The sequence below is a fragment of the Eucyclogobius newberryi genome, unplaced genomic scaffold, assembly GCF_026437365.1.
Source record: "Eucyclogobius newberryi isolate DKJ021-1_F unplaced genomic scaffold, fEucNew1.0.hap1 SCAF_123, whole genome shotgun sequence".
In the NCBI taxonomy this organism is placed as follows: domain Eukaryota; kingdom Metazoa; phylum Chordata; class Actinopteri; order Gobiiformes; family Gobiidae; genus Eucyclogobius; species Eucyclogobius newberryi.
The window spans coordinates 129,556-269,350 of NW_027315750.1; the positions used below are offsets into that span (position 1 = coordinate 129,556).

The 139,795-nt window shown below is 50.1% G+C and overlaps 34 non-coding genes across 34 annotated transcripts; 12 read left to right on the forward strand and 22 right to left on the reverse strand.

Moving 5' to 3' along the window:
• The first annotated feature begins 22,333 nt into the window (after window positions 1–22,333).
• trnat-agu (transfer RNA threonine (anticodon AGU)) lies at window positions 22,334–22,407 on the forward strand. The gene has a single exon. It is a non-coding gene; the product is annotated as a tRNA-Thr (tRNA).
• A 1,754-nt stretch (window positions 22,408–24,161) lies between these two features.
• Window positions 24,162–24,235, forward strand: trnan-guu (transfer RNA asparagine (anticodon GUU)). Its single transcript has one exon. It is a non-coding gene; the product is annotated as a tRNA-Asn (tRNA).
• An 86-nt stretch (window positions 24,236–24,321) lies between these two features.
• Window positions 24,322–24,395, forward strand: trnat-agu (transfer RNA threonine (anticodon AGU)). The gene has a single exon. It is a non-coding gene; the product is annotated as a tRNA-Thr (tRNA).
• A 3,216-nt stretch (window positions 24,396–27,611) lies between these two features.
• Window positions 27,612–27,685, forward strand: trnak-cuu (transfer RNA lysine (anticodon CUU)). The gene has a single exon. It is a non-coding gene; the product is annotated as a tRNA-Lys (tRNA).
• An 86-nt stretch (window positions 27,686–27,771) lies between these two features.
• On the forward strand, window positions 27,772–27,845 carry trnat-agu (transfer RNA threonine (anticodon AGU)). Its single transcript has one exon. It is a non-coding gene; the product is annotated as a tRNA-Thr (tRNA).
• A 3,216-nt stretch (window positions 27,846–31,061) lies between these two features.
• Window positions 31,062–31,135, forward strand: trnak-cuu (transfer RNA lysine (anticodon CUU)). Its single transcript has one exon. It is a non-coding gene; the product is annotated as a tRNA-Lys (tRNA).
• A 4,126-nt stretch (window positions 31,136–35,261) lies between these two features.
• On the forward strand, window positions 35,262–35,334 carry trnav-uac (transfer RNA valine (anticodon UAC)). The gene has a single exon. It is a non-coding gene; the product is annotated as a tRNA-Val (tRNA).
• A 5,457-nt stretch (window positions 35,335–40,791) lies between these two features.
• On the forward strand, window positions 40,792–40,864 carry trnav-uac (transfer RNA valine (anticodon UAC)). Its single transcript has one exon. It is a non-coding gene; the product is annotated as a tRNA-Val (tRNA).
• A 1,815-nt stretch (window positions 40,865–42,679) lies between these two features.
• trnak-cuu (transfer RNA lysine (anticodon CUU)) lies at window positions 42,680–42,752 on the reverse strand. The gene has a single exon. It is a non-coding gene; the product is annotated as a tRNA-Lys (tRNA).
• Window positions 42,753–43,083: 331 nt separating this feature from the next.
• Window positions 43,084–43,193, reverse strand: trnal-caa (transfer RNA leucine (anticodon CAA)). Its single transcript has 2 exons — window positions 43,156–43,193; window positions 43,084–43,129 (listed from the first exon to the last, which is right to left on the reverse strand). It is a non-coding gene; the product is annotated as a tRNA-Leu (tRNA).
• A 2,253-nt stretch (window positions 43,194–45,446) lies between these two features.
• On the reverse strand, window positions 45,447–45,519 carry trnak-cuu (transfer RNA lysine (anticodon CUU)). The gene has a single exon. It is a non-coding gene; the product is annotated as a tRNA-Lys (tRNA).
• Window positions 45,520–45,853: 334 nt separating this feature from the next.
• On the reverse strand, window positions 45,854–45,963 carry trnal-caa (transfer RNA leucine (anticodon CAA)). Its single transcript has 2 exons — window positions 45,926–45,963; window positions 45,854–45,899 (listed from the first exon to the last, which is right to left on the reverse strand). It is a non-coding gene; the product is annotated as a tRNA-Leu (tRNA).
• Window positions 45,964–48,213: 2,250 nt separating this feature from the next.
• trnak-cuu (transfer RNA lysine (anticodon CUU)) lies at window positions 48,214–48,286 on the reverse strand. Its single transcript has one exon. It is a non-coding gene; the product is annotated as a tRNA-Lys (tRNA).
• Window positions 48,287–50,976: 2,690 nt separating this feature from the next.
• Window positions 50,977–51,049, reverse strand: trnak-cuu (transfer RNA lysine (anticodon CUU)). The gene has a single exon. It is a non-coding gene; the product is annotated as a tRNA-Lys (tRNA).
• A 334-nt stretch (window positions 51,050–51,383) lies between these two features.
• trnal-caa (transfer RNA leucine (anticodon CAA)) lies at window positions 51,384–51,493 on the reverse strand. The gene is made up of 2 exons: window positions 51,456–51,493; window positions 51,384–51,429 (listed from the first exon to the last, which is right to left on the reverse strand). It is a non-coding gene; the product is annotated as a tRNA-Leu (tRNA).
• Window positions 51,494–53,743: 2,250 nt separating this feature from the next.
• On the reverse strand, window positions 53,744–53,816 carry trnak-cuu (transfer RNA lysine (anticodon CUU)). The gene has a single exon. It is a non-coding gene; the product is annotated as a tRNA-Lys (tRNA).
• Window positions 53,817–56,506: 2,690 nt separating this feature from the next.
• trnak-cuu (transfer RNA lysine (anticodon CUU)) lies at window positions 56,507–56,579 on the reverse strand. Its single transcript has one exon. It is a non-coding gene; the product is annotated as a tRNA-Lys (tRNA).
• Window positions 56,580–56,913: 334 nt separating this feature from the next.
• On the reverse strand, window positions 56,914–57,023 carry trnal-caa (transfer RNA leucine (anticodon CAA)). The gene is made up of 2 exons: window positions 56,986–57,023; window positions 56,914–56,959 (listed from the first exon to the last, which is right to left on the reverse strand). It is a non-coding gene; the product is annotated as a tRNA-Leu (tRNA).
• A 2,250-nt stretch (window positions 57,024–59,273) lies between these two features.
• On the reverse strand, window positions 59,274–59,346 carry trnak-cuu (transfer RNA lysine (anticodon CUU)). The gene has a single exon. It is a non-coding gene; the product is annotated as a tRNA-Lys (tRNA).
• Window positions 59,347–63,324: 3,978 nt separating this feature from the next.
• Window positions 63,325–63,397, reverse strand: trnaf-gaa (transfer RNA phenylalanine (anticodon GAA)). The gene has a single exon. It is a non-coding gene; the product is annotated as a tRNA-Phe (tRNA).
• A 2,164-nt stretch (window positions 63,398–65,561) lies between these two features.
• Window positions 65,562–65,634, reverse strand: trnaf-gaa (transfer RNA phenylalanine (anticodon GAA)). The gene has a single exon. It is a non-coding gene; the product is annotated as a tRNA-Phe (tRNA).
• A 7,369-nt stretch (window positions 65,635–73,003) lies between these two features.
• Window positions 73,004–73,076, reverse strand: trnaf-gaa (transfer RNA phenylalanine (anticodon GAA)). The gene has a single exon. It is a non-coding gene; the product is annotated as a tRNA-Phe (tRNA).
• A 2,145-nt stretch (window positions 73,077–75,221) lies between these two features.
• Window positions 75,222–75,294, reverse strand: trnaf-gaa (transfer RNA phenylalanine (anticodon GAA)). The gene has a single exon. It is a non-coding gene; the product is annotated as a tRNA-Phe (tRNA).
• Window positions 75,295–77,451: 2,157 nt separating this feature from the next.
• Window positions 77,452–77,524, reverse strand: trnaf-gaa (transfer RNA phenylalanine (anticodon GAA)). Its single transcript has one exon. It is a non-coding gene; the product is annotated as a tRNA-Phe (tRNA).
• Window positions 77,525–79,681: 2,157 nt separating this feature from the next.
• Window positions 79,682–79,754, reverse strand: trnaf-gaa (transfer RNA phenylalanine (anticodon GAA)). Its single transcript has one exon. It is a non-coding gene; the product is annotated as a tRNA-Phe (tRNA).
• Window positions 79,755–81,899: 2,145 nt separating this feature from the next.
• Window positions 81,900–81,972, reverse strand: trnaf-gaa (transfer RNA phenylalanine (anticodon GAA)). Its single transcript has one exon. It is a non-coding gene; the product is annotated as a tRNA-Phe (tRNA).
• A 12,444-nt stretch (window positions 81,973–94,416) lies between these two features.
• trnaa-agc (transfer RNA alanine (anticodon AGC)) lies at window positions 94,417–94,488 on the forward strand. Its single transcript has one exon. It is a non-coding gene; the product is annotated as a tRNA-Ala (tRNA).
• Window positions 94,489–95,349: 861 nt separating this feature from the next.
• Window positions 95,350–95,421, forward strand: trnam-cau (transfer RNA methionine (anticodon CAU)). Its single transcript has one exon. It is a non-coding gene; the product is annotated as a tRNA-Met (tRNA).
• Window positions 95,422–97,531: 2,110 nt separating this feature from the next.
• On the forward strand, window positions 97,532–97,603 carry trnaa-agc (transfer RNA alanine (anticodon AGC)). The gene has a single exon. It is a non-coding gene; the product is annotated as a tRNA-Ala (tRNA).
• Window positions 97,604–101,323: 3,720 nt separating this feature from the next.
• On the forward strand, window positions 101,324–101,395 carry trnaa-agc (transfer RNA alanine (anticodon AGC)). Its single transcript has one exon. It is a non-coding gene; the product is annotated as a tRNA-Ala (tRNA).
• A 1,484-nt stretch (window positions 101,396–102,879) lies between these two features.
• On the reverse strand, window positions 102,880–102,952 carry trnav-uac (transfer RNA valine (anticodon UAC)). Its single transcript has one exon. It is a non-coding gene; the product is annotated as a tRNA-Val (tRNA).
• Window positions 102,953–104,417: 1,465 nt separating this feature from the next.
• On the reverse strand, window positions 104,418–104,490 carry trnav-uac (transfer RNA valine (anticodon UAC)). Its single transcript has one exon. It is a non-coding gene; the product is annotated as a tRNA-Val (tRNA).
• A 2,163-nt stretch (window positions 104,491–106,653) lies between these two features.
• Window positions 106,654–106,744, reverse strand: trnar-ucu (transfer RNA arginine (anticodon UCU)). Its single transcript is given in 2 exon segments — window positions 106,654–106,689; window positions 106,708–106,744. It is a non-coding gene; the product is annotated as a tRNA-Arg (tRNA).
• Window positions 106,745–108,153: 1,409 nt separating this feature from the next.
• Window positions 108,154–108,227, reverse strand: trnan-guu (transfer RNA asparagine (anticodon GUU)). The gene has a single exon. It is a non-coding gene; the product is annotated as a tRNA-Asn (tRNA).
• Between the last annotated feature and the right edge of the window lie 31,568 nt (window positions 108,228–139,795).

The window sequence follows — 139,795 nt, forward strand, 5'->3', positions numbered from 1 at the left end:
ACACTCGCTGTTCTTGACCGGCGTTCAGTAGGCAATCAAACAGGTAAACAAGCTGTTATTCTGATAGCGTGCAGCATTCACAGTGAAGTGTTACTTAGCGCCGGGGTACACCTGCGGAGATTGGTTGAAATTCATGCAGTGTATAGAAAGGAAAAATTTTGTTTAATCAAAGCGTTAAACAGCAGCGTCAGCTGTGCAGAACGAGCGTTAAACAAGGTGTTGTTCTGGGGCGTGTGCACACTTGCAGCAGAACAGGTACAAAGCGGTTAGTTAAAACAGGCCATGCACTTCTAAAAGAAAAACATTGATTAACACGTTACAACAGCGTCGGCTGTGCAGAACGAGCGTTAAACAAGGTGTGAGCTTAGGAGCATGCAAGCACTTGCAAAACAGATACACAGCGGTAAATTAAAACAGGCCATGCATTTCAAAAGAAAAATATTGATTAACGCGTTAAAACAGCGTCAGCTGTGCAGAACGAGCGTTAACCAAGGTGTTGTTCTGGGGCGTGTACACACTTGCAGCAGAACAGGTACAAAGCGGTTAGTTAAAACAGGCCATGCACTTCTAAAAGAGAAATATTGATTAAAGCGTTAAAACAGCAGTAGGGAAACTGTGCGAAAGCATTTAAACAATCTGTGTTAGCAGCGAGGAGCATGCAGTGTGAAAGTAAACACTAATCTTGTTAGTGTCTAGGTGAGACTTGATTGTCACCCCCCGGTGTGTGTTGACAGGGGAACAGGGTCAGCCTAAGGGTAAAGTGTAGTACAATTTACCCACCACCAGATGGAGACAAAGCTACGCTAAGCGTGTGATTCAATTTAATGACCACTAGATGGAGACAAAGCTCCGCTAAGAGTGTGATTCAATTTAATGACCACTAGGTGGAGACAAAGCTCCGCTAAGAGTGTGATTCACTTTAATGACCACTAGATGGAGACAGAGCTCGGCAAAGGGTGTGATTCAATTTAATGACCACTAGGTGGAGACAAAGCTCCTGGGCTGGACAGTTTTCCTCCGGAGGAATTCCAGCTGGGCGCAGGGCGCCTGGGACCGCCTCTATGGGGGGTCAGAGTTAGCGTCGAGTCGTCACTCAGCGCGCTCTACACGGCTTTGTTAGCATTTAGCTCATGTGTTAGCATTAGCATCCACGCTCGGCCGCGTGGTTTGTAAAGACAAAATGGCGGTTAGCACAACAACATGGCATTTAGCGTACTAGCTCGGCTCGTGTTTGTGCTAGCTCAGGGCCGTAGCCTATGTACTAGCTTCTGCTCGTGTCATTTGGTAGCGAGCCAAAAATATTCACGAGTGTGGCAGTTGTTCGGGGACGGGAAACTCGCCGTACTGCCCCTGCCGTCTTGGGGTGGATGTGCTTATGCGGCGTTACAGCCCTAATAAGCTTCCCCAGGTTCGATAATTATCTTGTGCACGTGTTCGTGAAGTAACTAGGCGGTTTGTGTACAGTAACAGCAGCGTACGGTTTATCCAAGCATCGTTACAGCGCAGGCAAGTTCACAAAGCAGTCTCATATTCCAGCATCGACACAGCAGCATACAGTTTGAGTTCAAACGTCCACAAAAGTTTATGAGTACTAATCTGATTCAAAGACTATGAAAAGTTTTAATCGTCTCACACGGGGCACCAAATATGTAGGGTCTCAAAACTACATGTATTCAGTTTATGATTAAGGAAGATTTCTTAGCAGAAACGAGACAAGACGGGGCACCAGGGTTAAACCCAAAGAGCTAAGATACGGTCCTTAATCGCGCTCGTTAAAAAGGTCTGAAGGGTGTTTCACGATTCAGGGACTTACACATAGTCTAATCAAACAAACAATAGTCAATAACTCTTTCGTGTAGTTTATTTATCAAAAGGGAAATCAAAACACCGGAGCAGAAATGCGCACAGGTAAATCACAGGTGATGTTATATCAGATTTAACAGCAGATTTCATGCAGATGATGTTAAACCAGGGTTTTGCCTTTGATAACCAAACGTGTCTATGCTAATCTATATCAAAAAGAGGGAAAGTGAGAAGCTAAAGGGAGGAGGAACCGCTGAGCTCTACCCAAATCACGCTACAAAACGGACCGCACGCAATTGACTCGGCTTACGGTTCTGTAGACTCGGTCCGACTGGTCCTGGTCCGCGGACGAGGTCCGGAGCGAGGCGTCGCGTGGAGCGGTGTGGCGGCGAAGGTTCGTGAAGCGTGCGGCGGCCGTGGAGCTGGCGGCGGTCGGGGAGCGATGCGTCGCGTGGAGCGGAGGAGGCTGCGACGTGCTGTAAGGTCCTTGGCGCCGGGGAGCGGTGTGCTGCGACGTGCTGTAGGGTCCTTGGCGCCGGGGAGCGAGGGGTCGCGTGGAGCGGTGTGCTGCGACCTCCTTGAAGCGGCGGCGGCAGCGGAGGCGATGTCGGGGAGTTCCTTGGCGGTAGAACGCTTTAGCGGTGTGTTTACTCAGATGAGGACGTAGTGCTGATCCACGTAAACGGCGTAGATTACTTCAAAAAGAAACGAAGTAGCAAAGAAAGTCTCTGTCCGGTTTAGCGCTTAAGCTTAGTTCCAGGCGGTTTCAGGTAGTTCCAGGTGGTTTCAGAGTCCTAGACTGGCATGGCCTTGTCGACCACGTGACGGACGGATTTTGTTGAGACAAAGGAAAAGTGAAAGCTCGCCCGGGGAGACGGCTTCAAGATAGAAGAACAAGAGAAGAACAAAGAGAGCGACAAAAAAGCTTGGAGCGTCCTTTTGATACCTGGCCCGCAGGGCATGCTGGGAGCGAAAGGGGCGGGCGCTACTGCGAAAACTTCCTGTTTAACATTTTCCTGACCGAGAAAATAAAACTGGAGTAACGTAAATAATAATGGCAAAAACATTGAACCCTGTTTTAACATTTACACGTTAAACACTTTTGGCAGTTTGTGCACATTATTTCTTGAGGTAGACACATTTTACATCTTCTTTCACCTGTGATAAAAAATATCGAGTTAAAGCATTGGGAATATAAAACCTTAAACAGTGGAAAAATACGTAACACAAGGTGAAACATGAGTTGATTCGAAAAACATTCATGGCATAATCACATAAAACAGTTCATCGGGGCATCTTCCTGTAAGACTGTGGGGAGAAGAAGGTCTTTTATCACACAAGTCACAGCGGCTCCCCTGCGGTGAGGGACAGAGGGAGAACGAAAAACCCCCAATGTTCAAAGAGAGATTTTCTGTTATCTGGCCGTGGAATGTCCATCTCCATTCCCCTACACCAGAACGGGGCCCTACGATGGCGGTGACCAGCCAGTTGATAGCAAAGTGAGCCCTGGACAGGCGCTGCATTTGACAAACTCAGAGACGAGGAAGGGACCGGAGTCGGACCAAAAATATGCGCCGGCCCTGCCCCCCGCCCCGCGCAGAGCCATCGGACACGTTGAGGCTGAAGGGGACTGGCGCAGAGCCCTTGGGCCCAGGGGCTAAGCGCAGCCATCATCCTTCAAGCCGCGCCTCCTGCTGCGCGGGGGTGAGTGACAATGGGCTAGGACTGTGGTTCCGTCGGACGCGTTGAGGCTGAAGGAGACTGGCGCAGAGCCCCTGTAACAGGGGCTAAGCGCAGCCATCATCCTCCAAGCCGCGCGTCCTTCAGTGCGGGGGTGAGTGACAGTGGGCCTGGACTGTTGTTCCACCGGACGCGTTGAGGCTGAAGGGGACTGGTGCAGAGCCCCTGTGCCAGGGGCTAAGCGCAGCCATCATCCTCCAAGCCGCGCGTCCTTCTGCGCAGGGGTGAGTGACAGTGGACCCGGACTGTGTTCCCACCGGACGCGTTGAGGCTGAAGGGGACTGGCGCAGAGCCCTTGGGCCCAGGGGCTAAGCGCAGCCATCATCCTCCAAGCCGCGCGTCCTTCTGCGCAGGGGTGAGTGACAATGGACCCGGACTGTGTTCCCACCGGACGCGTTGAGGCTGAAGGGGACTGGCTCAGAGCCCCTGGCACAGGGGCTAAGCGCAGCCATCATCCTTCAAGCCGCGCGTCCTTCAGTGCGGGGGTGAGTGACGGTCCCATCTCCGGAGACAAGGGGCCAGGCGCGGGGGAAGCCAGTCAGACTGAAGCCCCGCGCCTGGTGGGACCTCTGTCTCGGCCTCGCTTCCAACGTGTCCGGCGTGAGGTTAGCCGGAGCAAACCACAGCCGCAAAATGTAAACAAACCCGCAGTGCGCAGGAGCCTTCGAAGCTGGATAAAACCAGAACGGGGCCCTACGATGGCGGGTCTTGAGTGCCAATAGACCAAGCTCCTTGTCTGGTATACATAGAACCATGATTTGTACCATTTTCATGGTTGATTCATGGATGATCCCTGCTCCGCCTCACGCGAGTTGGACGGCTGGGTGCCTTTTATCCATGAGGCACTGCACTGCCTCCGGCAGCCGAGTTCGGGGCCCGGTGAGGGCTCCAGGCTCCAGGGGCTCCGACCCGGAGCCTCCGACCCGCAGAAGGTGCTCCCTGGCCGGGCAAAGTCTGGCCGTGTGCGGGGTGGATGGCCCTGGGTCTGGGCGGCGCTAAGATCACGGAGCGGGTCACCTCCGCGTACAGCCCGTGGTCAGCGTGACACCGTGCTCTGCCCCGAGCAATCAGAGCAAACAGGAAGCTTCTGGAAGTGCCCGGGAGTCTGGTAAAATCAAGCCGAAAATAGACCCTCTCATGCCGGGTCTGAGCGGCGCTTAGAGCCCGGAGGAGCGCGGAGCGCGGGGCTCCATTCAGAGCCTCCGTGATCCGCCTTACAACCAGTTCTCACCTCCGCGTACAGCCCGTGGTCAGCGTGACACCGTGCTCTGCCCCGAGCAATCAGAGCAAACAGGAAGCTTCTGGAAGTGCCCGGGAGTCTGGTAAAATCAAGCCGAAAATAGACCCTCTCATGCCGGGTCTGAGCGGCGCTTAGAGCCCGGAGGAGCGCGGAGCGCGGGGCTCCATTCAGAGCCTCCGTGATCCGCCTTACAACCAGCTCTCACCTCCGCGTACAGCCCGTGGTCAGCGTGACACCGTGCTCTGCCCCGAGCAATCAGAGCAAACAGGAAGCTTCTGGAAGTGCCCGGGAGTCTGGTAAAATCAAGCCGAAAATAGACCCTCTCATGCCGGGTCTGAGCGGCGCTTAGAGCCCGGAGGAGCGCGGAGCGCGGGGCTCCATTCAGAGCCTCCGTGATCCGACGCTCACCTCCGCACCTCCGAACCATGACTTGACATTACGGCTGTGAAGGAGCCTTGGAAGCTGGATAAAACCAGAACGGGGCCCAACGATCGCGGTTCTCGTGTGCCCGTCAAACGAGCTCCTTGCCCGGTAGCCGCACAACCAGGAAATGTACCTGTTTCGATTGCGAAAAACGTCATTCTCAAAAACCGCCCGCCCCTCCCTCCCAGCATTACCATTTTGCACATTCCGCGTGAGAGCAGCGTAAGAATTTCTCGGGAGCAGCGTGATTTAGCCCGGGAATTTTGAGCTGAACGCTTATTCCCACGAGCCCAAAAAACGACTAAGTCCAACGGTATATAGTGTACTATTGCCGAAAAACGACAGAGTCGCTCGGGTATAGTGTACTATTGCCGAAAAATTACAGAGTCTTTTCAGGTATAGTGTACTATTTCGGTTTTTACTCTAAGTCCCTCAGGGGCATATGGTGCTATACTATGATGGTCAGATCACCTCCAGGCCCCAGGGGAGTGCTTTTCTGGGGGCAAACAGTGCACTGATGATGGGGGATTATTTCATTTTGCTCATTTTGGTGTTTTTTCACATTTTAACCCATTTTCACCCCTTTTGCTCACATCTTCAAACTCGGGCCCTGATTACAAGTTCTGACCAAATGATGACAAACACGGTATTTATTATGTATTTTTTTCATTTTTTTTATTTTTCCAACTTATACATCCATCATTGGTGCCAGGCAGGTTGTGGAGAAAGCAGTGAAGAAAGGAGAGAGCCATCACAGAAAAGATGTCCATCCAGGGTCAAGGTACCCTGCACTTTTACATATCCAAATGACAGCATTTAAAGTTTTTTAGCGTATGGTATCTCTCGTTGCATGGAACCGCACAGAGGCCAACGCCACACTGACGGCACCTGTACTTTGTTTGCCGCCTGCCTTTGGTACGAGAGCGGTCAGAGCACACGGCGCAGTCTGGACGTCGCTCTGCTTGACAAAGCCAATGACGCTCTGTGAGTCTCTGTGGCATTTCACCCTCCGGTCTTGAGCGCCTCTCTTGTTTTTTGGAGTGATCAGCCAGTAATGCATCAATAATGTTCTGAATGTAAACCTTTAAAGGTTTGTGTGGGCCTGGAGTGGATTTGGTGTATATGATGTGTGAGTTGACAATACTTATGCTTATAATGGCATTGAATATGCGATGATACCATTTCCGGGACCTGTGTGGAAAGAGGTATGTCTTCATCCTCTGGTCAGCAGTGTCCACTCCACCCATGTAGGCGTTGTACTGGTCGACACATACAGGTCTTTTGATGTCACGGAAGCCAGTGTCATCTGTCTTGGATCGGATCCTCCTCTGAACACAATCATTTCCATGGACTGTGGACAACATGGTGAGACGTTTAGTATCGTGCCAAGCACAAGCCAGGAGTTTTCCCTTTCTGCAAAAAACTGGGTCATCTCCTTTTTTCAGCCACTTTTACCAAGGCATTTTGGCATCCCCAACCTGGTAATCCTTACCGTCCCACACAGTCCAGTTTCCAAATCTGCTAATTCATTTGCAATTACAGGCGAGGTATAGTAACTGTCCATGTAAATCTCGTGTCCTTTGCCCGTAAAGGGAGAAACCAACTCACGGACAACTGCGTGTGTTGCACTGATGTTGCTTGCATTATTTTTGTACTGTCCAGTGTGCATTGACCAGCGCAAAACATACCCTGAACAGCTTTCACTCAGGGCATACACTCTATAGCCATATTTGTCAGGTTTATTCGGAGAGTAACATTTTAGTGAAGATCTCCCCTTGAAAGCTATTGTCATTTCATCTAAAGAAAGCTCCTTGATTGGACTGTAAACTGCTGCAAATTTGGGAATAATCAAATCTATTATTGGGCGGACTTTGAACAGTTTATCGTGCCCGGGCTCGCCTGTTCTCACATAATCATTATTGTTGACAAAATGAAAGAACGAAAGAATGATTTCAAATCTGTTTCTTGACATTACATTTCCAAATCCAGGCGTTTGTGTAAGCCAAAATGTTCCCCAGTAATCCTCGATTTCAGGTTTCTCAACAAGGCCCATGGAGAGATGCAAAGCGAAGAAAGCTTTCATTTCGGTGACTGATACATCATACCACTCAAGAAATCTTGAATGTGGCTTCAGAATCATAGGTGCCATACACTGATGTGCATATCTATTTGTCTCATCAGTAATGAAAGTCCAAAACTGATCGGTCAGAAAGAGTGACAGAATATCAAATGGATTAGCATCCGTCAGATCCATCTCTCCTGTGTAGCCAACTGGGTCTTCAAAAGGTTTGATCCATGCCTCAAATACCTCGACCTCTCTCAGCATGTCCCAGCTCTCATCCACCGGGCAAGTTTTACTGCAGCCACTGGTTCCACTGGTTCCTCGCCTCCGTCTGTCCTTTGCACCTGTCCGTTGTTTCGAAGTCCCTTCATCTCCACTTGGAAATCCATCGTCACTCTCGGGGAGATAATACCCTTCAGAGTCAGAATCTGCTGTAAATTGCATGCCACGTGTACTTCCTCCGGCCATTTTTTTCCTTACCGGATCTGCCCTAGATCATACCTGGCTAATAAGAGGAAGTTGCACCGAACCGACCAATGACTGAAGTGATTCATTTTCTACTATTATTTCATAAATTTCCTTGTACGGTAAAGTCGCATTTCTGCGACTTTGGCGCTTAAAGGGTTAGAATACAGAGTTTTTGGTTTCAATACCTTATCATCTGCTGCCATCTTCTGTATTTTTTGTAAATAAAGGTGGACAAAAATAAATAAATATTTGACAAACGCCAAGCCTAGCCCCAAGCCCCAAGGACTGATAACCCTTTAGGCGCCAGAGATTATGGATGAAATAAATGTATAAATAAAAAACTTCCTGAGATACAGAGAACTGAAGCCGGGGCACAGCTCTGGGTCGGCAGTGCCCCTGGAGGCCCGTAGAAGCTCCACACTCCAGTTGATTCTTGGATAAAAGTGCACCCAGCCGGTCTCGAACTCGCGTGAGGCGGAGCAGGGTTCACCCACCCCGCACACGGCCAGACTTTGCCCGGGGAAGGGCCACTCTGGCTGGGCATGGCCTCCACTGAGCACCCCCTGGAGCCCCCGGAGCACCTCCAGAGCCACCCCCCACTCTCCCCAGATTCTGCCCGGGGAAGGGCCACTCTGGCTGGGCATGGCCTCCACTGAGCACCCCCTGGAGCCCCCGGAGCACCTCCAGAGCCACCCCCCACTCTCCCCAAATTCTGCCCGGGGAAGGGCCACTCTGGCTGGGCATGGCCTCCACTGAGCACCCCCTGGAGCCCCCGGAGCACCTCCAGAGCCACCCCCCACTCTCCCCAGACTCTGCCCGGGGAAGGGCCACTCTGGCTGGGCATGGCCTCCGCCGAGCACCCCCTGGAACCCCTGGAGCCCCTCCAGAGCCACCCCCCACTCCTCCAGACTCACCCCGGGGAAGGGCCACTCTGGCTGGGCATGGCCCCCACTGAGCACCCCCTGGAACCCCTGGAGCCCCCGGAGCACCTCCAGAGCCACCCCCCACTCTCCCCAGATTCTGCCCGGGGAAGGGCCACTCTGGCTGGGCATGGCCCCCACTGAGCACCCCCTGGAACCCCTGGAGCCCCCGGAGCACCTCCAGAGCCACCCCCCACTCTCCCCAGATTCTGCCCGGGGAAGGGCCACTCTGGCTGGGCATGGCCTCCGCCGAGCACCCCCTGGAACCCCTGGAGCCCCTCCAGAGCCACCCCGCATTCCCCCAAACTCAGTCTGGGGACGGGCCACTCGGGCTGGGCATGGCCTCTGCCGAGCACCCCCTGGAACCCCTGGAGCCCCTCCAGAGCCACCCCGCATTCCCCCAAACTCAGTCTGGGGACGGGCCACTCTGGCTGGGCATGGCCTCCACTGAACACCCCCTGGAACCCCTGGAGCCCCCGGAGCAAAAGTATGCGCCGGCCCTGCCCCCCGCCCCGCGCAGAGCCATCGGACACGTTGAGGCTGAAGGGGACTGGCGCAGAGCCCTTGGGCCCAGGGGCAAAGCGCAGCCATCATCCTTCAAGCCGCGCCTCCTGCTGCGCGGGGGTGAGTGACAATGGGCCCGGATTGTGGTTCCGTCGGACGCGTTGAGGCTGAAGGAGACTGGCGCAGAGCCCCTGTAACAGGGGCTAAGCGCAGCCATCATCCTCCAAGCCGCGCGTCCTTCAGTGCGGGGGTGAGTGACAGTGGGCTTGGACTGTTGTTCCACCGGACGCGTTGAGGCTGAAGGGGACTGGTGCAGAGCCCCTGTGCCAGGGGCTAAGCGCAGCCATCATCCTCCAAGCCGCGCGTCCTTCTGCGCAGGGGTGAGTGACAGTGGACCCGGACTGTGTTCCCACCGGACGCGTTGAGGCTGAAGGGGACTGGCTCAGAGCCCCTGGCACAGGGGCTAAGCACAGCCATCATCCTTCAAGCCGCGCGTCCTTCAGTGCGGGGGTGAGTGACGGTCCCATCTCCGGAGACAAGGGGCCAGGCGCGGGGGAAGCCAGTCAGACTGACGCCCCGCGCCTGGTGGGACCTCTGTCTCGGCCTCGCTTCCAACGTGTCCGGCGTGAGGTTAGCCGGAGCAAACCACAGCCGCAAAATGTAAACAAACCCGCAGTGCGCAGGAGCCTTCGAAGCTGGATAAAACCAGAACGGGGCCCAACTATGGCGGGTCATGTGTGCCCGTCGACCAAGCTCCTTGTCTGGTATACATAGAACCATGATTTGTACCATTTTCATGGTTGATTCATGCTCACGCGAGTTCGAGACCGGCTGGGTGCACTTTTATCCATGAGGCACTGCACTGCCTCCGGCAGCCGAGTTCGGGGCCCGGTGAGGGCTCCAGGCTCCAGGGGCTCCGACCCGGAGCCTCCGACCCGCAGAAGGTGCTCCCTGGCCGGGCAAAGTCTGGCCGTGTGCGGGGTGGATGGCCCTGGGTCTGGGCGAAGCTAAGATCACGGAGCGGGTCACCTCCGCGTACAGCCCGTGGTCAGCGTGACACTGTGCTCTGCCCCGAGCAATCAGAGCAAACAGCAAGCTTCTGGAAGTGCCCGCGAGTCTGGTAAAATCAAGCCGAAAATAGACCCTCTCATGCCGGGTCTGAGCGGCGCTTAGAGCGCGGAGGAGCGCGGAGCGTGGGGCTCCATTCAGAGGCTCCGTGATCCGCCTTACAACCAGCTCTCACCTCCACGTACAGCCCGTGGTCAGCGTGACACTGTGCTCTGCCCCGAGCAATCAGAGCAAACAGCAAGCTTCTGGAAGTGCCCGCGAGTCTGGTAAAATCAAGCCGAAAATAGACCCTCTCATGCCGGGTCTGAGCGGCGCTTAGAGCGCGGAGGAGCGCGGAGCGTGGGGCTCCATTCAGAGGCTCCGTGATCCGCCTTACAACCAGCTCTCACCTCCACGTACAGCCCGTGGTCAGCGTGACACTGTGCTCTGCCCCGAGCAATCAGAGCAAACAGCAAGCTTCTGGAAGTGCCCGGGAGTCTGGTAAAATCAAGCCGAAAATAGACCCTCTCATGCCGGGTCTGAGCGGCGCTTAGAGCGCGGAGGAGCGCGGAGCGCAGGGCTCCATTCAGAGGCTCCGTGATCCGACGCTCACCTCCGCACCTCCGAACCATGACTTGAGATTACGGCTGTGAAGGAGCCTTGGAAGCTGGATAAAACCAGAACGGGGCCCATCGATCGCGGTTCTCGTGTGTCCGTCAAACGAGCTCCTCCCCCGGTAGCCGCACAACCAGGAAATGTACCTGTTTCGATTGCGAAAAACGTCATTCTCAAAAACCGCCCGCCCGTCCCTCCCAGCATTACCATTTTGCACATCCCGCGTGAGAGCAGCGTAGGAATTTCTCGGGAGCAGCGTGATTTAGCCCGGGACTCTTGAGCTGAACGCTTATTTCCACGAGCCCAAAAAACGACTAAGTCCAACGCTATATAGTGTACTATTGCCGAAAAACGACAGAGTCTTTTCAGGTATAGTGTACTATTTCGGTTTTTACTCTAAGTCCCTCAGGGGCATATGGTGCTATACTATGATGGTCAGATCACCTCCAGGCCCCAGGGGAGTGCTTTTCTGGGGGCAAACAGTGCACTGATGATGGGGGATTATTTCATTTTGCTCATTTTGGTGTTTTTTCACATTTTAACCCATTTTCACCCCTTTTGCTCACATCTTCAAACTCGGGCCCTGATTACAAGTTCTGACCAAATGATGACAAACACGGTATTTATTATGTATTTTTTTCATTTTTTTTATTTTTCCAACTTATACATCCATCATTGGTGCCAGGCAGGTTGTGGAGAAAGCAGTGAAGAAAGGAGAGAGCCATCACAGAAAAGATGTCCATCCAGGGTCAAGGTACCCTGCACTTTTACATATCCAAATGACAGCATTTAAAGTTTTTTAGCGTATGGTATCTCTCGTTGCATGGAACCGCACAGAGGCCAACGCCACACTGACGGCACCTGTACTTTGATTGCCGCCTGCCTTTGGTACGAGAGCGGTCAGAGCACACGGCGCAGTCTGGACGTCCCTCTGCTTGACAAAGCCAATGACGCTCTGTGAGTCTCTGTGGCATTTCACCCTCCGGTCTTGAGCGCCTCTCTTGTTTTTTGGAGTGATCAGCCAGTAATGCATCAATAATGTTCTGAATGTAAACCTTTAAAGGTTTGTGTGGGCCTGGAGTGGATTTGGTGTATATGATGTGTGAGTTGACAATACTTATGCTTATAATGGCATTGAATATGCGATGATACCATTTCCGGGACCTGTGTGGAAAGAGGTATGTCTTCATCCTCTGGTCAGCAGTGTCCACTCCACCCATGTAGGCGTTGTACTGGTCGACACATACAGGTCTTTTGATGTCACGGAAGCCAGTGTCATCTGTCTTGGATCGGATCCTCCTCTGAACACAATCATTTCCATGGACTGTGGACAACATGGTGAGACGTTTAGTATCGTGCCAAGCACAAGCCAGGAGTTTTCCCTTTCTGCAAAAAACTGGGTCATCTCCTTTTTTCAGCCACTTTTACCAAGGCATTTTGGCATCCCCAACCTGGTAATCCTTACCGTCCCACACAGTCCAGTTTCCAAATCTGCTAATTCATTTGCAATTACAGGCGAGGTATAGTAACTGTCCATGTAAATCTCGTGTCCTTTGCCCGTAAAGGGAGAAACCAACTCACGGACAACTGCGTGTGTTGCACTGATGTTGCTTGCATTATTTTTGTACTGTCCAGTGTGCATTGACCAGCGCAAAACATACCCTGAACAGCTTTCACTCAGGGCATACACTCTATAGCCATATTTGTCAGGTTTATTCGGAGAGTAACATTTTAGTGAAGATCTCCCCTTGAAAGCTATTGTCATTTCATCTAAAGAAAGCTCCTTGATTGGACTGTAAACTGCTGCAAATTTGGGAATAATCAAATCTATTATTGGGCGGACTTTGAACAGTTTATCGTGCCCGGGCTCGCCTGTTCTCACATAATCATTATTGTTGACAAAATGAAAGAACGAAAGAATGATTTCAAATCTGTTTCTTGACATTACATTTCCAAATCCAGGCGTTTGTGTAAGCCAAAATGTTCCCCAGTAATCCTCGATTTCAGGTTTCTCAACAAGGCCCATGGAGAGATGCAAAGCGAAGAAAGCTTTCATTTCGGTGACTGATACATCATACCACTCAAGAAATCTTGAATGTGGCTTCAGAATCATAGGTGCCATACACTGATGTGCATATCTATTTGTCTCATCAGTAATGAAAGTCCAAAACTGATCGGTCAGAAAGAGTGACAGAATATCAAATGGATTAGCATCCGTCAGATCCATCTCTCCTGTGTAGCCAACTGGGTCTTCAAAAGGTTTGATCCATGCCTCAAATACCTCGACCTCTCTCAGCATGTCCCAGCTCTCATCCACCGGGCAAGTTTTACTGCAGCCACTGGTTCCACTGGTTCCTCGCCTCCGTCTGTCCTTTGCACCTGTCCGTTGTTTCGAAGTCCCTTCATCTCCACTTGGAAATCCATCGTCACTCTCGGGGAGATAATTTCCTTCAGAGTCAGAATCTGCTGTAAATTGCATGCCACGTGTACTTCCTCCGGCCATTTTTTTCCTTACCGGATCTGCCCTAGATCATACCTGGCTAATAAGAGGAAGTTGCACCGAACCGACCAATGACTGAAGTGATTCATTTTCTACTATTATTTCATAAATTTCCTTGTACGGTAAAGTCGCATTTCTGCGACTTTGGCGCTTAAAGGGTTAGAATACAGAGTTTTTGGTTTCAATACCTTATCATCTGCTGCCATCTTCTGTATTTTTTGTAAATAAAGGTGGACAAAAATAAATAAATATTTGACAAACGCCAAGCCTAGCCCCAAGCCCCAAGGACTGATAACCCTTTAGGCGCCAGAGATTATGGATGAAATAAATGTATAAATAAAAAACTTCCTGAGATACAGAGAACTGAAGCCGGGGCACAGCTCTGGGTCGGCAGTGCCCCTGGAGGCCCGTAGAAGCTCCACACTCCAGTTGATTCTTGGATAAAAGTGCACCCAGCCGGTCTCGAACTCGCGTGAGGCGGAGCAGGGTTCACCCACCCCGCACACGGCCAGACTTTGCCCGGCCAGGGAGCACCTTCTGCGGGTCGGAGTCTCCGGGTCGGAGCCCCTGGAGCCTGGAGCCCTCACTGGGCCCCGAACTCGGCTGCCGGAGGCAGTGCAGTGCCTCATGGATAAAGGTGCACCCAGCCGGTCTCGAACTCGCGTGAGGCGGAGCAGGGTTCACCCACCCCGCACACGGCCAGACTTTGCCCGGCCAGGGAGCACCTTCTGCGGGTCGGAGGCTCCGGGTCGGAGCCCCTGGAGCCTGGAGCCCTCACTGGGCCCCGAACTCGGCTGCCGGAGGCAGTGCAGTGCCTCATGGATAAAGGTGCACCCAGCCGGTCTCGAACTCGCGTGAGGCGGAGCAGGGTTCACCCACCCCGCACACGGCCAGACTTTGCCCGGCCAGGGAGCACCTTCTGCGGGTCGGAGGCTCCGGGTCGGAGCCCCTGGAGCCTGGAGCCCTCACTGGGCCCCGAACTCGGCTGCCGGAGGCAGTGCAGTGCCTCATGGATAAAGGTGCACCCAGCCGGTCTCGAACTCGCGTGAGGCGGAGCAGGGTTCACCCACCCCGCACACGGCCAGACTTTGCCCGGGGAAGGGCCACTCTGGCTGGGCATGGCCTCCACTGAGCACCCCCTGGAGCCCCCGGAGCACCTCCAGAGCCACCCCCCACTCTCCCCAGATTCTGCCCGGGGAAGGGCCACTCTGGCTGGGCATGGCCTCCACTGAGCACCCCCTGGAGCCCCCGGAGCACCTCCAGAGCCACCCCCCACTCTCCCCAAATTCTGCCCGGGGAAGGGCCACTCTGGCTGGGCATGGCCTCCACTGAGCACCCCCTGGAGCCCCCGGAGCACCTCCAGAGCCACCCCCCACTCTCCCCAGACTCTGCCCGGGGAAGGGCCACTCTGGCTGGGCATGGCCTCCGCCGAGCACCCCCTGGAACCCCTTGAGCCCCTCCAGAGCCACCCCCCACTCCTCCAGACTCACCCCGGGGAAGGGCCACTCTGGCTGGGCATGGCCCCCACTGAGCACCCCCTGGAACCCCTGGAGCCCCCGGAGCACCTCCAGAGCCACCCCCCACTCTCCCCAGATTCTGCCCGGGGAAGGGCCACTCTGGCCGGGCATGGCCTCCGCCGAGCACCCCCTGGAACCCCTGGAGCCCCTCCAGAGCCACCCCCCACTCCTCCAGACTCACCCCGGGGAAGGGCCACTCTGGCTGGGCATGGTCCCCACTGAGCACCCCCTGGAACCCCTGGAGCCCACGGAGCCCCTCCAGAGCCACCCCCCACTCTCCCCAGATTCTGCCCGGGGAAGGGCCACTCTGGCTGGGCATGGCCTCCGCCGAGCACCAGAGCCACCCCCCACTCTCCCCAGATTCTGCCCGGGGAAGGGCCACTCTGGCTGGGCATGGCCTCCGCCGAGCACCCCCTGGAACCCCTGGAGCCCCTCCAGAGCCACCCCGCATTCCCCCAAACTCAGTCTGGGGACGGGCCACTCTGGCTGGGCATGGCCCCCACTGAGCACCCCCTGGAACCCCTGGAGCCCCCGGAGCACCTCCAGAGCCACCCCCCACTCTCCCCAGATTCTGCCCGGGGAAGGGCCACTCTGGCTGGGCATGGCCTCCGCCGAGCACCCCCTGGAACCCCTGGAGCCCCTCCAGAGCCACCCCGCATTCCCCCAAACTCAGTCTGGGGACGGGCCACTCTGGCTGGGCATGGCCTCCACTGAGCACCCCCTGGAACCAATGGAGCCCCCGGAGCACCTCCAGAGCCACCCCCCACTCTCCCCAGATTCTGCCCGGGGAAGGGCCACTCTGGCTGGGCATGGCCTCCGCCGAGCACCCCCTGGAACCCCTGGAGCCCCTCCAGAGCCACCCCGCATTCCCCCAAACTCAGTCTGGGGACGGGCCACTCGGGCTGGGCATGGCCTCCGCCGAGCACCCCCTGGAACCCCTGGAGCCCCTCCAGAGCCACCCCGCATTCCCCCAAACTCAGTCTGGGGACGGGCCACTCTTCCCCGGGTTGCAGGCTCTGGGACTCCGGGGATGACCACCGGGGACCAGGCCCTCCCTTCGAACCCGGGGACCCACACTTAAGCACCCCCACACGGGCTACACACCCTTGGTTCAGCCCCCTGGAGGTCCGTGCCCTTGGTACTATACCATGGAAGTCCGTGCCCTTGGTACTCTGACTGGAGTACCAAGGGAACGGCCCAGCACTCACCACAGAGGCTCGCGCCGGCCCCGGCCCACCTTTCGTCCCCGGGTACCCACACTTAAGCACCCCCACACGAGCTACACACCCTTGGTGCAGCCCCCTGGAAGTCCGTGCCCTTGGTACTCTGAGCCACTTTAAAAGATAAAAAGCACCAGGACCCCAAGGCCCTGGCTCCCCTGTCCCCTACACCACACTTGGAGGCAGGGCCCTTGCCCTCCACTGGCTGCCCCCGCGCCCAATGTACTCCATAACCGAAGAAGAGAGGGGGGACCCGGAGGCCGGCCTACTAGGGTAACAGGTTTAATTTAGAGCCGGGGCTCTGGACCACAAATGCCTACAACCCCGCAGTGCGCAGGAGCCTTCGAAGCTGGATGAAACCAGAACGGGGCCCTACGATGGCGGTGACCAGCCACAGTTGATAGCAAAGTGAGCCCTGGACAGGCGCTGCATTTGACAAACTCAGAGACGAGGAAGGGACCGGAGTCGGACCAAATATATCATCTGGCGCTGTGTCCAGCGTGAGGGTGAGCCAGCGCAAATCAGGACCACAAATGCCTACAACCCCGCAGTGCGCAGGAGCCTTCGAAGCTGGATGAAACCAGAACGGGGCCCTACGATGGCGGTGACCAGCCACAGTTGATAGCAAAGTGAGCCCTGGACAGGCGCTGCATTTGACAAACTCAGAGACGAGGAAGGGACCGGAGTCGGACCAAATATATCATCTGGCGCTGTGTCCAGCGTGAGGGTGAGCCAGCGCAAATCAGGACCACAAATGCCTACAACCCCGCAGTGCGCAGGAGCCTTCGAAGCTGGATGAAACCAGAACGGGGCCCTACGATGGCGGTGACCAGCCACAGTTGATAGCAAAGTGAGCCCTGGACAGGCGCTGCATTTGACAAACTCAGAGACGAGGAAGGGACCGGAGTCGGACCAAAAGTATGCGCCGGCCCTGCCCCCCGCCCCGCGCAGAGCCATCGGACACGTTGAGGCTGAAGGGGACTGGCGCAGAGCCCTTGGGCCCAGGGGCAAAGCGCAGCCATCATCCTTCAAGCCGCGCCTCCTGCTGCGCGGGGGTGAGTGACAATGGGCCCGGATTGTGGTTCCGTCGGACGCGTTGAGGCTGAAGGAGACTGGCGCAGAGCCCCTGTAACAGGGGCTAAGCGCAGCCATCATCCTCCAAGCCGCGCGTCCTTCAGTGCGGGGGTGAGTGACAGTGGGCCTGGACTGTTGTTCCACCGGACGCGTTGAGGCTGAAGGGGACTGGTGCAGAGCCCCTGTGCCAGGGGCTAAGCGCAGCCATCATCCTCCAAGCCGCGCGTCCTTCTGCGCAGGGGTGAGTGACAGTGGACCCGGACTGTGTTCCCACCGGACGCGTTGAGGCTGAAGGGGACTGGCTCAGAGCCCCTGGCACAGGGACTAAGCACAGCCATCATCCTTCAAGCCGCGCGTCCTTCAGTGCGGGCGTGAGTGACGGTCCCATCTCCGGAGACAAGGGGCCAGGCGCGGGGGAAGCCAGTCAGACTGACGCCCCGCGCCTGGTGGGACCTCTGTCTCGGCCTCGCTTCCAACGTGTCCGGCGTGAGGTTAGCCGGAGCAAACCACAGCCGCAAAATGTAAACAAACCCGCAGTGCGCAGGAGCCTTCGAAGCTGGATAAAACCAGAACGGGGCCCTACTATGGCGGGTCATGTGTGCCCGTCGACCAAGCTCCTTGTCTGGTATACATAGAACCATGATTTGTACCATTTTCATTGTTGATTCATGCTCACGCGAGTTCGAGACCGGCTGGGTGCACTTTTATCCATGAGGCACTGCACTGCCTCCGGCAGCCGAGTTCGGGGCCCGGTGAGGGCTCCAGGCTCCAGGGGCTCCGACCCGGAGCCTCCGACCCGCAGAAGGTGCTCCCTGGCCGGGCAAAGTCTGGCGTGTGCGGGGTGGATGGCCCTGGGTCTGGGCGAAGCTAAGATCACGGAGCGGGTCACCTCCGCGTACAGCCCGTGGTCAGCGTGACACTGTGCTCTGCCCCGAGCAATCAGAGCAAACAGCAAGCTTCTGGAAGTGCCCGCGAGTCTGGTAAAATCAAGCCGAAAATAGACCCTCTCATGCCGGGTCTGAGCGGCGCTTAGAGCGCGGAGGAGCGCGGAGCGTGGGGCTCCATTCAGAGGCTCCGTGATCCGCCTTACAACCAGCTCTCACCTCCACGTACAGCCCGTGGTCAGCGTGACACTGTGCTCTGCCCCGAGCAATCAGAGCAAACAGCAAGCTTCTGGAAGTGCCCGGGAGTCTGGTAAAATCAAGCCGAAAATAGACCCTCTCATGCCGGGTCTGAGCGGCGCTTAGAGCGCGGAGGAGCGCGGAGCGTGGGGCTCCATTCAGAGGCTCCGTGATCCGCCTTACAACCAGCTCTCACCTCCACGTACAGCCCGTGGTCAGCGTGACACTGTGCTCTGCCCCGAGCAATCAGAGCAAACAGCAAGCTTCTGGAAGTGCCCAGGAGTCTGGTAAAATCAAGCCGAAAATAGACCCTCTCATGCCCGGTCTGAGCGGCGCTTAGAGCGCGGAGGAGCGCGGAGGGCGGGGCTCCATTCAGAGGCTCCGTGATCCGCCTTACAACCAGCTCTCACCTCCACGTACAGCCCGTTGTCAGCGTGACACTGTGCTCTGCCCCGAGCAATCAGAGCAAACAGCAAGCTTCTGGAAGTGCCCGCGAGTCTGGTAAAATCAAGCCGAAAATAGACCCTCTCATGCCGGGTCTGAGCGGCGCTTAGAGCGCGGAGGAGCGCGGAGCGTGGGGCTCCATTCAGAGGCTCCGTGATCCGCCTTACAACCAGCTCTCACCTCCACGTACAGCCCGTGGTCAGCGTGACACTGTGCTCTGCCCCGAGCAATCAGAGCAAACAGCAAGCTTCTGGAAGTGCCCGGGAGTCTGGTAAAATCAAGCCGAAAATATACCCTCTCATGCCGGGTCTGAGCGGCGCTTAGAGCGCGGAGGAGCGCGGAGCGCAGGGCTCCATTCAGAGGCTCCGTGATCCGACGCTCACCTCCGCACCTCCGAACCATGACTTGAGATTACGGCTGTGAAGGAGCCTTGGAAGCTGGATAAAACCAGAACGGGGCCCATCGATCGCGGTTCTCGTGTGTCCGTCAAACGAGCTCCTCCCCCGGTAGCCGCACAACCAGGAAATGTACCTGTTTCGATTGCGAAAAACGTCATTCTCAAAAACCGCCCGCCCGTCCCTCCCAGCATTACCATTTTGCACATCCCGCGTGAGAGCAGCGTAGGAATTTCTCGGGAGCAGCGTTATTTAGCCCGGGACTCTTGAGCTGAACGCTTATTTCCACGAGCCCAAAAAACGACTACGTCCAACGCTATATAGTGTACTATTGCCGAAAAACGACAGAGTCTTTAGGTATAGTGTACTATTTCGGTTTTTACTCTAAGTCCCTCAGGGGCATATGGTGCTATACTATGATGGTCAGATCACCTCCAGGCCCCAGGGGAGTGCTTTTCTGGGGGCAAACAGTGCACTGATGATGGGGGATTATTTCATTTTGCTCATTTTGGTGTTTTTTCACATTTTAACCCATTTTCACCCCTTTTGCTCACAACTTCATACTACGGCCCGGAAAAACGACAGAGTCGCTCGGGTATAGTGTACTATTGCCGAAAAATGACAGAGTCTTTTCAGGTATAGTGTACTATTTCGGTTTTTACTCTAAGTCCCTCAGGGGCATATGGTGCTATACTATGATGGTCAGATCACCTCCAGGCCCCAGGGGAGTGCTTTTCTGGGGGCAAACAGTGCACTGATGATGGGGGATTATTTCATTTTGCTCATTTTGGTGTTTTTTCACATTTTAACCCATTTTCACCCCTTTTGCTCACAACTTCATACTACGGCCCGGAAAAACGGCAGAGTCGCTCGGGTATAGTGTACTATTGCCGAAAAATGACAGAGTCTTTTCAGGTATAGTGTACTATTTCGGTTTTTACTCTAAGTCCCTCAGGGGCATATGGTGCTATACTATGATGGTCAGATCACCTCCAGGCCCCAGGGGAGTGCTTTTCTGGGGGCAAACAGTGCACTGATGATGGGGGATTATTTCATTTTGCTCATTTTGGTGTTTTTTCACATTTTAACCCATTTTCACCCCTTTTGCTCACATCTTCAAACTCGGGCCCTGATTACAAGTTCTGACCAAATGATGACAAACACGGTATTTATTATGTATTTTTTTCATTTTTTTTATTTTTCCAACTTATACATCCATCATTGGTGCCAGGCAGGTTGTGGAGAAAGCAGTGAAGAAAGGAGAGAGCCATCACAGAAAAGATGTCCATCCAGGGTCAAGGTACCCTGCACTTTTACATATCCAAATGACAGCATTTAAAGTTTTTTAGCGTATGGTATCTCTCGTTGCATGGAACCGCACAGAGGCCAACGCCACACTGACGGCACCTGTACTTTGTTTGCCGCCTGCCTTTGGTACGAGAGCGGTCAGAGCACACGGCGCAGTCTGGACGTCCCTCTGCTTGACAAAGCCAATGACGCTCTGTGAGTCTCTGTGGCATTTCACCCTCCGGTCTTGAGCGCCTTTCTTGTTTTTTGGAGTGATCAGCCAGTAATGCATCAATAATGTTCTGAATGTAAACCTTTAAAGGTTTGTGTGGGCCTGGAGTGGATTTGGTGTATATGATGTGTGAGTTGACAATACTTATGCTTATAATGGCATTGAATATGCGATGATACCATTTCCGGGACCTGTGTGGAAAGAGGTATGTCTTCATCCTCTGGTCAGCAGTGTCCACTCCACCCATGTAGGCGTTGTACTGGTCGACACATACAGGTCTTTTGATGTCACGGAAGCCAGTGTCATCTGTCTTGGATCGGATCCTCCTCTGAACACAATCATTTCCATGGACTGTGGACAACATGGTGAGACGTATCGTGCCAAGCACAAGCCAGGAGTTTTCCCTTTCTGCAAAAAACTGGGTCATCTCCTTTTTTCAGCCACTTTTACCAAGGCATTTTGGCATCCCCAACCTGGTAATCCTTACCGTCCCACACAGTCCAGTTTCCAAATCTGCTAATTCATTTGCAATAACAGGCGAGGTATATTTGCATTATTTTTGTACTGTCCAGTGTGCATTGACCAGCGCAAAACATACCCTGAACAGCTTTCACTCAGGGCATACACTCTATAGCCATATTTGTCAGGTTTATTCGGAGAGTAACATTTTAGTGAAGATCTCCCCTTGAAAGCTATTGTCATTTCATCTAAAGAAAGCTCCTTGATTGGACTGTAAACTGCTGCAAATTTGGGAATAATCAAATCTATTATTGGGCGGACTTTGAACAGTTTATCGTGCCCGGGCTCGCCTGTTCTCACATAATCATTATTGTTGACAAAATGAAAGAACGAAAGAATGATTTCAAATCTGTTTCTTGACATTACATTTCCAAATCCAGGCGTTTGTGTAAGCCAAAATGTTCTCCAGTAATCCTCGATTTCAGGTTTCTTAACAAGGCCCATGGAGAGATGCAAAGCGAAGAAAGCTTTCATTTCGGTGACTGATACATCATACCACTCAAGAAATCTTGAATGTGGCTTCAGAATCATAGGTGCCATACACTGATGTGCATATCTATTTGTCTCATCAGTAATGAAAGTCCAAAACTGATCGGTCAGAAAGAGTGACAGAATATCAAATGGATTAGCATCCGTCAGATCCATCTCTCCTGTGTAGCCAACTGGGTCTTCAAAAGATTTGATCCATGCCTCAAATACCTCGACCTCTCTCAGCATGTCCCAGCTCTCATCCACCGGGCAAGTTTTACTGCAGCCACTGGTTCCACTGGTTCCTCGCCTCCGTCTGTCCTTTGCACCTGTCCGTTGTTTCGAAGTCCCTTCATCTCCACTTGGAAATCCATCGTCACTCTCGGGGAGATAATTTCCTTCAGAGTCAGAATCTGCTGTAAATTGCATGCCACGTGTACTTCCTCCGGCCATTTTTTTCCTTACCGGATCTGCCCTAGATCATACCTGGCTAATAAGAGGAAGTTGCACCGAACCGACCAATGACTGAAGTGATTCATTTTCTACTATTATTTCATAAATTTCCTTGTACGGTAAAGTCGCATTTCTGCGACTTTGGCGCTTAAAGGGTTAACCGGGAGGTTGGTGGTTCGAGCCCACCCAGGGACGATTGGAAGAGGTATAGCAGGCAATATCTATGAGGTAATATTGGTCACTGAATATCTAGCTGAAACAGGTTGGAGCAGCTGTTAAGAGGTGCTGTGGCTTAGATGGTCAAAGTGCCTGTCTAGTAAACAGGAGACCCTGGGTTCAAATCCCAGCAGTGCCTTCATGATAGCCTTTCAAGCAAATCAGTTGTTTACATGTACAGAAAAACTTATCACCCGAAAGACCTCTTTTACATTTTTTAATTAGAGATTGAAAAGTATCCCTGAATAAACAGAGTAAATGCACTCTTTTCACTCCTTGTTTCTCAGTTTGATGGTAAGGATTGATTGATTGATTGATGTAGACCGTTTTTGGATGACTGTTTTGCTTTTGTGAAAAAGGGGAATCAGACAAAAGTTGCAAAGGCATTCAAAGGCTGTGAGTTCGAGACCCACCAGAGTCACTGTTGTAACCCCTGTTATCTACATTGGTAAATAGGAAAGCCTGCTTGTGTTATTAACTGATGAAAGGAACTGCTAAATTTGGTTCAATTACCACAGAATCCCAGTGTGCTATAGGCTGGCCACTGCTTGGTAGGAGTTTCCCGTACGTGAGTGACTGTTCCTTCCTTCCTTCACGTCCCGCTCAACCTCGTCTTCTTCTAAAGAGTTTGGCGCTGTCCTCAGAAGCTTTGGTCTTACTCAGCACCTGAGTGGCCCCACCAAGGGCAAAGGGCACACTCTGGACCTGCTAATGACAAAGCGGGTTAATATTTCAAATTACAGTGTGGTAAATGTTACTTTGTCTGATGGTTTCTGTATTTCTCCAGGTGCAATGAGTTTGCAGTCTTCTTTGCAAGACTCAGTTCAGAACATTAAAAATACCATTATTTGCAGATAACAAGCACGCAGCCAGCTAGACAACTGGAGTTAACCCATTTTGCATTTGTGGCTGACAAAACTTTCCAAGAGATCACCACAAGTCTGAGTTCCACTACATGCTGCCTTTATGCATTGCCTACTAGATTTTTAAAGTCTATGGTGAGCAGTCTGTTGGCTCCAATCAATCAAAAAGTCAACATGTTGCTTGGATCTGGAATTTTCCCAAGATCCTTAAAACTGCAGTCATTAAGCCTGTCTTAAAGAAGAGCAGTCTTGATGTCACAGTGCTAAATAATTACCGGCCCATCTCAAACCTACTACTACTCAGTTGTCCATTCAAGCATGCAAATCATTTACAACGACAGAAAATGCGCTGCTGTTACAAATTGGAATAAGATGGAAAAGTATCCCTGCACACACAGATTAACTGCACTCTTTTCACTTTTTGATTCTCAGTTTGTTGGCAAGGAATGACTGATGTGGACCCATTTTGGATGAAAACCGTGTTTTGCGTTTGTGGAAATGAGCATCATGGAAGGATGTATGGGCTCTGTGGAGCAATGGATAGCGCATTGTACTTCTAGGCATAATTTGTAAGGGCATTCAAAGGTTGTGGGTTCGAGTCCCACCAGAGTCGCTAATGGTGAGAGAACATACTAGTTTTTTTACAATGGAAAATCTGCTCGCTTTACTATCTGATGAAAGGCACTGCTGAACGAGGTTCAATTGCCAAGTGTGCTTGAAAAAGTAAGCAAATACATCGGCATTATGTCAAATAACATTATCTTGCAATTTTTCCTCAATATCCAGATTAACTGCAGGATATTGAGTGCGCAATAAATTGGCGAGAGTCGATTGATTGAAAGACTTCCAGTTTTTTATAGCTACATTGGTACAGGGGATTTAGCTCAAAGGTAGAAAGATTGATGCCCTCGCTCTCCATTAAACACAGTTGATTGGACAGGGGCTGAACTTTCGAATGTTGCTGGCTCTCTTTAAAAAAAAAGATATTGCGGCTTGTCGACTCGCAAATATTTTATTGAGCAGGCTGTTTGTCTCTGTGGCGCAATTGGCCAGCGCGCTCGGCTGTTAACCGGGAGGTTGGTGGTTCGAGCCCACCCAGGGACAATTGGAAGAGGTATAGCAGGCAAAATCTATGAGGTAATATTGGTCACTGAATATGTAGCTGAAACAGGTTGGAGCAGCTTTTAAGAGGCGCTGTGGCTTAGATGGTCAAAGTGCCTGTCTAGTAAACAGGAGATCCTGGGTTCAAATCCCAGCAGTGCCTTCATGATAGCCTTTCAAGCAAATCAGTTGTTTACATGTACAGAAAAACTTATCACCCGAAAGAGCTCTTTTACATTTTTTAATTAGAGATTGAAAAGTATCCCTGAATAAACAGAGTAAATGCACTCTTTTCACTCCTTGTTTCTCAGTTTGATGGTAAGGATTGATTGATTGATGTAGACCGTTTTTGGATGACTGTTTTGCTTTTGTGAAAAAGGGGAATCAGACAAAAGTTGCAAAGGCATTCAAAGGCTGTGAGTTCGAGACCCACCAGAGTCACTGTTGTAACCCCTGTTATCTACATTGGTAAATAGGAAAGCCTGCTTGTGTTATTAACTGATGAAAGGAACTGCTAAATTTGGTTCAATTACCACAGAATCCCAGTGTGCTATAGGCTGGCCACTGCTTGGTAGGAGTTTCCCGTACGTGAGTGACTGTTCCTTCCTTCCTTCACGTCCCGCTCAACCTCGTCTTCTTCTAAAGAGTTTGGCGCTGTCCTCAGAAGCTTTGGTCTTACTCAGCACCTGAGTGGCCCCACCAAGGGCAAAGGGCACACTCTGGACCTGCTAATGACAAAGCGGGTTAATATTTCAAATTACAGTGTGGTAAATGTTACTTTGATGGTTTCTGTATTTCTCCAGGTGCAATGAGTTTGCAGTCTTCTTTGCAAGACTCAGTTCAGAACATTAAAAATACCATTATTTGCAGATAACAAGCACGCAGCCAGCTAGACAACTGGAGTTAACCCATTTTGCATTTGTGGCTGACAAAACTTTCCAAGAGATCACCACAAGTCTGAGTTCCACTACATGCTGCCTTTATGCATTGCCTACTAGATTTTTAAAGTCTATGGTGAGCAGTCTGTTGGCTCCAATCAATCAAAAAGTCAACATGTTGCTTGGATATGGAATTTTCCCAAGATCCTTAAAACTGCAGTCATTAAGCCTGTCTTAAAGAAGAGCAGTCTTGATGCCACAGTGCTAAATAATTACCGGCCCATCTCAAACCTACTACTACTCAGTTGTCCATTCAAGCATGCAAATCATTTACAACGACAGAAAATGCGCTGCTGTTACAAATTGGAATAAGATGGAAAAGTATCCCTGCACACACAGATTAACTGCACTCTTTTCACTTTTTGATTCTCAGTTTGTTGGCAAGGAATGACTGATGTGGACCCATTTTGGATGAAAACCGTGTTTTGTGTTTGTGGAAATGAGCATCATGGAAGGATGTATGGGCTCTGTGGAGCAATGGATAGCGCATTGGACTTCTAGGCATAATTTGCAAGGCTCACCCTCACGCTGGACACAGCGCCAGATGATATATTTGGTCGGACTCCGGTCCCTTCCTCGTCTCTGAGTTTGTCAGCCGGCGCGAACCCCTGTGGTGAGTGCTGGGCCGTTCCCTTGGTACTCCAGTCAGAGTACCAAGGGCACGGACTTCCATGGTATAGTACCAAGGGCACGGACCTCCAGGGGGCTGAACCAAGGGTGTGTAGCCCGTGTGGGGGTGCTTAAGTGTGGGTCCCCGGGTTCGAAGGGAGAGCCTGGTCCCCGGTGGTCATCCCCGGAGTCCCAGAGCCCGCGACCCGGGGAAGAGTGGCCCGTCCCCAGACTGAGTTTGGGGGAATGCGGGGTGCTCTGGAGGTGCTCCATGGGTTCCAGGGGGTATTCAGCGGAGGCCATGCCCGGCCGGAGTGGCCCTTCCCCGGGGTGAGTCTGGAGGAGTGGGGGGTGGCTCTGGAGGTGCTCCGGGGGCTCCAGGGGTTCCAGGGGGTGCTGCGGAGGCCACGCCCAGCCAGAGTTGCCCTTCCCCGGGGTGAGTCTGGAGGAGTGGGGGGTGGCTCTGGAGGTGCTCCGGGGGCTCCAGGGGTTCCAGGGGGTGCTCAGTGGAGGCCATACCCAGCCAGAGTGGCCCTTCCCCGGGGTGAGTCTGGAGGAGTGGGGGGTGGCTCTGGAGGTGCTCCGGGGGCTCCAGGGGTTCCAGGGGGTGCTCAGTGGAGGCCATGCCCAGCCAGAGTGGCCCTTCCCCGGGGTGAGTCTGGAGGAGTGGGGGGTGGCTCTGGAGGTGCTCCAGGGGCTCCAAGGGGTGCTCAGTGGAGGCCATGCCCAGCCAGAGTGGCCCTTCCCCGGGGTGAGTCTGGAGGAGTGGGGGGTGGCTCTGGAGGTGCTCCGGGGGCTCCAGGGGTTCCAGGGGGTGCTCAGTGGAGGCCATGCCCAGCCAGAGTGGCCCTTCCCCGGGGTGAGTCTGGAGGAGTGGGGGGGTGGCTCTGGAGGTGCTCCGGGGGCTCCAGGGGTTCAAGGGGGTGCTCAGTGGAGGTCATGAGTAGTCTGTTGGCTCCAATCAATCAAAAAGTCAACATGTTGCTTGGATCTGGAATTTTCCCAAGAGCCTTAAAACTGCAGTCATTAAGCCTCTCTTAAAGAAGAGCAGTCTTGATGCCACAGTGCTAAATAATTACCGGCCCATCTCAAACCTACTACTACTCAGTTGTCCATTCAAGCATGCAAATTATTTACAACGACAGAAAATGCGCTGCTGTTACAAATTGGAATAAGATGGAAAAGTATCCCTGCACACACAGATTAACTGCACTCTTTTCACTTTTTGATTCTCAGTTTGTTGGCAAGGAATGACTGATGTGGACCCATTTTGGATGAAAACCGTGTTTTGCGTTTGTGGAAATGAGCATCATGGAAGGATGTATGGGCGCTGTGGCGCAATGGATAGCGCATTGGACTTCTAGGTGTAATTTGCAAGGGCATTAAAGGTTGTGTGTTCGCGTCCCACCAGAGTCGCTAATGGTGAGAGAACACTTTTTTTTTTTACAATGGAAAATCTGCTCGCTTTACTATCTGATGAAAGGCACTGCTGAACGAAGTTCAATTGCCAAGTGTGCTTGAAAAAGTAAGCAAATACATCGGCATTATGTCAAATAACATTATTTTGCCATTTTTCCTCAATATCCAGATTAACTGCAGTATATTGAGTGCGCAATAAATTGGCGAGAGTCGATTGATTGAAAGACTTCCAGTTTTTTTATAGCTACATTGGTACAGGGGATTTATTTCAGAGGTAGAAAGATTGATGGCCTCGCTCTCCATTAAACGCAGTTGATTGGACAGGGGCTGAACTTTCGAATGTTGCTGGCTCGCTTTAAAAAAAACATATTGCGGCTTGTCAAGGTGCAAATATTTTATTGAGCGGGCTGTTTGTCTCTGTGGCGCAATTGGCCAGTGCGCTCGGCTCTTAACCGGGAGGTTGGTGGTTCGAGCCCACCCAGGGACGATTGGAAGACGTATGGCAGGCAAAAGCTATGAGGTAATATTGGTCACTGAATATCTAGCTGAAACAGGTTAGAGTAGCATTTAAGAGGCGCTGTGGCTTAGATGGTCAAAGTGCCTGTCTAGTAAACAGGAGATCCTGGGTTCAAATCCCAGCAGTGCCTTCATGATAGCCTTTCAAGCAAATCAGTTGTTTACATGTACAGAAAAACTTATCACCCGAAAGAGCTCTTTTACATTTTTTAATTAGAGATTGAAAAGTATCCCTGAATAAACAGAGTAAATGCACTCTTTTCACTCCTTGTTTCTCAGTTTGATGGTAAGGATTGATTGATTGATGTAGACCGTTTTTGGATGACTGTTTTGCTTTTGTGAAAAAGGGGAATCAGACAAAAGTTGCAAAGGCATTCAAAGGCTGTGAGTTCGAGACCCACCAGAGTCACTGTTGTAACCCCTGTTATCTACATTGGTAAATAGGAAAGCCTGCTTGTGTTATTAACTGATGAAAGGAACTGCTAAATTTGGTTCAATTACCACAGAATCCCAGTGTGCTATAGGCTGGCCACTGCTTGGTAGGAGTTTCCCGTACGTGAGTGACTGTTCCTTCCTTCCTTCACGTCCCGCTCAACCTCGTCTTCTTCTAAAGAGTTTGGCGCTGTCCTCAGAAGCTTTGGTCTTACTCAGCACCTGAGTGGCCCCACCAAGGGCAAAGGGCACACTCTGGACCTGCTAATGACAAAGCGGGTTAATATTTCAAATTACAGTGTGGTAAATGTTACTTTGATGGTTTCTGTATTTCTCCAGGTGCAATGAGTTTGCAGTCTTCTTTGCAAGACTCAGTTCAGAACATTAAAAATACCATTATTTGCAGATAACAAGCACGCAGCCAGCTAGACAACTGGAGTTAACCCATTTTGCATTTGTGGCTGACAAAACTTTCCAAGAGATCACCACAAGTCTGAGTTCCACTACATGCTGCCTTTATGCATTGCCTACTAGATTTTTAAAGTCTATGGTGAGCAGTCTGTTGGCTCCAATCAATCAAAAAGTCAACATGTTGCTTGGATCTGGAATTTTCCCAAGATCCTTAAAACTGCAGTCATTAAGCCTGTCTTAAAGAAGAGCAGTCTTGATGCCACAGTGCTAAATAATTACCGGCCCATCTCAAACCTACTACTACTCAGTTGTCCATTCAAGCATGCAAATCATTTACAACGACAGAAAATGCGCTGCTGTTACAAATTGGAATAAGATGGAAAAGTATCCCTGCACACACAGATTAACTGCACTCTTTTCACTTTTTGATTCTCAGTTTGTTGGCAAGGAATGACTGATGTGGACCCATTTTGGATGAAAACCGTGTTTTGTGTTTGTGGAAATGAGCATCATGGAAGGATGTATGGGCTCTGTGGAGCAATGGATAGCGCATTGGACTTCTAGGCATAATTTGCAAGGCTCACCCTCACGCTGGACACAGCGCCAGATGATATATTTGGTCGGACTCCGGTCCCTTCCTCGTCTCTGAGTTTGTCAGCCGGCGCGAACCCCTGTGGTGAGTGCTGGGCCGTTCCCTTGGTACTCCAGTCAGAGTACCAAGGGCACGGACTTCCATGGTATAGTACCAAGGGCACGGACCTCCAGGGGGCTGAACCAAGGGTGTGTAGCCCGTGTGGGGGTGCTTAAGTGTGGGTCCCCGGGTTCGAAGGGAGAGCCTGGTCCCCGGTGGTCATCCCCGGAGTCCCAGAGCCCGCGACCCGGGGAAGAGTGGCCCGTCCCCAGACTGAGTTTGGGGGAATGCGGGGTGCTCTGGAGGTGCTCCTTGGGTTCCAGGGGGTATTCAGCGGAGGCCATGCCCGGCCGGAGTGGCCCTTCCCCGGGGTGAGTCTGGAGGAGTGGGGGGTGGCTCTGGAGGTGCTCCGGGGGCTCCAGGGGTTCCAGGGGGTGCTGCGGAGGCCACGCCCAGCCAGAGTTGCCCTTCCCCGGGGTGAGTCTGGAGGAGTGGGGGGTGGCTCTGGAGGTGCTCCGGGGGCTCCAGGGGTTCCAGGGGGTGCTCAGTGGAGGCCATACCCAGCCAGAGTGGCCCTTCCCCGGGGTGAGTCTGGAGGAGTGGGGGGTGGCTCTGGAGGTGCTCCGGGGGCTCCAGGGGTTCCAGGGGGTGCTCAGTGGAGGCCATGCCCAGCCAGAGTGGCCCTTCCCCGGGGTGAGTCTGGAGGAGTGGGGGGTGGCTCTGGAGGTGCTCCAGGGGCTCCAAGGGGTGCTCAGTGGAGGCCATGCCCAGCCAGAGTGGCCCTTCCCCGGGGTGAGTCTGGAGGAGTGGGGGGTGGCTCTGGAGGTGCTCCGGGGGCTCCAGGGGTTCCAGGGGGTGCTCAGTGGAGGCCATGCCCAGCCAGAGTGGCCCTTCCCCGGGGTGAGTCTGGAGGAGTGGGGGGGTGGCTCTGGAGGTGCTCCGGGGGCTCCAGGGGTTCAAGGGGGTGCTCAGTGGAGGTCATGAGTAGTCTGTTGGCTCCAATCAATCAAAAAGTCAACATGTTGCTTGGATCTGGAATTTTCCCAAGAGCCTTAAAACTGCAGTCATTAAGCCTCTCTTAAAGAAGAGCAGTCTTGATGCCACAGTGCTAAATAATTACCGGCCCATCTCAAACCTACTACTACTCAGTTGTCCATTCAAGCATGCAAATTATTTACAACGACAGAAAATGCGCTGCTGTTACAAATTGGAATAAGATGGAAAAGTATCCCTGCACACACAGATTAACTGCACTCTTTTCACTTTTTGATTCTCAGTTTGTTGGCAAGGAATGACTGATGTGGACCCATTTTGGATGAAAACCGTGTTTTGCGTTTGTGGAAATGAGCATCATGGAAGGATGTATGGGCGCTGTGGCGCAATGGATAGCGCATTGGACTTCTAGGTGTAATTTGCAAGGGCATTAAAGGTTGTGTGTTCGCGTCCCACCAGAGTCGCTAATGGTGAGAGAACACATTTTTTTTTTACAATGGAAAATCTGCTCGCTTTACTATCTGATGAAAGGCACTGCTGAACGAGGTTCAATTGCCAAGTGTGCTTGAAAAAGTAAGCAAATACATCGGCATTATGTCAAATAACATTATTTTGCCATTTTTCCTCAATATCCAGATTAACTGCAGTATATTGAGTGCGCAATAAATTGGCGAGAGTCGATTGATTGAAAGACTTCCAGTTTTTTTATAGCTACATTGGTACAGGGGATTTATTTCAGAGGTAGAAAGATTGATGGCCTCGCTCTCCATTAAACGCAGTTGATTGGACAGGGGCTGAACTTTCGAATGTTGCTGGCTCGCTTTAAAAAAAACATATTGCGGCTTGTCAAGGTGCAAATATTTTATTGAGCGGGCTGTTTGTCTCTGTGGCGCAATTGGCCAGTGCGCTCGGCTCTTAACCGGGAGGTTGGTGGTTCGAGCCCACCCAGGGACGATTGGAAGAGCTATTGCACGCGCAAAATCTATGAAGTAACATTGGTCACTGAATATCTAGCTGAAACAGGTTAAAGTAGCATTTAAGAGGCGCTGTGGCTTAGATGGTCAAAGTGCCTGTCTAGTAAACAGGAAATCCTGGGTTTAAATCCCAGCAGTGCTTTCATAATAGCCTTTCAAGCAAATCAGTTGTTTACATGTACAGAAAAACTTATCACCCGAAAGAGCTCTTTTACAATTTGCAATTAGAGATTGAAAAGTATCCCTGAATAAGTACCCTGAAGAGTAAATGCACTCTTTTCACTCCTTGTTTCTCAGTTTTTTGGTAAGGAATGATTGATGTAGACCGTTTTCGGATGACTGTTTTGCTTTTGTGAAAAAGGGGAATCAGGCAAAAGTTGCAAAGGCATTCAAAGGCTGTGAGTTCGAGACCCACCAGAGTCACAGAATCAGAGACCCCCCCACGGCCCATGGACAAGGGTGGGTGGGGGTGTATCACAGACCCCCCATCGACGAGGGACCCCCCGTAGATGGAGGCTTTGTATCGCTGACCCCCCCGTGGACGGAGGAGGGGTCTCGCTTTACTCTCTCTCTCTCTTTTTCTCTCTACTTCTTCATCATAAGGACACAATTGTTATATTTATTATTATTTTTTTTTCATGATTATTTAAAATAAAATAAAAATTGACACCATAGCAAGGCAAGGGCGGCAACGGCAGCGATCGTAAGGTCGACAGATACTTAGGTCCGAGCGCAGCGCGGGCAGTAGCTGAGGGCGCACTTGCCACACACGTGTACGAGGCACCCTCGGCACACGTTCGTCGTTTTAGTGTCCTTGCTCCTGGGGCATATTCGGCACCTCTTCTTCTTCGCGGGTACAGCCGCACGCGGGTTCTCTTCTTCCTCTCCCCCCCCTCTCTCCCCTCTCCTCTCCCCTCTCTTCTTCCCTCTTCCGAGATGTCCCCGATGACGCCGGGGCGCGGGTCCTCCTCCCCCCTCCCGCGACGAGCGCGCTCCCCAGCTGCTCCATGAACAGCCTGCGTCTGTGGCGTTTGCCGACCATCCACGTCGGGTTCAGCTCCCGCCACAGGACGAAAGCGTTGTACGCGGACACGTCGATCATGTTGTGGAACAGGACGAGGGGCCAGCGGCAGGTTTTCCTCCTGCAGCTGTAGGTACCCGTCACCTTGTCCAGGTTGTCCACGCCTCCCTTGGTGCGATTGTAATGCAACACGGCCGCCGGTTTGCTCGGAGGATCGCCGTCTCCGTAGTTGGCGCGGCACCGTGGTGAGGATCAGCACGTTCTTGCTCTTCTTCGCCAGGTAGGACCGAGGGGACTCCGTTTGTCGCCGTAGCCGTGGAAGAGGTCCCCGGCGCGGTCTCGCCCAACGTGAACGCGAAGACGGAGGACGCGACCGCTCTGCGCTTCGTGTCGACCAGTTCCCGCGGGATCTCGCTCCTGTTGGCGCGCAGCGTCCCCAGCAGGGTGAGGCCGTCCCTCTCGAAGAATAGCCTTCGGGCGAGCTCGTACGAGGTGAAGAAGTTGTCGCACGTGACGTTGCGGCCCCCCCCGACCCCCAGTCCCAGTGCCTCGGAGAGATCGAGCATGACCCGCGTGGCCAGGTTCTTCTCCGGAGGCGCGCGCTTATCGGATTTCCCGGTGTAAACCTGCATCTTCCAGGCGTAACTGGACAGCGAGTCGCACGCGACCCACAGCTTGATTCCGTACTTCGCAGGCTTTGAGGGAAGGGGCAGCGACCTGTCGAAGAAGAAAGAAGAAAGAAGAAGAAAGAAGAAGAAGGGAAAAAAAATAAAAAATAATGAAGGAAAAACAAGAACACAAGATCAACAAATATTATTTAATTTGAATTTAATTTGTTATTAATTATGTATTTAATTATTCAATGATTTATTTAGTTTATCATTTCCATAAACAGTGCACCTGTGCCATCACGTATGTGTCTCCTCTGAACAACTGCAGGACCAACCGGTGGTTTGGGAGAAACAGACAGGTCAAAGAAGACACAGAAATGATCAGACAGAGCAACATTGATCACATTATCATTTGAAATATTTACCCCCTTTGTAAATATGAGATCTAGAGTGTGTCCTTTGCTGTGGGTGGGGCCTCTCACATGCTGAGTAAGACTGAAGGTTTCAAGGACAGCATCAAGCTCTTTAGCGTTTCTGTCACAAATATTATCAACATGCACATTGAAATCACCTGTAATGACCGAACCATCAAAGTCTGTGCATACGACTGAAAGCATCTCAGTAAAATCATCAATAAAACTTTGGCAGTGCTGGGGAGGCTTGTATAAAACAATGAAGAGAATGGATGGAGACCGTTTTAGCTCCATTTTAAAGGATACATACTCAAATGATGAAAACACCCCAAAAGACAACCTGCGGGTAATTATTTCATCTCTAAAGACAGCACAGACTCCACCCCCTTTTTGTTTTCTCGTGTTTCAGATTCAAACTTAAAGTTGGGTGGAGCAGATTCTATCAGAACTACATTTCCTGTGTTTTTGTCAAGCCATGTTTCAGTTAAAAACATAAAATCAAGATTATAAGAAGAAATAAAATTATTAATTAAGAGAGATTTGTTACATAAGGATCTGACATTTAGCACAGCAAGTTTCAGACTAGTTTCAGTGGGACTGGGCTTTATCTTTTCACAGGGAATATGAATCACATTTCTCAGATTGGGCCTGACTCGCATTTTGTTTTTCCATCTGTGTGATGATGTGACTACAGAAATAGCACTAGGGGGGGCTCTTTTTACATAGGGCCCTGGGTTGGTTTGATTTTTAATGTGACAATAAGTCCCGGCAACGCTGAGACCCAGTGCATCCTAGCTATGGGAGATACCAGGTGAAAGGCGAGGGGGATGGGAGGTGGGGCTTTTGTTGGTGTAGTCGGCTTGTGCAGGGAAGAGTTGATAAGTTTTGACATAGCCCTTGCTATATTGGGCGTGAGTGGAGCCATCTTAATGCCTGATTTGATCAGACTTTCAAAATGGCTGGGAAGGCCCATGGGTGAGAGTGGAGATGAGAAGGAGAATGATGAATCTTTAGTGGGAGTAGATGTTGCAGGGGGAACCCAGGGCTGGTGTGAAGGCAGGGGCGTTGACAGGGATGTTGTTGGGCTTGTCACAGATGGGTCCAAGGCCTTTGAAAATTGTTCCTTTTCTGGAGGCGGTGGAGGTGAATGTGGAGCAGCTGGAGCTGAATCCTTTGCTGCTGGTGGTGGAGCAGCTGCTGATGAATCCTTTGGTGGAGGCTGAGGTTGTGGTGCTTTTGATGTTGAAACATTGGCTCGGTCTCTGGCTGATGGAGCAGGAATTCTTCTCTCATTCCTCTCTTCTCTAACTATCTGCTCAGGACCCTGTCCAGGCCCAGTCCAATGCCTCAGAGCGTGGAGCAGGTTCTCTGTCAGCACCCTCACTCCATCTCTGCATAGGTGGGGGCCATTTCTCTTAAACAGGTCCTCTCGTTTCCAGAATAGATAGAAGTTCTCAATGTAGTGTAGTCCTCTCGGGGCACACTCTTTGGACAGCCATGTGTTCAGCTGAAGAAGCCGGCTAAACTTGTTTATCCTCCTGTCGATGTTTGGAATAGGCCCACTTATGAATGTTTTGATTTCCATTTCATCAAGCACGTCGAATAACTTCAAGAAGTCTTTTTTCAAAACTTCAGTCTGTTCCCGCCGCATGTCCACTGCACCCACGTGCACAATCAGCTGTTTAGCTCCTCCATGCTTAGCCATAATATTTGGAAGGAGTGACGTTATCTCAGAAACAGTGGCGCTTGGAAAAGAATGTGTGTTTATCTTTTCATGCGTCACGTGACTTATCGCGCCGTCTCCAACCAAAACAATCTGCGTGACCTTGGCTCCTGGCACAGATCCTCCTCGCTGTATTTTGGCCACGTCATCTTTCCTTTTTTCATTTGATTCCATCTCTGAAAGTGGTAAAAATCTGTTTGTGAGCTGTATTTTAGGTGACTTCACGTTATCTTTGTATCGTTTAGGCTTTGCTCCAAGTTTGTTCCAAGAAACAGCCAATTTACTCAACAGGGCAAATCAAAGAGAGCAGCCATGTAGGATGCAGGCACATGCTCTGTGGTTTTATTGTGTAGAGGTCATCACATCTGCTTTACACGCAGAAGGTCCTGGGTTCGATCCCCAGTGAAACCAGCTGTGTGTTTCGTGCAAACTCTCATTGACTTTGAGCATGCTGTTGGTGCTTTAAAGCTCCATGACTTTACTGTGCCCCTCTTGCTTACTGAAATAAAAGCTTCATATGTTGAGCTCATATTGTGTTCAATAGCTACAGCGTACCTATCTTTCATTCAGTCCTCTAATTCTTTCAACAAGGTTTAAAGAGGTGCTCAAAGTTCAAGTAGCCGCGGTGTGTGACCTAGCGAAGTCGATGTCAGACACTGTAATATTTTCTGGTCCCCTGCCCAATTGGATCAATGCTGAATTGTACAGCCGTCTCTCAGCATTCAACAACTGGTTATCCAGATGGTGCCCTCAAAACAACGTTGTCTTTATTGATAACTGGAGTGCGTTTTGGGGAAAGCCTGGGCTCATACGCAGGGATGGCATCCATCCGACTTCGGAGGGTACATCCCTATTAGTTCGGAATTTGACCGATACTCTTAGTCGTGTTAAGTGACCATCTAGGGATGAGCCCCGGGCGCAGAGCAGCAGTTTAAGACGCTCCTCTGTCGCTGAACTCTCGCCTGTTCTGTTACATGTGAAGTGTTCAGATTCAAGACAGATAGAGACTGTGTGTGTCCCTCGTGTTCCTCGTACAAATAATGCCAAAAAGTCACATCTCAGAAAAAATATTTCAGGCGTCAGACCAAATAACTTAAGGAAAATAACAATCACAAATGACACAAATATACAAATGAATAAACACGTAAAATATGGACTGCTAAACATTCGAGCAATTTCCTCCAAATCGCTCTTAGTTAATGAATTAATTAGTGACTATAACATAGATCTTCTAGCTCTAACTGAAACGTGGCTTCAACAAGACGACTACGTCAGACTAAATGAGTCCACCCCACCCACCCATGTTAACTTTCAGACTGCCAGGAGCACAGGCCGAGGTGGTGGTGTGGCAGTGATCTCACACTCAAGCCTACTCATGAGCCCTAAAACTAACAATGCATTTCACTCATTTGAAAGCCTTATGCTGTCGATCACATGTCCAAATATGAGAAACCAAAAAGGAGTTTTGTTCATAGTTATCTACCGACCTCCTGGTCCCTACTCAGAGTTTTTAACAGAGTTTTCTGACTTTATATCAAACTTAGTGTTAGCCTGGGATAAAATAGTTAAAGCTGGAGACTTTAATATCCACGTGAACATGAGTGATGACGCTCTCAGTAATGCCTTCAGCGCCTTGTTAGACAGCATTGGTTTCACTCAGAATGTAAATAAACCGACTCACACTCACAAGAATACTCTGGATCTTGTCCTAACGTATGGAACAGAGATTAGTGACCTCATTGTCCTCCCTCAAAACCCTATATTGTCAGATCATTTCCTAATTACCTTTCAGTTTATTCTTAAAGATCATCCAGTCCCACAAAATAAAGTTATAATGAAAAGGACAATATCTGAAAAATCTATCTCAAAATTCAAAGAAATAATAGAGCCAATATTCAGTGACATGTCATGTGATCCTGCTGAGAACAGCTTTAGTCCCAGTTTAAGTGATCAATTTGTCGACTTGACCATGAATTCTCTGAAGTCTGCTCTTGACGTTGTCGCGCCGTTAAAACAGAAGGTCATTAGGCCAAAGCGCCTCCCCATGGTACAACCAAGAACTGCGTTCACATAAACAAAGAGTTAGAAAGTTAGAGGGATTATTTCGTCGCTCTCACACCGAAGAATCCCTAAAAGCATGGAAAAGTTGCCTGCTGTCCTATAAGCAGGCTCTGCGTAAGGCCCAAACCAGATATTATTCAAATCTAATAGAAGTCAACAAAAGTAACACTAAATTCCTTTTCAGCACTGTAGCTAGGCTAACAAACTGTCACAGTGCAGTAGAGCCTTCAATCCCAGCTACACTAAGCTCTGATGATTTCCTCCTATTTTTTAACAATAAAATAAAAACAATCAGAGATAAATTAGATGAAATTACCCCCGCTATTAGCCCTGAACTAGCCCAAGCTGTAAATCTAACGTCCCATATAAATCCACCTGTAAACTTAGAAAGGTCCACAGCTGTTGATCAAGCAGAGATAACTTCAGCCATTATGTCCTCTAAAAGCTCAACTTGTGTCCTAGACCCCATTCCAAGCAGACTCCTCAAAGACATTCTCCCCTGAATTATAGACCCTATTCTTAATATAATAAATACTGAAACTGCACTAGTTAAAGTCACAAATGATTTGTTATTAGCCGCTTACGATGGACTGGTCTCAATCCTGGTTCTGTTGGACCTCAGCGCAGCGTTTGACACCATCGACCACAACATTCTACTGCAGAGGTTAGAATGTGATGTAGGTGTCGGAGGAACAGCCCTCAGCTGGTTTAAATCCTATCTATCTGATAGGTTCCAATTTGTTAATGTAAACCAGAGCTCCTCACCATGCTCTAAAGTAATTTACGGTGTGCCACAGGGTTCGGTACTCGGTCCAATTCTGTTTACTCTTTATATGCTGCCATTAGGCAACATTATCATAAAGCAAGTGTAGCCTCCAGTTCTACTGTAAGAAACCTTGGAGTCTTATTTGACCAGGAGCTCTCATTTAAAGCTCATATAAATCAAGCTTGTAAAACAGCCTATTTCCATTTGCGCAACATAGCCAAAATCAGAAGAATCCTGCCTAAAAGTGATGCCGAAAAACGTATCCATGCATTTGTAACAACTAGATTAGACTACTGTAACTCCCTGCTTGCAGCGTGTCCTAAAAGCTCCATAAAAAGCTTTCAACTGGTTCAAAATGCAGCAGCAAGATTACTAACAGGAACAAAAAGAAGAGAACACATTACGCCGGTGCTGAAGTCTCTTCACTGGCTCCCCGTCGAGTTTAGAATCAAATTCAAAATTCTACTCTTGACCTACAAAGCCATAAATGACATGGCCCCATCCTACCTCAAAGATGTTATAGAACCATATCATCCAAACAGAGCTCTTCGCTCTCAGAATGCCGGCCTTCTGGTGGTCCCAAGAGTCTCTAAAAGTACTGTAGGAGGTAGAGCGTTTAGCTACCAAGCTCCTGTGTTATGGAATCAGCTACCGACCCATGTTAAATATGCTGACACAGTCTCTTCATTTAAGTCCAGGCTTAAAACGTTCCTCTTCGAAATCGCTTATGGTCAGACTAGTTAGGAACAGAAACATAAACCCACAGCTTTAGCTACGCTGCCCTAGGAGTAACTATGCTGGGGGAAGTATGACAGCTTGAGCTCTGTCCTCTTCTTCTGACTACTTATGCTATCAAACAATATTTATTTTTTGATTCCACTTGCAAACTGTTCACCGCCTTCTTTTTCTTTCTCTCACTCCTGAGGACCTGTGGACCCAGATGCCCCTCCCCTGGTGAAGTGGTCCCTGCCCTGTGTGGACGATCCCTCATCTGCCTGAAGAGTGGGTCCAGCTCGCCACCGACGGTCCCTCATCTGCCTGAAGAGTGGGTCCAGTTCGCCTCAGTCGGTCCCTCATCTGCCTGAAGAGTGGGTCCAGTTCGCCTCAGTCGGTCCCTCATCTGCCTGAAGAGTGGGTCCAGTTTGCCTCAGTCGGTCCCTCATCTGCCTGAGGAGTGGGTCCAGCTCCAGTCTCCCTCGTGTCCGTCTGTCCGTCTGTGAGAGTCGGATCTCTCCTTCACTGGAACTCCTCCAGGTTTCTACGCTTTTTTCCCAAAGAGGTTTTTTTTTTTGTAGTTTTTCCTGGCCGAGAAGGAGAGTCTAAGGACAGAGGACCCTGGGACATCGTCCCACGCCACCACAGACATTGTCTGACTCCCTTGCCACCACAGACATTGTCTGACTTCATCGCCACCACAGATATTGTTGATTCATTTCTCCCTGTGGCCCTCAGAGGCAACTGTTGTTGTGATTTTGGGCCTTACAAAAATAAATTGATTTGATGATTTGATTTGATTTGAAATGCGCTTTCTATGTTCACATGCTGAAATCTGGGGATGAACCAGGGACTTCTAGATCTTCAGTCTATCGCTCTGCCAAATGAGTTATTTTGGTAAGGACAGCTGGTGGGTTCATGTCTTAAACAGGAACCTACTTATACACCCCAAGCATTTGATATTTGCTGAATGCCAATGAAACTGCATGTGCACAATCTCTCTAGGTAACTTTGCTGTGGGTTGGTTATCAATCTGATATGATTTAAAACACACATTCAAGGGTGTTTTTTTACGTAGGGGGACCATGTGAAGATTGTTTTGTCATTCCACCCCAAATTCTGTCAACAAGTCGGCAGAAGTTATTAAAAGTTGGTTTGATAACTGTAAAGAGTCTAAAATTCCTGGGAGGTATACCATATAAGCATTTGTGAAGACCTTTTTTCCACATCAAATTTTACAGTTCCTCAACCACACATAAAGAGGCGCCTGAACACGGACTTGAACCCCGGACACTCAGATTAAAACTCTGATGCTCTACGGCCTAAGCTATCCAGGCTCTGGGATGAGAGCATCATATGGCAATAGCATACAATACATACATTGGCCATTAATTCACCTTAGCCAGCACAAAAGCCCAGAGGCAGCCATGAAGACATGTGAAGAGGATCCATTGCGTTGTCAGCACAGGCAAATAAATGAACCATTTTATTGTCACGTTAGGCCCTGGTCAGCGTTGGACAGTACACATTCGTAGTCTGGCAAAGTCAGGATGGCTGAGCGGTCTAAGGGCTGTTTCCGAGTCCCACTTCTAACAGGCATAATCTTGTGCATTATGGAAAATTAAGGAGAGACAGGTCGTGTAACATTGTACAAAGGGACACCACTTGGACACCAATGTTCTAAAAAGAAAAATACCTACCCTTGCTCTGACATTACTTCAAATGGAACCACTTGTGCTTCTTCATGCTCCTCATTTGGGTTGTCTTGTCAAAAATAGGAATTGTACTGCAGCAATCATGACTCATGTTCCAAGTTTTATTTCCAATTAGACCTCAACAAGAGGCACTGTCTGTCTGCAATTCACAGAAAGTGCTTCATAGTTGGATTGTAGTTTTAGCTTCGCCCCCACTTGAATTGAATATTTTTGTATGGGTACTTTCTTTGTGTGTGAGTATTTTTCATTCTGATCATTTTTGAACTCATTTTTGATCAATGAGTTCATTTCTATACAGCTACTTTTTGCTAAGGTAACATTTTGATCCAAGTCGTGTCTACCCTTGCCCTCATGTGCTATGTCTGTGTGCATTTAATAGTGCAATTATTTGCAAAATTGCTTTTGATTTTCATATTTTTGCTAATAAATAAAAGTAGATCCTGATTACCTAGTCTTGATCAACGTTCATGTAGTTCCGCACCTTTATAATGTAGCTCCAATTTGAGCTATGTGAAAGACAGTTACACAAAGGACTTGCAAAACAAATAGTAGATTTACTCAACAGGGCAAATCAAAGAGAGCAGCCATGTAGAATGCAGGCACATGCTCTGTGGTTTCATTGTGTAGAGGTCATCACATCTGCTTTACACGCAGAAGGTCCTGGGTTCAATCCCCAGTGAAACCAGCTGTGTGTTTCATGGAAACTCTCATTGACATTGAGCATGCGGTTGATGCTTTAAAGCTCCATGACTTTACTGGGCCCCTCTTGCATACTGACATAAAAGCTTCATCTGTTGAGCTCATATTGTGTTCAATAGCTACAGTGTAGCTTTCATTTTGTATCTTTCATTCAGTCCTCTAATTCTTTCAACAAGGTTTAAAGAAATGCACTTTCTATGTTCACATGCAGAAACCTGGGGATGAACCAGGGACTTCTAGGAACGTTATCTTCGAGATAAGGGAAATGTCCAAGGTGTCAGGGTCAAGGTAAACGTGTCTATGCTAATCTATATCAAAAAGAGGGAAAGTGAGAAGCTAAGGGAGGAGGAACAGCTGAGTTCTACCCAAATCACGCCACAAAAGAACCGCACACTGAACTCGGCTTACGATTTTGTAGAACTCGGTCCGGCTGGTCCTTGTCCGCGGACTAGATCCGTGGCGAGGCAGCGGCGTGGAGCGGTGTGGCGGGCGAAGGCAGTGGCGTGCCGCGATGTCCGTGACACGGGGCGGCAGCGGTGGCGCGAGGTGGCGCGTGGCGATGTCCGGGAGTTCCTTAGCGGTAGAACGCTTCAGCGGCGTGTTAGCTCCTCACGCGGCCTTTACTCAGATGAGAACGTAGCGCTGATCCACGTAAACGGCGTAGATTACTTCAAAAATAGGAGAAGCGAAGTAGAAAAGAAAGTCTCTGTCCGGTTTAGCGCTTAAGCTTAGTTCCAGGTGTTTCCAGGTGTTTTCAGAGTTCAGGGGGGCGATGAGGCTGGCCTAGTCTTGTCGACCCACGTGGCGGACGCTTTGTTGAGACAAAGGAAAAGTAAACAGGCTCGTCCGTGGAGACGGCTTCAAAGAGATAGACAAAGGCTTGAACAAAAAAAAAAGAAGAAGAGAGCAAGAAGAGAAGAGAGGAGAAGAGAGCGTTCCAAGCTCGGAGCGTCTTTTTGTCACCTAGCGCCGCAGGGCACGCTGGGAGCGAAAGGGGCGGGCGCTACTGCGACGACACGTTAAACACTTTTGCCAGTTTGTGCACATTATTTCTTGAGGTAGATACATTTTACATCTTCGTTCACCTGTGATGGGCACTCGAGTTAAAGCATTGGGAATATAAAACCTTAAACAGTGGAAAAATACGTAACACAAGGTGAAACATGCGGTGTACGGAGTTGATTCGGACAAACATTCATGGCATAATCACATAAAACATAGTTTTCATCGGGGCGTCCTCCTGTAAGACTGTGGGGGAGAAGGTCTGTTATCGCCAAAGTCACAGCGGCTCCCTGCGGTGAGGGAGAGAGGGAGAAAGAAAACCCCCCAATGTTCAAAGAGAGATTTTCTGTTATCTGGCCGTGGAATGTCCATCTCCATTCCCCTACACTTGCAATGAGTTCAAATATAGGACAAACCGATTGTCAGGAGTGGGATTAGAACCCATTCCTCCACTTGTAGACCAAATTTGCTTACGCTTAGGTAGGAGTTTACCTTGACCCTGACACCTTGGACATTTCAGCGATGCTGACATTGAGCTCCCTTATCTCAAAGATAACGTTCCAAAAATCAGTACAAAGTAAATGCTTTGGCAACCTTACACTAGATGAAGTCTTTCCAATTATGTACAGTCCATATAAAGAGATGACTTAAACAGGTGATGAGAATTGAGTGAAATAGTTGAAATCTCCTTGTTACAGAGGGTTTAATTATTCTTCTTTCGGTTCCAACAGAAGAAAATTTATGACCAAGATTTCACGGGTTGTAATGGCAAGCAGTCCATAAAGCTTAAAATCAACTCCGCCCAACGTGGGGCTCAAACCCACGACCCTGAGATTAAGAGTCTCATGCTCTAACGACTGAGCTAGCCAGGCTGGCTGTCCAACAGTCAATAAAAGGTCATAATGAAAACCCAGAATTTTTCAGTTCCAAGTCTGGTAAATTAATCTGTCACTTTAATTTCTCAGTGAGTGGTCACAATTACAGTATAAGACATATGATACAGTTCACTCTGAATGTACTCAATGCTTTGACAGTACAGCATCTACGTAGTAGATTGGCCATCACATCACAATTCATCATTGGAAGTAACACTTAATTTGAAATCTTAAGCCAATACGACAATTTTCCATCCATTGTCACACATATGTGCTTGTAATTTAGGGTGTAAAAATGGCTTCCTTTCCAAAGGAATTTTTTTTTTTTTGTCAGGAGTGGGATTTGAACCCACGCCTCCATTCAGAGACCAGAATCCCCTGTGGTGAGGAAGGAGTTTACCTTGAGTCTGGCGCCTTAGACCGCTCGGCCATCCTGACACTTTATTTGTGTGAACTGTGAGTATACAGAATCAGATCCGTTATTACAGTAGCACAAATGACCGTACCTATACTTTGGTAAAAAAAACACATCAAACTGCTGTCTCTTTTTAAAGGAGTTTGATGTGGTTGTTGTCACATCAAACTACTGCGACCTTTAAAAGTCCACATCAAGCTAATGCTTCTTTTTAAAGTCTATTGCAATTGAGATGTCAGTCGAGAGCCGTAACAGCAGTAGTGCATCCAAGAAAGCTGTGTAGTGAATGGATATAGAACCTTTAGTGAAGCAGGAGCCAACAGGCTATTCACATCCTTGTGTAGGGTCTCAAACTACAGGTATTCAGTTTACGATTAAGGAAGATTTCTTAGCAGAAACGAGACAAGACGGGGCACCAGGGTAAAACCCAAAAAGCTAAGATACGGTCCTTAATCGCGCTCGTTAAAAGGTCTGAAGGGTGTTTCACGATTCAGGGACTTACGCATAGTCTAATCAAACAAACAATAGTCAATAACTCTTTCGTGTAGTTTATTTATCAAAAGGGCAATCAAAAAGGGCACCGGAGCAGAAATGCGCACAGGTAAATCACAGGTGATGTTATATCAGATTTAACAGCAGATTTCATGCAGATAATGTTAAACCAGGGTTTTGCCTTTGATAATCAAACGTGTCTATGCTAATCTATATCAAAAAGAGGGAAAGTGAGAAGCTAAGGGAGTAGGAACAGCTGAGTTCTACCCAAATCACGCCACAAAAGAACCGCACACTGAAGTCGGCTTACGATTTTGTAGAACTCGGTCCGGCTGGTCCTTGTCCGCGGACGAGATCCGTGGCGAGGCAGCGGCGTGGAGCGGTGTGGCGGGCGAAGGCAGTGGTGTGCCGCGATGTCCGTGGCGCGGGGCGGCAGCGGTGGCGCGAGACGGCGCGTAGAGCGGTGTGGCGGGCGAAGGCAGTGGCGTGCCGAGATGTCCGTGACGCGGGGCGGCAGCGGTGGCGCGAGGTGGCGCGTGGCGATGTCCGGGAGTTCCTTTGCGGTAGAACGCTTTAGCTGCGTGTTAGCTCCTCACGCGGCCTTTACTCAGATGAGAACGTAGCGCTGATCCACGTAAACGGCGTAGATTACTTCAAAAATAGGAGAAGCGAAGTAGAAAAGAAAGTCTCTGTCCGGTTTAGCGCTTAAGCTTAGTTCCAGGTGTTTCCAGGTGTTTTCAGAGTTCAGGGGGGCGATGAGGCTGGCCTAGTCTTGTCGACCCACGTGGCGGACGCTTTGTTGAGACAAAGGAAAAGTAAACAGGCTCGTCCGTGGAGACGGCTTCAAAGAGATAGACAAAGGCTTGAACAAAAAAAAAAGAAGAAGAGAGCAAGAAGAGAAGAGAGGAGAAGAGAGCGTTCCAAGCTCGGAGCGTCTTTTTGTCACCTAGCGCCGCAGGGCACGCTGGGAGCGAAAGGGGCGGGCGCTACTGCGACGACACGTAAAACACTTTTGCCAGTTTGTGCACATTATTTCTTGAGGTAGATACATTTTACATCTTCTTTCACCTGTGATGGGCACTCGAGTTAAAGCATTGGGAATATAAAACCTTAAACAGTGGAAAAATACGTAACACAAGGTGAAACATGCGGTGTACGGAGTTGATTCGGACAAACATTCATGGCATAATCACATAAAACATAGTTTTCATCTGGGCGTCCTCCTGTAAGACTGTGGGGGAGAAGGTCTGTTATCGCCAAAGTCACAGCGGCTCCCTGCGGTGAGGGAGAGAGGGAGAAAGAAAACCCCCCAATGTTCAAAGAGAGATTTTCTGTTATCTGGCCGTGGAATGTCCATCTCCAATCCCCTACACTTGCAATGAGTTCAAATATAGGACAAACCGATTGTCAGGAGTGGGATTAGAACCCATTCCTCCACTTGTAGACCAAATTTGCTTACGCTTAGGTAGGAGTTTACCTTGACCCTGACACCTTGGACATTTCAGCGATGCTGACATTGAGCTCCCTTATCTCAAAGATAACGTTCCAAAAATCAGTACAAAGTAAATGCTTTGGCAACCTTACACTAGATGAAGTCTTTCCAATTATGTACAGTCCATATAAAGAGATGACTTAAACAGGTGATGAGAATTGAGTGAAATAGTTGAAATCTCATTGTTACAGAGGGTTTAATTATTCTTCTTTCGGTTCCAACAGAAGAAAATTTATGACCAAGATTTCACGGGTTGTAATGGCAAGCAGTCCATAAAGCTTAAAATCAACTCCGCCCAACGTGGGGCTCGAACCCACGACCCTGAGATTAAGAGTCTCATGCTCTACCGACTGAGCTAGCCAGGCTGGCTGTCCAACAGTCAATAAAAGGTCATAATGAAAACCCAGAATTTTTCAGTTCCAAGACTGGTAAATTAATCTGTCACTTTAATTTCTCAGTGAGTGGTCACAATTACAGTATAAGACATATGATACAGTTCACTCTGAATGTACTCAATGCTTTGACATTACAGCATCTACGTAGTAGATTGGCCATCACATCACAATTCATCATTGGAAGTAACACTTCATTTGAAATCTTAAGCCAATACGACAATTTTTCATCCATTGTCACACATATGTGCTTGTAATTTAGGGTGTAAAAATGGCTTCCTTTCCAAAGGATTTTTTTTATTTTTTTTATCAGGAGTGGGATTTGAACCCACGCCTCCATTCAGAGACCAGAATCCCCTGTGGCGAGGAAGGAGTTTACCTTGAGTCTGGCGCCTTAGACCGCTCGGCCATCCTGACACTTTATTTGTGTGAACTGAGTATACAGAATCAGATCCGTTATTACAGTAGCACGAATGACCGTACCTATACTTTGGTAAAAAAACACATCAAACTGCTGTCTCTTTTTAAAGGAGTTTGATGTGGTTGTTGTCACATCAAACTACTGCGACCTTTAAAAGTCCACATCAAGCTAATGCTTCTTTTTAAAGTCTATTGCAATTGAGATGTCAGTCGAGAGCCGTAACAGCAGTAGTGCATCCAAGAAAGCTGTGTAGTGAATGGATATAGAACCTTTAGTGAAGCAGGAGCCAACAGGCTATTCACATCCTTGTGTAGGGTCTCAAACTACAGGTATTCAGTTTACGATTAAGGAAGATTTCTTAGCAGAAACGAGACAAGACGGGGCACCAGGGTAAAACCCAAAAAGCTAAGATACGGTCCTTAATCGCGCTCGTTAAAAGGTCTGAAGGGTGTTTCACGATTCAGGGACTTACGCATAGTCTAATCAAACAAACAATAGTCAATAACTCTTTCGTGTAGTTTATTTATCAAAAGGGCAATCAAAAAGGGCACCGGAGCAGAAATGCGCACAGGTAAATCACAGGTGATGTTATATCAGATTTAACAGCAGATTTCATGCAGATAATGTTAAACCAGGGTTTTGCCTTTGATAATCAAACGTGTCTATGCTAATCTATATCAAAAAGAGGGAAAGTGAGAAGCTAAGGGAGTAGGAACAGCTGAGTTCTACCCAAATCACGCCACAAAAGAACCGCACACTGAAGTCGGCTTACGATTTTGTAGAACTCGGTCCGGCTGGTCCTTGTCCGTGGACGAGATCCGTGGCAAGGCAGCGGCGTGGAGCGGTGTGGCGGGCGAAGGCAGTGGTGTGCCGCGATGTCCGTGGCGCGGGGCGGCAGCGGTGGCGCGAGACGGCGCGTAGAGCGGTGTGGCGGGCGAAGGCAGTGGCGTGCCGAGATGTCCGTGACGCGGGGCGGCAGCGGTGGCGCGAGGTGGCGCGTGGCGATGTCCGGGAGTTCCTTTGCGGTAGAACGCTTTAGCTGCGTGTTAGCTCCTCACGCGGCCTTTACTCAGATGAGAACGTAGCGCTGATCCACGTAAACGGCGTAGATTACTTCAAAAATAGGAGAAGCGAAGTAGAAAAGAAAGTCTCTGTCCGGTTTAGCGCTTAAGCTTAGTTCCAGGTGTTTCCAGGTGTTTTCAGAGTTCAGGGGGGCGATGAGGCTGGCCTAGTCTTGTCGACCCACGTGGCGGACGCTTTGTTGAGACAAAGGAAAAGTAAACAGGCTCGTCCGTGGAGACGGCTTCAAAGAGATAGACAAAGGCTTGAACAAAAAAAAAAGAAGAAGAGAGCAAGAAGAGAAGAGAGGAGAAGAGAGCGTTCCAAGCTCGGAGCGTCTTTTTGTCACCTAGCGCCGCAGGGCACGCTGGGAGCGAAAGGGGCGGGCGCTACTGCGACGACACGTTAAACACTTTTGCCAGTTTGTGCACATTATTTCTTGAGGTAGATACATTTTACATCTTCTTTCACCTGTGATGGGCACTCGAGTTAAAGCATTGGGAATATAAAACCTTAAACAGTGGAAAAATACGTAACACAAGGTGAAACATGCGGTGTACGGAGTTGATTCGGACAAACATTCATGGCATAATCACATAAAACATAGTTTTCATCTGGGCGTCCTCCTGTAAGACTGTGGGGGAGAAGGTCTGTTATCGCCAAAGTCACAGCGGCTCCCTGCGGTGAGGGAGAGAGGGAGAAAGAAAACCCCCCAATGTTCAAAGAGAGATTTTCTGTTATCTGGCCGTGGAATGTCCATCTCCATTCCCCTACACTTGCAATGAGTTCAAATATAGGACAAACCGATTGTCAGGAGTGGGATTAGAACCCATTCCTCCACTTGTAGACCAAATTTGCTTACGCTTAGGTAGGAGTTTACCTTGACCCTGACACCTTGGACATTTCAGCGATGTTGACATTGAGCTCCCTTATCTCAAAGATAACGTTCCAAAAATCAGTACAAAGTAAATGCTTTGGCAACCTTACACTAGATGAAGTCTTTCCAATTATGTACAGTCCATATAAAGAGATGACTTAAACAGGTGATGAGAATTGAGTGAAATAGTTGAAATCTCATTGTTACAGAGGGTTTAATTATTCTTCTTTCGGTTCCAACAGAAGAAAATTTATGACCAAGATTTCACAGGTTGTAATGGCATGCAGTCCATAAAGCTTAAAATCAACTCCGCCCAACTTGGGGCTCGAACCCACGACCCTGAGATTAAGAGTCTCATTCTCTACCGACTGAGCTAGCCAGGCTGGCTGTCCAACAGTCAATAAAAGGTCATAATGAAAACCCAGAATTTTTCAGTTCCAAGACTGGTAAATTAATCTGTCACTTTAATTTCTCAGTGAGTGGTCACAATTACAGTATAAGACATATGATACAGTTCACTCTGAATGTACTCAATGCTTTGACATTACAGCATCTACGTAGTAGATTGGCCATCACATCACAATTCATCATTGGAAGTAACACTTCATTTGAAATCTTAAGCCAATACGACAATTTTTCATCCATTGTCACACATATGTGCTTGTAATTTAGGGTGTAAAAATTGCTTCCTTTCCAAAGGATTTTTTTTTTTTTTTGTCAGGAGTGGGATTTGAACGCCTCCATTCAGAGACCAGAATCCCCTGTGGCGAGGAAGGAGTTTACCTTGAGTCTGGCGCCTTAGACCACTCGGCCATCCTGACACTTTATTTATGTGAACTGTGAGTATACAGAATCAGATCCGTTATTACAGTAGCACAAATGACCGTACCTATACTTTGGTAAAAAAACACATCAAACTGCTGTCTCTTTTTAAAGGAGTTTGATGTGGTTGTTGTCACATCAAACTACTGCGACCTTTAAAAGTCCACATCAAGCTAATGCTTCTTTTTAAAGTCTATTGCAATTGAGATGTCAGTCGAGAGCCGTAACAGCAGTAGTGCATCCAAGAAAGCTGTGTAGTGAATGGATATAGAACCTTTAGTGAAGCAGGAGCCAACAGGCTATTCACATCCTTGTGTAGGGTCTCAAACTACAGGTATTCAGTTTACGATTAAGGAAGATTTCTTAGCAGAAACGAGACAAGACGGGGCACCAGGGTAAAACCCAAAAAGCTAAGATACGGTCCTTAATCGCGCTCGTTAAAAGGTCTGAAGGGTGTTTCACGATTCAGGGACTTACGCATAGTCTAATCAAACAAACAATAGTCAATAACTCTTTCGTGTAGTTTATTTATCAAAAGGGCAATCAAAAAGGGCACCGGAGCAGAAATGCGCACAGGTAAATCACAGGTGATGTTATATCAGATTTAACAGCAGATTTCATGCAGATAATGTTAAACCAGGGTTTTGCCTTTGATAATCAAACGTGTCTATGCTAATCTATATCAAAAAGAGGGAAAGTGAGAAGCTAAGGGAGGAGGAACAGCTGAGTTCTACCCAAATCACGCCACAAAAGAACCGCACACTGAAGTCGGCTTACGATTTTGTAGAACTCGGTCCGGCTGGTCCTTGTCCGCGGACGAGATCCGTGGCGAGGCAGCGGCGTGGAGCGGTGTGGCGGGCGAAGGCAGTGGTGTGCCGCGATGTCCGTGGCGCGGGGCGGAAGCGGTGGCGCGAGACGGCGCGTAGAGCGGTGTGGCGGGCGAAGGCAGTGGCGTGCCGAGATGTCCGTGACGCGGGGCGGCAGCGGTGGCGCGAGGTGGCGCGTGGCGATGTCCGGGAGTTCCTTTGCGGTAGAACGCTTTAGCTGCGTGTTAGCTCCTCACGCGGCCTTTACTCAGATGAGAACGTAGCGCTGATCCACGTAAACGGCGTAGATTACTTCAAAAATAGGAGAAGCGAAGTAGAAAAGAAAGTCTCTGTCCGGTTTAGCGCTTAAGCTTAGTTCCAGGTGTTTCCAGGTGTTTTCAGAGTTCAGGGGGGCGATGAGGCTGGCCTAGTCTTGTCGACCCACGTGGCGGACGCTTTGTTGAGACAAAGGAAAAGTAAACAGGCTCGTCCGTGGAGACGGCTTCAAAGAGATAGACAAAGGCTTGAACAAAAAAAAAAGAAGAAGAGAGCAAGAAGAGAAGAGAGGAGAAGAGAGCGTTCCAAGCTCGGAGCGTCTTTTTGTCACCTAGCGCCGCAGGGCACGCTGGGAGCGAAAGGGGCGGGCGCTACTGCGACGACACGTAAAACACTTTTGCCAGTTTGTGCACATTATTTCTTGAGGTAGATACATTTTACATCTTCTTTCACCTGTGATGGGCACTCGAGTTAAAGCATTGGGAATATAAAACCTTAAACAGTGGAAAAATACGTAACACAAGGTGAAACATGCGGTGTACGGAGTTGATTCGGACAAACATTCATGGCATAATCACATAAAACATAGTTTTCATCTGGGCGTCCTCCTGTAAGACTGTGGGGGAGAAGGTCTGTTATCGCCAAAGTCACAGCGGCTCCCTGCGGTGAGGGAGAGAGGGAGAAAGAAAACCCCCCAATGTTCAAAGAGAGATTTTCTGTTATCTGGCCGTGGAATGTCCATCTCCAATCCCCTACACTTGCAATGAGTTCAAATATAGGACAAACCGATTGTCAGGAGTGGGATTAGAACCCATTCCTCCACTTGTAGACCAAATTTGCTTACGCTTAGGTAGGAGTTTACCTTGACCCTGACACCTTGGACATTTCAGCGATGCTGACATTGAGCTCCCTTATCTCAAAGATAACGTTCCAAAAATCAGTACAAAGTAAATGCTTTGGCAACCTTACACTAGATGAAGTCTTTCCAATTATGTACAGTCCATATAAAGAGATGACTTAAACAGGTGATGAGAATTGAGTGAAATAGTTGAAATCTCATTGTTACAGAGGGTTTAATTATTCTTCTTTCGGTTCCAACAGAAGAAAATTTATGACCAAGATTTCACGGGTTGTAATGGCAAGCAGTCCATAAAGCTTAAAATCAACTCCGCCCAACGTGGGGCTCGAACCCACGACCCTGAGATTAAGAGTCTCATGCTCTACCGACTGAGCTAGCCAGGCTGGCTGTCCAACAGTCAATAAAAGGTCATAATGAAAACCCAGAATTTTTCAGTTCCAAGACTGGTAAATTAATCTGTCACTTTAATTTCTCAGTGAGTGGTCACAATTACAGTATAAGACATATGATACAGTTCACTCTGAATGTACTCAATGCTTTGACATTACAGCATCTACGTAGTAGATTGGCCATCACATCACAATTCATCATTGGAAGTAACACTTCATTTGAAATCTTAAGCCAATACGACAATTTTTCATCCATTGTCACACATATGTGCTTGTAATTTAGGGTGTAAAAATGGCTTCCTTTCCAAAGGATTTTTTTTATTTTTTTTATCAGGAGTGGGATTTGAACCCACGCCTCCATTCAGAGACCAGAATCCCCTGTGGCGAGGAAGGAGTTTACCTTGAGTCTGGCGCCTTAGACCGCTCGGCCATCCTGACACTTTATTTGTGTGAACTGAGTATACAGAATCAGATCCGTTATTACAGTAGCACGAATGACCGTACCTATACTTTGGTAAAAAAACACATCAAACTGCTGTCTCTTTTTAAAGGAGTTTGATGTGGTTGTTGTCACATCAAACTACTGCGACCTTTAAAAGTCCACATCAAGCTAATGCTTCTTTTTAAAGTCTATTGCAATTGAGATGTCAGTCGAGAGCCGTAACAGCAGTAGTGCATCCAAGAAAGCTGTGTAGTGAATGGATATAGAACCTTTAGTGAAGCAGGAGCCAACAGGCTATTCACATCCTTGTGTAGGGTCTCAAACTACAGGTATTCAGTTTACGATTAAGGAAGATTTCTTAGCAGAAACGAGACAAGACGGGGCACCAGGGTAAAACCCAAAAAGCTAAGATACGGTCCTTAATCGCGCTCGTTAAAAGGTCTGAAGGGTGTTTCACGATTCAGGGACTTACGCATAGTCTAATCAAACAAACAATAGTCAATAACTCTTTCGTGTAGTTTATTTATCAAAAGGGCAATCAAAAAGGGCACCGGAGCAGAAATGCGCACAGGTAAATCACAGGTGATGTTATATCAGATTTAACAGCAGATTTCATGCAGATAATGTTAAACCAGGGTTTTGCCTTTGATAATCAAACGTGTCTATGCTAATCTATATCAAAAAGAGGGAAAGTGAGAAGCTAAGGGAGTAGGAACAGCTGAGTTCTACCCAAATCACGCCACAAAAGAACCGCACACTGAAGTCGGCTTACGATTTTGTAGAACTCGGTCCGGCTGGTCCTTGTCCGTGGACGAGATCCGTGGCAAGGCAGCGGCGTGGAGCGGTGTGGCGGGCGAAGGCAGTGGTGTGCCGCGATGTCCGTGGCGCGGGGCGGCAGCGGTGGCGCGAGACGGCGCGTAGAGCGGTGTGGCGGGCGAAGGCAGTGGCGTGCCGAGATGTCCGTGACGCGGGGCGGCAGCGGTGGCGCGAGGTGGCGCGTGGCGATGTCCGGGAGTTCCTTTGCGGTAGAACGCTTTAGCTGCGTGTTAGCTCCTCACGCGGCCTTTACTCAGATGAGAACGTAGCGCTGATCCACGTAAACGGCGTAGATTACTTCAAAAATAGGAGAAGCGAAGTAGAAAAGAAAGTCTCTGTCCGGTTTAGCGCTTAAGCTTAGTTCCAGGTGTTTCCAGGTGTTTTCAGAGTTCAGGGGGGCGATGAGGCTGGCCTAGTCTTGTCGACCCACGTGGCGGACGCTTTGTTGAGACAAAGGAAAAGTAAACAGGCTCGTCCGTGGAGACGGCTTCAAAGAGATAGACAAAGGCTTGAACAAAAAAAAAAGAAGAAGAGAGCAAGAAGAGAAGAGAGGAGAAGAGAGCGTTCCAAGCTCGGAGCGTCTTTTTGTCACCTAGCGCCGCAGGGCACGCTGGGAGCGAAAGGGGCGGGCGCTACTGCGACGACACGTTAAACACTTTTGCCAGTTTGTGCACATTATTTCTTGAGGTAGATACATTTTACATCTTCTTTCACCTGTGATGGGCACTCGAGTTAAAGCATTGGGAATATAAAACCTTAAACAGTGGAAAAATACGTAACACAAGGTGAAACATGCGGTGTACGGAGTTGATTCGGACAAACATTCATGGCATAATCACATAAAACATAGTTTTCATCTGGGCGTCCTCCTGTAAGACTGTGGGGGAGAAGGTCTGTTATCGCCAAAGTCACAGCGGCTCCCTGCGGTGAGGGAGAGAGGGAGAAAGAAAACCCCCCAATGTTCAAAGAGAGATTTTCTGTTATCTGGCCGTGGAATGTCCATCTCCATTCCCCTACACTTGCAATGAGTTCAAATATAGGACAAACCGATTGTCAGGAGTGGGATTAGAACCCATTCCTCCACTTGTAGACCAAATTTGCTTACGCTTAGGTAGGAGTTTACCTTGACCCTGACACCTTGGACATTTCAGCGATGTTGACATTGAGCTCCCTTATCTCAAAGATAACGTTCCAAAAATCAGTACAAAGTAAATGCTTTGGCAACCTTACACTAGATGAAGTCTTTCCAATTATGTACAGTCCATATAAAGAGATGACTTAAACAGGTGATGAGAATTGAGTGAAATAGTTGAAATCTCATTGTTACAGAGGGTTTAATTATTCTTCTTTCGGTTCCAACAGAAGAAAATTTATGACCAAGATTTCACAGGTTGTAATGGCATGCAGTCCATAAAGCTTAAAATCAACTCCGCCCAACTTGGGGCTCGAACCCACGACCCTGAGATTAAGAGTCTCATTCTCTACCGACTGAGCTAGCCAGGCTGGCTGTCCAACAGTCAATAAAAGGTCATAATGAAAACCCAGAATTTTTCAGTTCCAAGACTGGTAAATTAATCTGTCACTTTAATTTCTCAGTGAGTGGTCACAATTACAGTATAAGACATATGATACAGTTCACTCTGAATGTACTCAATGCTTTGACATTACAGCATCTACGTAGTAGATTGGCCATCACATCACAATTCATCATTGGAAGTAACACTTCATTTGAAATCTTAAGCCAATACGACAATTTTTCATCCATTGTCACACATATGTGCTTGTAATTTAGGGTGTAAAAATTGCTTCCTTTCCAAAGGATTTTTTTTTTTTTTTGTCAGGAGTGGGATTTGAACGCCTCCATTCAGAGACCAGAATCCCCTGTGGCGAGGAAGGAGTTTACCTTGAGTCTGGCGCCTTAGACCACTCGGCCATCCTGACACTTTATTTATGTGAACTGTGAGTATACAGAATCAGATCCGTTATTACAGTAGCACAAATGACCGTACCTATACTTTGGTAAAAAAACACATCAAACTGCTGTCTCTTTTTAAAGGAGTTTGATGTGGTTGTTGTCACATCAAACTACTGCGACCTTTAAAAGTCCACATCAAGCTAATGCTTCTTTTTAAAGTCTATTGCAATTGAGATGTCAGTCGAGAGCCGTAACAGCAGTAGTGCATCCAAGAAAGCTGTGTAGTGAATGGATATAGAACCTTTAGTGAAGCAGGAGCCAACAGGCTATTCACATCCTTGTGTAGGGTCTCAAACTACAGGTATTCAGTTTACGATTAAGGAAGATTTCTTAGCAGAAACGAGACAAGACGGGGCACCAGGGTAAAACCCAAAAAGCTAAGATACGGTCCTTAATCGCGCTCGTTAAAAGGTCTGAAGGGTGTTTCACGATTCAGGGACTTACGCATAGTCTAATCAAACAAACAATAGTCAATAACTCTTTCGTGTAGTTTATTTATCAAAAGGGCAATCAAAAAGGGCACCGGAGCAGAAATGCGCACAGGTAAATCACAGGTGATGTTATATCAGATTTAACAGCAGATTTCATGCAGATAATGTTAAACCAGGGTTTTGCCTTTGATAATCAAACGTGTCTATGCTAATCTATATCAAAAAGAGGGAAAGTGAGAAGCTAAGGGAGGAGGAACAGCTGAGTTCTACCCAAATCACGCCACAAAAGAACCGCACACTGAAGTCGGCTTACGATTTTGTAGAACTCGGTCCGGCTGGTCCTTGTCCGCGGACGAGATCCGTGGCGAGGCAGCGGCGTGGAGCGGTGTGGCGGGCGAAGGCAGTGGTGTGCCGCGATGTCCGTGGCGCGGGGCGGAAGCGGTGGCGCGAGACGGCGCGTAGAGCGGTGTGGCGGGCGAAGGCAGTGGCGTGCCGAGATGTCCGTGACGCGGGGCGGCAGCGGTGGCGCGAGGTGGCGCGTGGCGATGTCCGGGAGTTCCTTTGCGGTAGAACGCTTTAGCTGCGTGTTAGCTCCTCACGCGGCCTTTACTCAGATGAGAACGTAGCGCTGATCCACGTAAACGGCGTAGATTACTTCAAAAATAGGAGAAGCGAAGTAGAAAAGAAAGTCTCTGTCCGGTTTAGCGCTTAAGCTTAGTTCCAGGTGTTTCCAGGTGTTTTCAGAGTTCAGGGGGGCGATGAGGCTGGCCTAGTCTTGTCGACCCACGTGGCGGACGCTTTGTTGAGACAAAGGAAAAGTAAACAGGCTCGTCCGTGGAGACGGCTTCAAAGAGATAGACAAAGGCTTGAACAAAAAAAAAAGAAGAAGAGAGCAAGAAGAGAAGAGAGGAGAAGAGAGCGTTCCAAGCTCGGAGCGTCTTTTTGTCACCTAGCGCCGCAGGGCACGCTGGGAGCGAAAGGGGCGGGCGCTACTGCGACGACACGTAAAACACTTTTGCCAGTTTGTGCACATTATTTCTTGAGGTAGATACATTTTACATCTTCTTTCACCTGTGATGGGCACTCGAGTTAAAGCATTGGGAATATAAAACCTTAAACAGTGGAAAAATACGTAACACAAGGTGAAACATGCGGTGTACGGAGTTGATTCGGACAAACATTCATGGCATAATCACATAAAACATAGTTTTCATCTGGGCGTCCTCCTGTAAGACTGTGGGGGAGAAGGTCTGTTATCGCCAAAGTCACAGCGGCTCCCTGCGGTGAGGGAGAGAGGGAGAAAGAAAACCCCCCAATGTTCAAAGAGAGATTTTCTGTTATCTGGCCGTGGAATGTCCATCTCCAATCCCCTACACTTGCAATGAGTTCAAATATAGGACAAACCGATTGTCAGGAGTGGGATTAGAACCCATTCCTCCACTTGTAGACCAAATTTGCTTACGCTTAGGTAGGAGTTTACCTTGACCCTGACACCTTGGACATTTCAGCGATGCTGACATTGAGCTCCCTTATCTCAAAGATAACGTTCCAAAAATCAGTACAAAGTAAATGCTTTGGCAACCTTACACTAGATGAAGTCTTTCCAATTATGTACAGTCCATATAAAGAGATGACTTAAACAGGTGATGAGAATTGAGTGAAATAGTTGAAATCTCATTGTTACAGAGGGTTTAATTATTCTTCTTTCGGTTCCAACAGAAGAAAATTTATGACCAAGATTTCACGGGTTGTAATGGCAAGCAGTCCATAAAGCTTAAAATCAACTCCGCCCAACGTGGGGCTCGAACCCACGACCCTGAGATTAAGAGTCTCATGCTCTACCGACTGAGCTAGCCAGGCTGGCTGTCCAACAGTCAATAAAAGGTCATAATGAAAACCCAGAATTTTTCAGTTCCAAGACTGGTAAATTAATCTGTCACTTTAATTTCTCAGTGAGTGGTCACAATTACAGTATAAGACATATGATACAGTTCACTCTGAAAGTACTCAATGCTTTGACATTACAGCATCTACGTAGTAGATTGGCCATCACATCACAATTCATCATTGGAAGTAACACTTCATTTGAAATCTTAAGCCAATACGACAATTTTTCATCCATTGTCACACATATGTGCTTGTAATTTAGGGTGTAAAAATGGCTTCCTTTCCAAAGGATTTTTTTTATTTTTTTTATCAGGAGTGGGATTTGAACCCACGCCTCCATTCAGAGACCAGAATCCCCTGTGGCGAGGAAGGAGTTTACCTTGAGTCTGGCGCCTTAGACCGCTCGGCCATCCTGACACTTTATTTGTGTGAACTGAGTATACAGAATCAGATCCGTTATTACAGTAGCACGAATGACCGTACCTATACTTTGGTAAAAAAACACATCAAACTGCTGTCTCTTTTTAAAGGAGTTTGATGTGGTTGTTGTCACATCAAACTACTGCGACCTTTAAAAGTCCACATCAAGCTAATGCTTCTTTTTAAAGTCTATTGCAATTGAGATGTCAGTCGAGAGCCGTAACAGCAGTAGTGCATCCAAGAAAGCTGTGTAGTGAATGGATATAGAACCTTTAGTGAAGCAGGAGCCAACAGGCTATTCACATCCTTGTGTAGGGTCTCAAACTACAGGTATTCAGTTTACGATTAAGGAAGATTTCTTAGCAGAAACGAGACAAGACGGGGCACCAGGGTAAAACCCAAAAAGCTAAGATACGGTCCTTAATCGCGCTCGTTAAAAGGTCTGAAGGGTGTTTCACGATTCAGGGACTTACGCATAGTCTAATCAAACAAACAATAGTCAATAACTCTTTCGTGTAGTTTATTTATCAAAAGGGCAATCAAAAAGGGCACCGGAGCAGAAATGCGCACAGGTAAATCACAGGTGATGTTATATCAGATTTAACAGCAGATTTCATGCAGATAATGTTAAACCAGGGTTTTGCCTTTGATAATCAAACGTGTCTATGCTAATCTATATCAAAAAGAGGGAAAGTGAGAAGCTAAGGGAGTAGGAACAGCTGAGTTCTACCCAAATCACGCCACAAAAGAACCGCACACTGAAGTCGGCTTACGATTTTGTAGAACTCGGTCCGGCTGGTCCTTGTCCGTGGACGAGATCCGTGGCAAGGCAGCGGCGTGGAGCGGTGTGGCGGGCGAAGGCAGTGGTGTGCCGCGATGTCCGTGGCGCGGGGCGGCAGCGGTGGCGCGAGACGGCGCGTAGAGCGGTGTGGCGGGCGAAGGCAGTGGCGTGCCGAGATGTCCGTGACGCGGGGCGGCAGCGGTGGCGCGAGGTGGCGCGTGGCGATGTCCGGGAGTTCCTTTGCGGTAGAACGCTTTAGCTGCGTGTTAGCTCCTCACGCGGCCTTTACTCAGATGAGAACGTAGCGCTGATCCACGTAAACGGCGTAGATTACTTCAAAAATAGGAGAAGCGAAGTAGAAAAGAAAGTCTCTGTCCGGTTTAGCGCTTAAGCTTAGTTCCAGGTGTTTCCAGGTGTTTTCAGAGTTCAGGGGGGCGATGAGGCTGGCCTAGTCTTGTCGACCCACGTGGCGGACGCTTTGTTGAGACAAAGGAAAAGTAAACAGGCTCGTCCGTGGAGACGGCTTCAAAGAGATAGACAAAGGCTTGAACAAAAAAAAAAGAAGAAGAGAGCAAGAAGAGAAGAGAGGAGAAGAGAGCGTTCCAAGCTCGGAGCGTCTTTTTGTCACCTAGCGCCGCAGGGCACGCTGGGAGCGAAAGGGGCGGGCGCTACTGCGACGACACGTTAAACACTTTTGCCAGTTTGTGCACATTATTTCTTGAGGTAGATACATTTTACATCTTCTTTCACCTGTGATGGGCACTCGAGTTAAAGCATTGGGAATATAAAACCTTAAACAGTGGAAAAATACGTAACACAAGGTGAAACATGCGGTGTACGGAGTTGATTCGGACAAACATTCATGGCATAATCACATAAAACATAGTTTTCATCTGGGCGTCCTCCTGTAAGACTGTGGGGGAGAAGGTCTGTTATCGCCAAAGTCACAGCGGCTCCCTGCGGTGAGGGAGAGAGGGAGAAAGAAAACCCCCCAATGTTCAAAGAGAGATTTTCTGTTATCTGGCCGTGGAATGTCCATCTCCATTCCCCTACACTTGCAATGAGTTCAAATATAGGACAAACCGATTGTCAGGAGTGGGATTAGAACCCATTCCTCCACTTGTAGACCAAATTTGCTTACGCTTAGGTAGGAGTTTACCTTGACCCTGACACCTTGGACATTTCAGCGATGTTGACATTGAGCTCCCTTATCTCAAAGATAACGTTCCAAAAATCAGTACAAAGTAAATGCTTTGGCAACCTTACACTAGATGAAGTCTTTCCAATTATGTACAGTCCATATAAAGAGATGACTTAAACAGGTGATGAGAATTGAGTGAAATAGTTGAAATCTCATTGTTACAGAGGGTTTAATTATTCTTCTTTCGGTTCCAACAGAAGAAAATTTATGACCAAGATTTCACAGGTTGTAATGGCATGCAGTCCATAAAGCTTAAAATCAACTCCGCCCAACTTGGGGCTCGAACCCACGACCCTGAGATTAAGAGTCTCATTCTCTACCGACTGAGCTAGCCAGGCTGGCTGTCCAACAGTCAATAAAAGGTCATAATGAAAACCCAGAATTTTTCAGTTCCAAGACTGGTAAATTAATCTGTCACTTTAATTTCTCAGTGAGTGGTCACAATTACAGTATAAGACATATGATACAGTTCACTCTGAATGTACTCAATGCTTTGACATTACAGCATCTACGTAGTAGATTGGCCATCACATCACAATTCATCATTGGAAGTAACACTTCATTTGAAATCTTAAGCCAATACGACAATTTTTCATCCATTGTCACACATATGTGCTTGTAATTTAGGGTGTAAAAATTGCTTCCTTTCCAAAGGATTTTTTTTTTTTTTTGTCAGGAGTGGGATTTGAACGCCTCCATTCAGAGACCAGAATCCCCTGTGGCGAGGAAGGAGTTTACCTTGAGTCTGGCGCCTTAGACCACTCGGCCATCCTGACACTTTATTTATGTGAACTGTGAGTATACAGAATCAGATCCGTTATTACAGTAGCACAAATGACCGTACCTATACTTTGGTAAAAAAACACATCAAACTGCTGTCTCTTTTTAAAGGAGTTTGATGTGGTTGTTGTCACATCAAACTACTGCGACCTTTAAAAGTCCACATCAAGCTAATGCTTCTTTTTAAAGTCTATTGCAATTGAGATGTCAGTCGAGAGCCGTAACAGCAGTAGTGCATCCAAGAAAGCTGTGTAGTGAATGGATATAGAACCTTTAGTGAAGCAGGAGCCAACAGGCTATTCACATCCTTGTGTAGGGTCTCAAACTACAGGTATTCAGTTTACGATTAAGGAAGATTTCTTAGCAGAAACGAGACAAGACGGGGCACCAGGGTAAAACCCAAAAAGCTAAGATACGGTCCTTAATCGCGCTCGTTAAAAGGTCTGAAGGGTGTTTCACGATTCAGGGACTTACGCATAGTCTAATCAAACAAACAATAGTCAATAACTCTTTCGTGTAGTTTATTTATCAAAAGGGCAATCAAAAAGGGCACCGGAGCAGAAATGCGCACAGGTAAATCACAGGTGATGTTATATCAGATTTAACAGCAGATTTCATGCAGATAATGTTAAACCAGGGTTTTGCCTTTGATAATCAAACGTGTCTATGCTAATCTATATCAAAAAGAGGGAAAGTGAGAAGCTAAGGGAGGAGGAACAGCTGAGTTCTACCCAAATCACGCCACAAAAGAACCGCACACTGAAGTCGGCTTACGATTTTGTAGAACTCGGTCCGGCTGGTCCTTGTCCGCGGACGAGATCCGTGGCGAGGCAGCGGCGTGGAGCGGTGTGGCGGGCGAAGGCAGTGGTGTGCCGCGATGTCCGTGGCGCGGGGCGGAAGCGGTGGCGCGAGACGGCGCGTAGAGCGGTGTGGCGGGCGAAGGCAGTGGCGTGCCGAGATGTCCGTGACGCGGGGCGGCAGCGGTGGCGCGAGGTGGCGCGTGGCGATGTCCGGGAGTTCCTTTGCGGTAGAACGCTTTAGCTGCGTGTTAGCTCCTCACGCGGCCTTTACTCAGATGAGAACGTAGCGCTGATCCACGTAAACGGCGTAGATTACTTCAAAAATAGGAGAAGCGAAGTAGAAAAGAAAGTCTCTGTCCGGTTTAGCGCTTAAGCTTAGTTCCAGGTGTTTCCAGGTGTTTTCAGAGTTCAGGGGGGCGATGAGGCTGGCCTAGTCTTGTCGACCCACGTGGCGCACGCTTTGTTGAGACAAAGGAAAAGTAAACGGGCGGCAGTAGCTCAGTGGTAGAGTGCTCGTCTTCTGATCCAAAGGTCGGCGGATCGACTCCCCGCTCAGTCAGAGCGGTCAGATCCACTGGCCCGCAGGTTGGCGGTGCGATCGCAGCTGCCTCATGTGAATACTGCCGTTGTGTCCTTGGGCAAGACACTTAACCCAACTTACCCCCCAGTGTCTGCGTATATCTGGGGTGTGAATGTGTGTGTGAATGGGTGACTGGTTCCTTGATGTAAAGCGCTTTGAGTACCTTGACGGTAGAAAAGCGCTATATAAATGTGACCATTTTAAACAGGCTCGTCCGTGGAGACGGCTTCAAAGAGATAGACAAAGGCTTGAACAAAAAAAAAAGAAGAAGAGAGGAGAAGAGAGCGTTCCAAGCTCGGAGCGTCTTTTTGTCACCTAGCGCCGCAGGGCACGCTGGGAGCGAAAGGGGCGGGCGCTACTGCGACGACACGTTAAACACTTTTGCCAGTTTGTGCACATTATTTCTTGAGGTAGATACATTTTACATCTTCTTTCACCTGTGATGGGCACTCGAGTTAAAGCATTGGGAATATAAAACCTTAAACAGTGGAAAAATACGTAACACAAGGTGAAACATGCGGTGTACGGAGTTGATTCGGACAAACATTCATGGCATAATCACATAAAACATAGTTTTCATCGGGGCGTCCTCCTGTAAGACTGTGGGGGAGAAGGTCTGTTATCGCCAAAGTCACAGCGGCTCCCTGCGGTGAGGGAGAGAGGGAGAAAGAAAACCCCCCAATGTTCAAAGAGAGATTTTCTGTTATCTGGCCGTGGAATGTCCATCTCCAATCCCCTACACTTGCAATGAGTTCAAATATAGGACAAACCGATTGTCAGGAGTGGGATTAGAACCCATTCCTCCACTTGTAGACCAAATTTGCTTACGCTTAGGTAGGAGTTTACAACAGAAGAAAATTTATGACCAAGATTTCACGGGTTGTAATGGCAAGCAGTCCATAAAGCTTAAAATCAACTCCACCCAACGTGGGGCTCGAACCCACGACCCTTAGATTCCTTCAACACATCAATGCTTTTCATTTGAGTTTCTTTTGCAATGCTGAAACGTTTACACCTTTTGTAATCCAGGCGTTGAATCATAAGCTTGGTCATAAGAAAACCAGCTCCAGATTTTAACAGCTTTGTTTAGTTTGTATGCTTTGGTTGGCTCCTTTCAGGGGGTAAGCACAGATTTTACCCAAAGATTCTTCTTGTTTCTGCACTTTTTCAAATGAGTAACGCTACTCTCGGGGCACTCAAGGTTCCACTGAGATTTGAACTCGGATCGCTGGATTCAAAGTGTGCTAACCATTACACCATGGAACCGCAGACTGCTCCTTGGAAGGATAACGGTGATCCAAAGCTACAAGTCTTTACATCAATCATCCCTTGCCCAAAAAATGAGAAACAAGGAGTGCAAACAGTGCAAACAATCTTGATGTGCAGCAATACTTTTCCCTCTCTTAATGCAAAGTGTAGCAGCAGTAAACTTGAGGGAGAAAGGTATGGGTTTGAGGGCTCTTCTTGTGGGCTTTACTGTCCTTGTAAATATTTTTCATAGACAAAAGAGTAGGCATTTCCTTTTTACTAAACAGGCCCTTTGACCAAGGAAGCCCCAGCGCCGTAATGATTTCCTGGTTTCCTTACATAATTACATACAGTGGTTACTTCTGGGATTGAATTTCTTGCTTTCTCTGGCAAGGTGAGCAGTCGTCCCTGGGTGGGCTCGAACCACCAAACTTTCGCCTACCAGCAGAACGCGCTAGCCGATTGCGCCACAGAGGCGAGAATCTTGACATACCCATAAAAGGGTTACCTCTCTAATTGCAAATAGAAATGAAGAAAAACTCTGGATTCAGAGCGCTAACCGCTATACCGTTGAACCACACCTTTCTACAGGATGTCCTGTTTTGAAAATAAGTATGACATTTGATCATTGGGCTATATCAAAGAGAGCAGCATTGAAGTAGGCAAACTTCTGCTTCATGGTTTCATTGTGTGGTGGTCATCACATCTGCCCTACACGCAGAAGGTCTTGGGTACAACATTCAGCAAAACCAAACATGTTCATGCTAACAATGTTCCAACGAAAGCATGCTGTTTATGTTTTATAGATCCTTTCCAGGCCATTTATGTCCTGATCTCGCAAAATATCCAAAAGACCCAGCATTCCTATTCATTGTATTTTTGAGCAAAGACTAACATTCAGGTACACCTGCCGAAACCCGGGATTGAACCAGAGACCTTTAGATCTTCAGTCTAACGCTCTCCCAACTGAGCTATTTCGGCTACTTTATTGACAAATTAGGCAAGGGAGGGAAACGTGTGGCATAACGTAGCGAGAAAATGAACTAGTTCTGTGTGTCCTTTTTTCTTTTCTTTCGATTAAACATAAAACAATACAGGACACGACCAGGGAGCAAAAATCGAAATAAAAAGAACATAAATGGCACTAAACATAAAATAAAAACAAAATCACATTTAAATGAAAATAGGGGTCCTACTTGGTCCAAAGTCGATCAAATTAGTGCTTATCCAAATTAAGCCTGAATGTCACTGTTTTCCATTCATCCAATGTCTAATGTCTGTTACTATGTCAGTCAAGTCTTTGATCGTTGGCGTGGTTGGTGTCGAGCATTTCTTTGTGATGGCCTTTTTCTCTACAGCCAAAAGTATGTTCCAAGGGTATCCATTTATTGTGTCCATGGCAGGAGTGTTGAGGCCCAAGTACATAGTTTTAAATTTGAGTGGGATGGCAAAGTCAAAAACAGTCTGCAGTGCCCTGTGAATTTCAGTCCATTATTTTTGAGCAACAGCACAGCCCCAAAACACCTGATAGTGGTTTGCCTGCTGGGTTCTCCAGCAGTTAGCATTTCCTTGTGAATAATGGGCACTTTGACATGGTGTGGTGAAAAAAACATATTTTTCCCCTTCAGGCAAGTGATTTTGTGGTCTTCCTCAGGGCTGTTCCTACATTTCCACACTCTTGGTCAGACAAAACCAGGTTCACTTCTCGTTCCTATTGGTTTAGAATATACTTAGCAGAACGTTGTCCAGATTACCAATGCATTGAGATCATTTAGAAATGATTCCCCTCGCAAGTTCTGATTGATTGGCTTCAACGAAGATTTCTGTCAGAGGATTATAGTGGTCATTTCTTTGTTTCATTTCTTGCTTATAATAAGTCCTATAAAAGTCCTGTCTCTCCAAGTCAAAGGATTCCTTCAACACGTCAATGCTTTTCATTTGATTTTCTTTTGCAATGCGGTGAAACGTTTACGCCTTTTGTAATCCAGGCGTTGAATCATAAGCTTGGTCATGAGAAAACCAGCTCCAGATTTTAACAGCTTTGTTTAGTTTGTATGCTTTGGTTAGCTCCTTTCAGGGTGTAAGCACAGATTTTACCCAAAGATTCTTCATGTTTCTGCACTTTTTCAAAAGAGTAACGCTACTCTCGGGGCACTCAAGGTTCCACTGAGATTTGAACTCGGATCGCTGGATTCAAAGTGTGGTAACCATTACACCATGGAACCGCAGACTGCTCCTTGGAAGGATAACGGTGATCCAAAGCTACAAGTCTTTACATCAATCATCCCTTGCCCAAAAAATGAGAAACAAGGAGTGCAAACAGTGCAAACAATCTTGATGTGCAGCAATACTTTTCCCTCTCTTAATGCAAAGTGTAGCAGCAGTAAACTTGAGGGAGAAAGGTATGGGTTTGAGGGCTCTTCTTGTGGGCTTTACTGTCCTTGTAAATATTTTTCATAGACAAAAGAGTAGGCATTTCCTTTTTACTAAACAGGCCCTTTGACCAAGGAAGCCCCAGCGACGTAATGATTTCCTGGTTTCCTTACATAATTACATACAGTGGTTACTTCTGGGATTGTATTTCTTGCTTGCTCTGGCAAGGTGAGCAGTCGTCCCTGGGTGGGCTCGAACCACCAACTTTTCGCCTACCAGCAGAACGCGCTAGCCGATTGCGCCACAGAGGCGAGAATCTTGAAATACCCACAAAAGGGCTACCCCTCTAATTGCAATTAGAAATGAAGAAAAACTCTGGATTCAGAGCGCTAACCGCTATACCGTTGAACCACACCTTTCTACAGGATGTCCTGTTTTGAAAATAAGTATGACATTTGATCATTGGGCTATATCAAAGAGGGCAGCATTGAAGTAGGCAAACTTCTGCTTCATGGTTTCATTGTGTGGTGGTCATCACATCTGCCCTACACGCAGAAGGTCTTGGGTACAACATTCAGCGAAACCAAACATGTTACCAAACATGTTCATGCTACCAAACATGTTCATGCTAACAATGTTCCAACGAAAGCATGCTGTTTATGTTTTATAGATCCTTTCCAGGCCATTTATGTCCTGATCTCGCAAAATATCCAAAAGACCCAGCATTCCTATTCATTGTATTTTTGAGCAAAGACTAACATTCAGGTACACCTGCCGAAACCCGGGACTGAACCAGGGACCTTTAGATCTTCGGTCTAACGCTCTCCCAACTGAGCTATTTCGGCTACTTTATTGACAAATTAGGCAAGGGAGGGAAACGTGTGGCATAACGTAGCGAGAAAATGAACTAGTTCTGTGTGTCCTTTTTTCTTTTCTTTCGATTAAACATAAAACAATACAGGACACGACCAGGGAGCAAAAATCGAAATAAAAAGAACATAAATGGCACTAAACATAAAATAAAAACAAAATCACATTTAAATGAAAATAGGGGTCCTACTTGGTCCAAAGTCGATCAAATTAGTGCTTATCCAAATTAAGCCTGAATGTCACTGTTTTCCATTCATCCAATGTCTAATGTCTGTTACTATGTCAGTCAAGTCTTTGATCGTTGGCGTGGTTGGTGTCGAGCATTTCTTTGTGATGGCCTTTTTCTCTACAGCCAAAAATATGTTCCAAGGGTATCCATTTATTGTGTCCGTGGCAGGAGTGTTGAGGCCCAAGTACATAGTTTTAAATTTGAGTGGGATGGCAAAGTCAAAAACAGTCTGCAGTGCCCTGTGAATTTCAGTCCATTATTTTTGAGCAACAGCACAGCCCCAAAACACCTGATAGTGGTTTGCCTGCTGGGTTCTCCAGCAGTTAGCATTTCCTTGTGAATAATGGGCACTTTGACATGGTGTGGTGAAAAAAACATATTTTTCCCCTTCAGGCAAGTGATTTTGTGGTCTTCCTCAGGGCTGTTCCTACATTTCCACACTCTTGGTCGGACAAAACCAGGTTCACTTCTCGTTCCTATTGGTTTAGAATATACTTAGCAGAACGTTGTCCAGATTACCAATGCATTGAGATCATTTAGAAATGATTCCCCTCGCAAGTTCTGATTGATTGGCTTCAACGAAGATTACTGTCAGAGGATTATAGTGGTCATTTCTTTGTTTCATTTCTTGCTTATAATAAGTCCTATAAAAGTCCTGTCTCTCCAAGTCAAAGGATTCCTTCAACACGTCAATGCTTTTCATTTGAGTTTCTTTTGCAATGCGGTGAAACGTTTACGCCTTTTGTAATCCAGGCGTTGAATCATAAGCTTGGTCATGAGAAAACCAGCTCCAGATTTTAACAGCTTTGTTTAGTTTGTATGCTTTGGTTAGCTCCTTTCAGGGCGTAAGCACAGATTTTACCCAAAGATTCTTCATGTTTCTGCACTTTTTCAAAAGAGTAACGCTACTCTCGGGGCAGTCAAGGTTCCACTGAGATTTGAACTCGGATCGCTGGATTCAAAGTGTGCTAACCATTACACCATGGAACCGCAGACTGCTCCTTGGAAGGATAACGGTGATCCAAAGCTACAAGTCTTTACATCAATCATCCCTTGCCCAAAAAATGAGAAACAAGGAGTGCAAACAGTGCAAACAATCTTGATGTGCAGCAATACTTTTCCCTCTCTTAATGCAAAGTGTAGCAGCAGTAAACTTGAGGGAGAAAGGTATGGGTTTGAGGGCTCTTCTTGTGGGCTTTACTGTCCTTGTAAATATTTTTCATAGACAAAAGAGTAGGCATTTCCTTTTTACTAAACAGGCCCTTTGACCAAGGAAGCCCCAGCGCCGTAATGATTTCCTGGTTTCCTTACATAATTACATACAGTGGTTACTTCTGGGATTGAATTTCTTGCTTGCTCTGGCAAGGTGAGCAGTCGTCCCTGGGTGGGCTCTAACCACCAACCTATCGCCTACCAACCTTTCACCTACCAGAACGCTCTAGCCGATTGCGCCACAGAGGCGAGAATCTTGACATACCCATAAAAGGTTTACCCCTCTAATTGCAATTAGAAATGAAGAAAAACTCTGGATTCAGAGCGCTAACCGCTATACCGTTGAACCACACCTTTCTACAGGATGTCCTGTTTTGAAAATAAGTATGACATTTGATCATTGGGCTATATCAAAGAGAGCAGCATTGAAGTAGGCAAACTTCTGCTTCATGGTTTCATTGTGTTTAGCCCCCAAATCGAATTACTCAACCATCAAGGCTCCGGTGACGTCATTTCCGGTGAGTGTGTCGCGTTTTCAGAGCTGTTCGTTCTTAGAGCCTTTTACCGATTAATCCACGAATTATACACACTATTTACGCATCATATACACGAAAGTGAACGTTTGATTTCTCCGCAAACAATCCGGAGCCTCAAGCCGCTCGCTTTTCAGTATTTCGTGGATTAAAAAGCCCTCCTCACTCTCTAGCTCCAGCCTGAACTAGCCTAGCGTAGCCTAGCCGCTAGCGTCATGGCTGGATCTACCTTTACCTGTTTGAGCTGTCATATGTCGAGTCAGAACCCTGGCTCCTTCTCTGATGATAGGTGCGTGAAGTGCAGTGTAGTGGTAGTTTTGGAGGCCAGGGTTACGGAGTTAGAAGCGCGGATCCACTGTTTAGAGGAGCTTAAGTCCAGTTATAGTTCGGTTTTAGCGCGAGGGCTACCGGACCGCGCTGCAGGGCGTAGCATTAGCATTAGCAGTAGCAGTAAGGCCGAGCTCAGCCCCTCAGCGTCTCCCGTGCAGCCGGGACTAGACCAGGAACAGAATAGGGACCATTTTGTGACAGTTCGGAGGGGACAAGGCGCTAAACGCCGAACCTCAGAGCGCCGTGAGCTTCACGTCTATAATAGGTTTTCTCCCCTCAGCGATCACACGCCCGCTGAACACACGAGAGAAACTCTTGTAATCGGGAGTTCTATTGTTAGAGACGTGAAGCTGCCAGCTGCTAGCGTTAGGTGTTACCCGGGGGCCAGAATGGGTGACATCGAAGGAAACCTTAGGATCTTAAAGCGGAGTAGGACCCGTTTCCGGCGAGTCGTGGTTCACGCAGGCGGTAACGACGCCCGGCGGAGACAATCAGAGGTGCTCAAAGTTCAAGTAGCCGCGGTGTGTGACCTAGCGAAGTCGATGTCGGACACTGTAATATTTTCTGGTCCTCTGCCCAATCGGATCAATGCTGAATTGTACAGCCGTCTCTCAGCATTCAACAACTGGTTATCCAGATGGTGCCCTCAAAACAACGTTGTCTTTATTGATAACTGGAGTGCGTTTTGGGGAAAGCCCGGGCTCATACGCAGGGATGGCATCCATCCGACTTCGGAGGGTACATCCCTATTAGTTCGGAATTTGACCGATAGTCTTAGTCGTGTTAAGTGACCATCTAGGGATGAGCCCCAGGTGCAGAGCAGCAGTTCAAGACGCTCCTCTGTCGCTGAACTCTCGCCCGTTCTGTTACATGTGAAGTGTTCAGATTCAAGACAGATAGAGACTGTGTGTGTCCCTCGTGTCCCTCGTGTCCCTCGTACAAATAATGCCAAAAAGTCACATCTCAGAAAAAATATTTCAGGCGTCAGACCAAATAACTTAAGGAAAATAACAATCACAAATACACAAATGAATAAACACGTAAAATGTGGACTGCTAAACATTAGAGCAATTTCCTCCAAATCGCTCTTAGTTAATGAATTAATTAGTGACTATAACATAGATCTTCTAGCTCTAACTGAAACGTGGCTTCAACAAGACGACTACGTCAGACTAAATGAGTCCACCCCACCCAGCCATGTTAACTTTCAGACTGCCAGGAGCACAGGCCGAGGTGGTGGTGTGGCAGTGATCTCCCACTCAAGCCTACTCATGAGCCCTAAAACTAACAATGCATTTCACTCATTTGAAAGCCTTATGCTGTCAATCACATGTCCAAATCTGAAAAACCAAAAAGGAGTTTTGTTCATAGTTATCTACCGACCTCCTGGTCCCTACTCAGAGTTTTTAACAGAGTTTTCTGACTTTATATCAAACTTAGTGTTAGCCTGGGATAAAATAGTTATAGTTGGAGACTTTAATATCCACGTGAACATGAGTGACGACGCTCTCAGTAATGCCTTCAGCGCCTTGTTAGACAGCATTGGTTTCACTCAGAATGTAAATAAACCGACTCACACTCACAAGAACACTCTGGATCTTGTCCTAACGTATGGAACAGAGATTAGTGACCTCAGTGTCCTCCCTCAAAACCCTATATTGTCAGATCATTTCCTAATTACCTTTCAGTTTATTCTTAAAGATCATCCAGTCCCACAAAATAAAGTTATAATGAAAAGGACAATATCTGAAAAATCTATCTCAAAATTCAAAGAAATAATAGAGCCAATATTCAGTGACATGTCATGTGATCCTGCTGAGAACAGTTTTAGTCCCAGTTTAAGTTATCAATGTGTCGACTTGACCATGAATTCTCTGAAGTCTGCTCTTGACGTTGTCGCGCCGTTAAAACAGAAGGTCATTAGGCCAAAGCGCGCCTCCCCATGGTACAACCAAGAACTGCGTTCACATAAACAAAGGGTTAGAAAGTTAGAGGGATTATTTCGTCGCTCTCACACCGAAGAATCCCTAAAAGCATGGAAAAGTTGCCTGCTGTCCTATAAGCAGGCTCTGCGTAAGGCCCAAACCAGATATTATTCAAATCTAATAGAAGTCAACAAAAGTAACACTAAATTCCTTTTCAGCACTGTAGCTAGGCTAACAAACTGTCACAGTGCAGTAGAGCCCTCAATCCCAGCTACACTTAGCTCTGATGATTTCCTCCTATTTTTTAATAATAAAATAAAAACAATCAGAGATAAATTAGATGAAATTACCCCCGCTATTAGCCCTGAACTAGCCCAAGCTGTAAATCTAACGTCCCATATAAATCCACCTGTAAACCTAGAAAGGTTCACAGCTGTTGATCAAGCAGAGATAACTTCAGCCATTATGTCCTCTAAAAGCTCAACTTGTGTCCTAGACCCCATTCCAAGCAGACTCCTCAAAGACATTCTTCCCCTAATTATAGACCCTATTCTTAATATAATAAATACTTCACTCGAAAGTGGCTATGTTCCACAGTCCTTCAAACATGCAGTCATTAAACCTCTTCTGAAAAAGCCTAATCTAGATCCCGACCTATTGGTAAACTACAGACCTATTTCAAATCTTCCCTTCGTCTCTAAAATCCTTGAAAAAGTTGTAGTAAAACAGCTTTGTCGCCACCTGCAGGACAATAACTTATTTGAAGTTTTCCAGTCAGGGTTCAGAGCCCACCACAGCACTGAAACTGCACTAGTTAAAGTCACAAATGATTTGTTATTAGCCGCTGACGATGGACTGGTCTCAATCCTGGTTCTGTTGGACCTCAGCGCAGCGTTTGACACCATTGACCACAACATTCTACTGCAGAGGTTAGAATGTGATGTAGGTGTTGGAGGAACAGCCCTCAGCTGGTTTAAATCCTATCTATCTGATAGGTTCCAATTTGTTAATGTAAACCAGAGCTCCTCACCAAGCTCTAAAGTAATTTACGGTGTGCCACAGGGTTCGGTACTCGGTCCAATTCTGTTTACTCTTTATATGCTACCATTAGGCAACATTATCAGAAAGCATGACATTAACTTCCACTGCTATGCAGACGACACTCAGCTGTATTTATCAATGAAACCTGATCAGAGCGATCAAGTAGACAGACTTAGTACTTGTGTGAAGGAGATAAAAACCTGGATGACACTAAACTACCTGCTTCTTAACCCTGAAAAAACCGAGGTCATTGTGCTTGGCCCTAAGCATCTACGAGACGCTCTATCTGAGCAGATAGTCACACTGGACAATGTCAGTGTAGCCTCCAGTTCTACTGTAAGAAACCTTGGAGTCTTATTTGACCAGGAGCTCTCATTTAAAGCTCATATAAATCAAGCTTGTAAAACAGCCTATTTCCATTTGCGCAACATCGCCAAAATCAGAAGAATCCTGCCTAAAAGTGATGCTGAAAAACTTATCCATGCATTTGTAACGACTAGATTAGACTACTGTAACTCCCTGCTTGCAGCGTGTCCTAAAAGCTCCATAAAAAGCTTTCAACTGGTTCAAAATGCAGCAGCAAGATTACTAACAGGAACAAAAAGAAGAGAGCACATTACGCCAGTGCTGAAGTCTCTTCACTGGCTCCCCGTCGAGTCCAGAATCAAATTCAAAATTCTACTCTTGACCTACAAAGCCATAAATGACATGGCCCCATCCTACCTCAAAGATGCTATAGAACCATATCATCCAAACAGAGCTCTTCGCTCTCAGAATGCCGGCCTTCTGGTGGTGCCAAGAGTCTCTAAAAGTACTGTAGGAGGTAGAGCGTTTAGCTACCAAGCTCCTGTGTTATGGAATCAGCTCCCGACCCATGTTAAATATGCTGACACAGTCTCTTCATTTAAGTCCAGGCTTAAAACGTTCCTCTTCGAAATCGCTTATGGTCAGAGTAGTTAGGAACAGAAAGATAAACCCACAGCTTCAGCTACGCTGCCCTAGGAGTAACTGTGCTGGGGGAAGTATGACAGCTTGAGCACTATCCTCTTCTTCTTCTGACTACTTATGCTATCAAACAATATTTATTTTTTGATTCCACTTGCAAACTGTTCACCGCCTTCTTTTCTTTCTCTCACTCCTGAGGACCTGTGGACCCAGATGCCCCTCCCCTGGTGAAGTGGTCCCTGCCCTGTGTGGACGGTCCCTCATCTGCCTGAAGAGTGGCTCCAGTTCGCCTCAGTCGGTCCCTCATCTGCCTGAAGAGTGGCTCCAGTTCGCCTCAGTTGGTCCCTCTTCTGCCTGAAGAGTGGGTCCAGCTCGCCTCCGACGGTCCCTCTTCTGCCTGAAGAGTGGGTCCAGCTCGCCTCCGACGGTCCCTCTTCTGCCTGAAGAGTGGGTCCAGCTCGACTCAGACGGTCCCTCTTCTGCCTGAAGAGTGGGTCCAGCTCGACTCAGACGGTCCCTCATCTGCCTGAAGGGTTGGTCCAGCTCGACTCAGACGGTCCCTCTTCTGCCTGAAGAGTGGGTCCAGCTCCAGTCTCCTTGTGTCCGTCTGTCCGTCTGTGAGAGTCGGATCTCTCCTTCACTGGAACTCCTCCAGGTTTCTACGCTTTTTTCCCAAAGAGGTTTTTTTTGTAGTTTTTCCTGGCCGAGAAGGAGAGTCTAAGGACAGAGGACCCTGGGACATCGTCCCTCGCCACCACAGACATTGTCTGACTTCATCGCCACCACAGACATTGTCTGACTCCATCGCCACCACAGACATTGTTGATTCATTTCTCCCTGTGGCCCTCAGAGGCAACTGTTGTTGTGATTTTGGGCCTTACAAAAATAAATTGATTTGATGATTTGATTTGACATCTGCCCTACACGCAGAAGGTCTTGGGTACAACATTCAGCAAAACCAAACATGTTACCAAACATGTTCATGCTAACAATGTTCCAACGAAAGCATGCTGTTTATGTTTTATAGATCCTTTCCAGGCCATTTATGTCCTGATCTCGCAAAATATCCAATAGACCCAGCATTCCTATTCATTGTATTTTTGAGCAAAGACTAACGTTCAGGTACACCTGCCGAAACCCGGGTTTGAACCAGGGACCTTTAGATCTTCAGTCTAACGCTCTCCCAACTGAGCTATTTCGGCTACTTTATCGACAAATTAGGCAAGGGAGCGAAACGTGTGGCATAACATAGCGAGAAAATGAACTAGTTCTGTGTGTCCTTTTTTCTTTTCTTTCGATTAAACATAAAACAATACAGGACACGACCAGGGAGCAAAAATCGAAATAAAAAGAACATAAATAGCACTAAACATAAAATAAAAACAAAATCACATTTAAATGAAAATAGGGGTCCTACTTGGTCCAAAGTCGATCAAATTAGTGCTTATCCAAATTAAGCCTGAATGTCACTGTTTTCCATTCATCCAATGTCTAATGTCTGTTACTATGTCAGTCAAGTCTTTGATCGTTGGCGCGGTTGGTGTCGAGCATTTCTTTGTGATGGCCTTTTTCTCTACAGCCAAAAGTATGTTCCAAGGGTATCCATTTATTGTGTCCATGGCAGGAGTGTTGAGGCCCAAGTACATAGTTTTAAATTTGAGTGGGATGGCAAAGTCAAAAACAGTCTGCAGTGCCCTGTGAATTTCAGTCCATTATTTTTGAGCAACAGCACAGCCCCAAAACACCTGATAGTGGTTTGCCTGCTGGGTTCTCCAGCAGTTAGCATTTCCTTGTGAATAATGGGCACTTTGACATGGTGTGGTGAAAAAAACATATTTTTCCCCTTCAGGCATGTGATTTTGTGGTCTTCCTCAGGGCTGTTCCTATATTTCCACACTCTTGGTCAGACAAAACCAGGTTCACTTCTCGTTCCCATTGGTTTAGAATATACTTAGCAGAACGTTGTCCAGATTACCAATGCATTGAGATCATTTAGAAATGATTCCCCTCGCAAGTTCTGATTGATTGGCTTCAACGAAGATTACTGTCAGAGGATTATAGTGGTCATTTCTTTGTTTCATTTCTTGCTTATAATAAGTCCTATAAAAGTCCTGTCTCTCCAAGTCAAAGGATTCCTTCAACACGTCAATGCTTTTCATTTGAGTTTCTTTTGCAATGCGGTGAAACGTTTACGCCTTTTGTAATCCAGGCGTTGAATCATAAGCTTGGTCATGAGAAAACCAGCTCCAGATTTTAACAGCTTTGTTTAGTTTGTATGCTTTGGTTAGCTCCTTTCAGGGCGTAAGCACAGATTTTACCCAAAGATTCTTCATGTTTCTGCACTTTTTCAAAAGAGTAACGCTACTCTCGGGGCACTCAAGGTTCCACTGAGTTTGAACTCGGATCGCTGGATTCAAAGTGTGCTAACCATTACACCATGGAACCGCAGACTCCTCCTTGGAAGGATAACGGTGATCCAAAGCTAGAAGTCTTTACATCAATCATCCCTTGCCCAAAAAATTAGAAACAAGGAGTGCAAACAGTGCAAACAATCTTGATGTGCAGCAATACTTTTCCCTCTCTTAATGCAAAGTGTAGCAGCAGTAAACTTGAGGGAGAAAGGTATGGGTTTGAGGGCTCTTCTTGTGGGCTTTACTGTCCTTGTAAATATTTTTCATAGACAAAAGAGTAGGCATTTCCTTTTTACTAAACAGGCCCTTTGACCAAGGAAGCCCCAGCGACGTAATGATTTCCTGGTTTCCTTACATAATTACATACAGTGGTTACTTCTGGGATTGTATTTCTTGCTTGCTCTGGCAAGGTGAGCAGTCGTCCCTGGGTGGGCACGAACCACCAACTTTTCGCCTACCAGCAGAACGCGCTAGCCGATTGCGCCACAGAGGCGAGAATCTTGAAATACCCACAAAAGGGCTACCCCTCTAATTGCAATTAGAAATGAAGAAAAACTCTGGATTCAGAGCGCTAACCGCTATACCGTTGAACCACACCTTTCTACAGGATGTCCTGTTTTGAAAATAAGTATGACATTTGATCATTGGGCTATATCAAAGAGAGCAGCATTGAAGTAGGCAAACTTCTGCTTCATGGTTTCATTGTGTGGTGGTCATCACATCTGCCCTACACGCAGAAGGTCTTGGGTACAACATTCAGCAAAACCAAACATGTTACCAAACATGTTCATGCTAACAATGTTCCAACGAAAGCATGCTGTTTATGTTTTATAGATCCTTTCCAGGCCATTTATGTCCTGATCTCGCAAAACATCCAATAGACCCAGCATTCCTATTCATTGTATTTTTGAGCAAAGACTAACATTCTGGTACACCTGACGAAACCCGGGATTGAACCAGGGACCTTTAGATCTTCAGTCTAACGCTCTCCCAACTGAGCTATTTCGACTACTTTATCAATAAATTAGGCAAGGGAGCGAAACGTGTGGCATAACGTAGCGAGAAAATGAACTAGTTCTGTGTGTCCTTTTTTCTTTTCTTTCGATTAAACATAAAACAATACAGGACACGACCAGGGAGCAAAAATCGAAATAAAAAGAACATAAATGGCACTAAACATAAAATAAAAACAAAATCACATTTAAATGAAAATAGGGGTCCTACTTGGTCCAAAGTCGATCAAATTAGTGCTTATCCAAATTAAGCCTGAATGTCACTGTTTTCCATTCATCCAATGTCTAATGTCTGTTACTATGTCAGTCAAGTCTTTGATCGTTGGCGTGGTTGGTGTCGAGCATTTCTTTGTGATGGCCTTTTTCTCTACAGCCAAAAGTATGTTCCAAGGGTATCCATTTATTGTGTCCGTGGCAGGAGTGTTGAGGCCCAAGTACATAGTTTTAAATTTGAGTGGGATGGCAAAGTCAAAAACAGTCTGCAGTGCCCTGTGAATTTCAGTCCATTATTTTTGAGCAACAGCACAGCCCCAAAACACCTGATAGTGGTTTCCCTGCTGGGTTTTCCAGCAGTTAGCATTTCCTTGTGAATAATGGGCACTTTGACATGGTGTGGTGAAAAAAACATATTTTTCCCCTTCAGGCATGTGATTTTGTGGTCTTCCTCAGGGCTGTTCCTACATTTCCACACTCTTGGTCAGACAAAACCAGGTTCACTTCTCGTTCCCATTGGTTTAGAATATACTTAGCAGAACGTTGTCCAGATTACCAATGCATTGAGATCATTTAGAAATGATTCCCCTCGCAAGTTCTGATTGATTGGCTTCAACGAAGATTACTGTCAGAGGATTATAGTGGTCATTTCTTTGTTTCATTTCTTGCTTATAATAAGTCCTATAAAAGTCCTGTCTCTCCAAGTCAAAGGATTCCTTCAACACGTCAATGCTTTTCATTTGAGTTTCTTTTGCAATGCGGTGAAACGTTTACGCCTTTTGTAATCCAGGCGTTGAATCATAAGCTTGGTCATGAGAAAACCAGCTCCAGATTTTAACAGCTTTGTTTAGTTTGTATGCTTTGGTTAGCTCCTTTCAGGGCGTAAGCACAGATTTTACCCAAGATTCTTCATGTTTCTGCACTTTTTCGAAAGAGTAACGCTACTCTCGGGGCACTCAAGGTTCCACTGAGATTTGAACTCGGATCGCTGGATTCAAAGTGTGCTAACCATTACACCATGGAACCGCAGACTGCTCCTTGGAAGGATAACGGTGATCCAAAGCTACAAGTCTTTACATCAATCATCCCTTGCCCAAAAAATGAGAAACAAGGAGTGCAAACAGTGCAAACAATCTTGATGTGCAGCAATACTTTTCCCTCTCTTAATGCAAAGTGTAGCAGCAGTAAACTTGAGGGAGAAAGGTGTGGGTTTGAGGGCTCTTCTTGTGGCCTTTACTGTCCTTGTAAATATTTTTCATAGACAAAAGAGTAGGCATTTCCTTTTTACTAAACATGCCCTTTGACCAAGGAAGCCCCAGCGACGTAATGAATTCCTGGTTTCCTTACATAATTACATACAGTTGTTTCTTCTGGGATTGAATTTCTTGCTTGCTCTGGCAAGGTGAGCAGTCGTCCCTGGGTGGGCTCGAACCACCAACCTATCGCCTACCAACCTTTCACCTACCAGAACGCTCTAGCCGATTGCGCCACAGAGGAGAGAATCTTGACATACCCATAAAAGGTTTACCCCTCTAATTGCAATTAGAAATGAAGAAAAACTCTGGATTCAGAGCGCTAACCGCTATACCGTTGAACCACACCTTTCTACAGGATGTCCTGTTTTGAAAATAAGTATGACATTTGATCATTGGGCTATATCAAAGAGAGCAGCATTGAAGTAGGCAAACTTCTGCTTCATGGTTTCATTGTGTGGTGGTCATCACATCTGCCCTACACGCAGAAGGTCTTGGGTACAACATTCAGCAAAACCAAACATGTTACCAAACATGTTCATGCTAACAATGTTCCAACGAAAGCATGCTGTTTATGTTTTATAGATCCTTTCCAGGCCATTTATGTCCTGATCTCGCAAAATATCCAATAGACCCAGCATTCCTATTCATTGTATTTTTGAGCAAAGACTAACGTTCAGGTACACCTGCCGAAACCCGGGATTGAGCCAGGGACCTTTAGATCTTCAGTCTAACGCTCTCCCAACTGAGCTATTTCGGCTACTTTATCGACAATTTAGGCAAGGGAGCGAAACGTGTGGCATAACGTAGCGAGAAAATGAACTAGTTCTGTGTGTCCTTTTTTCTTTTCTTTCGATTAAACATAAAACAATACAGGACACGACCAGGGAGCAAAAATCGAAATAAAAAGAACATAAATAGCACTAAACATAAAATAAAAACAAAATCACATTTAAATGAAAATAGGGGTCCTACTTGGTCCAAAGTCGATCAAATTAGTGCTTATCCAAATTAAGCCTGAATGTCACTGTTTTCCATTCATCCAATGTCTAATGTCTGTTACTATGTCAGTCAAGTCTTTGATCGTTGGCGCGGTTGGTGTCGAGCATTTCTTTGTGATGGCCTTTTTCTCTACAGCCAAAAGTATGTTCCAAGGGTATCCATTTATTGTGTCCATGGCAGGAGTGTTGAGGCCCAAGTACATAGTTTTAAATTTGAGTGGGATGGCAAAGTCAAAAACAGTCTGCAGTGCCCTGTGAATTTCAGTCCATTATTTTTGAGCAACAGCACAGCCCCAAAACACCTGATAGTGGTTTGCCTGCTGGGTTCTCCAGCAGTTAGCATTTCCTTGTGAATAATGGGCACTTTGACATGGTGTGGTGAAAAAAACATATTTTTCCCCTTCAGGCATGTGATTTTGTGGTCTTCCTCAGGGCTGTTCCTATATTTCCACACTCTTGGTCAGACAAAACCAGGTTCACTTCTCGTTCCCATTGGTTTAGAATATACTTAGCAGAACGTTGTCCAGATTACCAATGCATTGAGATCATTTAGAAATGATTCCCCTCGCAAGTTCTGATTGATTGGCTTCAACGAAGATTACTGTCAGAGGATTATAGTGGTCATTTCTTTGTTTCATTTCTTGCTTATAATAAGTCCTATAAAAGTCCTGTCTCTCCAAGTCAAAGGATTCCTTCAACACGTCAATGCTTTTCATTTGAGTTTCTTTTGCAATGCGGTGAAACGTTTACGCCTTTTGTAATCCAGGCGTTGAATCATAAGCTTGGTCATGAGAAAACCAGCTCCAGATTTTAACAGCTTTGTTTAGTTTGTATGCTTTGGTTAGCTCCTTTCAGGGCGTAAGCACAGATTTTACCCAAAGATTCTTCATGTTTCTGCACTTTTTCAAAAGAGTAACGCTACTCTCGGGGCACTCAAGGTTCCACTGAGTTTGAACTCGGATCGCTGGATTCAAAGTGTGCTAACCATTACACCATGGAACCGCAGACTCCTCCTTGGAAGGATAACGGTGATCCAAAGCTAGAAGTCTTTACATCAATCATCCCTTGCCCAAAAAATTAGAAACAAGGAGTGCAAACAGTGCAAACAATCTTGATGTGCAGCAATACTTTTCCCTCTCTTAATGCAAAGTGTAGCAGCAGTAAACTTGAGGGAGAAAGGTATGGGTTTGAGGGCTCTTCTTGTGGGCTTTACTGTCCTTGTAAATATTTTTCATAGACAAAAGAGTAGGCATTTCCTTTTTACTAAACAGGCCCTTTGACCAAGGAAGCCCCAGCGACGTAATGATTTCCTGGTTTCCTTACATAATTACATACAGTGGTTACTTCTGGGATTGTATTTCTTGCTTGCTCTGGCAAGGTGAGCAGTCGTCCCTGGGTGGGCTCGAACCACCAACCTATCGCCTACCAACCTTTCACCTACCAGAACGCTCTAGCCGATTGCGCCACAGAGGAGAGAATCTTGACATACCCATAAAAGGTTTACCCCTCTAATTGCAATTAGAAATGAAGAAAAACTCTGGATTCAGAGCGCTAACCGCTATACCGTTGAACCACACCTTTCTACAGGATGTCCTGTTTTGAAAATAAGTATGACATTTGATCATTGGGCTATATCAAAGAGAGCAGCATTGAAGTAGGCAAACTTCTGCTTCATGGTTTCATTGTGTGGTGGTCATCACATCTGCCCTACACGCAGATGGTCTTGGGTACAACATTCAGCAAAACCAAACATGTTACCAAACATGTTCATGCTAACAATGTTCCAACGAAAGCATGCTGTTTATGTTTTATAGATCCTTTCCAGGCCATTTATGTCCTGATCTCGCAAAATATCCAATAGACCCAGCATTCCTATTCATTGTATTTTTGAGCAAAGACTAACGTTCAGGTACACCTGCCGAAACCCGGGATTGAGCCAGGGACCTTTAGATCTTCAGTCTAACGCTCTCCCAACTGAGCTATTTCGGCTACTTTATCGACAAATTAGGCAAGGGAGCGAAACGTGTGGCATAACGTAGCGAGAAAATGAACTAGTTCTGCGTGTCCTTTTTTCTTTTCTTTCGATTAAACATAAAACAATACAGGACACGACCAGGGAGCAAAAATCGAAATAAAAAGAACATAAATAGCACTAAACATAAAATAAAAACAAAATCACATTTAAATGAAAATAGGGGTCCTACTTGGTCCAAAGTCGATCAAATTAGTGCTTATCCAAATTAAGCCTGAATGTCACTGTTTTCCATTCATCCAATGTCTAATGTCTGTTACTATGTCAGTCAAGTCTTTGATCGTTGGCGCGGTTGGTGTCGAGCATTTCTTTGTGATGGCCTTTTTCTCTACAGCCAAAAGTATGTTCCAAGGGTATCCATTTATTGTGTCCATGGCAGGAGTGTTGAGGCCCAAGTACATAGTTTTAAATTTGAGTGGGATGGCAAAGTCAAAAACAGTCTGCAGTGCCCTGTGAATTTCAGTCCATTATTTTTGAGCAACAGCACAGCCCCAAAACACCTGATAGTGGTTTGCCTGCTGGGTTCTCCAGCAGTTAGCATTTCCTTGTGAATAATGGGCACTTTGACATGGTGTGGTGAAAAAAACATATTTTTCCCCTTCAGGCATGTGATTTTGTGGTCTTCCTCAGGGCTGTTCCTATATTTCCACACTCTTGGTCAGACAAAACCAGGTTCACTTCTCGTTCCCATTGGTTTAGAATATACTTAGCAGAACGTTGTCCAGATTACCAATGCATTGAGATCATTTAGAAATGATTCCCCTCGCAAGTTCTGATTGATTGGCTTCAACGAAGATTACTGTCAGAGGATTATAGTGGTCATTTCTTTGTTTCATTTCTTGCTTATAATAAGTCCTATAAAAGTCCTGTCTCTCCAAGTCAAAGGATTCCTTCAACACGTCAATGCTTTTCATTTGAGTTTCTTTTGTAATGCGGTGAAACGTTTACGCCTTTTGTAATCCAGGCGTTGAATCATAAGCTTGGTCATGAGAAAACCAGCTCCAGATTTTAACAGCTTTGTTTAGTTTGTATGCTTTGGTTAGCTCCTTTCAGGGCGTAAGCACAGATTTTACCCAAAGATTCTTCATGTTTCTGCACTTTTTCAAAAGAGTAACGCTACTCTCGGGGCACTCAAGGTTCCACTGAGTTTGAACTCGGATCGCTGGATTCAAAGTGTGCTAACCATTACACCATGGAACCGCAGACTCCTCCTTGGAAGGATAACGGTGATCCAAAGCTAGAAGTCTTTACATCAATCATCCCTTGCCCAAAAAATTAGAAACAAGGAGTGCAAACAGTGCAAACAATCTTGATGTGCAGCAATACTTTTCCCTCTCTTAATGCAAAGTGTAGCAGCAGTAAACTTGAGGGAGAAAGGTATGGGTTTGAGGGCTCTTCTTGTGGGCTTTACTGTCCTTGTAAATATTTTTCATAGACAAAAGAGTAGGCATTTCCTTTTTACTAAACAGGCCCTTTGACCAAGGAAGCCCCAGCGACGTAATGATTTCCTGGTTTCCTTACATAATTACATACAGTGGTTACTTCTGGGATTGTATTTCTTGCTTGCTCTGGCAAGGTGAGCAGTCGTCCCTGGGTGGGCTCGAACCACCAACTTTTCGCCTACCAGCAGAACGCGCTAGCCGATTGCGCCACAGAGGCGAGAATCTTGAAATACCCACAAAAGGGCTACCCCTCTAATTGCAATTAGAAATGAAGAAAAACTCTGGATTCAGAGCGCTAACCGCTATACCGTTGAACCACACCTTTCTACAGGATGTCCTGTTTTGAAAATAAGTATGACATTTGATCATTGGGCTATATCAAAGAGAGCAGCATTGAAGTAGGCAAACTTCTGCTTCATGGTTTCATTGTGTGGTGGTCATCACATCTGCCCTACACGCAGAAGGTCTTGGGTACAACATTCAGCAAAACCAAACATGTTACCAAACATGTTCATGCTAACAATGTTCCAACGAAAGCATGCTGTTTATGTTTTATAGATCCTTTCCAGGCCATTTATGTCCTGATCTCGCAAAATATCCAAAAGACCCAGCATTCCTATTCATTGTATTTTTGAGCAAAGACTAACATTCAGGTACACCTGCCGAAACCCGGGATTGAACCATGGACCTTTAGATCTTCAGTCTAACGCTCTCCCAACTGAGCTATTTCGGCTGCTTTATTGACAAATTAGGCAAGGGAGGGAAACGTGTGGCATAACGTAGCGAGAAAATGAACTAGTTCTGTGTGTCCTTTTTTCTTTTCTTTCGATTAAACATAAAACAATACAGGACACGACCAGGGAGCAAAAATCGAAATAAAAAGAACATAAATGGCACTAAACATAAAATAAAAACAAAATCACATTTAAATGAAAATAGGGGTCCTACTTGGTCCAAAGTCGATCAAATTAGTGCTTATCCAAATTAAGCCTGAATGTCACTGTTTTCCATTCATCTAATGTCTAATGTCTGTTACTATGTCAGTCAAGTCTTTGATCGTTGGCGTGGTTGGTGTCGAGCATTTCTTTGTGATGGCCTTTTTCTCTACAGCCAAAAATATGTTCCAAGGGTATCCATTTATTGTGTCCATGGCAGGAGTGTTGAGGCCCAAGTACATAGTTTTAAATTTGAGTGGGATGGCAAAGTCAAAAACAGTCTGCAGTGCCCTGTGAATTTCAGTCCATTATTTTTGAGCAACAGCACAGCCCCAAAACACCTGATAGTGGTTTGCCTGCTGGGTTCTCCAGCAGTAAGCATTTCCTTGTGAATAATGGGCACTTTGACATGGTGTGGTGAAAAAAACATATTTTTCCCCTTCAGGCAAGTGATTTTGTGGTCTTCCTCAGGGCTGTTCCTACATTTCCACACTCTTGGTCAGACAAAACCAGGTTCACTTCTCGTTCCTATTGGTTTAGAATATACTTAGCAGAACGTTGTCCAGATTACCAATGCATTGAGATCATTTAGAAATGATTCCCCTCGCAAGTTCTGATTGATTGGCTTCAACGAAGATTACTGTCAGAGGATCATAGTGGTCATTTCTTTGTTTCATTTCTTGCTTATAATAAGTCCTATAAAAGTCCTGTCTCTCCAAGTCAAAGGATTCCTTCAACACGTCAATGCTTTTCATTTGAGTTTCTTTTGCAATGCGGTGAAACGTTTACGCCTTTTGTAATCCAGGCGTTGAATCATAAGCTTGGTCTTGAGAAAACCAGCTCCAGATTTTAACAGCTTTGTTTAGTTTGTATGCTTTGGTTAGCTCCTTTCAGGGCGTAAGCACAGATTTTACCCAAAGATTCTTCATGTTTCTGCACTTTTTCAAAAGAGTAACGCTACTCTCGGGGCACTCAAGGTTCCACTGAGATTTGAACTCGGATCGCTGGATTCAAAGTGTGCTAACCATTACACCATGGAACCGCAGACTGCTCCTTGGAAGGATAACGGTGATCCAAAGCTACAAGTCTTTACATCAATCATCCCTTGCCCAAAAAATGAGAAACAAGGAGTGCAAACAGTGCAAACAATCTTGATGTGCAGCAATACTTTTCCCTCTCTTAATGCAAAGTGTAGCAGCAGTAAACTTGAGGGAGAAAGGTATGGGTTTGAGGGCTCTTCTTGTGGGCTTTACTGTCCTTGTAAATATTTTTCATAGACAAAAGAGTAGGCATTTCCTGTTAACCCTTTAGGCGCCAGAGATTATGGATGAAATAAATGTATAAATAAAAAACTTCCTGAGATACAGAGAACTGAAGCCGGGGCACAGCTCTGGGTCGGCAGTGCCCCTGGAGGCCCGTAGAAGCTCCACACTCCAGTTGATTCTTGGATAAAAGGGCACCCAGCCGGTCTCGAACTCGCGTGAGGCGGAGCAGGGATCATCCACCCCGCACACGGCCAGACTTTGCCCGGCCAGGGAGCACCTTCTGCGGGTCGGAGGCTCCGGGTCGGAGCCCCTGGAGCCTGGAGCCCTCACTGGGCCCCGAACTCGGCTGCCGGAGGCAGTGCAGTGCCTCATGGATAAAAGGGCACCCAGCCGGTCTCGAACTCGCGTGAGGCGGAGCAGGGATCATCCACCCCGCACACGGCCAGACTTTGCCCGGCCAGGGAGCACCTTCTGCGGGTCGGAGGCTCCGGGTCGAAGCCCCTGGAGCCTGGAGCCCTCACCGGGCCCCGAACTCGGCTGCCGGAGGCAGTGCAGTGCCTCATGGATAAAAGGGCACCCAGCCGGTCTCGAACTCGCGTGAGGCGGAGCAGGGATCATCCACCCCGCACACGACCAGACTTTGCCCGGGGAAGGGCCACTCTGGCTGGGCATGGCCCCCACTGAGCACCCCCTGGAACCCCTGGAGCCCCAAGAGCACCTCCAGAGCCACCCCCCACTCCTCCAGACTCTGCCCGGGGAAGGGCCACTCTGGCTGGGCATGGCCTCCACTGAGCACCCCCTGGAGCCCCCGGAGCACCTCCAGAGCCACCCCCCACTCTCCCCAGACTATGCCCGGGGAAGGGCCACTCTGGCTGGGCATGGCCTCCGCCGAGCACCCCCTGGAACCCCTGGAGCTCCTCCAGAGCCACCCCCCACTCCTCCAGACTCACCCCGGGGAAGGGCCACTCTGGCTGGGCATGGCCTCCACTGAGCACCCCCTGGAGCCCCCGGAGCCACCCCCCACTCTCCCCAGACTATGCCCGGGGAAGGGCCACTCTGGCTGGGCATGGCCTCCGCCGAGCACCCCCTGGAACCCCTCCAGAGCCACCCCCCACTCCTCCAGACTTTGCCCGGGGAAGGGCCACTCTGGCTGGGCATGGCCCCCACTGAGCACCCCCTGGAACCCCTGGAGCCCCCGGAGCACCTCCAGAGCCACCCTCCACTCCTCCAGACTCTGCCCGGGGAAGGGCCACTCTGGCTGGGCATGGCCTCCGCTGAGCACCCCCTGGAACCCCTGGAGCCCCCGGAGCACCTCCAGAGCCACCCCCCACTCCTCCAGACTCACCCCGGGGAAGGGCCACTCTGGCTGGGCATGGCCCCCACTGAGCACCCCCTGGAACCCCTGGAGCCCCCGGAGCACCTCCAGAGCCACCCCCCACTCTCCCCAGACTATGCCCGGGGAAGGGCCACTCTGGCTGGGCATGGCCTCCGCCGAGCACCCCCTGGAACCCCTCCAGAGCCACCCCCCACTCCTCCAGACTTTGCCCGGGGAAGGGCCACTCTGGCTGGGCATGGCCTCCGCTGAGCACCCCCTGGAACCCCTGGAGCCCCCGGAGCACCTCCAGAGCCACCCCCCACTCCTCCAGACTCACCCCGGGGAAGGGCCACTCTGGCTGGGCATGGCCCCCACTGAGCACCCCCTGGAACCCCTGGAGCCCCCGGAGCACCTCCAGAGCCACCCCCCACTCTCCCCAGACTATGCCCGGGGAAGGGCCACTCTGGCTGGGCATGGCCTCCGCCGAGCACCCCCTGGAACCCCTGGAGCCCCTCCAGAGCCACCCCCCACTCCTCCAGACTCACCCCGGGGAAGGGCCACTCTGGCTGGGCATGGCCCCCACTGAGCACCCCCTGGAACCCCTGGAGCACCTCCAGAGCCACCCCCCACTCTCCCCAGACTATGCTCGGGGAAGGGCCACTCTGGCTGGGCATGGCCTCCGCCGAGCACCCCCCTGGAACCCCTGGAGCCCCTCCAGAGCCACCCCCCACTCCTCCAGACTCACCCCGGGGAAGGGCAACTCTGGCTGGGCATGGCCCCCACTGAGCACCCCCTGGAACCCCTGGAGCCCCCGGAGCACCTCCAGAGCCACCCCCCACTCTCCCCAGATTCTGCCCGGGGAAGGGCCACTCTGGCTGGGCATGGCCTCCGCCGAGCACCCCCTGGAACCCCTGGAGCCCCTCCAGAGCCACCCCGCATTCCCCCAAACTCAGTCTGGGGACGGGCCACTCTTCCCCGGGTTGCAGGCTCTGGGACTCCGGGGATGACCACCGGGGACCAGGCCCTCCCTTCGAACCCGGGGACCCACACTTAAGCACCCCCACACGGGCTACACACCCTTGTTTCAGCCCCCTGGAGGTCCGTGCCCTTGGTACTATCCCATGGAAGTCCGTGCCCTTGGTACTCCGACTGGAGTACCAAGGGAACGGCCCAGCACTCACCACAGAGGCTCGCGCCGGCCCCGGCCCACCTTTCGTCCCCGGGTACCCACACTTAAGCACCCCAACACGAGCTACACACCCTTGGTGCAGCCCCCTGGAAGTCCGTGCCCTTGGTACTCTGAGCCACTTTAAAAGATAAAAAGCACCAGGACCCCAAGGCCCTGGCTCCCCTGTCCCCTACACCACACTTGGAGGCAGGGCCCTTGCCCTCCACTGGCTGCCCCCGCGCCCAATGTACTCCATAACCGAAGAAGAGAGGGGGACCCGGAGGCCGGCCTACTAGGGTAACAGGTTTAATTTAGAGCCAGGGCTCTGGACCACAAATGCCAACAACCCCGCAGTGCGCAGGAGCCTTCGAAGCTGGATGAAACCAGAACGGGGCCCTACGATGGCGGTGACCAGCCAGTTGATAGCAAAGTGAGCCCTGGACAGGAGCTGCATTTGACAAACTCAGAGACGAGGAAGGGACCGGAGTCGGACCAAATATATCATCTGGCGCTGTGTCCAGCGTGAGGGTGAGCCAGCGCAAATCAGGACCACAAATGCCAACAACCCCGCAGTGCGCAGGAGCCTTCGAAGCTGGATGAAACCAGAACGGGGCCCTACGATGGCGGTGACCAGCCAGTTGATAGCAAAGTGAGCCCTGGACAGGCGCTGCATTTGACAAACTCAGAGACGAGGAAGGGACCGGAGTCGGACCAAATATATCATCTGGCGCTGTGTCCAGCGTAAGGGTGAGCCAGCGCAAATCAGGACCATAAATGCCAACAACCCCGCAGTGCGCAGGAGCCTTCGAAGCTGGATGAAACCAGAACGGGGCCCTACGATGGCGGTGACCAGCCAGTTGATAGCAAAGTGAGCCCTGGACAGGCGCTGCATTTGACAAACTCAGAGACGAGGAAGGGACCGGAGTCGGACCAAATATATCATCTGGCGCTGTGTCCAGCGTAAGGGTGAGCCAGCGCAAATCAGGACCACAAATGCCAACAACCCCGCAGTGCGCAGGAGCCTTCGAAGCTGGATGAAACCAGAACGGGGCCCTACGATGGCGGTGACCAGCCAGTTGATAGCAAAGTGAGCCCTGGACAGGCGCTGCATTTGACAAACTCAGAGACGAGGAAGGGACCGGAGTCGGACCAAAAATATGCGCCGGCCCTGCCCCCCGCCCCGCGCAGAGCCATCGGACACGTTGAGGCTGAAGGGGACTGGCGCAGAGCCCTTGGGCCCAGGGGCTAAGCGCAGCCATCATCCTTCAAGCCGCGCCTCCTGCTGCGCGGGGGTGAGTGACAATGGGCTCGGACTGTGGTTCCGTCGGACGCGTTGAGGCTGAAGGAGACTGGCGCAGAGCCCCTGTAACAGGGGCTAAGCGCAGCCATCATCCTCCAAGCCGCGCGTCCTTCAGTGCGGGGGTGAGTGACAGTGGGCCTGGACTGTTGTTCCACCGGACGCGTTGAGGCTGAAGGGGACTGGTGCAGAGCCCCTGTGCCAGGGGCTAAGCGCAGCCATCATCCTCCAAGCCGCGCGTCCTTCTGCGCAGGGGTGAGTGACAGTGGACCCGGACTGTGTTCCCACCGGACGCGTTGAGGCTGAAGGGGACTGGCTCAGAGCCCCTGGCACAGGGGCTAAGCACAGCCATCATCCTTCAAGCCGCGCGTCCTTCAGTGCGGGGGTGAGTGACAGAGGGCCTGGACTGTTGTTCCACCGGACGCGTTGAGGCTGAAGGGGACTGGTGCAGAGCCCCTGTGCCAGGGGCTAAGCGCAGCCATCATCCTCCAAGCCGCGCGTCCTTCTGCGCAGGGGTGAGTGACAATGGACCCGGACTGTGTTCCCACCGGACGCGTTGAGGCTGAAGGGGACTGGCTCAGAGCCCCTGGCACAGGGGCTAAGCGCAGCCATCATCCTCCAAGCCGCGCGTCCTTCAGTGCGGGGGTGAGTGACAGTGGGCCTGGACTGTTGTTCCACCGGACGCGTTGAGGCTGAAGGGGACTGGTGCAGAGCCCCTGTGCCAGGGGCTAAGCGCAGCCATCATCCTCCAAGCCGCGCGTCCTTCTGCGCAGGGGTGAGTGACAGTGGACCCGGACTGTGTTCCCACCGGACGCGTTGAGGCTGAAGGGGACTGGCTCAGAGCCCCTGGCACAGGGGCTAAGCACAGCCATCATCCTTCAAGCCGCGCGTCCTTCAGTGCGGGGGTGAGTGACAGAGGGCCTGGACTGTTGTTCCACCGGACGCGTTGAGGCTGAAGTGGACTGGTGCAGAGCCCCTGTGCCAGGGGCTAAGCGCAGCCATCATCCTCCAAGCCGCGCGTCCTTCTGCGCAGGGGTGAGTGACAGTGGACCCGGACTGTGTTCCCACCGGACGCGTTGAGGCTGAAGGGGACTGGCTCAGAGCCCCTGGCACAGGGGCTAAGCACAGCCATCATCCTTCAAGCCGCGCGTCCTTCAGTGCGGGGGTGAGTGACAGAGGGCCTGGACTGTTGTTCCACCGGACGCGTTGAGGCTGAAGGGGACTGGTGCAGAGCCCCTGTGCCAGGGGCTAAGCGCAGCCATCATCCTCCAAGCCGCGCGTCCTTCTGCGCAGGGGTGAGTGACAATGGACCCGGACTGTGTTCCCACCGGACGCGTTGAGGCTGAAGGGGACTGGCTCAGAGCCCCTGGCACAGGGGCTAAGCGCAGCCATCATCCTCCAAGCCGCGCGTCCTTCAGTGCGGGGGTGAGTGACAGTGGGCCTGGACTGTTGTTCCACCGGACGCGTTGAGGCTGAAGGGGACTGGTGCAGAGCCCCTGTGCCAGGGGCTAAGCGCAGCCATCATCCTCCAAGCCGCGCGTCCTTCTGCGCAGGGGTGAGTGACAGTGGACCCGGACTGTGTTCCCACCGGACGCGTTGAGGCTGAAGGGGACTGGCTCAGAGCCCCTGGCACAGGGGCTAAGCACAGCCATCATCCTTCAAGCCGCGCGTCCTTCAGTGCGGGGGTGAGTGACAGAGGGCCTGGACTGTTGTTCCACCGGACGCGTTGAGGCTGAAGGGGACTGGTGCAGAGCCCCTGTGCCAGGGGCTAAGCGCAGCCATCATCCTCCAAGCCACGCGTCCTTCTGCGCAGGGGTGAGTGACAATGGACCCGGACTGTGTTCCCACCGGACGCGTTGAGGCTGAAGGGGACTGGCTCAGAGCCCCTGGCACAGGGGCTAAGCGCAGCCATCATCCTTCAAGCCGCGCGTCCTTCAGTGCGGGGGTGAGTGACGGTCCCATCTCCGGAGACAAGGGGCCAGGCGCGGGGGAAGCCAGTCAGACTGAAGCCCCGCGCCTGGTGGGACCTCTGTCTCGGCCTCGCTTCCAACGTGTCCGGCGTGAGGTTAGCCGGAGCAAACCACAGCCGCAAAATGTAAACAAACCCGCAGTGCGCAGGAGCCTTCGAAGCTGGATAAAACCAGAACGGGGCCCTACGATGGCGGGTCTTGAGTGCCAATAGACCAAGCTCCTTGTCTGGTATACATAGAACCATGATTTGTACCATTTTCATGGTTGATTCATTGATGATCCCTGCTCCGCCTCACGCGAGTTGGACGGCTGGGTGCCTTTTATCCATGAGGCACTGCACTGCCTCCGGCAGCCGAGTTCGGGGCCCGGTGAGGGCTCCAGGCTCCAGGGGCTCCGACCCGGAGCCTCCGACCCGCAGAAGGTGCTCCCTGGCCGGGCAAAGTCTGGCCGTGTGCGGGGTGGATGGCCCTGGGTCTGGGCGGCGCTAAGATCACGGAGCGGGTCACCTCCGCGTACAGCCCGTGGTCAGCGTGACACCGTGCTCTGCCCCGAGCAATCAGAGCAAACAGGAAGCTTCTGGAAGTGCCCGGGAGTCTGGTAAAATCAAGCCGAAAATAGACCCTCTCATGCCGGGTCTGAGCGGCGCTTAGAGCCCGGAGGAGCGCGGAGCGCGGGGCTCCATTCAGAGCCTCCGTGATCCGCCTTACAACCAGCTCTCACCTCCGCGTACAGCCCGTGGTCAGCGTGACACCGTGCTCTGCCCCGAGCAATCAGAGCAAACAGGAAGCTTCTGGAAGTGCCCGGGAGTCTGGTAAAATCAAGCCGAAAATAGACCCTCTCATGCCGGGTCTGAGCGGCGCTTAGAGCCCGGAGGAGCGCGGAGCGCGGGGCTCCATTCAGAGCCTCCGTGATCCGCCTTACAACCAGCTCTCACCTCCGCGTACAGCCCGTGGTCAGCGTGACACCGTGCTCTGCCCCGAGCAATCAGAGCAAACAGGAAGCTTCTGGAAGTGCCCGGGAGTCTGGTAAAATCAAGCCGAAAATAGACCCTCTCATGCCGGGTCTGAGCGGCGCTTAGAGCCCGGAGGAGCGCGGAGCGCCGGGCTCCATTCAGAGCCTCCGTGATCCGCCTTACAACCAGCTCTCACCTCCGCGTACAGCCCGTGGTCAGCGTGACACCGTGCTCTGCCCCGAGCAATCAGAGCAAACAGGAAGCTTCTGGAAGTGCCCGGGAGTCTGGTAAAATCAAGCCGAAAATAGACCCTCTCATGCCGGGTCTGAGCGGCGCTTAGAGCCCGGAGGAGCGCGGAGCGCGGGGCTCCATTCAGAGCCTCCGTGATCCGCCTTACAACCAGCTCTCACCTCCGCGTACAGCCCGTGGTCAGCGTGACACCGTGCTCTGCCCCGAGCAATCAGAGCAAACAGGAAGCTTCTGGAAGTGCCCGGGAGTCTGGTAAAATCAAGCCGAAAATAGACCCTCTCATGCCGGGTCTTAGCGGCGCTTAGAGCCCGGAGGAGCGCGGAGCGCGGGGCTCCATTCAGAGCCTCCGTGATCCGACAATCACCTCCGCACCTCCGAACCATGACTTGACATTACGGCTGTGAAGGAGCCTTGGAAGCTGGATAAAACCAGAACGGGGCCCATCGATCGCGGTTCTCGTGTGCCCGTCAAACGAGCTCCTTGCCCGGTAGCCGCACAACCAGGAAATGTACCTGTTTCGATTGCGAAAAACGTCATTCTCAAAAACCGCCCGCCCCTCCCTCCCAGCATTACCATTTTGCACATTCCGCGTGAGAGCAGCGTAAGAATTTCTCGGGAGCAGCGTGATTTAGCCCGGGAATCTTGAGCTGAACGCTTATTCCCACGAGCCCAAAAAACGACTAAGTCCAACGGTATATAGTGTACTATTGCCGAAAAACGACAGAGTCACCATATGCCCTCAGGGGCATATGGTGCTATACTATGATGGTCAGATCACCTCCAGGCCCCAGGGGAGTGCTTTTCTTGGGGCAAACAGTGCACTGATGATGGGGGATTATTTCATTTTGCTCATTTTGGTGTTTTTTCACATTTTAACCCATTTTCACCCCTTTTGCTCACAACTTCATACTACGGCCCGGAAAAACGACAGAGTCCCTCGGGTATAGTGTACTATTGCCGAAAAACGACAGTCTTTTCAGACATAGTGTACTATTTCGGTTTTTACTCTAAGTCCCTCAGGGGCATATGGTGCTATACTCTGATGGTCAGATCACCTCCAGGCCCCAGGGGAGTGCTTTTCTGGGGGCAAACAGTGCACTGATGATGGGGGATTATTTCATTTTGCTCAATTTGGTGTTTTTTCACATTTTAACCCATTTTCACCCCTTTTGCTCACAACTTCATACTACGGCCCGGAAAAACGACAGAGTCCGTCGGGTATAGTGTACTATTGCCGAAAAACGACAGAGTCCCTCGGGTATAGTGTACTATTGCCGAAAAACGACAGAGTCCCTCGGGTATAGTGTACTATTGCCGAAAAACGACAGAGTCCCTCGGGTATAGTGTACTATTGCCGAAAAACGACAGAGTCCCTCGGGTATAGTGTACTATTGCCGAAAAACGACAGAGTCCCTCGGGTATAGTGTACTATTGCCGAAAAACGACAGAGTCCCTCGGGTATAGTGTACTATTGGCTGGAAGCTCGGTTTTTCCAGTCCAGCAGTGGTATATGGTACTATATTCTGGTGGTCAGATCACCTCCAGGCCCCAGGGGAGTGCTTTTCTGGGGGCAAACTGTGCACTGATGATGGGGGATTATTTCATTTTGCTCATTTTGGTGTTTTTTCACATTTTAACCCATTTTCACCCCTTTTGCTCACATCTTCAAACTCGGGCCCTGATTACAAGTTCTGACCAAATGATGACAAACACGGTATTTATTATGTATTTTTTTTCATTTTCTTTATTTTTCCAACTTATACATCCATCATTGGTGCCAGGCAGGTTGTGGAGAAAGCAGTGAAGAAAGGAGAGAGCCATCACAGAAAAGATGTCCATCCAGGGTCAAGGTACCCTGCACTTTTACATATCCAAATGACAGCATTTAAAGTTTTTTAGCGTATGGTATCTCTCGTTGCATGGAACCGCACAGAGGCCAACGCCACACTGACGGCACCTGTACTTTGTTTGCCGCCTGCCTTTGGTACGAGAGCGGTCAGAGCACACGGCGCAGTCTGGACGTCCCTCTGCTTGACAAAGCCAATGACGCTCTGTGAGTCTCTGTGGCATTTCACCCTCCGGTCTTGAGCGCCTTTCTTGTTTTTTGGAGTGATCAGCCAGTAATGCATCAATAATGTTCTGAATGTAAACCTTTAAAGGTTTGTGTGGGCCTGGAGTGGTTTTGGTGTATATGATGTGTGAGTTGACAATACTTATGCTTATAATGGCATTGAATATGCGATGATACCATTTCCGGGACCTGTGTGGAAAGAGGTATGTCTTCATCCTCTGGTCAGCAGTGTCCACTCCACCCATGTAGGCGTTGTACTGGTCGACACATACAGGTCTTTTGATGTCACGGAAGCCAGTGTCATCTGTCTTGGATCGGATCCTCCTCTGAACACAATCATTTCCATGGACTGTGGACAACATGGTGAGACGTTTAGTATCGTGCCAAGCACAAGCCAGGAGTTTTCCCTTTCTGCAAAAAACTGGGTCATCTCCTTTTTTCAGCTGTAAGACACTTTTACCAAGGCATTTTGGCATCCCCAACCTGGTAATCCTTACCGTCCCACACAGTCCAGTTTCCAAATCTGCTAATTCATTTGCAATTACAGGCGAGGTATAGTAACTGTCCATGTAAATATCGTGTCCTTTGCCCGTAAAGGGAGAAACCAACTCACGGACAACTGCGTGTGTTGCACTGATGTTGCTTGCATTATTTTTGTACTGTCCAGTGTGCATTGACCAGCGCAAAACATACCCTGAACAGCTTTCACTCAGGGAATACACTCTATAGCCATATTTGTCAGGTTTATTCGGAGAGTAACATTTTAGTGAAGATCTCCCCTTGAAAGCTATTGTCATTTCATCTAAAGAAAGCTCCTTGATTGGACTGTAAACTGCTGCAAATTTGGGAATAATCAAATCTATTATTGGGCGGACTTTGAACAGTTTATCGTGCCCGGGCTCGCCTGTTCTCACATAATCATTATTGTTGACAAAATGAAAGAACGAAAGAATGATTTCAAATCTGTTTCTTGACATTACATTTCCAAATCCAGGCGTTTGTGTAAGCCAAAATGTTCCCCAGTAATCCTCGATTTCAGGTTTCTCAACAAGGCCCATGGAGAGATGCAAAGCGAAGAAAGCTTTCATTTCGGTGACTGATACATCATACCACTCAAGAAATCTTGAATGTGGCTTCAGAATCATAGGTGCCATACACTGATGTGCATATCTATTTGTCTCATCAGTAATGAAAGTCCAAAACTGATCGGTCAGAAAGAGTGACAGAATATCAAATGGATTAGCATCCGTCAGATCCATCTCTCCTGTGTAGCCAACTGGGTCTTCAAAAGGTTTGATCCATGCCTCAAATACCTCGACCTCTCTCAGCATGTCCCAGCTCTCATCCACCGGGCAAGTTTTACTGCAGCCACTGGTTCCACTGGTTCCTCGCCTCCGTCTGTCCTTTGCACCTGTCCGTTGTTTCGAAGTCCCTTCATCTCCACTTGGAAATCCATCGTCACTCTCGGGGAGATAATACCCTTCAGAGTCAGAATCTGCTGTAAATTGCATGCCACGTGTACTTCCTCCAGCCATTTTTTTCCTTACCGGATCTGCCCTGGATCATACCTGGCTAATAAGAGGAAGTTGCACCGAACCGACCAATGACTGAAGTGATTCATTTTCTACTATTATTTCATTAATTTCCTTGTACGGTAAAGTTGCATTTCTGCGACTTTGGCGCTTAAAGGGTTAACAGTGCTTGATTTGTAAATATATAGGTACAGGAACACTTGTGGACTGGGTGATCAGGCCAAAAAAGTTACTGTAACACACAAAAAGTGACGCACATGTAAGTAAAGTAACAATGGGACAAACCTTTGTGTCCTAACCAGTCAAATTGGAATTTAAAAAAAAATCATGAATTGAATTGTCTTTCTGGTCACTGTTTCTGTTGTTTCTATTCTATCTGTTCTGTTTTTGTCCATTCTATCATTTAAGGCATTGTTACGGAAGGGGATGTAGCTCAGTGGTAGAGCGCATGCTTAGCATGTATGAGGTCCAGGGTTCAATTCCCTGCATCTCCAGGCGACACTGTAGTCTTTACTAATTGCCAGATTACACTGCAGTGAATTTTAGAGACCTTCACTGAAATATTTCAAAATCAGCACATGTGGTGATTCAGTGCAAGCTCCCTGTCCCGCATTACCTTTGAACCTTGCAGCACTTATAAAATTCAAACAATATTATTTCATCCATCCACACTACCTGCAGGAAGGTGAGACAAAGTGGCCCATTCAGGCAGCCTGGGCGACATTCCCAACTTCCTGTATAGGTATGTCTCGCCAAACCTGAGCTTAGAATGCTGTCTCCATGAATTCATGGAGAGTTAAATCTGGTAATGTAATTGCGCTAGTTTCAGAAAATAATGTGGATCATTTCCACTTTCTTAAACACAGTTTAAATGTGTATTGTTGTTGTGGCCGAGAGGTTAAGACTTGAAATCTATTGGGGTTTCCCCGCGCAAGTTCGATTCCTGTCAGCAACGTGTGTTTAGCAGTACAGATTTTGAGATTTCGTTCTATTCTATAAACCAGCATGTTTGGTGATGTTTAATTTCGGAGCCATTCTTTCAGAACGAGGGCATGTATGAAATCCTTGTTTCAATCCCCTGCATCTCCATTCAATATTCTGTTGATGGCACAAAGTGAAAAGTGTTGACTCCAGGTCTTGCTTGGAAAATAATCATGACAGTCAAGAGATGGTTATGTAGCTCAGTGTTAGAGCACAGTCTTTCGTAGCAAGATCCCAGTTCCACATTCCTTTAAAATTAGATTTCATATTTTGAAGCAATTTGAGTCTATTAGACGTATACAGCCCGATGGGCATTACGCACTGGCCTCTTGAACCAGGGATTGTGGGTTTGAGTCCCATGATCACAGCCAATCAGCAGAGTGGCGCAGCGGTAGCGTGCTGGGCCCATAACCCAGAGGTCGATGGATCGAAACCATCCTCTGCTAGAACTTTTTTACTTGCATTATTGCGATTGTCAATCCAAATTAACCAAGCTAGTCAGTAATGTGTTGGATGATGGAAGCCGATCTTCAGCGCAAGCTCCCAGTTCCACATTTGCTTTGAATCTAGCAGCACATTTCTTTTATCCATCCTATATTGTTATTTCTTTTTTGGGGAAAAGGATAGCTGAGTAGTGAAAGAAGATGTAGGTCAACAAAGACCCATGAATAGACATTTTGAAGCAATTTGAGTCTATTATGGGTACATAACCCCATAAGCAATATGCACAGGATACTAGCCTCCAAAATCCGGGATTGTGGATTTCAGGTCCATGGTCTAATAGGCTGAGCCACAAGGAAAATACTAATCACTAGACTTGTTGCACGTGGAATGGGCTTATATCTATTACATACAGAACTGTTCCTTAACTCTCAAGCATCAATGAGGCCTTCTTTATACGTCATAAGGCGCTGGTACAGCTAGCAGCCCGGTGTAAACGCTCTCTCTTTTTTTCTCACACTTATTGTGCTTTATCTCCTATATTTTGTAAATATAGTTAGTATATTTTTTCTATTTTACTGTAGGATAGGGACACGCGCTGGAATCGTTTTTAATTCAACTGTTTTTGACTTTATTCGGCTGGATTGAGTGTTTTCGTCGTGTCGTGGCGATGTGTCTTGGCTCTGAGTCCCCCGGCTCCGGCCCCGCCCCCCGGCCGGCGCCGTACCGCGTTTACACAAAGGAGGAACTAATGAAACTGTGGAGAACAGTCGTCTTACCCGGAGATCGTCACGTTATCCCGGCGGACATCCTAAGGAAAACGCAACGAAGCAGACGGGCTGGACGTAAACTCCGAGAGAAGAGAGGGACAAACAGGAAGTCGGTTCCCGCCGTAGTCATGGGTAACGTGAGGTCCCTTCAAAATAAAATGACGGAAATAGCGAGCCTCATGCGGTCCCAGAGGATTTATAGGGACAGCAGTGTCTTGATTTTCACAGAGACCTGGTTAACAGCAGAAATGCCAGACTCTATTGTAGGTTTGGACAATTTTCATCTGCTGCGGGCGGACAGAACTAGAGAATGCGGGAAGAAAAGATATATTATCTGCCCCGGGAGTTCTCACATGTGATTTTGATCGCAGTCTATGTGGCCCCGTCTGCCAATGCTCAATATGCTTGTGAAGCACTGCTCTCCTGCACTTGTAGGCTGCAAACACAGCACCCACAGGCTCTCTTCCTCGTCTCTGGTGACTTTAACCACGCTTCTCCCTCTTCTGTTCTACCATCATACACCCAGTATGTTACCTGCCCCACCAGAAACAATAGAACATTGGACTTGTTTTTCTAACCCGGGTTCAACTCCCGGTATGGGAATATCTAGTCTGTCCTGCTGGAACACTTGTGGCTGGATTATGTACAAGACTCGCTGTGGTTACGAGTACATTCAAGCTGGACGGAGGTGAAGAGAGGCATAGCAACATGGTATCGATTTGGGTGCAGCATGTGAAAATTTGTAATCAGCCTTTAGCTTTTCTATGCATCTATAGACTAGCAGGTTGGTTGGTGTTTCTTTTTGGAGCATTTCTAGACAAAGTGGGTCAGCGGTAGAGCGCATACTTTGCTTCATTTGGGATCAGTCATGTTTTCCAGCAATTCTAGACTGGACAAGCATATCTTGATTTTTTTTTATTGGTCTCACGCTTTTACTGTAATTTTCCAAAGATGCAGTATTGTGGTGGCCAGGTGGTCAAGCTGATGGGCAAGAAATCCATTGGCATTGCTTCATATTTCTTAGAACCCTGTTGGAAACATACCTTTCTCTTCCCCCTGACCAGCAAAGGATGCCACCTGCTTAACAGTGCTTGATTTGTAAATATATAGGTACAGGAACACTTGTGGACTGGGTGATCCGGCCAAAAAAGTTACTGTAACACACAAAAAGTGACGCACATGTAAGTAAAGTAACAATGGGACAAACCTTTGTGTCCTAACCAGTCAAATTGGAATTTAAAAAAAAAATCAAGAATTGAATTGTCTTTCTGGTCACTGTTTCTGTTGTTTCTATTCTATCTGTTCTGTTTTTGTCCATTCTATCATTTAAGGCATTGTTACGGAAGGGGATGTAGCTCAGTGGTAGAGCGCATGCTTAGCATGTATGAGGTCCAGGGTTCAATTCCCTGCATCTCCAGGCGACACTGTAGTCTTTGCTAATTGCCAGATTACACTGCAGTGAATTTTAGAGACCTTCACTGAAATATTTCAAAGTTATAATGAAAAGGACAATATCTGAAAAATCTATCTCAAAATTCAAAGAAATAATAGAGCCAATATTCAGTGACATGTCATGTGATCCTGCTGAGAACAGTTTTAGTCCCAGTTTAAGTGATCAATGTGTTGACTTGACCATGAATTCTCTGAAGTCTGCTCTTGACGTTGTCGCGCCGTTAAAACAGAAGGTCATTAGGCCAAAGCGCGCCTCCCCATGGTACAACCAAGAACTGCGTTCACATAAAAAAAAAGTTAGAAAGTTAGAGGGATTATTTCGTCGCTCTCACACCGAAGAATCCCTAAAAGCATGGAAAAGTTGCCTGCTGTCCTATAAGCAGGCTCTGCGTAAGGCCCAAACCAGATATTATTCAAATCTAATAGAAGTCAACAAAAGTAACACTAAATTCCTTTTCAGCACTGTAGCTAGGCTAACAAACTGTCACAGTGCAGTAGAGCCCTCAATCCCAGCTACACTTAGCTCTGATGATTTCCTCCTATGTTTTAATAATAAAATAAAAACAATCAGAGATAAATTAGATAAAATTACCCCCGCTATTAGCCCTGAACTAGCCCAAAATGTAAATCTAACGTCCCATATAAATCCAGCTGTAAACCTAGAAAGGTTCACAGCTGTTGATCAAGCAGAGATAACTTCAGCCATTATGTCCTCTAAAAGCTCAACTTGTGTCCTAGACCCCATTCCAAGCAGACTCCTCAAAGACATTCTTCCCCTAATTATAGACCCTATTCTTAATATAATAAATACTTCACTCGAAAGTGGCTATGTTCCACAGTCCTTCAAACATGCAGTCATTAAACCTCTTCTGAAAAAGCCTAATCTAGATCCCGACCTATTGGTAAACTACAGACCTATTTCAAATCTTCCCTTCGTCTCTAAAATCCTTGAAAAAGTTGTAGTAAAACAGCTTTGTCGCCACCTGCAGGACAATAACTTATTTGAAGTTTTCCAGTCAGGGTTCAGAGCCCACCACAGCAGGGTTCAGAGCCCACCACAGCACTGAAACTGCACTGTTTAAGTCACAAATGATTTGTTATTAGCCGCTGACGATGGACTGGTCTCAGTCCTGGTTCTGTTGGACCTCAGCGCAGCGTTTGACACCATTGACCACAACATTCTACTGCAGAGGTTAGAATGTGATGTAGGTGTTGGAGGAACAGCCCTCAGCTGGTTTAAATCCTATCTATCTGATAGGTTCCAATTTGTTAATGTAAACCAGAGCTCCTCACCTTGCTCTAAAGTAATTTACGGTGTGCCACAGGGTTCGGTACTCGGTCCAATTCTGTTTACTCTTTATATGCTGCCATTAGGCAACATTATCAGAAAGCATGACATTAACTTCCACTGCTATGCAGACGACACTCAGCTGTATTTATCAATGAAACCTGATCAGAGCGATCAAGTAGACAGACTTAGTACTTGTGTGAAGGAGATAAAAACCTGGATGACACTAAACTACCTGCTTCTTAACCCTGAAAAAACCGAGGTCATTGTGCTTGGCCCTAAGCATCTACAAGATGCGCTATCTGAGCAGATAGTCACACTGGACAATGTCAGTGTAGCCTCCAGTTCTACTGTAAGAAACCTTGGAGTCTTATTTGACCAGGAGCTCTCATTTAAAGCTCATATAAATCAAGCTTGTAAAACAGCCTATTTCCATTTGCGCAACATCGCCAAAATCAGAAGAATCCTGCCTAAAAGTGATGCCGAAAAACGTATCCATGCATTTGTAACGACTAGATTAGACTACTGTAACTCCCTGCTTGCAGCGTGTCCTAAAAGCTCCATAAAAAGCTTTCAACTGGTTCAAAATGCAGCAGCAAGATTACTAACAGGAACAAAAAGAAGAGAGCACATTACGCCAGTGCTGAAGTCTCTTCACTGGCTCCTTGTCGAGTTTAGAATCAAATTCAAAATTCTACTCTTGACCTACAAAGCCATAAATGACATGGCCCCATCCTACCTCAAAGATGCTATAGAACCATATCATCCAAACAGAGCTCTTCGCTCTCAGAATGCCGGCCTTCTGGTGGTGCCAAGAGTCTCTAAAAGTACTGTAGGAGGTAGCGCGTTTAGCTACCAAGCTCCTGTGTTATGGAATCAGCTCCCGACCCATGTTAAATATGCTGACACAGTCTCTTCATTTAAGTCCAGGCTTAAAACGTTCCTCTTCGAAATCGCTTATGGTCAGACTAGTTAGGAACAGAAACATAAACCCACAGCTTTAGCTACGCTGCCCTAGGAGTAACTATGCTGGGGGAAGTATGACAGCTTGAGCACTATCCTCTTCTTCTTCTGACTACTTATGCTATCAAACAATATTTATTTTTTGATTCCACTTGCAAACTGTTCACCGCCTTCTTTTTCTTTCTCTCACTCCTGAGGACCTGTGGACCCAGATGCCCCTCCCCTGGTGAAGTGGTCCCTGCCCTGTGTGGACGGTCCCTCATCTGCCTGAGGGGTGGGTCCAGCTCGCCCCCGACGGTCCCTCATCTGCCTGACGAGTGGGTCCAGCTCGCCTCCGACGGTCCCTCATCTGCCTGAAGAGTGGGTCCAGTTCGCCTCAGTCGGTCCCTCAGCTGCCTGAAGAGTGGGTCCAGTTCGCCTCAGTCGGTCCCTCATCTGCCTGAAGAGTGGGTCCAGTTCGCCTCAGTCGGTCCCTCATCTGCCTGAAGAGTGGGTCCAGTTCGCCTCAGTCGGTCCCTCATCTGCCTGAAGAGTGGGTCCAGTTTGCCTCAGTCGGTCCCTCATCTGCCTGAAGAGTGGGTCCAGCTCCTGTCTCCCTCGTGTCCGTCTGTCCGTCTGTGAGAGTCGGATCTCTCCTTCACTGGAACTCCTCCAAGTTTCTACGCTTTTTTTCCAAAGAGGTTTTTTTTGTAGTTTTTCCTGGCCGAGAAGGAGAGTCTAAGGACAGAGGACCCTGGGACATCGTCCCTCGCCACCACAGACATTGTCTGACTCCCTCGCCACCACAGACATTGTCTGACTTCATCGCCACCACAGACATTGTTGATTCATTTCTCCCTGTGGCCCTCAGAGGCAACTGTTGTTGTGATTTTGGGCCTTACAAAAATAAATTGATTTGATTTGATGTAGTGGAACTCAGACTTGTGGTGATCTCTTGGACACTTTTGTCAGCCACAAATGCAAAATGGGTTAACTCCAGTTGTCTAGCTGGCTGCGTGCTTGTTATCTGCAAATAATGGTATTTTTAATGTTCTGAACTGAGTCTTGCAAAGAAGACTGCAAACTCATTGCACCTGGAAAAATACAGAAACCATCAGACAAAGTAACATTTACCACACTGTAATTTGAAATATTAACCCGCTTTGTCATTAGCTCTTTGGCGCTTAAAGGGTTAACAGTGCTTGATTTGTAAATATATAGGTACAGGAACACTTGTGGACTGGGTGATCAGGCCAAAAAAGTTACTGTAACACACAAAAAGTGACGCACATGTAAGTAAAGTAACAATGGGACAAACCTTTGTGTCCTAACCAGTCAAATTGGAATTTAAAAAAAAATCAAGAATTGAATTGTCTTTCTGGTCACTGTTTCTGTTGTTTCTATTCTATCTGTTCTGTTTTTGTCCATTCTATCATTTAAGGCATTGTTACGGAAGGGGATGTAGCTCAGTGGTAGAGCGCATGCTTAGCATGTATGAGGTCCAGGGTTCAATTCCCTGCATCTCCAGGCGACACTGTAGTCTTTGCCAGATTACACTGCAGTGAATTTTAGAGACCTTCACTGAAATATTTCAAAATCAGCACATGTGGTGATTCAGTGCAAGCTCCCTGTCCCGCATTACCTTTGAACCTTGCAGCACTTATAAAATTCAAACAATATTATTTCATCCATCCACACTACCTGCAGGAAGGTGAGACAAAGTGGCCCATTCAGGCAGCCTGGGCGACATTCCCAACTTCCAGTATAGGTATGTCTCGCCAAACCTGAGCTTAGAATGCTGTCTCCATGAATTCATGGAGAGTTAAATCTGGTAATGTAATTGCGCTAGTTTCAGAAAATAATGTGGATCATGAACTCTGGCAAAAATGATCAGAATGAAAAATACTCACACACAAAAAAAGTACCCATACAAAAATATTCAATTCAAGTGGGGGCGAAGCTAAAACTACAATCCGACTATGAAGCACTTTCTGTGAATTGCAGACAGACAGTGGCTCTGGTTGAGGTCTAATTGGAAATAAAACTTGGAACAAGAGTCATGATTGCTGCAGTACAATTCCTATTTTTAACAAGACAACCCAAATGAGGAACATGAAGAAGCACAAGTGGTGACAATAAAATGGTTCATTTATTTGCCTGTGCTGACAACGCAATGGATCCTCTTCACGTGTCTTCATGGCTGCCTCTGGGCTGTTGTGCTGGCTAAGGTGAGAGAATGGCCAATGTATGTACTGTATGCCATTGCCATATGATGCGTCCATCAGTCGGTAGAGCATCAGACTTTTAATCTGAGGGTCCAGGGTTCAAGTCCCTGTTCAGGTGACTCTTCATGTGTGGTTGAAGAACTGTAAAATTTGATGTGGAAAAAGGTCTTTCCAAGTTTCTTTACAAATGCTTATCTTGTATATCTCCCAAGATTTTTAGTCTCTTTACAGTTATTAAACCAACTTTTAATAACTCCTGCCGACTTGTTGACAGAATTTGGGGTGGAATGACGCAACAATCTTCACATTGTCCCCCTACGTAAAAAACACCCTTGAACGTGTGTTTTAAATCATATCAGATTGATTACCAACCCACCTCAAAGTTACCTTGAGAGATTGTGCACACGCATTTCCATTGGCATTAAGCAAATATCAAATGCTTGGGGTGTATAAGTAGGTTCCTGTTTAAGACATGAACCCACCAGCTGTCCTTACCAAAATAACTCATTTGGCAGAGCGATAGACTGAAGATCTAGAAGTCCCTGGTTCATCCCCAGATTTCTGCATGTGAACATAGAAAGCGCATTTCTTTAAACCTTGTTGAAAGAATTAGAGGACTGAATGAAAGATACAAGATGATAGGTACGCTGTAGCTATTGAACACAATATGAGCTCAACAGATGAAGCTTTTATTTCACTATGCAAGAGGGGCACAGTAAAGTCATGGAGCTTTAAAGCACCAACAGCATGCTCAAAGTCAATGAGAGTTTGCATGAAACACACAGCTGGTTTCACTGGGGATCGAACCCAGGACCTTCTGCGTGTAAAGCAGATGTGATGACCTCTACACAATGAAACCACAGAGCATGTGCCTGCATCCTACAGGGCTGCTCTCTTTGATTTGCCCTGTTGAGTAAATCTACTATTTGTTTTGCAAGTCCTTTGTGTAACTGTCTTTCACATAGCTCAAATTGGAGCTACATTATAAAGGTGCAGAACTACACGGACATTGATCAAGACTAGGTAATCAGGATCTACTTTTATTTATTAGCCAAAATATGAAAATCATAAGCAATTTTACAAATAATTGCACTATTAAATGCACACAGACATAGCACATGAGGGCAAGGGTAGACACGACTTGGATCAAAATGTTACCTTAGCAAAAAGTAGCTGTATAGAAATGAACTCTGGCAAAAATGATCAGAATGAAAAATACTCACACACAAAGAAAGTACCCATACAAAAATATTCAATTCAAGTGGGGGCGAAGCTAAAACTACAATCCAACTATGAAGCACTTTCTGTGAATTGCAGACAGACAGTGGCTCTGGTTGAGGTCTAATTGGAAATAAAACTTGGAACAAGAGTCATGATTGCTGCAGTACAATTCCTACTTTTGACAAGACAAACAAAATGAGGAACATGAAGAAGCACAAGTGGTGACAATAAAATGGTTCATTTATTTGCCTGTGCTGACAACGCAATGGATCCTCTTCACGTGTCTTTATGGCTGCCTCTGGGCTGTTGTGCTGGCTAAGGTGAGTGAATGGCCAATGTATGTGCTGTATGCCATTGCCATATGATGCGTCCATCAGTCGGTAGAGCATCAGACTTTTAATCTGAGGGTCCAGGGTTCAAGTCCCTGTTCAGGTGACTCTTCATGTGTGGTTGAAGAACTGTAAAATTTGATGTGGAAAAAGGTCTTTCCAAGTTTCTTTACAAATGCTTATCTTGTATATCTCCCAAGATTTTTAGTCTCTTTACAGTTATTAAACCAACTTTTAATAACTCCTGCCGACTTGTTGACAGAATTTGGGGTGGAATGACGCAACAATCTTCACATTGTCCCCCTACGTAAAAAACACCCTTGAACGTGTGTTTTAAATCATATCAGATTGATTACCAACCCACCTCAAAGTTACCTAAAGAGATTGTGCACACGCATTTCCATTGGCATTCAGCAAATATCAAATGCTTGGGGTGTATAAGTAGGTTCCTGTTTAAGACATGAACCCACCAGCTGTCCTTACCAAAATAACTCATTTGGCAGAGCGATAGACTGAAGATCTAGAAGTCCCTGGTTCATCCCCAGATTTCTGCATGTGAACATAGAAAGTGCATTTATTTAAACCTTGTTGAAAGAATTAGAGGACTGAATGAAAGATACAAGATGATAGGTAAGCTGTAGCAATTGAACACAATATGAGCTCAACAGATGAAGCTTTTATTTCAGTAAGCAAGAGGGGCACAGTAAAGTCATGGAGCTTTAAAGCACCAACAGCATGCTCAAAGTCAATGAGAGTTTGCATGAAACACACAGCTGGTTTCACTGGGGATCGAACCCAGGACCTTCTGCCTGTAAAGCAGATGTGATGACCTCTACACAATGAAACCACAGAGCATGTGCCTGCATCCTACATGGCTTCTCTCTTTGATTTGCCCTGTTGAGTAAATCTACTATTTGTTTTGCAAGTCCTTTGTGTAACTGTCTTTCACATAGCTCAAATTGGAGCTACATTATAAAGGTGCAGAACTACACAAACATTGATCAAGACTAGGTAATCAGGATCTACTTTTATTTATAAGCCAAAATATGAAAATCATAAGCAATTTTACAAATAATTGCACTATTAAATGCACACAGACATAGCACATGAGGGCAAGGGTAGACACAACTTGGATCAAAATGTTACCTTAGCAAAAAGTAGCTGTATAGAAATGAACTCTGGCAAAAATGATCAGAATGAAAAATACTCACACACAAAGAAAGTACCCATACAAAAATATTCAATTCAGTTGGGGTGAAGCTAAAACTACAATCCAACTATGAAGCACTTTCTGTGAAATGCAGACAGACAGTGGCTATGGTTGAGGTCTAATTGGAAATAAAACTTGGAACAAGAGTCATGATTGCTGCAGTACAATTCCTATTTTTGACAAGACAACCCAAATGAGGAACATGAAGAAGCACAAGTGGTGACAATAAAATGGTTCATTTATTTGCCTGTGCTGACAACGCAATGGATCCTCTTCACGTGTCTTCATGGCTGCCTCTGGGCTGTTGTGCTGGCTAAGGTGAGTGAATGGCCAATGTATGTACTGTATGCCATTGCCATATGATGCGTCCATCAGTCGGTAGAGCATCAGACTTTTAATCTGAGGGTCCAGGGTTCAAGTCCCTGTTCAGGTGACTCTTCATGTGTGGTTGAAGAACTGTAAAATTTGATGTGGAAAAAAGGTCTTTCCAAGTTTCTTTACAAATGCTTATCTTGTATATCTCCCAAGATTTTTCGTCTCTTTACAGTTATTAAACCAACTTTTAATAACTCCTGCCGAACATTAACCCGCTTTGTCATTAGCAGGTCCAGAGTGTGCCCTTTGCCCTTGGTGGGGCCCCTCAGGTGCTGAGTAAGACCAAAGCTTCTGAGGACAGCGCCAAACTCTTTAGAAGAAGACGAGGTTGAGCGGGGCGTGAAGGAAGGAAGGAACAGTCACTCACGTACGGGAAACTCCTACCAAGCAGTGGCCAGCCTATAGCACACTGGGATTCTGTGGTAATTGAACCAAGTTTAGCAGTTCCTTTCATCAGTTAATAACAAAAGCAGGCTTTCCTATTTACCAATGTAGATAACAGGGGTTACAACAGTAACTCTGGTGGGTCTCGAACTCACAGCCTTTGAATGCCTTTGCAACTTTTGTCTGATTCCCCTTTTTCACAAAAGCAAAACAGTCATCTGAAAACGGTCTACATCAATCAATCAATCAATCAATCAATCAATCATTCCTTACCATCAAACTGAGAAACAAGGAGTGAAAAGAGTGCATTTACTCTGTTTATTCAGGGATACTTTTCAATCTCTAATTGCAAAATGTAAGAGCTCTTTTGGGTGATAAGTTTTTCTGTACATGTAAACAACTGATATGCTTGAAAGGCTATCATGAAGGCACTGCTGGCACTTTGACCATCGAAGCCACAGCGCCTCTTAAATGTTACTTTAACCTGTTTCAGCTAGAAATCAGTGACCAATGTTACCTCATAGATTTTGCCTGCAATAGCTCTTTCAATCTTCCCTGGGTGGGCTCGAACCACCAACCTCCAGGTTAACAGCAGAGCGCGCTGGCCAATTGCGCCACAGAGACAAACAGCCCGCTCAATTAAATATTTGCGACACGACAAGCAGCAATATCTTTTTTTTTAAAGCGAGCCAGCAACATTCGAAAGTTCAGCCCCTGTCCAATCAACTGTGTTTAATGGAGAGCGAGGGCATCAATCTTTCTACCTTTGAGCTAAATCCCCTGTACCAATGTAGCTATAAAAAAACTGGAAGTCTTTCAATCAATCGACTCTCGCCAATTTATTGCGCACTCAATATACTGCAGTTAATCTGGATATTGAGGAAAAATTGCAAGATAATGTTATTTGACATAATGCCGATGTATTTGCTTACTTTTTCAAGCACACTTGGCAATTGAACCTCGTTCAGCAGTGCCTTTCATCAGATAGTAAAGCGAGCAGATTTTCCATTGTAAAAAACTTATATGTTCTCTCACCATTAGCGACTCTGGTGGGACTCGAACCCACAACCTTTGAATGCCCTTGCAAATTATGCCTAGAAGTCCAATGCGCTATCCATTGCGCCACAGAGCCCATACATCCTTACATGGTGCTCATTTCCACGAACGCAAAACACGTTTTTCATCCAAAATGGGTCCACATCAGTCATTCCTTGCCAACAAACTGAGAATCAAAAAGTGAAAAGAGTGCAGTTAATCTGTGTGTGCAGGGATACTTTTCCATCTTATTCCAATTTGTAACAGCAGCGCATTTTCTGTCGTTGTAAATAATTTGCATGCTTGAATGGACAACTGAGTAGTGGTAGGTTTGAGATGGGCCGGTAATTATTTAGCACTGTGGCATCAAAACTGCTCTTCTTTAAGACAGGCTTAATGACTGCAGTTTTAAGGATCTTGGGAAAATTCCAGATCCAAGCAACATGTTGACTTTTTGATTGATTGGAGCCAACAGACTGCTCACCATAGACTTTAAAAATCTAGTAGGCAATGCATAAAGGCAGCATGTAGTGGAACTCAGACTTGTGGTGATCTCTTGGAAAGTTTTGTCAGCCACAAATGCAAAATGGGTTAACTCCAGTTGTCTAGCTGGCTGCGTGCTTGTTATCTGCAAATAATGGTATTTTTAATGTTCTGAACTGAGTCTTGCAAAGAAGACTGCAAACTCATTGCACCTGGAGAAATACAGAAACCATCAAAGTAACATTTACCACACTGTAATTTGAAATATTAACCCGCTTTGTCATTAGCAGGTCCAGAGTGTGCCCTTTGCCCTTGGTGGGGCCACTCAGGTGCTGAGTAAGACCAAAGCTTCTGAGGACAGCGCCAAACTCTTTAGAAGAAGACGAGATTGAGCGGGACGTGAAGGAAGGATGGAACAGTCACTCACGTACGGGAAACTCCTACCAAGCAGTGGCCAGCCTATAGCACACTGGGATTCTGTGGTAATTGAACCAAGTTTAGCAGTTCCTTTCATCAGTTAATAACACAAGCAGGCTTTCCTATTTACCAATGTAGATAACAGGGGTTACAACAGTGACTCTGGTGGGTCTCGAACTCACAGCCTTTGAATGCCTTTGCAACTTTTGTCTGATTCCCCTTTTTCACAAAAGCAAAACAGTCATCCGAAAACGGTCTACATCAATCAATCAATCAATCAATCAATCAATCAATCAATCCTTACCATCAAACTGAGAAACAAGGAGTGAAAAGAGTGCATTTACTCAGGGATACTTTTCAATCTCTAATTGCAAAATGTAAGAGCTCTTTCGGGTGATAAGTTTTTCTGTACATGTAAACAACTGATTTGCTTGAAAGGCTATCATGAAGGCACTGCTGGGATTTGAACAGGATCTTCTGTTTACTAGACAGGCACTTTGACCATCTAAGACACAGCGCCTCATAAATGCTACTTTAACCTGTTTCAGCTAGATATTCAGTGACCAATGTTACCTCATAGATTTTGCCTGCGATAGCTCTTCCAATCGTCCCTGGGTGGGCTCGAACCACCAACCTCCCGGTTAACAGCCGAGCGCGCTGGCCAATTGCGCCACAGAGACAAACAGCCCGCTCAATAAAATATTTGCGACTCAACAAGCCGCAATATCTTTTTTTTTAAAGCGAGCCAGCAACATTCGAAAGTAACCCTTTAAGCGCCAAAGTCGCAGAAATGCAACTTTACCGTATAAGGAAATTAATGAAATAATAGTAGAAAATGAATCACTTCAGTCATTGGTCGGTTCGGTGCAACTTCCCTTTATTAGCCAGGTATGATCCAGGGCAGATCCGGTAAGGAAAAAAATGGCTGGAGGAAGTACACGTGGCATGCAATTTACAGCAGATTCTGACTCTGAAGGGTATTATCTCCCCGAGAGTGACGATGGATTTCCAAGTGGAGATGAAGGGACTTCGAAACAACGGACAGGTGCAAAGGACAGACGGAGGCGAGGAACCAGTGGAACCAGTGGCTGCAGTAAAACTTGCCCGGTGGATGAGAGCTGGGACATGCTGAGAGAGGTCGAGGTATTTGAGGCATGGATCAAACCTTTTGAAGACCCAGTTGGCTACACAGGAGAGATGGATCTGACGGATGCTAATCCATTTGATATTCTGTCACTCTTTCTGACCGATCAGTTTTGGACTTTCATTACTGATGAGACAAATAGATATGCACATCAGTGTATGGCACCTATGATTCTGAAGCCACATTCAAGATTTCTTGAGTGGTATGATGTATCAGTCACCGAAATGAAAGCTTTCTTCGCTTTGCATCTCTCCATGGGCCTTGTTGAGAAACCTGAAATCGAGGATTACTGGGGAACATTTTGGCTTACACAAACGCCTGGATTTGGAAATGTAATGTCAAGAAACAGATTTGAAATCATTCTTTCGTTCTTTCATTTTGTCAACAATAATGATTATGTGAGAACAGGCGAGCCCGGGCACGATAAACTGTTCAAAGTCCGCCCAATAATAGATTTGATTATTCCCAAATTTGCAGCAGTTTACAGTCCAATCAAGGAGCTTTCTTTAGATGAAATGACAATAGCTTTCAAGGGGAGATCTTCACTAAAATGTTACTCTCCGAATAAACCTGACAAATATGGCTATAGAGTGTATGCCCTGAGTGAAAGCTGTTCAGGGTATGTTTTGCGCTGGTCAATGCACACTGGACAGTACAAAAATAATGCAAGCAACATCAGTGCAACACACGCAGTTGTCCGTGAGTTGGTTTCTCCCTTTACGGGCAAAGGACACGAGATTTACATGGACAGTTACTATACCTCGCCTGTAATTGCAAATGAATTAGCAGATTTGGAAACTGGACTGTGTGGGACGGTAAGGATTACCAGGTTGGGGATGCCAAAATGCCTTGGTAAAAGTGTCTTACAGCTGAAAAAAGGAGATGACCCAGTTTTTTGCAGAAAGGGAAAACTCCTGGCTTGTGCTTGGCACGATACTAAACGTCTCACCATGTTGTCCACAGTCCATGGAAATGATTGTGTTCAGAGGAGGATCCGATCCAAGACAGATGACACTGGCTTCCGTGACATCAAAAGACCTGTATGTGTCGACCAGTACAACGCCTACATGGGTGGAGTGGACACTGCTGACCAGAGGATGAAGACATACCTCTTTCCACACAGGTCCCGGAAATGGTATCATCGCATATTCAATGCCATTATAAGCATAAGTATTGTCAACTCACACATCATATACACCAAATCCACTCCAGGCCCACACAAACCTTTAAAGGTTTACATTCAGAACATTATTGATGCATTACTGGCTGATCACTCCAAAAAACAAGAAAGGCGCTCAAGACCGGAGGGTGAAATGCCACAGAGACTCACAGAGCGTCATTGGCTTTGTCAAGCAGAGGGACGTCCAGACTGCGCCGTGTGCTCTGACCGCTCTCGTACCAAAGGCAGGCGGCAAACAAAGTACAGGTGCCGTCAGTGTGGCGTTGGCCTCTGTGCGGTTCCATGCAACGAGAGATACCATACGCTAAAAAACTTTAAATGCTGTCATTTGGATATGTAAAAGTGCAGGGTACCTTGACCCTGGATGGACATCTTTTCTGTGATGGCTCTCTCCTTTCTTCACTGCTTTCTCCACAACCTGCCTGGCACCAATGATGGATGTATAAGTTGGAAAAATAAAAAAAATGAAAAAAATACATAATAAATACCGTGTTTGTCATCATTTGGTCAGAACTTGTAATCAGGGCCCGAGTTTGAAGATGTGAGCAAAAGGGGTGAAAATGGGTTAAAATGTGAAAAAACACCAAAATGAGCAAAATGAAATAATCCCCCATCATCAGTGCACAGTTTGCCCCCAGAAAAGCACTCCCCTGGTGCCTGGAGGTGATCTGACCACCAGAATATAGTACCATATACCCCTGCTGGTCTTGGAAAAAAAACCGAGCTTCCAGCCAATAGTACACTATACCCGAGGGACTCTGTCGTTTTTCGGCAATAGTACACTATACCCGAGGGACTCTGTCGTTTTTCGGCAATAGTACACTATACCCGAGGGACTCTGTCGTTTTTCGGCAATAGTACACTATACCCGAGGGACTCTGTCGTTTTTCGGCAATAGTACACTATACCCGAGGGACTCTGTCGTTTTTCGGCAATAGTACACTATACCCGAGGGACTCTGTCGTTTTTCCGGGCCGTAGTATGAAGTTGTGAGCAAAAGGGGTGAAAATGGGTTAAAATGTGAAAAAACACCAAAATGAGCAAAATTAAATAATCCCCCATCATCAGTGCACTGTTTGCCCCCAGAAAAGCACTCCAATGGGGCCTGGAGGTGATCTGACCATCAGAGTATAGCACCATATGCCCCTGAGGGACTTAGAGTAAAAACCGAAATAGTACACTATGCCTGAAAAGACTCTGTCGTTTTTCTGCAATAGTACACTATACCCGAGGGACTCTGTCGTTTTTCCGGGCCGTAGTATGAAGTTGTGAGCAAAAGGGGTGAAAATGGGTTAAAATGTGAAAAAACACCAAAATGAGCAAAATGAAATAATCCCCCATCATCAGTGCACTGTTTGCCCCCAGAAAAGCACTCCCCTGGGGCCTGGAGGTGATCTGACCATCAGAGTATAGCACCATATGCCCCTGAGGGACTTAGAGTAAAAACCGAAATAGTACACTATACCTGAAAAGACTCTGTCATTTTTCGGCAATAGTACACTATACCCGAGCGACTCTGTCGTTTTTCCGGGCCGTAGTATGAAGTTGTGAGCAAATGGGGTGAAAATGGGTTAAAATGTGAAAAAACACCAAAATGAGCAAAATGAAATAATCCCCCATCATCAGTGCACTGTTTGCCCCCAGAAAAGCACTCCCCTGGGGCCTGGAGGTGATCTGACCATCATAGTATAGCACCATATGCCCCTGAGGGACTTAGAGTAAAAACCGAAATAGTACACTATACCTGAAAAGACTCTGTCATTTTTCGGCAATAGTACACTATATACCGTTGGACTTAGTCGTTTTTTGGGCTCGTGGGAATAAGCGTTCAGCTCAAAATTCCCGGGCTAAATCACGCTGCTCCCGAGAAATTCTTACGCTGCTCTCACGCGGAATGTGCAAAATGGTAATGCTGGGAGGGAGGGGCGGGCGGTTTTTGAGAATGACGTTTTTCGCAATCGAAACAGGTACATTTCCTGGTTGTGCGGATACCGGGCAAGGAGCTCGTTTGACGGGCACACGAGAACCGCGATCGATGGGCCCCGTTCTGGTTTTATCCAGCTTCCAAGGCTCCTTCACAGCCGTAATGTCAAGTCATGGTTCGGAGGTGCGGAGGTGAGCGTCGGATCACGGAGCCTCTGAATGGAGCCCCGCGCTCCGCGCTCCACCGGGCTCTAAGCGCCGCTCAGACCCGGCATGAGAGGGTCTATTTTCGGCTTGATTTTACCAGACTCCCGGGCACTTCCAGAAGCTTCCTGTTTGCTCTGATTGCTCGGGGCAGAGCACGGTGTCACGCTGACCACGGGCTGTACGCGGAGGTGAGAGCTGGTTGTAAGGCGGATCACGGAGCCTCTGAATGGAGCCCCGCGCTCCGCGCTCCTCCGGGCTCTAAGTGCCGCTCAGACCCGGCATGAGAGGGTCTATTTTCGGCTTGATTTTACCAGACTCCCGGGCACTTCCAGAAGCTTCCTGTTTGCTCTGATTGCTCGGGGCAGAGCACGGTGTCACGCTGACCACGGGCTGTACGCGGAGGTGAGAGCTGGTTGTAAGGCGGATCACGGAGCCTCTGAATGGAGCCCCGCGCTCCGCGCTCCTCCGGGCTCTAAGTGCCGCTCAGACCCGGCATGAGAGGGTCTATTTTCGGCTTGATTTTACCAGACTCCCGGGCACTTCCAGAAGCTTCCTGTTTGCTCTGATTGCTCGGGGCAGAGCACGGTGTCACGCTGACCACGGGCTGTACGCGGAGGTGAGAGCTGGTTGTAAGGCGGATCACGGAGCCTCTGAATGGAGCCCCGCGCTCCGCGCTCCTCCGGGCTCTAAGCGCCGCTCAGACCCGGCATGAGAGGGTCTATTTTCGGCTTGATTTTACCAGACTCCCGGGCACTTCCAGAAGCTTCCTGTTTGCTCTGATTGCTCGGGGCAGAGCACGGTGTCACGCTGACCACGGGCTGTATGCGGAGGTGACCCGCTCCGTGATCTTAGCGCCGCCCAGACCCAGGGCCATCCACCCCGCATACGGCCAGACTTTGCCCGGCCAGGGAGCACCTTCTGCGGGTCGGAGGCTCCGGGTCGGAGCCCCTGGAGCCTGGAGCCCTCACCGGGCCCCGAACTCGGCTGCCGGAGGCAGTGCAGTGCCTCATGGATAAAAGGGCACCCAGCCGGTCTCGAACTCGCGTGAGGCGGAGCAGGGATCATCCACCCCGCACACGGCCAGACTTTGCCCGGCCAGGGAGCACCTTCTGCGGGTCGGAGGCTCCGGGTCGGAGCCCCTGGAGCCTGGAGCCCTCACCGGGCCCCGAACTCGGCTGCCGGAGGAAGTGCAGTGCCTCATGGATAAAAGGGCACCCAGCCGGTCTCGAACTCGCGTGAGGCGGAGCAGGGATCATCCACCCGCACACGGCCAGACTTTGCCCGGCCAGGGAGCACTTTCTGCGGGTCGGAGGCTCCGGGTCGGAGCCCCTGGAGCCTGGAGCCCTCACCGGGCCCCGAACTCGGCTGCCGGAGGCAGTGCAGTGCCTCATGGATAAAAGGGCACCCAGCCGGTCTCGAACTCGCGTGAGGCGGAGCAGGGATCATCCACCCCGCACACGGCCAGACTTTGCCCGGCCAGGGAGCACCTTCTGCGGGTCGGAGGCTCCGGGTCGGAGCCCCTGGAGCCTGGAGCCCTCACCGGGCCCCGAACTCGGCTGCCGGAGGCAGTGCAGTGCCTCATGGATAAAAGGGCACCCAGCCGGTCTCGAACTCGCGTGAGGCGGAGCAGGGATCATCCACCCCGCACACGACCAGACTTTGCCCGGGGAAGGGCCACTCTGGCTGGGCATGGCCCCCACTGAGCACCCCCTGGAACCCCTGGAGCCCCCGGAGCACCTCCAGAGCCACCCCCCACTCCTCCAGACTCTGCCCGGGGAAGGGACACTCTGGCTGGGCATGGCCTCCACTGAGCACCCCCTGGAGCCCCCGGAGCACCTCCAGAGCCACCCCCCACTCCTCCAGACTCTGCCCGGGGAAGGGACACTCTGGCTGGGCATGGCCTCCACTGAGCACCCTCTGGAGCCCCCGGAGCACCTCCAGAGCCACCCCCCACTCTCCCCAGACTATGCCCGGGGAAGGGCCACTCTGGCTGGGCATGGCCTCCGCTGAGCACCCCCTGGAGCCCCCGGAGCACCTCCAGAGCCACCCCCCACTCTCCCCAGACTCACCCCGGGGAAGGGCCACTCTGGCTGGGCATGGCCTCCGCTGAGCACCCCCTGGAACCCCTGGAGCCCCCGGAGCACCTCCAGAGCCACCCCCCACTCCTCCAGACTCTGCCCGGGGAAGGGACACTCTGGCTGGGCATGGCCTCCACTGAGCACCCCCTGGAGCCCCCGGAGCACCTCCAGAGCCACCCCCCACTCTCCCCAGACTATGCCCGGGGAAGGGCCACTCTGGCTGGGCATGGCCTCCGCCGAGCACCCCCTGGAGCCCCCGGAGCACCTCCAGAGCCACCCCCCACTCCTCCAGACTCTGCCCGGGGAAGGGACACTCTGGCTGGGCATGGCCTCCACTGAGCACCCCCTGGAGCCCCCGGAGCACCTCCAGAGCCACCCCCCACTCTCCCCAGACTATGCCCGGGGAAGGGCCACTCTGGCTGGGCATGGCCTCCGCCGAGCACCCCCTGGAGCCCCCGGAGCACCTCCAGAGCCACCCCCCACTCCTCCAGACTCTGCCCGGGGAAGGGACACTCTGGCTGGGCATGGCCTCCACTGAGCACCCCCTGGAGCCCCCGGAGCACCTCCAGAGCCACCCCCCACTCCTCCAGACTCACCCCGGGGAAGGGCAACTCTGGCTGGGCATGGCCCCCACTGAGCACCCCCTGGAACCCCTGGAGCCCCCGGAGCACCTCCAGAGCCACTCCCCACTCTCCCCAGATTCTGCCCGGGGAAGGGCCACTCTGGCTGGGCATGGCCTCCGCCGAGCACCCCCTGGAACCCCTGGAGCCCCTCCAGAGCCACCCCGCATTCCCCCAAACTCAGTCTGGGGACGGGCCACTCTTCCCCGGGTTGCAGGCTCTGGGACTCCGGGGATGACCACCGGGGACCAGGCCCTCCCTTCGAACCCGGGGACCCACACTTAAGCACCCCCACACGGGCTACACACCCTTGTTTCAGCCCCCTGGAGGTCCGTGCCCTTGGTACTATACCATGGAAGTCCGTGCCCTTGGTACTCCGACTGGAGTACCAAGGGAACGGCCCAGCACTCACCACAGAGGCTCGCGCCGGCCCCGGCCCACCTTTCGTCCCTGGGTACCCACACTTAAGCACCCCAACACGAGCTACACACCCTTGGTGCAGCCCCCTGGAAGTCCGTGCCCTTGGTACTCTGAGCCACTTTAAAAGATAAAAAGCACCAGGACCCCAAGGCCCTGGCTCCCCTGTCCCCTACACCACACTTGGAGGCAGGGCCCTTGCCCTCCACTGGCTGCCCCCGCGCCCAATGTACTCCATAACCGAAGAAGAGAGGGGGACCCGGAGGCCGGCCTACTAGGGTAACAGGTTTAATTTAGAGCCGGGGCTCTGGACCACAAATGCCAACAACCCCGCAGTGCGCAGGAGCCTTCGAAGCTGGATGAAACCAGAACGGGGCCCTACGATGGCGGTGACCAGCCAGTTGATAGCAAAGTGAGCCCTGGACAGGCGCTGCATTTGACAAACTCAGAGACGAGGAAGGGACCGGAGTCGGACCAAATATATCATCTGGCGCTGTGTCCAGCGTAAGGGTGAGCCAGCGCAAATCAGGACCACAAATGCCAACAACCCCGCAGTGCGCAGGAGCCTTCGAAGCTGGATGAAACCAGAACGGGGCCCTACGATGGCGGTGACCAGCCAGTTGATAGCAAAGTGAGCCCTGGACAGGCGCTGCATTTGACAAACTCAGAGACGAGGAAGGGACCGGAGTCGGACCAAATATATCATCTGGCGCTGTGTCCAGCGTAAGGGTGAGCCAGCGCAAATCAGGACCACAAATGCCAACAACCCCGCAGTGCGCAGGAGCCTTCGAAGCTGGATGAAACCAGAACGGGGCCCTACGATGGCGGTGACCAGCCAGTTGATAGCAAAGTGAGCCCTGGACAGGCGCTGCATTTGACAAACTCAGAGACGAGGAAGGGACCGGAGTCGGACCTAAAATATGCGCCGGCCCTGCCCCCCGCCCCGCGCAGAGCCATCGGACACGTTGAGGCTGAAGGGGACTGGCGCAGAGCCCTTGGGCCCAGGGGCTAAGCGCAGCCATCATCCTTCAAGCCGCGCCTCCTGCTGCGCGGGGGTGAGTGACAATGGGCTCGGACTGTGGTTCCGTCGGACGCGTTGAGGCTGAAGGAGACTGGCGCAGAGCCCCTGTAACAGGGGCTAAGCGCAGCCATCATCCTCCAAGCCGCGCGTCCTTCAGTGCGGGGGTGAGTGACAGTGGGCCTGGACTGTTGTTCCACCGGACGCGTTGAGGCTGAAGGGGACTGGTGCAGAGCCCCTGTGCCAGGGGCTAAGCGCAGCCATCATCCTCCAAGCCGCGCGTCCTTCTGCGCAGGGGTGAGTGACAGTGGACCCGGACTGTGTTCCCACCGGACGCGTTGAGGCTGAAGGGGACTGGCTCAGAGCCCCTGGCACAGGGGCTAAGCACAGCCATCATCCTTCAAGCCGCGCGTCCTTCAGTGCGGGGGTGAGTGACAGAGGGCCTGGACTGTTGTTCCACCGGACGCGTTGAGGCTGAAGGGGACTGGTGCAGAGCCCCTGTGCCAGGGGCTAAGCGCAGCCATCATCCTCCAAGCCGCGCGTCCTTCTGCGCAGGGGTGAGTGACAATGGACCCGGACTGTGTTCCCACCGGACGCGTTGAGGCTGAAGGGGACTGGCTCAGAGCCCCTGGCACAGGGGCTAAGCGCAGCCATCATCCTCCAAGCCGCGCGTCCTTCAGTGCGGGGGTGAGTGACAGAGGGCCTGGACTGTTGTTCCACCGGACGCGTTGAGGCTGAAGGGGACTGGTGCAGAGCCCCTGTGCCAGGGGCTAAGCGCAGCCATCATCCTCCAAGTCGCGCGTCCTTCTGCGCAGGGGTGAGTGACAGTGGACCCGGACTGTGTTCCCACCGGACGCGTTGAGGCTGAAGGGGACTGGCTCAGAGCCCCTGGCACAGGGGCTAAGCACAGCCATCATCCTTCAAGCCGCGCGTCCTTCAGTGCGGGGGTGAGTGACAGAGGGCCTGGACTGTTGTTCCACCGGACGCGTTGAGGCTGAAGGGGACTGGTGCAGAGCCCCTGTGCCAGGGGCTAAGCGCAGCCATCATCCTCCAAGCCGCGCGTCCTTCTGCGCAGGGGTGAGTGACAATGGACCCGGACTGTGTTCCCACCGGACGCGTTGAGGCTGAAGGGGACTGGCTCAGAGCCCCTGGCACAGGGGCTAAGCGCAGCCATCATCCTTCAAGCCGCGCGTCCTTCAGTGCGGGGGTGAGTGACGGTCCCATCTCCGGAGACAAGGGGCCAGGCGCGGGGGAAGCCAGTCAGACTGAAGCCCCGCGCCTGGTGGGACCTCTGTCTCGGCCTCGCTTCCAACGTGTCCGGCGTGAGGTTAGCCGGAGCAAACCACAGCCGCAAAATGTAAACAAACCCGCAGTGCGCAGGAGCCTTCGAAGCTGGATAAAACCAGAACGGGGCCCTACGATGGCGGGTCTTGAGTGCCAATAGACCAAGCTCCTTGTCTGGTATACATAGAACCATGATTTGTACCATTTTCATGGTTGATTCACGGATGATCCCTGCTCCGCCTCACGCGAGTTGGACGGCTGGGTGCCTTTTATCCATGAGGCACTGCACTGCCTCCGGCAGCCGAGTTCGGGGCCCGGTGAGGGCTCCAGGCTCCAGGGGCTCCGACCCGGAGCCTCCGACCCGCAGAAGGTGCTCCCTGGCCGGGCAAAGTCTGGCCGTGTGCGGGGTGGATGATCCCTGCTCCGCCTCACGCGAGTTCGAGACCGGCTGGGTGCCCTTTTATCCATGAGGCACTGCACTTCCTCCGGCAGCCGAGTTCGGGGCCCGGTGAGGGCTCCAGGCTCCAGGGGCTCCGACCCGGAGCCTCCGACCCGCAGAAGGTGCTCCCTGGCCGGGCAAAGTCTGGCCGTGTGCGGGGTGGATGATCCCTGCTCCGCCTCACGCGAGTTCGAGACCGGCTGGGTGCCCTTTTATCCATGAGGCACTGCACTGCCTCCGGCAGCCGAGTTCGGGGCCCGGTGAGGGCTCCAGGCTCCAGGGGCTCCGACCCGGAGCCTCCGACCCGCAGAAGGTGCTCCCTGGCCGGGCAAAGTCTGGCCGTGTGCGGGGTGGATGATCCCTGCTCCGCCTCACGCGAGTTCGAGACCGGCTGGGTGCCCTTTTATCCATGAGGCACTGCACTGCCTCCGGCAGCCGAGTTCGGGGCCCGGTGAGGGCTCCAGGCTCCAGGGGCTCCGACCCGGAGCCTCCGACCCGCAGAAGGTGCTCCCTGGCCGGGCAAAGTCTGGCCGTGTGCGGGGTGGATGATCCCTGCTCCGCCTCACGCGAGTTCGAGACCGGCTGGGTGCCCTTTTATCCATGAGGCACTGCACTTCCTCCGGCAGCCGAGTTCGGGGCCCGGTGAGGGCTCCAGGCTCCAGGGGCTCCGACCCGGAGCCTCCGACCCGCAGAAGGTGCTCCCTGGCCGGGCAAAGTCTGGCCGTGTGCGGGGTGGATGATCCCTGCTCCGCCTCACGCGAGTTCGAGACCGGCTGGGTGCCCTTTTATCCAAGAATCAACTGGAGTGTGGAGCTTCTACGGGCCTCCAGGGGCACTGCCGACCCAGAGCTGTGCCCCGGCTTCAGTTCTCTGTATCTCAGGAAGTTTTTTATTTATACATTTATTTCATCCATAATCTCTGGCGCCTAAAGGGTTATCAGTCCTTGGGGCTTGGGGCTAGGCTTGGCGTTTGTCAAATATTTATTTATTTTTGTCCACCTTTATTTACAAAAAATACAGAAGATGGCAGCAGATGATAAGGTATTGAAACCAAAAACTCTGTATTCTAACCCTTTAAGCGCCAAAGTCGCAGAAATGCAACTTTACCGTATAAGGAAATTAATGAAATAATAGTAGAAAATGAATCACTTCAGTCATTGGTCGGTTCGGTGCAACTTCCCTTTATTAGCCAGGTATGATCCAGGGCAGATCCGGTAAGGAAAAAAATGGCTGGAGGAAGTACACGTGGCATGCAATTTACAGCAGATTCTGACTCTGAAGGGTATTATCTCCCGGAGAGTGACGATGGATTTCCAAGTGGAGATGAAGGGACTTCGAAACAACGGACAGGTGCAAAGGACAGACGGAGGCGAGGAACCAGTGGAACCAGTGGCTGCAGTAAAACTTGCCCGGTGGATGAGAGCTGGGACATGCTGAGAGAGGTCGAGGTATTTGAGGCATGGATCAAACCTTTTGAAGACCCAGTTGGCTACACAGGAGAGATGGATCTGACGGATGCTAATCCATTTGATATTCTGTCACTCTTTCTGACCGATCAGTTTTGGACTTTCATTACTGATGAGACAAATAGATATGCACATCAGTGTATGGCACCTATGATTCTGAAGCCACATTCAAGATTTCTTGAGTGGTATGATGTATCAGTCACCGAAATGAAAGCTTTCTTCGCTTTGCATCTCTCCATGGGCCTTGTTGAGAAACCTGAAATCGAGGATTACTGGGGAACATTTTGGCTTACACAAACGCCTGGATTTGGAAATGTAATGTCAAGAAACAGATTTGAAATCATTCTTTCGTTCTTTCATTTTGTCAACAATAATGATTATGTGAGAACAGGCGAGCCCGGGCACGATAAACTGTTCAAAGTCCGCCCAATAATAGATTTGATTATTCCCAAATTTGCAGCAGTTTACAGTCCAATCAAGGAGCTTTCTTTAGATGAAATGACAATAGAGGATCCGATCCAAGACAGATGACACTGGCTTCCGTGACATCAAAAGACCTGTATGTGTCGACCAGTACAACGCCTACATGGGTGGAGTGGACACTGCTGACCAGAGGATGAAGACATACCTCTTTCCACACAGGTCCCGGAAATGGTATCATCGCATATTCAATGCCATTATAAGCATAAGTATTGTCAACTCACACATCATATACACCAAATCCACTCCAGGCCCACACAAACCTTTAAAGGTTTACATTCAGAACATTATTGATGCATTACTGGCTGATCACTCCAAAAAACAAGAAAGGCGCTCAAGACCGGAGGGTGAAATGCCACAGAGACTCACAGAGCGTCATTGGCTTTGTCAAGCAGAGGGACGTCCAGACTGCGCCGTGTGCTCTGACCGCTCTCGTACCAAAGGCAGGCGGCAAACAAAGTACAGGTGCCGTCAGTGTGGCGTTGGCCTCTGTGCGGTTCCATGCAACGAGAGATACCATACGCTAAAAAACTTTAAATGCTGTCATTTGGATATGTAAAAGTGCAGGGTACCTTGACCCTGGATGGACATCTTTTCTGTGATGGCTCTCTCCTTTCTTCACTGCTTTCTCCACAACCTGCCTGGCACCAATGATGGATGTATAAGTTGGAAAAATAAAAAAAATGAAAAAAATACATAATAAATACCGTGTTTGTCATCATTTGGTCAGAACTTGTAATCAGGGCCCGAGTTTGAAGATGTGAGCAAAAGGGGTGAAAATGGGTTAAAATGTGAAAAAACACCAAAATGAGCAAAATGAAATAATCCCCCATCATCAGTGCACAGTTTGCCCCCAGAAAAGCACTCCCCTGGTGCCTGGAGGTGATCTGACCACCAGAATATAGTACCATATACCCCTGCTGGTCTTAGAAAAAAAACCGAGCTTCCAGCCAATAGTACACTATACCCGAGGGACTCTGTCGTTTTTCGGCAATAGTACACTATACCCGAGGGACTCTGTCGTTTTTCGGCAATAGTACACTATACCCGAGGGACTCTGTCGTTTTTCGGCAATAGTACACTATACCCGAGGGACTCTGTCGTTTTTCGGCAATAGTACACTATACCCGAGGGACTCTGTCGTTTTTCGGCAATAGTACACTATACCCGAGGGACTCTGTCGTTTTTCCGGGCCGTAGTATGAAGTTGTTAGCAAAAGGGGTGAAAATGGGTTAAAATGTGAAAAAACACCAAAATGAGCAAAATTAAATAATCCCCCATCATCAGTGCACTGTTTGCCCCCAGAAAAGCACTCCAATGGGGCCTGGAGGTGATCTGACCATCAGAGTATAGCACCATATGCCCCTGAGGGACTTAGAGTAAAAACCGAAATAGTACACTATGCCTGAAAAGACTCTGTCGTTTTTCTGCAATAGTACACTATACCCGAGGGACTCTGTCGTTTTTCCGGGCCGTAGTATGAAGTTGTGAGCAAAAGGGGTGAAAATGGGTTAAAATGTGAAAAAACACCAAAATGAGCAAAATGAAATAATCCCCCATCATCAGTGCACTGTTTGCCCCCAGAAAAGCACTCCCCTGGGGCCTGGAGGTGATCTGACCATCAGAGTATAGCACCATATGCCCCTGAGGGACTTAGAGTAAAAACCGAAATAGTACACTATACCTGAAAAGACTCTGTCATTTTTCGGCAATAGTACACTATATACCGTTGGACTTAGTCGTTTTTTGGGCTCGTGGGAATAAGCGTTCAGCTCAAAATTCCCGGGCTAAATCACGCTGCTCCCGAGAAATTCTTACGCTGCTCTCACGCGGAATGTGCAAAATGGTAATGCTGGGAGGGAGGGGCGGGCGGTTTTTGAGAATGACGTTTTTCGCAATCGAAACAGGTACATTTCCTGGTTGTGCGGATACCGGGCAAGGAGCTCGTTTGACGGGCACACGAGAACCGCGATCGATGGGCCCCGTTCTGGTTTTATCCAGCTTCCAAGGCTCCTTCACAGCCGTAATGTCAAGTCATGGTTCGGAGGTGCGGAGGTGAGCGTCGGATCACGGAGCCTCTGAATGGAGCCCCGCGCTCCGCGCTCCACCGGGCTCTAAGCGCCGCTCAGACCCGGCATGAGAGGGTCTATTTTCGGCTTGATTTTACCAGACTCCCGGGCACTTCCAGAAGCTTCCTGTTTGCTCTGATTGCTCGGGGCAGAGCACGGTGTCACGCTGACCACGGGCTGTACGCGGAGGTGAGAGCTGGTTGTAAGGCGGATCACGGAGCCTCTGAATGGAGCCCCGCGCTCCGCGCTCCTCCGGGCTCTAAGTGCCGCTCAGACCCGGCATGAGAGGGTCTATTTTCGGCTTGATTTTACCAGACTCCCGGGCACTTCCAGAAGCTTCCTGTTTGCTCTGATTGCTCGGGGCAGAGCACGGTGTCACGCTGACCACGGGCTGTACGCGGAGGTGAGAGCTGGTTGTAAGGCGGATCACGGAGCCTCTGAATGGAGCCCCGCGCTCCGCGCTCCTCCGGGCTCTAAGTGCCGCTCAGACCCGGCATGAGAGGGTCTATTTTCGGCTTGATTTTACCAGACTCCCGGGCACTTCCAGAAGCTTCCTGTTTGCTCTGATTGCTCGGGGCAGAGCACGGTGTCACGCTGACCACGGGCTGTACGCGGAGGTGAGAGCTGGTTGTAAGGCGGATCACGGAGCCTCTGAATGGAGCCCCGCGCTCCGCGCTCCTCCGGGCTCTAAGCGCCGCTCAGACCCGGCATGAGAGGGTCTATTTTCGGCTTGATTTTACCAGACTCCCGGGCACTTCCAGAAGCTTCCTGTTTGCTCTGATTGCTCGGGGCAGAGCACGGTGTCACGCTGACCACGGGCTGTACGCGGAGGTGACCCGCTCCGTGATCTTAGCGCCGCCCAGACCCAGGGCCATCCACCCCGCATACGGCCAGACTTTGCCCGGCCAGGGAGCACCTTCTGCGGGTCGGAGGCTCCGGGTCGGAGCCCCTGGAGCCTGGAGCCCTCACCGGGCCCCGAACTCGGCTGCCGGAGGCAGTGCAGTGCCTCATGGATAAAAGGCACCCAGCCGTCCAACTCGCGTGAGGCGGAGCAGGGATCATCCGTGAATCAACCATGAAAATGGTACAAATCATGGTTCTATGTATACCAGACAAGGAGCTTGGTCTATTGGCACTCAAGACCCGCCATCGTAGGGCCCCGTTCTGGTTTTATCCAGCTTCGAAGGCTCCTGCGCACTGCGGGTTTGTTTACATTTTGCGGCTGTGGTTTGCTCCGGCTAACCTCACGCCGGACACGTTGAAAGCGAGGCCGAGACAGAGGTCCCACCAGGCGCTGGGCTTCAGTCTGACTGGCTTCCCCCGCGCCTGGCCCCTTGTCTCCGGAGATGGGACCGTCACTCACCCCCGCACTGAAGGACGCGCGGCTTGAAGGATGATGGCTGCGCTTAGCCCCTGTGCCAGGGGCTCTGAGCCAGTCCCCTTCAGCTTCAACGCGTCCGGTGGGAACACAGTCCGGGTCCATTGTCACTCACCCCTGCGCAGAAGGACGCGCGGCTTGGAGGATGATGGCTGCGCTTAGCCCCTGGCACAGGGGCTCTGCACCAGTCCCCTTCAGCCTCAACGCGTCCGGTGGAACAACAGTCCAGGCCCTCTGTCACTCACCCCCGCACTGAAGGACGCGCGGCTTGAAGGATGATGGCTGTGCTTAGCCCCTGTGCCAGGGGCTCTGAGCCAGTCCCCTTCAGCCTCAACGCGTCCGGTGGGAACACAGTCCGGGTCCACTGTCACTCACCCCTGCGCAGAAGGACGCGCGACTTGGAGGATGATGGCTGCGCTTAGCCCCTGGCACAGGGGCTCTGCACCAGTCCCCTTCAGCCTCAACGCGTCCGGTGGAACAACAGTCCAGGCCCACTGTCACTCACCCCCGCACTGAAGGACGCGCGGCTTGGAGGATGATGGCTGCGCTTAGCCCCTGTGCCAGGGGCTCTGAGCCAGTCCCCTTCAGCCTCAACGCGTCCGGTGGGAACACAGTCCGGGTCCATTGTCACTCACCCCTGCGCAGAAGGACGCGCGGCTTGGAGGATGATGGCTGCGCTTAGCCCCTGGCACAGGGGCTCTGCACCAGTCCCCTTCAGCCTCAACGCGTCCGGTGGAACAACAGTCCAGGCCCTCTGTCACTCACCCCCGCACTGAAGGACGCGCGGCTTGAAGGATGATGGCTGTGCTTAGCCCCTGTGCCAGGGGCTCTGAGCCAGTCCCCTTCAGCCTCAACGCGTCCGGTGGGAACACAGTCCGGGTCCACTGTCACTCACCCCTGCGCAGAAGGACGCGCGGCTTGGAGGATGATGGCTGCGCTTAGCCCCTGGCACAGGGGCTCTGCACCAGTCCCCTTCAGCCTCAACGCGTCCGGTGGAACAACAGTCCAGGCCCACTGTCACTCACCCCCGCACTGAAGGACGCGCGGCTTGGAGGATGATGGCTGCGCTTAGCCCCTGTTACAGGGGCTCTGCGCCAGTCTCCTTCAGCCTCAACGCGTCCGACGGAACCACAGTCCGAGCCCATTGTCACTCACCCCCGCGCAGCAGGAGGCGCGGCTTGAAGGATGATGGCTGCGCTTAGCCCCTGGGCCCAAGGGCTCTGCGCCAGTCCCCTTCAGCCTCAACGTGTCCGATGGCTCTGCGCGGGGCGGGGGGCAGGGCCGGCGCATATTTTTGGTCCGACTCCGGTCCCTTCCTCGTCTCTGAGTTTGTCAAATGCAGCGCCTGTCCAGGGCTCACTTTGCTATCAACTGGCTGGTCACCGCCATCGTAGGGCCCCGTTCTGGTTTCATCCAGCTTCGAAGGCTCCTGCGCACTGCGGGGTTGTTGGCATTTGTGGTCCTGATTTGCGCTGGCTCACCCTTACGCTGGACACAGCGCCAGATGATATATTTGGTCCGACTCCGGTCCCTTCCTCGTCTCTGAGTTTGTCAAATGCAGCGCCTGTCCAGGGCTCACTTTGCTATCAACTGGCTGGTCACCGCCATCGTAGGGCCCCGTTCTGGTTTCATCCAGCTTCGAAGGCTCCTGCGCACTGCGGGGTTGTTGGCATTTGTGGTCCTGATTTGCGCTGGCTCACCCTTACGCTGGACACAGCGCCAGATGATATATTTGGTCCGACTCCGGTCCCTTCCTCGTCTCTGAGTTTGTCAAATGCAGCGCCTGTCCAGGGCTCACTTTGCTATCAACTGGCTGGTCACCGCCATCGTAGGGCCCCGTTCTGGTTTCATCCAGCTTCGAAGGCTCCTGCGCACTGCGGGGTTGTTGGCATTTGTGGTCCTGATTTGCGCTGGCTCACCCTTACGCTGGACACAGCGCCAGATGATATATTTGGTCCGACTCCGGTCCCTTCCTCGTCTCTGAGTTTGTCAAATGCAGCGCCTGTCCAGGGCTCACTTTGCTATCAACTGGCTGGTCACCGCCATCGTAGGGCCCCGTTCTGGTTTCATCCAGCTTCGAAGGCTCCTGCGCACTGCGGGGTTGTTGGCATTTGTGGTCCAGAGCCCCGGCTCTAAATTAAACCTGTTACCCTAGTAGGCCGGCCTCCGGGTCCCCCTCTCTTCTTCGGTTATGGAGTACATTGGGCGCGGGGGCAGCCAGTGGAGGGCAAGGGCCCTGCCTCCAAGTGTGGTGTAGGGGACAGGGGAGCCAGGGCCTTGGGGTCCTGGTGCTTTTTATCTTTTAAAGTGGCTCAGAGTACCAAGGGCACGGACTTCCAGGGGGCTGCACCAAGGGTGTGTAGCTCGTGTTGGGGTGCTTAAGTGTGGGTACCCAGGGACGAAAGGTGGGCCGGGGCCGGCGCGAGCCTCTGTGGTGAGTGCTGGGCCGTTCCCTTGGTACTCCAGTCGGAGTACCAAGGGCACGGACTTCCATGGTATAGTACCAAGGGCACGGACCTCCAGGGGGCTGAAACAAGGGTGTGTAGCCCGTGTGGGGGTGCTTAAGTGTGGGTCCCCGGGTTCGAAGGGAGGGCCTGGTCCCCGGTGGTCATCCCCGGAGTCCCAGAGCCTGCAACCCGGGGAAGAGTGGCCCGTCCCCAGACTGAGTTTGGGGGAATGCGGGGTGGCTCTGGAGGGGCTCCAGGGGTTCCAGGGGGTGCTCGGCGGAGGCCATGCCCAGCCAGAGTGGCCCTTCCCCGGGCAGAATCTGGGGAGAGTGGGGAGTGGCTCTGGAGGTGCTCCGGGGGCTCCAGGGGTTCCAGGGGGTGCTCAGTGGGGGCCATGCCCAGCCAGAGTTGCCCTTCCCCGGGGTGAGTCTGGAGGAGTGGGGGGTGGCTCTGGAGGTGCTCCGGGGGCTCCAGGGGGTGCTCAGTGGAGGCCATGCCCAGCCAGAGTGTCCCTTCCCCGGGCAGAGTCTGGAGGAGTGGGGGGTGGCTCTGGAGGTGCTCCGGGGGCTCCAGGGGGTGCTCGGCGGAGGCCATGCCCAGCCAGAGTGGCCCTTCCCCGGGCATAGTCTGGGGAGAGTGGGGGGTGGCTCTGGAGGTGCTCCGGGGGCTCCAGGGGGTGCTCAGTGGAGGCCATGCCCAGCCAGAGTGTCCCTTCCCCGGGCAGAGTCTGGAGGAGTGGGGGGTGGCTCTGGAGGTGCTCCGGGGGCTCCAGGGGGTGCTCGGCGGAGGCCATGCCCAGCCAGAGTGGCCCTTCCCCGGGCATAGTCTGGGGAGAGTGGGGGGTGGCTCTGGAGGTGCTCCGGGGGCTCCAGGGGGTGCTCAGTGGAGGCCATGCCCAGCCAGAGTGTCCCTTCCCCGGGCAGAGTCTGGAGGAGTGGGGGGTGGCTCTGGAGGTGCTCCGGGGGCTCCAGGGGTTCCAGGGGGTGCTCAGCGGAGGCCATGCCCAGCCAGAGTGGCCCTTCCCCGGGGTGAGTCTGGGGAGAGTGGGGGGTGGCTCTGGAGGTGCTCCGGGGGCTCCAGGGGGTGCTCAGCGGAGGCCATGCCCAGCCAGAGTGGCCCTTCCCCGGGCATAGTCTGGGGAGAGTGGGGGGTGGCTCTGGAGGTGCTCTGGGGGCTCCAGAGGGTGCTCAGTGGAGGCCATGCCCAGCCAGAGTGTCCCTTCCCCGGGCAGAGTCTGGAGGAGTGGGGGGTGGCTCTGGAGGTGCTCCGGGGGCTCCAGGGGGTGCTCGGCGGAGGCCATGCCCAGCCAGAGTGGCCCTTCCCCGGGCATAGTCTGGGGAGAGTGGGGGGTGGCTCTGGAGGTGCTCCGGGGGCTCCAGGGGGTGCTCAGTGGAGGCCATGCCCAGCCAGAGTGTCCCTTCCCCGGGCAGAGTCTGGAGGAGTGGGGGGTGGCTCTGGAGGTGCTCCGGGGGCTCCAGGGGTTCCAGGGGGTGCTCAGTGGGGGCCATGCCCAGCCAGAGTGGCCCTTCCCCGGGCAAAGTCTGGTCGTGTGCGGGGTGGATGATCCCTGCTCCGCCTCACGCGAGTTCGAGACCGGCTGGGTGCCCTTTTATCCATGAGGCACTGCACTGCCTCCGGCAGCCGAGTTCGGGGCCCGGTGAGGGCTCCAGGCTCCAGGGGCTCCGACCCGGAGCCTCCGACCCGCAGAAGGTGCTCCCTGGCCGGGCAAAGTCTGGCCGTGTGCGGGGTGGATGATCCCTGCTCCGCCTCACGCGAGTTCGAGACCGGCTGGGTGCCCTTTTATCCATGAGGCACTGCACTGCCTCCGGCAGCCGAGTTCGGGGCCCGGTGAGGGCTCCAGGCTCCAGGGGCTCCGACCCGGAGCCTCCGACCCGCAGAAAGTGCTCCCTGGCCGGGCAAAGTCTGGCCGTGTGCGGGTGGATGATCCCTGCTCCGCCTCACGCGAGTTCGAGACCGGCTGGGTGCCCTTTTATCCATGAGGCACTGCACTTCCTCCGGCAGCCGAGTTCGGGGCCCGGTGAGGGCTCCAGGCTCCAGGGGCTCCGACCCGGAGCCTCCGACCCGCAGAAGGTGCTCCCTGGCCGGGCAAAGTCTGGCCGTGTGCGGGGTGGATGATCCCTGCTCCGCCTCAAGCGAGTTCGAGACCGGCTGGGTGCCCTTTTATCCATGAGGCACTGCACTGCCTCCGGCAGCCGAGTTCGGGGCCCGGTGAGGGCTCCAGGCTCCAGGGGCTCCGACCCGGAGCCTCCGACCCGCAGAAGGTGCTCCCTGGCCGGGCAAAGTCTGGCCGTATGCGGGGTGGATGGCCCTGGGTCTGGGCGGCGCTAAGATCACGGAGCGGGTCACCTCCGCGTACAGCCCGTGGTCAGCGTGACACCGTGCTCTGCCCCGAGCAATCAGAGCAAACAGGAAGCTTCTGGAAGTGCCCGGGAGTCTGGTAAAATCAAGCCGAAAATAGACCCTCTCATGCCGGGTCTGAGCGGCACTTAGAGCCCGGAGGAGCGCGGAGCGCGGGGCTCCATTCAGAGGCTCCGTGATCCGCCTTACAACCAGCTCTCACCTCCGCGTACAGCCCGTGGTCAGCGTGACACCGTGCTCTGCCCCGAGCAATCAGAGCAAACAGGAAGCTTCTGGAAGTGCCCGGGAGTCTGGTAAAATCAAGCCGAAAATAGACCCTCTCATGCCGGGTCTGAGCGGCGCTTAGAGCCCGGAGGAGCGCGGAGCGCGGGGCTCCATTCAGAGGCTCCGTGATCCGCCTTACAACCAGCTCTCACCTCCGCGTACAGCCCGTGGTCAGCGTGACACCGTGCTCTGCCCCGAGCAATCAGAGCAAACAGGAAGCTTCTGGAAGTGCCCGGGAGTCTGGTAAAATCAAGCCGAAAATAGACCCTCTCATGCCGGGTCTGAGCGGCACTTAGAGCCCGGAGGAGCGCGGAGCGCGGGGCTCCATTCAGAGGCTCCGTGATCCGCCTTACAACCAGCTCTCACCTCCGCGTACAGCCCGTGGTCAGCGTGACACCGTGCTCTGCCCCGAGCAATCAGAGCAAACAGGAAGCTTCTGGAAGTGCCCGGGAGTCTGGTAAAATCAAGCCGAAAATAGACCCTCTCATGCCGGGTCTGAGCGGCACTTAGAGCCCGGAGGAGCGCGGAGCGCGGGGCTCCATTCAGAGGCTCCGTGATCCGCCTTACAACCAGCTCTCACCTCCGCGTACAGCCCGTGGTCAGCGTGACACCGTGCTCTGCCCCGAGCAATCAGAGCAAACAGGAAGCTTCTGGAAGTGCCCGGGAGTCTGGTAAAATCAAGCCGAAAATAGACCCTCTCATGCCGGGTCTGAGCGGCGCTTAGAGCCCGGTGGAGCGCGGAGCGCGGGGCTCCATTCAGAGGCTCCGTGATCCGACGCTCACCTCCGCACCTCCGAACCATGACTTGACATTACGGCTGTGAAGGAGCCTTGGAAGCTGGATAAAACCAGAACGGGGCCCATCGATCGCGGTTCTCGTGTGCCCGTCAAACGAGCTCCTTGCCCGGTATCCGCACAACCAGGAAATGTACCTGTTTCGATTGCGAAAAACGTCATTCTCAAAAACCGCCCGCCCCTCCCTCCCAGCATTACCATTTTGCACATTCCGCGTGAGAGCAGCGTAAGAATTTCTCGGGAGCAGCGTGATTTAGCCCGGGAATTTTGAGCTGAACGCTTATTCCCACGAGCCCAAAAAACGACTAAGTCCAACGGTATATAGTGTACTATTGCCGAAAAATGACAGAGTCTTTTCAGGTATAGTGTACTATTTCGGTTTTTACTCTAAGTCCCTCAGGGGCATATGGTGCTATACTATGATGGTCAGATCACCTCCAGGCCCCAGGGGAGTGCTTTTCTGGGGGCAAACAGTGCACTGATGATGGGGGATTATTTCATTTTGCTCATTTTGGTGTTTTTTCACATTTTAACCCATTTTCACCCCATTTGCTCACAACTTCATACTACGGCCCGGAAAAACGACAGAGTCGCTCGGGTATAGTGTACTATTGCCGAAAAATGACAGAGTCTTTTCAGGTATAGTGTACTATTTCGGTTTTTACTCTAAGTCCCTCAGGGGCATATGGTGCTATACTCTGATGGTCAGATCACCTCCAGGCCCCAGGGGAGTGCTTTTCTGGGGGCAAACAGTGCACTGATGATGGGGGATTATTTCATTTTGCTCATTTTGGTGTTTTTTCACATTTTAACCCATTTTCACCCCTTTTGCTCACAACTTCATACTACGGCCCGGAAAAACGACAGAGTCCCTCGGGTATAGTGTACTATTGCAGAAAAACGACAGAGTCTTTTCAGGCATAGTGTACTATTTCGGTTTTTACTCTAAGTCCCTCAGGGGCATATGGTGCTATACTCTGATGGTCAGATCACCTCCAGGCCCCATTGGAGTGCTTTTCTGGGGGCAAACAGTGCACTGATGATGGGGGATTATTTAATTTTGCTCATTTTGGTGTTTTTTCACATTTTAACCCATTTTCACCCCTTTTGCTCACAACTTCATACTACGGCCCGGAAAAACGACAGAGTCCCTCGGGTATAGTGTACTATTGCCGAAAAACGACAGAGTCCCTCGGGTATAGTGTACTATTGCCGAAAAACGACAGAGTCCCTCGGGTATAGTGTACTATTGCCGAAAAACGACAGAGTCCCTCGGGTATAGTGTACTATTGCCGAAAAACGACAGAGTCCCTCGGGTATAGTGTACTATTGCCGAAAAACGACAGAGTCCCTCGGGTATAGTGTACTATTGGCTGGAAGCTCGGTTTTTTTTCTAAGGCCAGCAGGGGTATATGGTACTATATTCTGGTGGTCAGATCACCTCCAGGCACCAGGGGAGTGCTTTTCTGGGGGCAAACTGTGCACTGATGATGGGGGATTATTTCATTTTGCTCATTTTGGTGTTTTTTCACATTTTAACCCATTTTCACCCCTTTTGCTCACATCTTCAAACTCGGGCCCTGATTACAAGTTCTGACCAAATGATGACAAACACGGTATTTATTATGTATTTTTTTCATTTTTTTTATTTTTCCAACTTATACATCCATCATTGGTGCCAGGCAGGTTGTGGAGAAAGCAGTGAAGAAAGGAGAGAGCCATCACAGAAAAGATGTCCATCCAGGGTCAAGGTACCCTGCACTTTTACATATCCAAATGACAGCATTTAAAGTTTTTTAGCGTATGGTATCTCTCGTTGCATGGAACCGCACAGAGGCCAACGCCACACTGACGGCACCTGTACTTTGTTTGCCGCCTGCCTTTGGTACGAGAGCGGTCAGAGCACACGGCGCAGTCTGGACGTCCCTCTGCTTGACAAAGCCAATGACGCTCTGTGAGTCTCTGTGGCATTTCACCCTCCGGTCTTGAGCGCCTTTCTTGTTTTTTGGAGTGATCAGCCAGTAATGCATCAATAATGTTCTGAATGTAAACCTTTAAAGGTTTGTGTGGGCCTGGAGTGGATTTGGTGTATATGATGTGTGAGTTGACAATACTTATGCTTATAATGGCATTGAATATGCGATGATACCATTTCCGGGACCTGTGTGGAAAGAGGTATGTCTTCATCCTCTGGTCAGCAGTGTCCACTCCACCCATGTAGGCGTTGTACTGGTCGACACATACAGGTCTTTTGATGTCACGGAAGCCAGTGTCATCTGTCTTGGATCGGATCCTCCTCTGAACACAATCATTTCCATGGACTGTGGACAACATGGTGAGACGTTTAGTATCGTGCCAAGCACAAGCCAGGAGTTTTCCCTTTCTGCAAAAAACTGGGTCATCTCCTTTTTTCAGCTGTAAGACACTTTTACCAAGGCATTTTGGCATCCCCAACCTGGTAATCCTTACCGTCCCACACAGTCCAGTTTCCAAATCTGCTAATTCATTTGCAATTACAGGCGAGGTATAGTAACTGTCCATGTAAATCTCGTGTCCTTTGCCCGTAAAGGGAGAAACCAACTCACGGACAACTGCGTGTGTTGCACTGATGTTGCTTGCATTATTTTTGTACTGTCCAGTGTGCATTGACCAGCGCAAAACATACCCTGAACAGCTTTCACTCAGGGCATACACTCTATAGCCATATTTGTCAGGTTTATTCGGAGAGTAACATTTTAGTGAAGATCTCCCCTTGAAAGCTATTGTCATTTCATCTAAAGAAAGCTCCTTGATTGGACTGTAAACTGCTGCAAATTTGGGAATAATCAAATCTATTATTGGGCGGACTTTGAACAGTTTATCGTGCCCGGGCTCGCCTGTTCTCACATAATCATTATTGTTGACAAAATGAAAGAACGAAAGAATGATTTCAAATCTGTTTCTTGACATTACATTTCCAAATCCAGGCGTTTGTGTAAGCCAAAATGTTCCCCAGTAATCCTCGATTTCAGGTTTCTCAACAAGGCCCATGGAGAGATGCAAAGCGAAGAAAGCTTTCATTTCGGTGACTGATACATCATACCACTCAAGAAATCTTGAATGTGGCTTCAGAATCATAGGTGCCATACACTGATGTGCATATCTATTTGTCTCATCAGTAATGAAAGTCCAAAACTGATCGGTCAGAAAGAGTGACAGAATATCAAATGGATTAGCATCCGTCAGATCCATCTCTCCTGTGTAGCCAACTGGGTCTTCAAAAGGTTTGATCCATGCCTCAAATACCTCGACCTCTCTCAGCATGTCCCAGCTCTCATCCACCGGGCAAGTTTTACTGCAGCCACTGGTTCCACTGGTTCCTCGCCTCCGTCTGTCCTTTGCACCTGTCCGTTGTTTCGAAGTCCCTTCATCTCCACTTGGAAATCCATCGTCACTCTCGGGGAGATAATACCCTTCAGAGTCAGAATCTGCTGTAAATTGCATGCCACGTGTACTTCCTCCAGCCATTTTTTTCCTTACCGGATCTGCCCTGGATCATACCTGGCTAATAAAGGGAAGTTGCACCGAACCGACCAATGACTGAAGTGATTCATTTTCTACTATTATTTCATTAATTTCCTTATACGGTAAAGTTGCATTTCTGCGACTTTGGCGCTTAAAGGGTTAGAATACAGAGTTTTTGGTTTCAATACCTTGTCATCTGCTGCCATCTTCTGTATTTTTTGTAAATAAAGGTGGACAAAAATAAATAAATATTTGACAAACGCCAAGCCTAGCCCCAAGCCCCAAGGACTGATAACCCTTTAGGCGCCAGAGATTATGGATGAAATAAATGTATAAATAAAAAACTTCCTGAGATACAGAGAACTGAAGCCGGGGCACAGCTCTGGGTCGGCAGTGCCCCTGGAGGCCCGTAGAAGCTCCACACTCCAGTTGATTCTTGGATAAAAGGGCACCCAGCCGGTCTCGAACTCGCGTGAGGCGGAGCAGGGATCATCCACCCCGCACACGGCCAGACTTTGCCCGGCCAGGGAGCACCTTCTGCGGGTCGGAGGCTCCGGGTCGGAGCCCCTGGAGCCTGGAGCCCTCACCGGGCCCCGAACTCGGCTGCCGGAGGAAGTGCAGTGCCTCATGGATAAAAGGGCACCCAGCCGGTCTCGAACTCGCGTGAGGCGGAGCAGGGATCATCCACCCCGCACACGGCCAGACTTTGCCCGGCCAGGGAGCACCTTCTGCGGGTCGGAGGCTCCGGGTCGGAGCCCCTGGAGCCTGGAGCCCTCACCGGGCCCCGAACTCGGCTGCCGGAGGCAGTGCAGTGCCTCATGAATAAAAGGGCACCCAGCCGGTCTCGAACTCGCGTGAGGCGGAGCAGGGATCATCCACCCCGCACACGGCCAGACTTTGCCCGGCCAGGGAGCACCTTCTGCGGGTCGGAGGCTCCGGGTCGGAGCCCCTGGAGCCTGGAGCCCTCACCGGGCCCCGAACTCGGCTGCCGGAGGCAGTGCAGTGCCTCATGGATAAAAGGGCACCCAGCCGGTCTCGAACTCGCGTGAGGCGGAGCAGGGATCATCCACCCCGCACACGGCCAGACTTTGCCCGGCCAGGGAGCACCTTCTGCGGGTCGGAGGCTCCGGGTCGGAGCCCCTGGAGCCTGGAGCCCTCACCGGGCCCCGAACTCGGCTGCCGGAGGAAGTGCAGTGCCTCATGGATAAAAGGGCACCCAGCCGGTCTCGAACTCCCGTGAGGCGGAGCAGGGATCATCCACCCCGCACACGGCCAGACTTTGCCCGGCCAGGGAGCACCTTCTGCGGGTCGGAGGCTCCGGGTCGGAGCCCCTGGAGCCTGGAGCCCTCACCGGGCCCCGAACTCGGCTGCCGGAGGCAGTGCAGTGCCTCATGGATAAAAGGGCACCCAGCCGGTCTCGAACTCGCGTGAGGCGGAGCAGGGATCATCCACCCCGCACACGACCAGACTTTGCCCGGGGAAGGGCCACTCTGGCTGGGCATGGCCCCCACTGAGCACCCCCTGGAACCCCTGGAGCCCCCGGAGCACCTCCAGAGCCACCCCCCACTCCTCCAGACTCTGCCCGGGGAAGGGACACTCTGGCTGGGCATGGCCTCCACTGAGCACCCCCTGGAGCCCCCGGAGCACCTCCAGAGCCACCCCCCACTCTCCCCAGACTATGCCCGGGGAAGGGCCACTCTGGCTGGGCATGGCCTCCGCCGAGCACCCCCTGGAGCCCCCGGAGCACCTCCAGAGCCACCCCCCACTCCTCCAGACTCTGCCCGGGGAAGGGACACTCTGGCTGGGCATGGCCTCCACTGAGCACCCTCTGGAGCCCCCAGAGCACCTCCAGAGCCACCCCCCACTCTCCCCAGACTATGCCCGGGGAAGGGCCACTCTGGCTGGGCATGGCCTCCGCTGAGCACCCCCTGGAGCCCCCGGAGCACCTCCAGAGCCACCCCCCACTCTCCCCAGACTCACCCCGGGGAAGGGCCACTCTGGCTGGGCATGGCCTCCGCTGAGCACCCCCTGGAACCCATGGAGCCCCCGGAGCACCTCCAGAGCCACCCCCCACTCCTCCAGACTCTGCCCGGGGAAGGGACACTCTGGCTGGGCATGGCCTCCACTGAGCACCCCCTGGAGCCCCCGGAGCACCTCCAGAGCCACCCCCCACTCTCCCCAGACTATGCCCGGGGAAGGGCCACTCTGGCTGGGCATGGCCTCCGCCGAGCACCCCCTGGAGCCCCCGGAGCACCTCCAGAGCCACCCCCCACTCCTCCAGACTCTGCCCGGGGAAGGGACACTCTGGCTGGGCATGGCCTCCACTGAGCACCCCCTGGAGCCCCCGGAGCACCTCCAGAGCCACCCCCCACTCTCCCCAGACTATGCCCGGGGAAGGGCCACTCTGGCTGGGCATGGCCTCCGCCGAGCACCCCCTGGAGCCCCCGGAGCACCTCCAGAGCCACCCCCCACTCCTCCAGACTCTGCCCGGGGAAGGGACACTCTGGCTGGGCATGGCCTCCACTGAGCACCCCCTGGAGCCCCCGGAGCACCTCCAGAGCCACCCCCCACTCCTCCAGACTCACCCCGGGGAAGGGCAACTCTGGCTGGGCATGGCCCCCACTGAGCACCCCCTGGAACCCCTGGAGCCCCCGGAGCACCTCCAGAGCCACTCCCCACTCTCCCCAGATTCTGCCCGGGGAAGGGCCACTCTGGCTGGGCATGGCCTCCGCCGAGCACCCCCTGGAACCCCTGGAGCCCCTCCAGAGCCACCCCGCATTCCCCCAAACTCAGTCTGGGGACGGGCCACTCTTCCCCGGGTTGCAGGCTCTGGGACTCCGGGGATGACCACCGGGGACCAGGCCCTCCCTTCGAACCCGGGGACCCACACTTAAGCACCCCCACACGGGCTACACACCCTTGTTTCAGCCCCCTGGAGGTCCGTGCCCTTGGTACTATACCATGGAAGTCCGTGCCCTTGGTACTCCGACTGGAGTACCAAGGGAACGGCCCAGCACTCACCACAGAGGCTCGCGCCGGCCCCGGCCCACCTTTCGTCCCTGGGTACCCACACTTAAGCACCCCAACACGAGCTACACACCCTTGGTGCAGCCCCCTGGAAGTCCGTGCCCTTGGTACTCTGAGCCACTTTAAAAGATAAAAAGCACCAGGACCCCAAGGCCCTGGCTCCTCTGTCCCCTACACCACACTTGGAGGCAGGGCCCTTGCCCTCCACTGGCTGCCCCCGCGCCCAATTTACTCCATAACCGAAGAAGAGAGGGGGACCCGGAGGCCGGCCTACTAGGGTAACAGGTTTAATTTAGAGCCGGGGCTCTGGACCACAAATGCCAACAACCCCGCAGTGCGCAGGAGCCTTCGAAGCTGGATGAAACCAGAACGGGGCCCTACGATGGCGGTGACCAGCCAGTTGATAGCAAAGTGAGCCCTGGACAGGCGCTGCATTTGACAAACTCAGAGACGAGGAAGGGACCGGAGTCGGACCAAATATATCATCTGGCGCTGTGTCCAGCGTAAGGGTGAGCCAGCGCAAATCAGGACCACAAATGCCAACAACCCCGCAGTGCGCAGGAGCCTTCGAAGCTGGATGAAACCAGAACGGGGCCCTACGATGGCGGTGACCAGCCAGTTGATAGCAAAGTGAGCCCTGGACAGGCGCTGCATTTGACAAACTCAGAGACGAGGAAGGGACCGGAGTCGGACCAAATATATCATCTGGCGCTGTGTCCAGCGTAAGGGTGAGCCAGCGCAAATCAGGACCACAAATGCCAACAACCCCGCAGTGCGCAGGAGCCTTCGAAGCTGGATGAAACCAGAACGGGGCCCTACGATGGCGGTGACCAGCCAGTTGATAGCAAAGTGAGCCCTGGACAGGCGCTGCATTTGACAAACTCAGAGACGAGGAAGGGACCGGAGTCGGACCAAAAATATGCGCCGGCCCTGCCCCCCGCCCCGCGCAGAGCCATCGGACACGTTGAGGCTGAAGGGGACTGGCGCAGAGCCCTTGGGCCCAGGGGCTAAGCGCAGCCATCATCCTTCAAGCCGCGCCTCCTGCTGCGCGGGGGTGAGTGACAATGGGCTCGGACTGTGGTTCCGTCGGACGCGTTGAGGCTGAAGGAGACTGGCGCAGAGCCCCTGTAACAGGGGCTAAGCGCAGCCATCATCCTCCAAGCCGCGCGTCCTTCAGTGCGGGGGTGAGTGACAGTGGGCCTGGACTGTTGTTCCACCGGACGCGTTGAGGCTGAAGGGGACTGGTGCAGAGCCCCTGTGCCAGGGGCTAAGCGCAGCCATCATCCTCCAAGCCGCGCGTCCTTCTGCGCAGGGGTGAGTGACAGTGGACCCGGACTGTGTTCCCACCGGACGCGTTGAGGCTGAAGGGGACTGGCTCAGAGCCCCTGGCACAGGGGCTAAGCACAGCCATCATCCTTCAAGCCGCGCGTCCTTCAGTGCGGGGGTGAGTGACAGAGGGCCTGGACTGTTGTTCCACCGGACGCGTTGAGGCTGAAGGGGACTGGTGCAGAGCCCCTGTGCCAGGGGCTAAGCGCAGCCATCATCCTCCAAGCCGCGCGTCCTTCTGCGCAGGGGTGAGTGACAATGGACCCGGACTGTGTTCCCACCGGACGCGTTGAGGCTGAAGGGGACTGGCTCAGAGCCCCTGGCACAGGGGCTAAGCGCAGCCATCATCCTCCAAGCCGCGCGTCCTTCAGTGCGGGGGTGAGTGACAGTGGGCCTGGACTGTTGTTCCACCGGACGCGTTGAGGCTGAAGGGGACTGGTGCAGAGCCCCTGTGCCAGGGGCTAAGCGCAGCCATCATCCTCCAAGTCGCGCGTCCTTCTGCGCAGGGGTGAGTGACAGTGGACCCGGACTGTGTTCCCACCGGACGCGTTGAGGCTGAAGGGGACTGGCTCAGAGCCCCTGGCACAGGGGCTAAGCACAGCCATCATCCTTCAAGCCGCGCGTCCTTCAGTGCGGGGGTGAGTGACAGAGGGCCTGGACTGTTGTTCCACCGGATGCGTTGAGGCTGAAGGGGACTGGTGCAGAGCCCCTGTGCCAGGGGCTAAGCGCAGCCATCATCCTCCAAGCCGCGCGTCCTTCTGCGCAGGGGTGAGTGACAATGGACCCGGACTGTGTTCCCACCGGACGCGTTGAAGCTGAAGGGGACTGGCTCAGAGCCCCTGGCACAGGGGCTAAGCGCAGCCATCATCCTTCAAGCCGCGCGTCCTTCAGTGCGGGGGTGAGTGACGGTCCCATCTCCGGAGACAAGGGGCCAGGCGCGGGGGAAGCCAGTCAGACTGAAGCCCCGCGCCTGGTGGGACCTCTGTCTCGGCCTCGCTTCCAACGTGTCCGGCGTGAGGTTAGCCGGAGCAAACCACAGCCGCAAAATGTAAACAAACCCGCAGTGCGCAGGAGCCTTCGAAGCTGGATAAAACCAGAACGGGGCCCTACGATGGCGGGTCTTGAGTGCCAATAGACCAAGCTCCTTGTCTGGTATACATAGAACCATGATTTGTACCATTTTCATGGTTGATTCACGGATGATCCCTGCTCCGCCTCACGCGAGTTGGACGGCTGGGTGCCTTTTATCCATGAGGCACTGCACTGCCTCCGGCAGCCGAGTTCGGGGCCCGGTGAGGGCTCCAGGCTCCAGGGGCTCCGACCCGGAGCCTCCGACCCGCAGAAGGTGCTCCCTGGCCGGGCAAAGTCTGGCCGTATGCGGGGTGGATGGCCCTGGGTCTGGGCGGCGCTAAGATCACGGAGCGGGTCACCTCCGCGTACAGCCCGTGGTCAGCGTGACACCGTGCTCTGCCCCGAGCAATCAGAGCAAACAGGAAGCTTCTGGAAGTGCCCGGGAGTCTGGTAAAATCAAGCCGAAAATAGACCCTCTCATGCCGGGTCTGAGCGGCACTTAGAGCCCGGAGGAGCGCGGAGCGCGGGGCTCCATTCAGAGGCTCCGTGATCCGCCTTACAACCAGCTCTCACCTCCGCGTACAGCCCGTGGTCAGCGTGACACCGTGCTCTGCCCCGAGCAATCAGAGCAAACAGGAAGCTTCTGGAAGTGCCCGGGAGTCTGGTAAAATCAAGCCGAAAATAGACCCTCTCATGCCGGGTCTGAGCGGCGCTTAGAGCCCGGAGGAGCGCGGAGCGCGGGGCTCCATTCAGAGGCTCCGTGATCCGCCTTACAACCAGCTCTCACCTCCGCGTACAGCCCGTGGTCAGCGTGACACCGTGCTCTGCCCCGAGCAATCAGAGCAAACAGGAAGCTTCTGGAAGTGCCCGGGAGTCTGGTAAAATCAAGCCGAAAATAGACCCTCTCATGCCGGGTCTGAGCGGCACTTAGAGCCCGGAGGAGCGCGGAGCGCGGGGCTCCATTCAGAGGCTCCGTGATCCGCCTTACAACCAGCTCTCACCTCCGCGTACAGCCCGTGGTCAGCGTGACACCGTGCTCTGCCCCGAGCAATCAGAGCAAACAGGAAGCTTCTGGAAGTGCCCGGGAGTCTGGTAAAATCAAGCCGAAAATAGACCCTCTCATGCCGGGTCTGAGCGGCGCTTAGAGCCCGGTGGAGCGCGGAGCGCGGGGCTCCATTCAGAGGCTCCGTGATCCGACGCTCACCTCCGCACCTCCGAACCATGACTTGACATTACGGCTGTGAAGGAGCCTTGGAAGCTGGATAAAACCAGAACGGGGCCCATCGATCGCGGTTCTCGTGTGCCCGTCAAACGAGCTCCTTGCCCGGTATCCGCACAACCAGGAAATGTACCTGTTTCGATTGCGAAAAACGTCATTCTCAAAAACCGCCCGCCCCTCCCTCCCAGCATTACCATTTTGCACATTCCGCGTGAGAGCAGCGTAAGAATTTCTCGGGAGCAGCGTGATTTAGCCCGGGAATTTTGAGCTGAACGCTTATTCCCACGAGCCCAAAAAACGACTAAGTCCAACGGTATATAGTGTACTATTGCCGAAAAATGACAGAGTCTTTTCAGGTATAGTGTACTATTTCGGTTTTTACTCTAAGTCCCTCAGGGGCATATGGTGCTATACTATGATGGTCAGATCACCTCCAGGCCCCAGGGGAGTGCTTTTCTGGGGGCAAACAGTGCACTGATGATGGGGGATTATTTCATTTTGCTCATTTTGGTGT